General features: G+C 50.5%; 2 protein-coding genes and 1 non-coding gene across 3 annotated transcripts in view; 2 read left to right on the forward strand and 1 right to left on the reverse strand.

Annotated features, from left to right (window-relative positions):
- The window catches only part of COLGALT1 (collagen beta(1-O)galactosyltransferase 1), a 34,664-nt gene extending 29,091 nt beyond the window's left edge, over positions 1-5,573 (forward strand). The window contains exons 7-12 of the mRNA XM_007945341.1: positions 1,583-1,659; positions 1,750-1,856; positions 2,242-2,374; positions 3,183-3,310; positions 4,730-4,936; positions 5,306-5,573. Coding sequence (XP_007943532.1) covers positions 1,583-1,659; positions 1,750-1,856; positions 2,242-2,374; positions 3,183-3,310; positions 4,730-4,936; positions 5,306-5,573 — 920 coding nt within the window. The remainder of the gene's footprint in view (positions 1-1,582; positions 1,660-1,749; positions 1,857-2,241; positions 2,375-3,182; positions 3,311-4,729; positions 4,937-5,305) is intronic.
- A 16,501-nt stretch (positions 5,574-22,074) lies between these two features.
- Positions 22,075-88,732, reverse strand: UNC13A (unc-13 homolog A). Its single transcript, XM_042781591.1, has 45 exons — positions 88,696-88,732; positions 87,671-87,700; positions 86,952-87,051; positions 85,027-85,144; positions 83,356-83,479; positions 82,403-82,476; positions 80,705-80,759; positions 78,937-78,972; positions 74,245-74,452; positions 67,956-68,483; positions 67,220-67,328; positions 66,287-66,333; positions 63,703-63,781; positions 63,536-63,541; positions 63,001-63,072; positions 62,527-62,746; positions 61,076-61,303; positions 60,105-60,246; positions 59,808-59,977; positions 58,562-58,677; positions 57,288-57,451; positions 56,713-56,863; positions 56,332-56,400; positions 52,860-52,949; positions 52,516-52,650; positions 50,486-50,619; positions 47,589-47,674; positions 47,267-47,393; positions 46,274-46,370; positions 45,686-45,829; positions 44,540-44,623; positions 43,423-43,500; positions 43,131-43,219; positions 42,502-42,654; positions 41,780-41,903; positions 40,772-40,777; positions 38,560-38,598; positions 37,384-37,413; positions 35,893-35,949; positions 34,922-35,002; positions 34,312-34,459; positions 31,504-31,560; positions 27,125-27,217; positions 25,515-25,674; positions 22,075-22,375 (listed from the first exon to the last, which is right to left on the reverse strand). Exons 1-45 carry the CDS (start codon positions 88,730-88,732, stop codon positions 22,075-22,077), a joined length of 5,196 nt encoding a protein of 1,731 aa, XP_042637525.1.
- LOC122150416 lies at positions 55,210-55,313 on the forward strand. Its single transcript, XR_006163654.1, has one exon. It is a non-coding gene; the product is annotated as a U6 spliceosomal RNA (small nuclear RNA).
- Positions 88,733-102,602: the final 13,870 nt, after the last annotated feature.

The raw sequence follows: 102,602 nt of genomic DNA on the forward strand, positions 1-102,602 counted from the left end.
TAGTGCCTAAAGTATTTGACTACTAACCCACCAGCCACTCCTTGGAAGGAAGATCAGACAATCTGTTTCCATAGAGATATCGCCTCAGGCTGCAGGGTTATTTCCAGCTTTTAGGTGTTGTGGAAAGTGCTGTGATGGAATTGTTCCATGTTTCCGTTTGCATTCCTGCCTTCATACTCTTGGCTGTATACCTAGGTTTGGGGTGGCTGGGTCATGAGCTTCTTCTGTGTTCAACTTTCTGAGGAACCCCCAAACTGTTTTCCACAGTGGCTGCAACATATTCCGTTCCTACCAGCAGCAGATGAGGTTGTTTTTGCCACAATCTCACCAGCACCAGTCGTTTTTTTTTATTATTGCCATTCTGTCAGGGGAGAGGTGATTTTGATTTGCATCTGCCTGCTGGCCAGTGAAGGAGCTCTGGTGGCATAGGCATTTGACTGCTAACCAGAAGGTTGGCAATTCAAACCCACCAGCCACTCTGAAGAAGGAAGACTGGGCAATCTACTTCCATAAAGATTTACCGTCTGGGAAACCCAAAGAAGGTCGCCATGAGTCGGAATTGACTCGATGGCAGTGAGTTTGATTTTTGGTTTGCTGGCCAATGACACTGAGCATCTTTCCATGTTGCTTGTTGGCCATTTGATATCCCTTCTGGTGAAATGTCTGTGTATGTCCTCTGTTCGTTTTTTGATTGGCTTGTTTTATGATTTTGTTGTTAAATTGTGGGTTCTGATTACTTTTAAAAGCTCTTTGATGTGTGTGATCTCCTCGCCTTATTCATGACACACCTGCGAAGTTATGGTCTCCAATTAGTAGATGAGGAAAGCTGAGGTCTGGACAAGTCACGGGCACAGCCCATGACCACTCACTTGCTCCTTTCAGCAGTAGTTACTGTGTGCCTGCTGTGTGCCAGGCCCCATGCTTGGAAACCCGTATAAACAGGCAGACCAGAGCCTGGCCCCGTAGGCTCACGGGGAGGTAAGGTACATGGCCCAGGAGTTAGAACAGCAGTATCAGGGCTTTGATGGTAGGAGCCCAGGTGCTGTCAGGACCCAGAGCAGGCCCTGACCCAGCCCAGGGATGTCAGGAGTCCCCAGGGAGAACAGGTGGTAGCTCAGAACTGATGGGTGAGGAGGGGGAGGGCTGGGTGTCCCAAGCAGAGCCCAGCCTGTGCAAAGATCAGGAGGTGGGACTGAAGGAGTTGGGGCTATGATACAGCTGGAGGGACCGGTGAGGTGGAGGAGGGGTAGAGAGAGATGAGCTACACCTTTTTAGGTAGGATGCTGTAGGCGGAGCCTGATAGAGCAAGGCTCTGGGGCTCTGGATAATAGGGAGCCACAAAGGGTGTGGGAATGGGGTATTGGGAAGAGATTGGAGGCTGGTTCTGGGAGAGAACCTACCCCTGTGACTCAGGGATCCAGCCATCCACCCAGTCCTCCTGGAAGGGGCCCCAGCGACTTTTGCCTTCTGTGATCCCTACTACAACCCAGAGCTCCAGCAATCCTTCAGCCCTGTGACCTGGGGCCCCAGCAACCCCCTTTGACCTTCAGGGTCCAGTGACCCCACATCCTCTCTCTCCCAGTGAAGCACCCACCAGCTGAGCCATCCCAGTTCATCACCGTGCTGGACCAGACGCCAGACAAGATGGGCTTTGATGAGGTGGGTGGGGCCTCCCCAAGGTGGGGCGGGGCCTCCCCAAGGTGGGGCGGGGCCTGAGGCCTGTGTTCTGACTCTGGGCTGGGTAAGCAGGTCTTCATGATCAACCTAAAACGGCGGCAGGACCGGCATGAACGTATGCTGAGGGCACTACGAGCACAGGGGATTGCCTTCCGGCTGGTAGAGGCCATAGATGGCAAGTGAGTCCCAACCCTGGGGGACAGGGGGCATGGGTGTAGGCCGTGCTGTTGGCAAAAAGGGAGTCCTGATCTCCTGGGAGGAGCTGGGGGTAACCAGGACAGGAATTAGAACATACCATTGGAGGCTTGACTGTGGTGGAGGAGCAGAGGGAGGGCCAGACACTGGTGTAGATCCTGCTGATGGAGACAGTGGTCAGTAAGTGAGTGTGGGGGCGGTGAAGTCCAGACACAGGTGTAAGCCACCAGGCTCTGTGAAACTGCCCGTGGTGTCCAGGAGGAATGCTGATTGTGGAAGAGTAAGGCTGAGTGCTGAGCTAGAGGGGAGCACTGATGGTGGACTCAAAGACAGGGCCAGTCTCCTGGGTGATCCTTTCCTCCCTTGCAGAGCCATGAATACCAGTCAGGTGGAGGCGCTGGGCATCCAGATGCTGCCAGGGTACCGAGACCCCTATCATGGGCGGCCCCTCACCAAGGGTGAGCTGGGCTGCTTCCTCAGCCATTACTCCATCTGGAAGGAGGTGGGTGCTGGTGGGGGGTGGGAGAGGCTCCTTAAGGATTTGGGGAGGGACCAGAAAGTCAGGGAGGGAGCTGCCCACAGCCCACACTGGCTTTGCACAACAAAAGTAAATGTGGCCTCTCGTCAGTGATTGCTTCACCTGAACTGTCTCATTTTGGCCCACGGCACCCCTGGATGGGTGGCTGCTGCCCTTCTGTTGTGCAGGTGTGAAAACTGAGGCTAGGGAGGTAAACGTGAGTGAGGTGAGCTCTGTGAGCAAGAAGGAGCTTCCCAGGCTGAGCCTCAGTTTTTCTAGGAGGCGGTCATGAGGATTGTCAAGCTCCTTCATTCAAGGAGTATTTGCCAAGCATCTGCAATGTGCCCTGAGCTGGTGCTAGGCCTGTGCCAGCCACCAAGACAAACCTGGCCCTCCTCAGGGGGCTCAGAAAATAGGGAGGTAGAAGGCTAATGATATAAACCACTAGGAGATAAATAATGAAATGATAAGTAAAGTGTGCCCACAGGAAAGGACTATGAATTGTCCTCAGCACAGTGGCTTTGGGCCTCCGGGGTAAGTGACATTTGAGACATGAAGGGTGAGGGGGAACTGGCCCTGCTGCTTATTGGGGAAAGGTGCTCTGGTAAAAAACATGGCATAGGCAAAGGCCCTGAGGCCACCCCAGGTGGGTGAGAGTAGCATTGAGGAGGTGATGGCTGGGAAGTTCCTGCAGCCAGAGAGAAGGGTTTATGTTGATTTCTCCTGAGCCACTGCCTCCAGGGCTAGGCTTAGCCTTGGTTTCCCTGTGACCTGGGCGGGGCATCTCACTTAGGTGGTGGATCGTGGACTGCAGAAATCACTGGTGTTTGAGGATGATCTGCGCTTTGAGATCTTCTTCAAGAGACGCCTGGTGAACCTCATGCGAGATGTGGAGCAGGAAGGCCTGGACTGGGACCTTATGTGAGTTAGGGGGCCTGAGAGGCCCAGTAGAGCTGGGGACTCCTGGGACTGATGCTGGGGGTGTGGCCTGGGTGGAGTAGAGCTGGGGCATAGCCAAGGCTCCAGTGGCTACTGGTGTAGGGGTGGGTTAGGGTAATAGCCTATGGCCTGGGACATGGTCACCTGCCAGAAGGGCCCTGGGTGTGGTCTGGGCTGGGGACTTTGGTCCTTGCATCTGAGTACTACAAAGGCTTAGAGCCATAGGGCCTGTGGGCTGGGCCAAGTCTTGGGAGCTTGACCTGCAGGTGTACAGGGAACCTGGTCTGAAGCTAGTGAGTTTGGTCAAGACTTGGAGACTTGACTGGGGCCTTTAGGGGTTTGATCAGAAAGTTTGTCAGTGTGGCTAGGGGTCTTGGGGCTGGCCTGGAACACTGGTGGGCGTGGCCAGGTAGCCAGAAGCATGTGTGCGTGGCTGAAGTCTGGTATGGTCACAGAATCTCAAGAGGGACCTGAATAGGCATGGCCAGAGCTAGGGAGCTTCCCAGAAGCCTGTGGGCATGGCTGAAGCACTTACAGTGAGACCAGGTACCTGGGGTGCAGCCTGAGTGGCTGTGAGCAGGGTTTGGCAGCTTGCCTGGAGAACTGAGGGTGTGGCCAGAGTTTAGAAGCTTGCCAGGAAGCTTGTGAGTATGGCTAAAGAGTTTGGGAATGTGGCCAGAGTACCTGGAGCAGTAGCCTGAAGCCTGGGTGGGTGTGGTCAAGACATGAGATTATAGCCAAGAAGCCTTTGGGCAAGACTAGAGAGCTTGGAGGTGTGGTCAGGGCACCTGGGACCTGAGTGGGTGTGGTAAGTGTTTGGGAGCTCGCTAGGAAGCCTGTGGGCATGACTGAAGGTCTTGGGGATGTGGCCAAGGAGCCTCTGGCTTAGATGGCCTAGGATGGGTGTGGCCAGCATATTTCTGAAGGAGTCTTTGATTCACGTCCCTTGGCTGGTTCATTCTCCCTCTTTCCTTCCTGTGTGCGGGGCCCTGATCTAGGTTTTGGGGATACCACCCTAGTCTGTGCCCATGCTGTAATGTGGACAGTAACCCATTCCTCCTTTTCTGACCACTCCCTGTGTGCCCTGCTCTGTGTCCCATATCCCTCCCAGCCCTGAGCAACTTCCCTACCCAGCCCCTGAGTGCAGCCTCAGTGAATGCCCAAATGATCCCACTTTCCTCAGCTCCAGATCCTTCCATGGTCCCCCTAGTATCTTTGGACAAAAGTCTAGTCTCTGCTTTTGACCCCTAGGCCCTGTGGGGTTTGATCCTGCAAACTTCTCCCCTCCACCCACCTTGCATCTCATACCTGCCAGGCCTGGCTCCACCCAGGCCTTGACGTGCTCTCTGGGGGGTGGGAGGAGGCCACGGTGCTGCCAGATGACAGCTCATCTACCCCCAGCTACGTGGGCCGGAAGCGGATGCAGGTGGAGCAGCCTGAGAAGGCTGTGCCCCGTGTGAGAAACCTGGTGGAGGCCGACTACTCGTACTGGACGCTGGCCTATGTGTTGTCCCTGCAAGGTGCCCAGAAGTTGCTGGCTGCCAAGCCACTTACCAAGATGCTGCCTGTGGATGAGTTTCTGCCTGTCATGTTTGACAAGCACCCGGTGTGAGTGGGTGGGCAGATGGGTAGGTGGGTGAGCGGGCTCACTGGTGGGGTGTGAAAGGTGGGAGGCTTATGGGTCCCAGGGAGTGTTCTTCTTTCCTCTGTCCCCTGCTCCTTCCATCTGTCCCTCCATCTGTTCCTGTTCCCTCCATCTGTCCCTCCTTTGTCCACTGCTCCCTCCATCTGTCCCGCCTGTCCCTGTTCCCTCCGTCTGTCCCTGTTCCCTCCATCTGTCCCTCCTCTGTTCCTGTTCCATCTGTCTCTCCTTTGTCCACTGCTCCCTCCATCTGTCCATCTCTGTCCACTGTTCCTTCCACTGACCCCTCCGTGCACCCACTTCTGCCTCCATTTGTCCCTCCCCCTCCCCCACAGGTCTGAGTACAAGGCCCACTTCTCCCCCCGCAACCTGCGTGCCTTCTCAGTGGAGCCGCTGCTCATCTACCCCACACACTACACAGGGGATGATGGCTACGTGAGTGACACAGAGACCTCAGTTGTGTGGAACAATGAGCATGTCAAGACCGACTGGGACCGTGCCAAGTCCCAGAAGATGCGGCAGCAGCAGGCTCTGAGCCGTGAGGCCAAGAACTCTGACGTGCTGCAGTCACCGCTGGACAGCGCAGCTCGTGACGAGCTCTGAGGGGCCAGTGCAAAAATAAAATAACAAAAAAAAAAAAAAAAAAGCAGCAGCCGTCACAGGGGAAGCCGGCAGACTGTGACGTCTCCTCTCGAAGCAGGATGTGTCCAGCCAGCAACAGCTCAGCAATCACATGCATGCAGGCAGCGTTCATGGAGTGCCTGCTTTATGCTGAGTCTTGGGCTGGGCACCGGGAAATTGGGCCGGAGCTAGACCTCTGCGTTCATCTGTTTGTTCACATGCTTGGCATTTATGAAGCACTGTGTTCCAGTTCCTGTGCTTTGGCGATGAATGAGGCCTAATTATGCCTTTAATCATTTGTTGACTAAGTTTTCAAACATATATTGATCTCCTACCAAGAATCAGCGCTGGTGGCATGACAGTGAAGCATTGCCTGCTAACTAGAAGACTGGCTGTTCAAACTCACCCAGCAATTCCGTAGGAGAAAGAGACCTGGCGATCTGTAAAGGTTGTAGCCAAGAAAAACCTCTGAAACAGTGTTACTCTGTCTCATGGGGTCACTATGAGTCAGAATCGAGTCAATGGCAACCATGAATCAGGCACTAGTGATGCACACTCAGATTTTAAACACATTCAGGTATTTATTAAGTACCCCACTGTGTGTTGGGCTCCATCCCAGATACTGGGAATATTGAGATAAACAAGATACTTTCATTTATTCAAACATTATTAAGCACCTAGTATGTGCTTGCTTGGTGGCACAAAGTTAAGTTCTGATTGATGCAGTTGCGTTTATTGAGTGCCTGCTGTGTGCAAAAGCTGAGCTAGGTATTGCAGCTGGCAGTAAACAAGGTGCTTTCCTTCTTTTGTAGGTTTCTTCCCCATTTGTCTGAAGAATACCTACTATGTGCTAGGCATGAGAGATCAAAAAATGCACATGACCTTTATTTAACCCATTTTTTAACACTTGCTGGGTGCTAGCCACATACCAAGTGCTGGGACGCAGATGAACAAGACGAGTCCCTGCATTTCTTCACAGAACAAGCATATTGAGCACCTGTGTGCCACGCCTCATGGACTCCAGGTTGGGTGGGAGATTGAGTTGGGTTGTTCTTTGTACCCCCTCCTTCACTTAAGTTGTGTTGCAGACAATACCCCCCATCCCACCTGGGGGAAGGGTGGCTCTTCCTCCACCTATGGTCCAGCCCCTCCTAGATGGGGTGCAGGGTGGGTAGGGGGCTGGGGTCTCCCTTGCCCACCTGGCCCCATTTGCTCGGCCTCCCTGCCCTTGTGTCTCAGGTGTGGTCTCTGCCTGCTTGATGAAGTTTTCCATTCAAGCCTTCGGGGAGATCATGTATTTGGGGGCCTTCTGGGAGCTCGGCTGCACAGGGAGCAACACTCTGGTGGGGTTGTCATGCCTTTGGTCCAAATTGAATGTCAGAGCCAACCAGCGGTACATCACCCTCTCAAGGGTGACAGTATTCGCTGGATTGGCTCCCAGGTAACCTGCTTATTTTTTTAATAAATGTTTCTAGTTGGTTTTCACTCAAGTCTGTGGTCCCTTATTGGTCCATTGCTCTGCTCACCTGTACCTCCCCTGCCCCACCCCCTCCTCTGCTGCCAGTTGATATTCAGGAAGAAAACCAAGCAGGTGCTGTTGAGAAACCAGTTGGTGGAGTCAGTGTGGAATGAGGATGTATTAAGACCTTCATGTTCTGACTGTTCCATGGTATGTCCCAGAAATAGCCCTTCATGTTCTGACTGTTCCATGGTATGTCCCAGAAATAGCCCAGGGACAGATGGCAGACGTTGCTGTATCTTGTGAGGTCTGCTGCAGGATTGTCTCGATGACTTAGAACGGGGAGAGGGGCTTTCCTGGTTTGGGGTTTCCAGAAAGCAGACCCTTGGAAGAGGATTTGAAGATGTGGGTTATTCTGGAGGTGACCCCAGGAAGCCCCAGTGGGAGGGAGGAAATAGAGACAGAAAGGGGGTGCCCATGAGCAGATGGGTCATGGGCAACTGGGGTTTCCGTTCTACTGGAAAGTGCAGGGGGACAGTGTAAAGCAAAATGATCCTACCCAGGGTAAGGGTATCAGGGTGTTTACGCCCAACCTCATTTGGATTTCCCAGAAGAGAGTCCCCAAGGGACCAGGTTTGCTGGTCTGATAGAGCCTGGTGGAACCTCTGAGACTACAGCCCCTAGCTGCCCTTCAGGTCTGGAAATGAACCCACACCTGTGGCTTCCAGCCAAACAAATGACAGGCATAGGAGTTGAACATTTACGTGAGGTAGGTACACTCCTTGGAGAGATCAGTCATGGGAGAAAGAAGGGCTTTTCATGCACAGGGAGACAGCTCAGGGGGCAGGAGTGCATGGAGGGATGGACACAGGGAAGACGTAACTATGGGGAGGAAGTGGGAGGGGAGCTGTTGCATTGTGGTAAATTGTGGTCAATGTCATAAGTCAATGTGTATATGAATTGCTGTATGGAAAGTGAATTTGCTCTGTAAATTTTCACCCAAATCACAATTTAAAAAAAAAATAAAAAAAAAAGAGTCCCCAAGATGAAGATTCCAACGCATGTGGGGTATTTGAGAATTGACCCCAAGAAGCACCTGTAGGAGGTGGGGAATTGAGACGGAGGGAAGGAGCCTTTTAGGGGGCTCCAAAGCAAGTACTGCTCTTTGTGTGCAACTGGGGTACAGTCCTGCTGGAGGTGCAGGGAGAGTGTAGAGCACACATCTCAGTGGCCCCCATCCCAGAGACAAAGGCAGAAAAAAAAAAAAAATTGTCATTGAGTCACGGTAACCCCAGTGTTACAGAGTAGAACTGAGCTCCATGGAGTTTTGTTGGCTGTAGTCTACAGAAGCAGATCACCAGGCCTTTCTTCCATGGCATCACTGGGTGGGTTCAAACCACCAACCTTCCAGTTGGCAGCTGCAAAAAGGGCAAGGAGGCCACATGTTCTGACCTCCTCTAATCCCACAAGAGGAAAACAGAATCACCATCAGTAGCCCAAGGCCTATTACTGCAAGGCCAAACATGCTGCCTCCCTCCAGCCCTTCCTCCCAAAGCACCCACCACCTTTCTCCTGGGTTCGATAATTCGCTGCAGTGGCCACACAGAACTTACAGATTATGGGGTTTATTAGGGAAGCACCAGGCTACAATTCAAGTTCAGGAAAAATGCTCCGTCTCTCTCCCAGCCCACCGTCTCTCACAGTGTCTCTCCCAGCAGTGCGTGTCCCTCAGTGTTTCAGCAATGCATGTCTCTTGCGTCTCTTTTCCAGCAGCATCTCTTTCCCAGCAGCACGTGTCTCTCAGGGGCGCGTCCTTCCTCAGCCAGCAGTCAGAGAGAGCTCTGCCTCTAGGAGGCCTCCTTTTGAGCCCAGCAGAGTGGCCAAACCAACCAATCATAACATCAGAATTCTAAACACCTGAGAGAGAGCAGGAACCTCCCAGAACATTGTTTAGTGCTACTCCCAACAGAAATACCCCAGGTGGACAACTTCAGCAATCAGGAGCTCCTCAGTTGCTCATGGCAAATTCCACCTTGGAGTTTACAAAGACTTATTATGGGTAGAAAAGCCACACTAAGTAATTTACTACACCCACTAGCTAAGCATGAACTGTTTACCCTACTCATTGGCCTTTCAAATGCTGAAGGGTTCTTATGATTCTTAATTCCTTAAGATGTGTTCTAAGTTGAATTGTACCCCAGGAAAGGTATGTTGAAGTCCAAATCCCCAGTACCTGTGAATGTGACCTCACTTAGAGTATTTGCAAATGTAATTAAGTTAAAATAAGATCCAGTGACTGCTGTCTTCACAAGAGGCAAATTTGGACACCAACACTGAGACACACAAGGAAGAGGCCATGGGACAACAGAGGCAGAGATTGGAGTGCTGTGGCAACAAGTCAGGGAACTCCTGGATCCACCAGAAGCTGGAAGAGAGGGTGGAACAGAGTGTCCCTCCAGAGCTTTCAAAAAGAACCTACCCTACCGACACTTTGCTTTTGGACTTCTGGCCCCCAAACAGAGAATAAATGTCTATATTGTGGTAAGCCACGATGTTTGTGGTAAATTATTATGGCAGCCCTAGGAAATTAATTGAAAGGTGACCTAAGGCACTTGACTGCTAACCAGAAGCCTGGAGGTTCAAACCCACCAGCCAGTCCTTGGAAGGAAGATGGGGCAATCTACTTCTGCAGTGATACTGCCTCGGAAAAGGAGGGGTCGCTATGAGTCGGGTCCGACTTGATGGCACGTAACAACAACAACAGGAATATACCCACAGTCTCTGGGTGTTGCAAATGGTTAATGCACTCAGCAGCTAACCAAAAGGCTGAAGGTTTGAGTCCACACCGGGTGCCCCGAAAGACAGGCCTGGTAATGTACTTCCAAAAAACCAGCCATTGAAAACCCTGTGGAGCACGTACAGTCTCCAGGAGTCACAGTCGGTGTGATGGAAGAATGTATCAAAGGCTTTATTAAAAGAGAAAATTATTTTTTAAAAAATTACAGAGCAAATTCATTTTCCATACAACAGTCTAGACACATTTTGTTTCATGACATTGACTGCACTTCCCCACAGTGTGACAGCTCTCTTCCTGCTTCCTCCCTCTGGTTATCCTTTCCCTGTGTGCTTCCCTCCCATGCACTCCCGCTGCCCCCCACCCCCAGCTGTCTCCCTGTGCAAACATGGCCCTTATTGATCGCTCTGAAGAGTGTACGTAGCTGGTGTAAGCGTTCACCCCATATGCCTGTCTATTGTTTTGCTGGAGGCCACAGGAGAGTTCAGTTCTAGACCTGAAGGGTAACCAGGGGCCATAGTCTTAGGGGTTTCATCAGACTCTATCAGACCAGTAAACCTGGTCTTTCTTTTTTTTTTTTTACGATTTTGAGTTTTGTTCCACATTGTTTTCCCACTCTATCCAGGATCTCCTGGACCAATCCCCCTCCAAGTGGTTGACAGTGGTAGCTGGGCACCATCTAGTTCTGGTCTCATGGTCATTATAGGCTGAGGATCACATGGTCCACCAGTCCCTTGGACTAATTGTTTCCATGCACCTTTGGTTTTCTTCATTCTTATTTGCTCTGGACGAGGAAAGACCCATTGTTGCATCTAAAGGGCTGCTTGCAAGCTTTTAAGACCCCAGTCGCTACTCATCAAAGTAGGATGTAGAACAATGTTTTGTACAGTATGTTATGCTAATTTGAGCTTATATCAAAGGATTTTACAAAATAGTACTGATGGTGTGTGATTGTTGCAGAAAAATTAGAATGTAGAGCTAAGCAAACTGAAAAAGCAAAATTAAATCACACCTCTTAAGAGACAACTACTTCTAACATTTTGGTGAAAAGCCTGTCATCCTTACCCACCTTCATGGTGCAAATATATACACGTTAATAACAAAATTGTGATTTGGGTGAAAGTTTACAGAGCAAATTCATTTTCCATACAGCAGTTCACACACACTTTGTCTCATGACATTGACTGTAACCTCCCACAATACAACAGCTCCCCTCCCACTTCCTTCCCACAGCCACCTCTTCCCTGTGTCCTTCCCTCCATGCACTCCTGCCTGGAGCTATCTCCCTGTCCAAACACAGCCCTTCTATTCTCCCATGATCGTTCTCTCCAAAGAGTGTATCTACCTGATGTAAATGTTCAGCTCATATGCCTGTGTTTTGTTTGGCTGGAAGCCACAGGAGTGGGTTCAATTTCAGACCTGAAGGGCAGCTAGGGGCCACAGTCTCAGGGGTTCCACAAGGCTCCATCAGACCAGCAAACCTAGTCCCTTTTATACAGACACACACACACACATTTTTAAAAACAATCGTGTTACATAAACTCTGCTGTAGCCTGCCTTTTTTTTTCCATGCAGTATTTTTATTTCATAAACTTGGATCAAACTGCACCTATTTATCAGCAGCTTGCTTTTTAGATGTGTGTCCTGTGGACTTCTTTGTGATCAAGCAAACAGATCTCCTTGTTCTTTTGGGTTGCTGCACACTGTTATGCGGTAGGGATGGACCAAAGTCTTAGTCTCCTAGGGCTGTCTTCCCAGAAATACCACAAGTGGGTGGCCCTAAAGAACAAAAATTTATTTTCTCATAGTTCTGAAGGCAAAACGTTTAAATCAGTCAGCCATGTTCATTCCTTCTGTGAGCCTCTCCTAGAAATCCCTGTGATTATTCAAGTTCTTCCGTTTATAGAGGAGTCCTCACATGGGTCTGTCTTCTCTGCGCAGGTGTGTGTCTGCATCTGTTTGTTCTGCTCTTTTACAACTCGGAAGTGATTAGGTTTAGGGCCTACCCTGCTCTGGTCTGACCTCATTAGCATAACAAAAGAAAACCCCTGTTTTCAAACAGAGTCACATCCCCTAGTGTGCCACAAACTGGGATTAGAATTTCACCATATTAGGTGGACACCATTCAATCTATAACAACCATCATTCACTCTACTATTTCCAATTGAAAGACCTCGCAATCCTGCAGTGAACGTCACTGCATAATAGATCCTTCACACTGTAGTTTTTATTTCAGTGGGGTAAGCTGATACAGGTGGGATTTCAGGTAAGGCTGCCATATTGGTCTTTCTTGCTAAATCCTAACCAGTCATCATTTAGTGAATAGTGTGGATAACCCAAATTTAATTCCCAGTCTCTCTGCAGGACACTTAACTAGTTTCTAATGATTTAGAAGGAGCTCTGGTAGCATAGTGCCTAATGCACTTGACTGCTAACCAGAAGGATGGCAGTTCAAACCCACCAGCCACTCCTTGGAAGGAAGATGGGGCAATCTACTTCCATAGTGATACTGCCTTGGAAACCCAAGGAGGGGTCGCTGAGTCGGGGCCGACTCGACGGCACATAACAACAACAACAATGATTTAGAGGGTCAGCGAAAAAGAGGAGGCCCTTCAATGAGATGGACTGACACAGCGGCTGCGATGATGGGCTCAAGCATGGCAATGACCGTTCAGATGCTGCAGGACTGGGCAGCGTTTCGTTCTGTTGCACACAGGGTCTCTGTGAGTCAGAACCACCTGGCTGGCACCTAACATCAACAACAATTTACAGCTCAGTATGATGTTTCTAAATCTTATTAACTTCCCTGCCTGCTTTTCAAATAAAATTTTATTGGCACACAGCCCTGCTTATTCATTGACGTATGTCTATGGCTATTTACGTATGGATTATGTCTCAATATAAAGAAAACAAAAATCCTCACAACTGGACCAATGAGCAGCATCACAATAAATGGAGAGAAGATTGAGGTTATCAAAGAATTCACGTTGCTTGGTTCTACAATCGATGCCAACGGAAGCAGCAGTCAGGACATTAGATGACATGTAGCATTGGGAAAGTCAACCGCGAAGGAACTGTTTCAAGTGCTCAGGAGCAAGGATGTCTCCTTGAGGACTAAGGTGCGCCCGACACAAGCCATGATATTTCCAATCGCCTCATATGCATATGAGAGCTGGACAATGAATAAGGAAGACCAAAAAAGAGTTGATGCTTTTGAGTTGTGGTGCTGGCGAAGAATGCTGAAAGTACCATGGACTGCTAAAAGAACTAACAGATCTGTCCTGGAGGAAGTGCAGCCAGAATGCTCCTTGGAAGCAAGAATGGCCAGACTTCGTCCCACTTCCTTTGGTCATATCGTCAGAGCGGACCATTCCTTGGAGAAGGATGTCATGCTTGGTAAAGTGGAGGGCTGACGAAAGAGGGGAAGGCCTTCAACGAGATGGATTGACATGGTGGCTGCGATGATGGGCTCAAGTATAGCAAGGATTGTGGAGCTGGCACAGGATCGGGCAGTGTTTCATTCTGCTGTGCATGGGGTCACTATGAGTTGGAAACGACTCGACAGCACCTAACAACAACAACAACAATGGCTGTTTACAACAGTTCCTTGCAGAGCAGTGAATTACTCAGTATGGCTTTTCTAGCCATGGTCTTTGTGACGCCCACCAGATTACTGGGTGGGACTATGCAAATGTAAGATGTCTGTGGCCCACCAAGGGGACTGGATAGCTTGTTAATAATGTAAACAAGGTACCTGGCACCCTTGTGGGGGTGGGACCGTGCAAACAAGATGTATGGAGCCCTAATGTGGGGACTGGTCAGTTTTGTAATTCTGCTAGGCTTACTGAGCCCTCCTAGAGGCAGAAATAGGGATCTCACTGCCATCAAAAGACAAGAGCTGAAGGTGGCATGAAGTGTGCCCTTGGACTCAAGATCTCTGTGCTGGACCTCCTTGGCAGAGAGAGAGTAGAGACCACTGCCTGAGGCGACAGCAGAGAGACGGCAGTAGCGAACCAAGAGGCATGAGATAGAGTGGCAGTCTTGCCAGCCCACGGAGCAGGAAAGCTGAGTGTCTTTGGGCAGGAGGCTTCTGGGCAGAGTGGAGTGCACCTAGGTGCACCTATGGGCAAAGTTAACAGAACTTTGTAACACTTGCCTGAGCAGGGCAGAGGCCAGGCAGAGAGACTGAGGGCTAAAGAAAGGCGTGCCTGAGGGCATGGCTGACGGGTGCTGTCCAGATTAAAGAATTGTATCCTGAACTCATATCTGAATTGTAACCTGCTACTTTCCTAATAAACCCCAATAGCATGAATATTGTCTGTGAGTCTGTGTGGCCATTGCAACAAATTACTGGAAGCCAGCAGAGAAGTGGTGAGTGCTGTGGAGGGACGGCTGGTGTCGGAATTGGTAAAAAAAAAAAAAAAAAAAAGGCTGGAGGTGGCAGCATGTCTGGTCTCATAGAAATCAGTCTTGGGCTGCTGGTGGTGATTCTGTCTCCCTCTCGTGAAGTTAGAGGTCAGAAGATGCTGCCCCCACATCCTTTTTACATTCTTATATTAAATCTGTTTCTGTTAAAATATCTCAGGTGGTTGCTTTCCTGCCTGGATCCCTGCCTAATGAACTGCATATGACACATGATAAATTATGATACATTTATACAGTCAGACGCCATTGCAGTGCAGAAAGCATGAGTGTGGTTGGCTGATGCTGTTATTACCATCAAGTTGGCTCTGCTCTTGGTGACCTTACGCACAACAATGAACTGCTGCCAGGTCCTGTACTGTCTTCACGACCGTTGGTATGTCTGAGTCCCTTGCTGTGGCTGTTCTCATGGAAGAAAACCAAACCAAACTCACTGCTGACGAGTCAGATCCGACTCACAGTGACCTCTTCTTGGGTTTCTGAGGCGGTATCACTACGGAAGTAGATTGTCCAACCTTCCTTCTGAGGAGTGGCTGGTGGGTTTGAACCGCCAGCCTTCTGGTTAGCAGTCAAATGCCTTAGGCACTGCGCCACCAGAGCTCCTTCTCATGGGAGAAGTCCCTCACTCTCACCAGCATCTGCTTTACCAACCATGATGTCCTTTGTTAGCCACAGGTTTATCCTGATGACATGTCTGTCCATAGCAAACGAGCCAAAGTCTCACCATCTCACTGATACTTCAGCATTCTGGTTGTATTTCTTCAAAAACTGATCTGTTTGTTCTCCTGACAATCCAGGGTATATTCAGTATACTCTGCCAATACCACAGTTCAAATGCATGAATTTTTCTGTCTCCCTCTTTCATTATCCAACATGCACCTAAGGCCATTGGAGAGACCATGACTTGAGTCTGACACACCTGAGTCATCAAAGTGACATCTTTCCTTTTTAAAACTGTAAAGAGGTCTTTTGCAGTAGATCTGCACAATGCAACACATCATTTGACATCTTGATATATGATGACATGATATTGACATACATAAGACAACATTCATACCTTTTTCCTTGATCAGCCCCAAATTCTCTCAGCCCATCTACCACAACTGCTTTTAACACCCACAAAATAAACCAAAAGCCAATTGTCATTGAGTCAGCCCCAACTCATGGCGGCCCCATGTGTCTGAGCAGCTTGTTAATAATGTAAATAAAGTACCTGGCACCCTTGTGGGGGTGGGACCATGCAAACAAGGTGTATGGAGCCCTAATGTGGGGACTGGTCAGTTTTATAATTCTGCTAGGCTTACTGAGCCCTCCTAGAGGCAGAAATAGGGCTCTCACTGCCATCAAAAGAGAAGAGCTGAAGGTGGCATGAAGTGTGCTCTTGGACCCTGAGGGCTTTGGATGGCTGATTCCTTGCAAATCAATTACCAAGAGTATCTTCTGAGGTGGGAGCTCTGGTGGCGTAATGCCTAAGGCGTTTTGACTGCTAATCAGAAGGCTGGTGGTTCAAACCCACCAGCCACTCCCCGGAAGGAAGATTGGGCAATCTACTTTCGTAGTGATACTGCCTCGGAAACCCAAAGAGAGGTCATTCTGAGTCAGGTCCGACTCGACGGCAGTGAGGTTTTTTTTTTTAATCTTCTGAGGTGTCTCTGGGTGGTCTTGAATCCCCAGCTTTCCAATGAACCATTTACACTACCCAGGGACTCTGGACCTGGGCATGCTCGTTCTAAACACCAGGTGTTTCCATGTCTGGCGGCTGGCAGAGAGAGAAACAAAACTGAGATGATACTGGGTACCTTGCCTTCCAAACTCCCACAGTGCCTCAGACGGGGGTGTGCCGTGGGTGTGCCAGGCTGCAGGGGCGTCTGGGAGCCACAGCTTACACTTTCCCACCTCTGTATGGAATGAGGTTTGGGCAGCTGTTGCTGTCAACCCACCACTTCTCCCTATTTCTTATCATATGTTAGTGTTAAGAACAATTGTGTAATTGTACGACATGTAATTATAGAAACAATTGCATGTAATTGCAGGATTAGGCGTGGAGTAATTATAATGCAACACAATAAAGTATAAAATGAAATGCAATCGTACATAGATCAGGAATTACATAATTGCATTTCACCCACCAAGAGATTGAACGTGCCTCTTTGTAAAGCTCCCTGGGTGACTCCATTCCGTCGAGAGGTGCAGTGAAGAAGAGGTGGGGATCAAGTGGAGTTAGGGTTGTTGTTGTTATGTGCTGTCAAGTGGGACCCAACTCATAGTGACCCTTCCTTGGGTTTCTGAGGCGGTATCACTACAGAAATAGATTGCCCCATCTTCCTTCCAAGGAGTGGCTGGTGAGTTTGAACTGCCAGCCTTCTGGTTAGCAGTAAAGTGCCTTAGGGACAACGCCACCAGAGCTCCTGGAGTTAGGGTTAGGAGGAGGTAAACTAGGGTGAGAGGCATTTGGTGGTTTCATGATAGACTTGCCTTCCACGCATGAGACATGGGTTCAATTCCCAGCTGATGCCCCTCATGTGCAGCCACCACCTGTCATTGGTTTGCGTGTTGCTGTGATGCCAAACAGGTCTCAGCAGAGTTGGTAGACTAAGGTAGAGGAGGAGGAAAGGCCTGGTGATGGAGTTTGCAACACCAGCTACCGAGGGCCGAGGGCTCCCAGCCCAGCATTATCCGACGTACTGCTGGAAGGGGAGCCCCCGAGGTTGGAGGGCATTCAAAATACCCAGTGGCTGTACTGATGGACTCAAGCACAAGGCCAGGCCACGTTTGGTTCTGTTGTTTGTGGGGTTGTCATGAGTTGGAGTGGAATCTCCAGCAGCTAACAATGACATAGAAAACAGACGGACACGGAGTGTGGGTTGAACTGGGGAGTGTGTCCCCTGGTATTTGTGTTCCTAAGTGGCTTGAGTGTTGTAGAGGAGCTTTTATGATGTAGCCAATGTGTTGTAGTTAAAAGCAACGGCTGTCCAAGTTCTGGGTTCAAATTCTGACTTGGCCCCCACCTGGCTGTATGAGCACCAGCTATGTAGGGTCTGCGAGCTTGCCTCTGAGGCTTCTGTTTTCTTCTCTGTGAAGTGGGGATGACGCCAATTGTGAGCGAGCTGGGTTAGTGGGCATTTACAACATTTATACCACCACCACCACCTGCACATAGTAGGTGCTCTCTCCCCTGCCAATATGAGCACGCAAGGCCACTAGACACATGTGGTTGTGTGCTTTATCTCTTTTTAATGTCTGCTGTTAATAAAATATTTTTACAGAGACCAAAAAGTCAGAATAGTGCAAAACATCTCAACACCATGCACCCATGACCACTTCTGGTTTGTTTTAAACATTTGTTCCAAGTCACATATTTACAGAGAAATGGGGCGTCTGTCTTGACGCCAGACTGACGTGGGTGGAATTTAAAAAAAAAAAAAAAAAAACGACATTTTTGAATTCACATTTGCAATCACATGCTTAGAGAAGGTGGGACGCGCTGCCTCCCTGGACTGCGGACTGGAACGGGGCGGGCGGGGGAGAGGGGGTGCAGAGGTGGGGTCTGGGTCCCCCTGCCGGTGTGGCCGGGAAGCACACGGGACCCTCTGCCAGTGATCTGTACTGCGAGGAAGTCCCTATGCCTGGGGGATGGGGAGGAGAAGAACAGGGTTTTACTTGTCACCGTCAACTTGATTGCTCTCTTTAAACAACAACAAAAAGGCAAAGAGGAAAAGCAACACGGGTCAGCGAAGACGACTTTGGTCCTTGACGACTGTTAGGGAAAGGGGAGGGGCGGGAGGGGGGCCAGGCGGCAGGGAGGGGTTTCGAGATGGAATCGAGCACCCCCCATGCTTCCTCTCCCCCTCCAGCAGCAGAGTTGGGGCCACTTGGGGCTGTCTCCTCTCTGCCCCGCCCCTCAGTGTCCCCATCTGCAACAAGGATGGGGCAGGGGAGTGGACAGAAGGGTCTCCAAGGTCCCAGCCAAGGAGGTCCCAAGGATTTCTGGCTGGGTGTGGAGTTTTTTGCATCTCTGAAGAGGACACAGGTGGATGAGGTTTTAGTCTTGGGTCCTGAAAGAGTGGAGGATCTGGGGGCACAGTCGGCTTGTGGCCTTGGTGGTTTTTCTTGGAGGACAGACTGCTATTGCTGCAAGGTGGACAGCAACCACTCCTCCCTCCTGACCCCTAGTACTTTTTTATCCTGTTTCTGGGTCTCCCTCTCCATCTCTTCAAAGTCTTTCTCTGTCCCCCTCTGGGCACTATCTCCCCCTTCTTACCTTCTCCTCTTTCCCTGTCTCTGTGTCCTGTGATCCACCTCCACAGGGCTGGAACCCTACTATGTGCCACCCAGGTCTGTGTGGGAGGGGAAGGCTGGCACAGGCAGATAGGGGTTTGGGGGCACAGCACACACAGACCCTCCCCCTTGACATAATTCAATGAGGCAAACCTTCCCTCCCGCCCTTCTGTGTCCACCCTATGCTGGGTGAAATTAGGACTCCTGAGAGGCCTCAACCCCTAACCTGGTGAAAACACAGCTGAACACAGACACCCCAGTTCCATAGGGTCAAAGCTGGGCCAGAGTGAGGACACAGGTTGACTGAAGGTAACCTGATGGAGAGCAGGGCTGTGAGCTTCCTATGGGAAGGGATATTTGTGATGGGTTTTGAAGGATGAATAGGAGTTCTCTGGGGAAAGAAAAAAAGGGACACAAAGTTCCTAAAACAGTTCTAGCCTGGGAGTCCTAAGTCATTCAACAAATACTCTATCTGTGTGACTGGGCCAGTGCTGGGAACCCTCCTCACAGATGACGTGTGTGGGCGTGCGCATGTGCACAACACACGCATGCACACACACACACACAGATATTCCCATGGAATCTTTGGGGAAAGATCTTGGCTCTCCCAGACTCCCTTTTTCTTACCATCTATCCAAAACTGTCTCCTTTCAGGGCCACCCCAGAGTACACATCACAGATCACCTCCCTTTTGGGCGTGGCTGGTGGTCTCAACCCTGAGTCCCACCATCCCCTTTGTTGGCATTTTAAGTCTTCTGCCCTTCAGTGCATGTGACTACAAACTCTCGCCACACCATTGCCTGGCCTGACTCTCGGCCCTGACTGGAGACCACTATCCTATGTGAGAACTTGCATCCTAAACTCTGGTTCAAAACTTCCAGTCACTCAATCCTGCCAGAATTTAGAGGACTCGGAGGACACACAGCATCTTTGGATAAATTTGAAAATGGTGCCATTTCCTCCAGATACTTTTGCAAAAACCATACAAAAACAAATCAGTTGCGGTGGAGTCAAACCTGACTCATGGTGACTCCATGTGTGTCACAGTAGACCTGTGCTCTGCAATTTTCGACTGACCTTTTGCAAGCAGCCAGGTTTTTCTTCCAACTCGCCTCTGGGTGGGTTCGAACCTCCAACTTTTTAGATAGTAGCTGAGCACTCAACTGTATGTGCCACTTAGAGTTCTTAGATACTTGCCCATACATCAGGAAGCCATCACCATAAACATGTAACGCTACCACACTAAGGACAATGCCAGCACCATCTCCTCAGAGATGTTGGACCCTTTGGGCAGTGCACAACTGAACCAACTGTACTTAGCAGTCTTGGGGGCCAGCTGAGGGCAGATTTTGCTTTTTGTCAATATCCTCCAAAATCTTTCCAAAACTTTATTCCATGTCCTGAAAGCACTTTGCCGCTTCTCTGTCCCCTTCCAACTGTCCTCAAATGGTCCATTCTCCACGAGGCAGCCAGAGGGAGCTTTTGAGATGAGAAATCCATTCGGGTCTCTCCCTATTTTTAAAATCTGTTGTTCCAGGCTCTTAGAGGAAAACCTAAACTCCTCGGTGCTGCATAAGAGGCCCTGCCTGGTCTGACCTCTGCAGATCTCCCTGTCCCCATCGCCCCCACTGTCCCCTCACCTGTGTCCACACTGGTCTCCTCACTGTACCTCAAACCCCCAATGCCCTGCCCCCGTCCCTTGCCCTCTGGTTGGAGCTCTTGTTTCTGCAATGGAGGTTCCTTCTTATTGTTCACTTCCCCTAAGATGTCCACTTCCCCTCCACAAGCCCAGCCACTCTATCTCAGCCCCTCATTTCATTTCTCCCCAGCATTCAGCACAATCCAGAAGCAACTTGTCATAAACCCACGTGCCCAACAAAGAAAGCAGGACCTGAAGCTCAAACACAAACCGTGCTAAACTAGTTGTTGTGTACTGTTGAATCGACTCCAACTTCTAGCCATCCCCTGTACAGAGCAGAACTGCCCCATCGGGTTTCCTAGGCTGAAATCTTTAGAGAAGCACGTTGCTAAGTCTTTCTCCCACGGAGCAACTAGTGCATTCAAACCACCAACTTTTTAGTTAGCCGAGAATTCAATCACTGCACTACCAAAGCTCCTTTCAAAACCAGCAGGAGCCAGAAAAACTTCCCAAAAGGTATTGTTAAAACATAGGGACCCCTGACTTTGTGGCACTTTCCCCCATATTGTCAGCTGAAGCGCTTTAGGCAGGGGAATGCCCCATTTCAGGGGATCCTGAATTTATGAAAGAGATTTTGGAAAATAAACTCTGAACATGCTTATATAGTCTCTCTCTCTCACACACACACACACACACACACACACACAGCCCTCTAAAATTTCTGGTCTGTTTTTTCCTGCCTGGAGGGTTCCGGGAGAGGATAAAAGGGTTGGAAAGGAGCCTGGGATGAGAAGACCCCATCCTCTGTTTTGTGAGGAGGTCAAGATTGCTCAGAGCACTCCCCCTGGGGTCCTAGTGGAAGGGACAGGGAAGAAGGCTCTTTGCTTGGCAGCCAGAGGAGGGAGGAGGCAGTGGGAGCCTTGGCCCAGGACCCCCACTCTATGTAAGGATGTGGAGAGGGCCCCCGAGGGGGAGTTAGCAGCAATGGGGAGCTGAGGTGGGTCACTGGCCTCAGCCCACCCTTCAGTGGGGTATGGGGGCCAATGGGGGTGAAGAGGGGGCGTGGCAGTGGGATCCTCCAACGAGTCTCTAGCAGCTTTCTGGGCATCAGTTTCACCATCTGTCCATTAAGTGGGTTGAACTCCATGATGCAGAAGGACTGGGTATGTAGGGGAGAAACGGAGAACCCGCGAGAGGAGTGGGAACGGTGCGGAAGGGGGGGCCCAGAGTCGTCCCCTCGGACCCCAGAATGTGAGCGCCCGAGGGCGCATGTGCTTTTGAAATCCTCTCCTTCCCCCTCCCCCCGATTATTTTTTGCACACAACCACAAAGGGACTCGAGTCCTCCTGGGGAGCCTTCAATCTGCATTTTGGGCCCTCCAGCCCTCAGACCACCCCAAGGGGCGCTCCAGAGCCCTGTCCCTTGCCCAGGCCCCAGACCCCAGGGAGCTGAGAGTTTCATACTTGGCAATTGGTCTGGGGCCCCGAGAGCTTTGGGATCACTCTTTATGGCTTTTCCCGGGGACAGGGGAGTGGCTTCCCCCAAGAGGGCGTGGCCTCCTCCAAAGGGGCGGGACTTCCTCACCTCCCAGCTCCAAAGATCCCTTAGACGCTGGGGGCGTGGCCTCAAGTAGGAGATGTGGCTTCTTCCTTCCTCTCGCCCTAGGGCATGTCCTCCTAGAGAGGGCGGGGCGACTTCCGCTCACAATTCCCCAGAGGGGAAACTAAGTTAAAGGCGCAGACCCAGGCGCAGCGCGCGTTTGGCGCGGAGGTTCAGGGCGTGGCCTCTGCGAAGTCCCGGTGCATAGGCACCGCCAGACCCCAAAACCCCGCGCAGGCACAGTGCCGCCCGCCTACTCCACGCAGGCGCAGTACCGCCCACCCGGCCCGCGCTAGGGCGCAGGCGCGGCACCACCCTCCTCCGCAGATCTTGTGTCGGACTTGAGCTTGACGAATTCCTTGGCCACCTCGTCGTTGCTGCGCTGCGAAAGGATGCGCAGCACCGTGAGGCCCGTGTCGTCCATGTGGATGCGGCGGCCGAGTGGCAGCCAGCAGGCGGCACTCCCGCGCTGGGCCAGCTCACGCAGTTGCAGCACAGCCAGCCCCACGGTGCGGTCCTCGCGCGCGAAGCAGTAGTCCTTGACGCACACCTGCAGCTCGTAGCACTCAGGCCCCACGTCGGCGCTCAGTGTGCTGCGGGGGGGAGGGGTGTGAGGGGCCACGCCCAATGACGACGCCCAACTCCGTGGCCACCCCCACGATTGCCCACACTAGGCTGTGCCCCGCCCCGGGGACCCCGCCCCTACAGCCCTATTGCTTGGTAATGCCCACACCAGATGACATCCCACCCCCGTGACCGCCCACTTTTAGGTTATACCCCGCCCTAGGTGGCCCTGTCCCCACAACCCTGCGTGGGCCACGCTCACCCCTGGGGATGCCCCCTCATCTATATGACTTCCCGCGCTAAATCACAGTTACTGTCCCTTGGTGGCAAGCACTCAGAGGGCCCTACACCAACCGACATGACCCCATTTCACAACCACTGCTCTAAACCACACCTACACCAAGTGACTCCACCTTGTGACTTCCCCCGTGGGTCGGCCCAGCCCTCCAAAAGTGGCACTCATGCTCCCTATGATTTTGATATCTAAATCCCTCAGGATGGGCCACACACCCACACACTGAGACTCTGGCTGGGCCTGCCCCCATGCAGTGACATCTGCCAGCCTACACCTGTTCCCTAATGAACCAACTTCTCCACCCCAAGTGACCCTTCCATCATCACTCTAATACCAGGCCATGCCCACACTCTGAGATGCCTGCCTTGGCAGGCCCCCCAACAAAAGCCAGGACCAAACTCCCACCTGAGCCCAAAGCACCCCCAATGTGTCCCCAGGTTCACCCCTCCTTCCCCCACAAACCTCTCCTTACATGACCTGTTATGAAGTCTTAGCACAGGTGACACCCACACTGTACCATCTCTCCCATGACACTGGGCTTCTGCCCTCAAGCACTCCCCAGTGACCAGCCCTGAAACTCCCTGATCAAGATCCCTCTCCACGCCACATCCACACTGCTCCCCCCTGTTCCTCCCCCTCCAAAAGGAGGTAGCATTCCTAGTTAAGAAGTTACTCAGGGCCCAACCCCAGGTGATACCTGGTCCCCTTTCCCCCACCTAGGTGGAACTCCTCCTCCCAAGGTTTTTCTTAGGTGACCTACCTTCCAAAGCCTCTGAACAAGAAACTCCTCCAACATGACTCCATTCTGGCCCTTCAACTCCCGGACCTCAGGAGTTCCCACTTCTCCCAGGTAATCCCATCTGATGCCTCTTTACCCTTCCTTGTTTTCCCCCAAGAACACCCCCAACAGTGTCTTGCTCTAACACTCTGTAAGGTTCACACTTGACCCAAAGAATTGCCCCCTGGGACTCCACCCCCAACCTGGGTAACCCACCCCAATACACCCTGAGTTATTTATGTCCCCAGGTGCTCATTTTCCTCCAGACCCAAGCTCACTGCTGCCCACCTGGAACCTCACTCCTGTGGTGCAGTGGATCGCTTTTACATGGCCTTTCTCACCATGGTCTTGTAACTCCCACCAAATGACTGGGTAAACGCACTGCCGTGGAGGCAGATCCGACTCATAGCAACCCCTCCTTGGGTTTCTGAGGCAGTATCACTACAGAAGTAGATTGCCCAATCTTCCTTCTAAGGAGTGGCTGGTGGGTTTGAACCACCAGCCTTCTGGTTGGCAGTCAAATGCTTTAGGCCCTACACCACCAGAGCTCCCCAGTGACTGGGAAGGACTATGCAAATGATTGTGGCCTAGGAAGGGGATTGGATAGCTTGCTGATAATGCAAATAAGGTGCATGGCATCCTTGGAGGGACAGGACCATGCAAATAAGCTGTATGGAACCCTAATGAGGGTTTCAGTTTGGCATCTGGTTAGACTTAAACCATCTTAGAGGTGGACAGGGGGACCTTACTACCACCAAGAAAGAAGAGCTAGGAGTGGAGCTGTCCTCTGGAGCTGGGATCCCTTCACTGAGAACCTCTTAGGCCAAGGAGTCAGAGAGCGAGCTGGAACACCAGAGACAGTGTGAGATGGTGAGAAGCAGCGGCAGAGAAACGGCAGGAGAAGCAGGAGGCCAGCAGGAGATGGCTCTGTGAGCTTCCTGCCATGGAGCCAGTAAGATGAGTGCCTTTGGGCTGAGGCTAAGTGGCGTGCCCCAGGGCACTTACTGTTGGAGCTAAAGAGCTCTGTAACACTTGCCTGATCAGGTCAAGGGGCAGCTAGCCCCAGAGGCCTAAGGGCTGAGGGCCAGGGAGAGCTCTGTCTGTAGGCATGGCCCAGCTATGCTATCCTGACTGAACTGTATCTGGAGTCATTTCTGATCCTGAATTGTAACCTCTTACTTCCCTAATAAACCCCATAACTGTGAGTATGGTCTATGAGTTCTGTGTGGCCTTTGCAACCAATCATGGAACTCAGTAGAGGAGTAGAGAGTGCTGTGGGAGGGACAGCTGGTGTCCCAATTGGTGGAAAGGTTGGAAAGTGGAGATATGTCTGACTTCCCCTCATAGGAATCAGCCTTGGGCTGTTGATTCTTCTAAGCTCCTTGTGAAGTGAAAGGAGTTAAGACACCATCAGGCCATTTCTACAACTCCCCAGGTAACTCTACCCTGCACCCCCACCGACTCACTCTTGACTCCGTGATCCCCCAGGGTGACACTGCTTCCTCGCAGCGCTCCTGTCCAAGTCCATTCTTGACTCCAGGAACCTCCATCTGGATGTGACCTCACTTCACCTCACATGATACCCACCCTCAAGCCCACACCAAGCTGAGTTCTTGTTCCCAAGAGCCGACTCCCTCTAGCGACATGACCCAACAGCCTGAGCAAGGTCCAGTCCTGACTCCAGGAGTCCCTGTTCCCACAGGATCCCAACCCTGACCCAAGCACCTGAACGCTTCTCACACGCCATTGTTACCCACACACCCATTATCAGACCAGAGTCTCCAGCCCCAGAAATGGCCCCACTGACATACCCCTCTGCCCACACTTCCCTTTCCTCTGCGGATGCCCTCATCACAACATGACCCCCACCTTTTCCCCACTTCATCCCCCTTAAAACACTCACTGCCTCCTTGGGACCTGTCTGCCCCCCCAAAGTGACTTCCATTCCAGTGTCACCTTGACTTCACTCCTGTGCCCTCCCAGGACATGCCCCTCCCATTTCTGGCCCCTCAGACATCCCTCCTGACTATCTGCCCCTGAGGTTCACCTGGCCGGTACCCCTCCATTCTGTTCCCCCAAAGCATTCCATACTCACAACTGGAAGCTCTCGTTGTACTTGGGAGCCCAACTGTTGTTCTTGGATTTGGTGGCAAACTTGCGCTTCTTGTCGCTGAGCTGGGGCCCGATAATGTTGACCTCAATGAATGGCCGGAAGATGCCAGAAGTCTGCCACTTGAGGTCATTGGCAGCCACCACTGTTCAGGGAAGTAGAGGGTAAGGCTAGTCAGGATCCCAGAGTGGGATCTAACAGAAATCTGTGGATTTCAAAGCTAGGCTGAAATAAAGACTACATTTCCCAGCAACCCCTGTGGCCAAGTGTGGTCATGTAGTTCTGGCCAAGGAGATGTGTGAGAAATGAATGTATCAACTTCTAGGTTGTGGCTTTAAAAAGCAGGGAAAGTGCCCTAAACTTTGCTAATCTAGCTGCAGGCTGGACTGGTGGGTGGGGCTGAGCTCTTTGAGACCCTAGAGGGAAGGAAATCACATTGGGGGGATAATGCAACAAAAGATGGAAGGAGTCTGGATCCCCAATACTGCAGAGCAACCACATCAGCTCTGTTGTTGTTGTTAGGTGCATCAAGTTGGATCTGACTCTAGAAACCCTCCTTGGGTTTCTGAGGCGGTATCACTAACTGAAGAAGATTCCCAATCTTCCGTTGTTACCTCAGGAAAAAAAAAGAAAAAAACTGTTGCCATAGAGTCGACTCCAATTCCTGGCAACCCAATGGGTGTCAGAGTATAACTGGCTCCAAAAGATTTCCAGTGAGTGACTTTTCAGGAGGTTTTCAGACCTTTCTTCCAAGTGCCTATGTGTGAATTTGAAGCTCCATCCTTTCACTTAGCAGCTAAGCACATAAACCATTTGCACCACCCATGGAAAAAGAAATTCTCCATCATCTCAGAACGGTCAGGTCCATTCTTAAAATTGCTCAGGTCTCCCACTTTGAGATTCTCTTTTGTTCTTTTTTTTATACTTTATATCCAAACATCTGCAAACCCTCCTCATTCTGTATTTTCAAAAGAAACAGAAAAAACCTACCACTTCTCCTAGTCCAACCTTCTTGCCTAGATTATTGTAGTAACTTTGTAACGGGTTTCCCTGCTTTTAAGTTGCCCCTCCTCCCCCATAAAACCAAAACCAAACACACTGCCATGAGTTGATCCTGACTCAAAGTGACCCTATAGGGCAGAGTAGAAATGCCCCATAGATTTCTAAGGCTGTAAATCTTTGCGGAAGCAGACTGCCTCGTTTTCCTTCCATGGAGGAGCTGGTGGGTTTGAACCACCAACTTTTTGGTTAGCACCTGATTGCTTTAACTACTGCACCATCAGAGCTCCTTTTTGTTTAAGCCACTGTTATTTTAAGGCTTGGGTACAACAGCCCAATCTGTATTCTAATTTACAGAATAAAAGCCAAAAAACAAACAAAAAAAAAGTAAGCAGAATTGAGAGAGAGAAGTGGGACTGATTCTGGATCCAGCCAAGCCTGACGGTGGCTTACTTCTGAACATTTCTGTTTTATGAACCATTACACAAGATTTTTTTTTTCTTGCTTAATCCAGTTTGAGTTGGGTCTCAGAATTTAAGGAGTGCTGGCTGAGGCACCCCCCAAAAAAACCCTACCCCCTACCTCAGGCCACTCACCTTTTACTGTGACCTTGTGTTCTCCCGTTCCGGGATGAGTGAAGAGCTCAACGTGGACAGAGACTTCACCCACAGGGTCTTCTACACCCGAGCCTGGGTGGCACAGGGGAGGACACTTGGTGTGAGCTCCATTCTTCCCCACCCGCCAGGAGGGACCACGACTGCCTCCCCCTGCCCCACGTGCTGGCAGCACCAGGTCATCAGTCCCAACAGAGTGGCACTGAGGGGGGCTGGGAGGATAGGTGCTCTTGGGGGGCCAAGAACCCCGGGTTCGGGCCTTTCACTGTCTTCCTGTGTGATATTGGGCAGATGTCTTAACCTCTCTGGATTCATCTGCCTCCCTTTCTCTAGTTCCCGTTACCGCCATGTTGTCAAACTCAGCACTTATCTTACACACCATCTCAGCAGCCCCTGACACTCCGGCCACTTGTGTCAGTGTTTCTTCTCTTGAAGTCATTGCCATGTTCTGCGGGTCTTCAGCCTCCCAATCTAGCTGCTGCTTCTCACCCTCCTTTGTCGGTTCCTCCTCCGCTGCACGTCCTAAAAGTGCCCACACCTCAGTCCTAGCCTCCTTCCTTGTTTTCACTCTCCCCCTAAGTGCTGATACACTTGGCAAATCCTGAGGGCTCTCCCTTCCAAATATATCCAGAATCGGGCCCACCTGTTTGGCTTCCATCTTAATTCAGCTCCCACCAGCACTCACCTGGACTACTGCAGCAACCTTTGTAATCACCTTCTGTACAGTAACGTAATGTAACACAGTGTAATGTAATCACTGTCCATAATGCAACCTAATATAATGTACTTCACCAATCAGTTGAGGTCTTACCAGCATAGGATGGATCCTAAACCTAATCACTTCTGAGCTCCGTAAAGAGCAGAATGGACGCAGACACAGACATGGGGGAAAATACACCCTATGTGAGTCAAGGAATCAAGGAAGGCCCTGGGCTACCAACAAGGAAGAAACTGACAGGGCCAAGACCCAGATTTGGACTTCCAGCCTCCAGAACCGTGAGAAAACAAATTTCTGTTCTTTCAAGTCCATATGTGTGGTATTTGTGTTACAGCAGCATAGGAAACTAAGACAGCCTCCTCCCTCATCTCCCTGCTTCTGCCCTTGCCCTCAGCTCAGACACGCTGAACACACCAGAAGAACACTATTAAGGCAGATCATATCCCCCTCCTGCTCAAAATCCTGCCATAGCTCCCATCTCACTCTGTAATAATCAAAGTCCTTTCTGTGACTACATTGTCCCTCCTGATATGACACATTTCCCTCCACTGGCCCTCGCTAATTCTACTCCAGGCCCAGAAACCTTGCCCCTCATGAAATGCCAGCTGGTAGGAACCTCTATTATTTTCCTTGCCCCCACATCACTGCCCTTCCAATCAGAATCTCTGCCTTCTGTTGAGGAATGCCTGACCCTTACCTCAGACCTTGGGGTTCAGATAGGGCAGGGCTCCATCCCAGCTTCAGGTATGGCTAAATGAGCCAAAAACATCCAATCAAAGCATTCCCTATCCATGGCTGCAGTGATTGGCCCAAGGGTGGTCATGTGATCCAAGCTGACCCAATAGGACTTGTCTCTGCAACTGTGACTAGAACTGATAGTTAAAAGAGTGTTCATCTTTGGGCAAGGGTGTGGATGCTAAGCCTGCAGGGACAACATTGGAACTTCCAGGGCTTTCTCTGCCCAGTGAGCATGAAAAGTGAGTCAGCAGTATTAACCAGTAATGACCGTAACCAGCCTAGACCAGCCTTAGGTTCTTCCACCTGTAAACCTGATTTAACTGGTATTTTCTAAATGCACATTCCTTTGAGACTTCCTCACAATAAAGCCAAGAACCACTGCACCTATTACAAATGAAAGAAAGGACACATAGCACAATCACAAACTTGCTACCACTTTGAAAGTACCTGCCTTTAAGACAACTTTCCAAAACCTATCCCATTTTTTCCAACTAACTTCCTCAAAACCAAACCAAACCACTGCCATAGAGTTGATTGTGACTCACGCCTACCCTACAGAACAGAGTAGAACTGCCCCATAGGGTTTCCAAGGCTCTAAATCTTTATGGAAGTAGACTGCCTCATCTTTCGCAAACAGAGGAGCTGCTGGGTTTGAACCACTGACTTTTGGTTAGCAGCCATGCCTTAACTATGGTGCCACCATAGCTCCTTTCAACTTCCTCAAAGTTCCTATACAAAGAGACCACTCTCCCTCTCAAATCACAGTCCTTGGGGTCTCCTCACAAATGCCAAGTTTCCTTATTGCAGCAATTGGGTTTACTTGTAAATAAAATCTTTCTTAAAATTTGTGTAACTTGGCCCGGAATCTGTCATTTCACAGTTAAGACTAATAACTAACGGTATTTTCAGAGGCTCTAGATCAAGCAGTTCCTGATGCCAGCGCTACCTTTAGTCTTGCAGTTGTGTTGTTGTTGTTGTTGTTAGGTGCCATCGAGTCGGTTCCAACACACAGCGACTCTACATACAACAGAACAAAACACTGCCCAGTCCTGTGCCAGCCTCACATGGGTGCTATACTCAAAGCCACTGTTGCAGCCACTGTGCCAATCCATCTTGTTGAAGGTCTTCCTCTTTGTCACTGACCCTCTACCTTTCAGTTCTAGACCTTTCAGTGAACAAATTCACTTGTTTGCCTGAGCCACAGGTAGGGTGTCCTTTCTGATCCCCACAAGCCTCTCGACTGTTTGGTCTGTATGGGGATTGGGATTGAAGGGGGAGCTTAAAGGCGTCTGTCCTCATGCCTCCCTCTGTGACTCTGGGAGAGGCATCCTGCTGGGCCTGGGAACCTGTGACTGCCAGCACCTCCACTCAGCCCCTCCCCAGCCCCCCAGGCAGCTCCCCACGCCTGGAGCCCCACATGCATGGGGAGAGGATCGGGGTTTGGGGTGGGGATTAGCTCGGTCCAAGGTTGATCCGGGATACCTTGCACTGGACGGGAAGTGACTGAGGCTAGGGGCAGCGGAGGCCTGGAGACTCCTACTACCCCAGTGTTGGGATGCGTGCCCCCATCTTCCTTGCCTACCCCCAGCCACCTTCCTGGTCAACTCAGGCGCCCCCCACCCCCCGCCCCCCACCAGTCGCATGCTCAGCCTCACCGCCCCCCCAGGCCGATGCTTGCAGCAAGCTCAATCCGGGCCAGACTGGGGGTGCCGGGGTGGAGCTGGACAGTGGTGGGTCAGGTGAGGGGCAGACCAAGGCCAAAGCTAGTAAGAAGGGGGGAGGGGGGCAGTGCTGGGGCGCCCCCATCCCGTGCTTTGCTGGCTCCAAGGGGAAGGGTCGTCCGTGGGCCACTCTGTGCTTCCCTAATCCCACTCCCCACTCAATTCCCGGATCCCCTCACAGGGAAAGGCTCTTTAGGCAAGTGGCTTTAGCCCTGCTGAGACGCAGCATCCTCATCTGTGGAGGGATGAACACCCTCATGGGGCAGTTGGGACCAGTCTTTTGAGACCATCCCTAGCCAGCACAGGGGCTGGCTCAGTTAGTGCCTGCCGTAAATTTTCACTTTCTGTTCTGGAAAAAGTGACATCAGGCGTAACAACACCGTTGTTGCTGCTAGTTGCTGTGAAGTCGATTCCAACTCATGGCTACACATAGGCTCAGAGTAGAACTGGACTCCATAGGGGAGCAGGTCACCAGGCCTTTCTTCCAAGGCCCCTCAGCATGGGTTTGAACTGCCAACCTTCCTGTTAATAGTACAGCGCTTAACAATGTGCACTACCCAGGAACTCCAAGGGTAGTTGTTGTTGTTGTTGTTATGTTGTTATGTGCCATCAAGTCAGATCCGACTCATAGCGACCCCTCCTTGGGTTTCCGAGGCAGTACCACTACGGAAGTAGATTGCCCCATCTTCCTTCTGAGGAGTGGCTGGTGGGTTTGAACCGCCAGCTTTCCAAGGGTAGTACCACTACCTAAATTGTTGCAAGTTTATTACCTGCCAGAACTGCTCTTAACTGAACTGTCAGATGCTAAGAGGAATCCCATGATATAGGGCCTATGATTGCCCCCATTTCACAGATGAGAAAACTGAGACTCAGGGGGCCTCTGGCCTCAGATCTGAGCCCCATTCTTGACCACACATGCGGCTCATTTGGTGACCAGGGACTCAGGTTAAGAGATGCGCCTAGGGAGAACCGAATCAACTCCGGTAGCTTCTCCTTCCCCTGGTGGAACCAGCACTCCGTCCTTCCGCCTCCAGCGGTGGCCCTCTCAGCGCAGGTCCTGGTCCGCGGGCCGGGGAGGCGGAAGGACGGGCCTTCTACTAGCCGGGGGCCGGGAGGGGCGCAGGCACCGGGCACCGGGCTTGGCGGGCGGGCGGGTTTGGCGGGCGGGCGGCGGAGGCACGTACCCTTCTCAGGATAAATTTCTTCACTAAGGGTAAACCTAGTCCCTTTGCCACCATGGACTAATCGGGGGGGAGGAGAAAGGCGGGAAGGGGGAGGGGCGGAGAGACGGAGACGAGCGAGAGGATGGAGGGGCGAGTGCGTGGCGGGGAGCGGGGGAGGCGCGGAGGGGTCGGCGAGTGAAAGGGAGGAAAAACAAGAGAGAGAGAGAAACGTCAGCGGCAGACAGACGGACAGGCGGCCTCCCGCTCCGGGACGACGCCGGTGACACTAAAAGCAGCAAGGGCTGGGGGCGGGGAGTTGAGAGCTGGAATAAGGCGCCGGTTGGGCCCCAGGTGACAAGGTGGAGGGCACCCCTGCAGCCTCTCCCCTACCTCCGGGCTCCAGGGCACCCTTCCCTCCCCGCGATCAACGCCTTTAGGGCCAATTGAGAAGAGACGGTCCCCAAGGAGGGGAAAGAGACCCCGGGAGTCCTGCCGCCAGCCCCAGCTACTGCGAATGAGCTCCGAGAGGTATAGGAGACGGAGTCAAGACGAGAGAGAATTTGAGGGAGTCGCCCTCTCCATCAACCTCCAGGTTCACGTCCCTCACACACCCTGGGCCGTCAATTGGCCCAAGGACGTCAGCGGTCCCGCCCAGAGCTGTCCATCATTCTTGGTTCCAAAATGTCACAGATGCCGCCCATCCCCGAGCTGTCAATCACTCCCTGGTCCTATGACCTCTAGGTCCCGCCCCTAGGAGTTGTCAATCACTCTATGGTCCCTGCCGTCAAAGCAGTCCCTCTCCCACTTCCTGATCCAATGACGTAGAGATTCTGCCTCTAAAAGTCGTCAGTCACTTCCTAGTCACTAACGTCCAAGTGGGAGCTCTGGTAGCACAGTGGCTAAGACACTTGCCTGCTAACCAGACGGCTGGCTGTTCAAACCCACCAGCCACTCCTCGGAAGGAAGGTTGGGCAATCCTACTTCCGTAGTGATACTGCCTCGGAAACCCAAGGAGGGGTGGCTATGAGTCGGGGACGACTCGGTGGCACATAACAACAACAACAACAACAACGTCCAAGTGGTCCTGACCCAGAGGGGCCTACCACTCTCTGGCCCCATGATATCAGAGGACCTTACTGGCCCGGAGCTGTCAATCACTCCCTGGTCCTATTACTTCTAGGTCCTGCCCTTGTACTAGGGGCCTTCCAGACTCATAGCGACCCCATGTCCCACGGAAGGAAATACCGGCCAGTCTGGGGCCATCCTCACAGTCCTTGCTAAGCTTGAGCCCGCGGTTGCAGCCACTGTGTCAATCCATCTCATTGAGGGTCCTCTTTCTCCCTGACGCTCTACTTTACCACCATGACACCCTTCTCTGGGGACCATCCCTTCTGACAACATGACCAAAGTGGGTGAGAGGAAGTCTGGCCATTCCCACTTCTAAGGAGCATTCCAGCTGGACCATCCCTTCTGACAACATGACCAAAGTGGGTGAGAGGAAGTCTGGCCATTCCCACTTCTAAGGAGCATTCCAGCTGCACTTTTTCCAGAACAGATTTGCTCGTTCTTCTGGCAGTCCATGGTATTTTCAATAGTCTTTGTCAACACCCCAAGTCAAAGGTATCAATTCTTCTTTGGTATTCCTTATTGATTGTTCAATATGAGGCAACTGAAAATACCCTAGTTCAGGTTAGGCACAACTTAGTCTTCAAAGTGACACCTTTGCTCTGTAAAACTTTAAAGAGGTCTTTTGCAGCAGGTTTTCCCAGTACAAGATAATGTCTGATTTCTTGACTGCTGCTTCCATGGGTGTTGATTGTGGATCCAAGTAAAATGCAATCTTCGACAATTTCTATCTTTCCTCCTTTTATTGTGCTGCTGCTTACTGGTCCAGTTGTGAGCATTTTTGTCTTGTTTATGTTGAGGTGTAATCCATACTGAAGGCTGGAGTCTTTGAGCTTCATCAGCAAGTACTTCCAGTTATTTTCACTTTCAGCAAGCGCAGTTTGTTAATGAGTCTTCCTCCAATCCTGACTGACAGAGAACTTCCAGAAATTCAAGCTGGAAGTCCTGCCCCTAGAAGTTGTCAATCACTCCTTGGTCCCTGAGGTCACTGTCCTCCCCAAACCAAACCCACTACCATCCATTCAGTTCTGACTCATACAGACCTCCATGGGTTTCCAAGGCTGTAAATCTTTATGGAAGTAAATTGCCTCATTTTCCTCCTGCAGAGCAGCTGGTGGGTTTGAACCACCATAGTCCTCTCAGAAGATGACAATCACCCTCTAGTCTTATGATGTTATAGCTCCCACGGAGATCTGTCCGTCATTCCTGTCTCCAAACTGTCACAGGTCTCACCCATCTTTGAGCTGTCAATCCCTTCATGGCCCAGTGATGTCAGAGATCCCTCCCGCCTCTGAGCAATCAATCATTACCTGGTCCTATGACTTCTAGGTTCCACTCCTAGTAGTTATCAATCACTCTTGTGTCCCTGCAGTCAAAGTGGTCTCGCCCCAAAGCTGTCAATCAATCCCTAACCCAGTGACGTCAAAGTCTCCCACCCAGAAAGCTGTCAGTCACTCCCTGGTGCCTGCTGTCAAGGTCCTTGGAGAATACGACAATCACTCCCTCCTCCTATGACATCATAGGTTCCGTCCCACAACATCTATCACTCAATGACATCATGACATCACAGAATTCCCATATGCCCTAGAGCTGTCAATTACTGCTGGCCCATGACGTCATAGAGGGGCGAGCCAATGGTGGCAGAGCCCAGTGAGGTCCACAGGCCCTGGGGCTAGGTTGGCCCTGCAGGCTGGACACCCTTACCCTGGGCTGACTGCGTCTGCACGAAGGTCTTGATAAGCAGGTCGGTGGCCTGTGTGTAGAGCGACAGCGCATAGCGCAGGGACTGCAGGTCTGGGCTCTTCTCCAGGAAGGTCTTCTTGAGGCCCACGCCTCCTGCGTGGAAGTATTGCTGGGAGAAGTGTGGAAAGGTGAGAATGGCGCTCGGCACTCAATGGCCAGGAAGGTCGGAAATACCCAAATTAGGTTCTCCTGCTCCCCTCTCATTCCCTTCTCAGGGCCTTTGCGCATGTCCGGCTTTGCCTGGTGAATTCCTATGCATTCCCCAAACCCACCTCTCATATCTCCTCTCCAGAAAGTCTTCAGTTCCCTCCCTGGGCTTCCCCAGTGTCCATTCTTCCTTTTACCCCAGCCCTGACCCCACAGAGATGGAGATGTATGTATCCAGGTGTCTTCCCCAGACTGGGGCTCCACAGAACCCCAACATCACTCAGCCTGGCTCTGGCACAGAATGGACATCAGGGGACCCCTGATAAACATTTAAACATAAACGGAATGAATTCAAAAGCTCCCAGCCACACCAACCACACCCTCTGCCCACTGCACTTGGAGGGGAGTTAGGTGGAGCTCTCACCTTGATGGTGTCCAGGGCCAGCTCGACGACAGCACACTGCTTTGGGGTCAAGCTCTTGGCTTCCTCTCGAACCATGTGGTCCTAGATGGATGGAGAAGGGGGCCAGGTGGGCAGAGCAGGGACCACCCTGGGGATCTGCCTGATAATCGGTCTCATCCCTCTTACACTTTGAGGGGTTGGAGATTGGGTCTGTTGATTTTCTTCATTTTCTCCACAGCACTCAGGATATGACTGGTACACAGCAAACACTCAATAAATATTTGTTGAAAAATGATGTGCATTCTGCTATGGATTGAATGTATGTGCTGGAATCCTAACCCCTGTACCTGTGGATGGAAATAGGGCTTCCTTTGTTATGTTCCTTGTTCTACGAGGCCATTATCAGTGTAACCTGGGTCCTAAACCCAATTGCTTCCTAGCTACAAAAAGGGCACATTAGACACAGGAGGGAGCACACATGGGGGAAGACAGACCCAACCTGGAGATCACCAAGGAGCCCGGAATGCTGCAGCTACGGAAGCTGAAGAGACAAGGCTCTCCCTTCAATGCACACAGAGAGAAACAGTGCGCTGGGTAACTAAGAAGGAGCTCTGGGGGCGCAGTGCCTAAGGCATTGACTGCTAACCAGAAGGTGGGTGGTTCAAACCCACCAGCCACTCCATGGAATGAAGACTGGGCAACCTGCTTCCATAAAGATTCACCACCTTGGAAACCTAACGGGGTCACTGTGAGTCAGAATCAACTCGATGGCAGCAAGTTTGATTTACTTGAGGTTAACAAGACAGATTCCTGGACCGAGCTGTATCTGAAGCTGGCCGATGAACATCTTCCCAACACATTCAAGCCAATAAATTGTGCTTGAGACATTCTGCATTGGGTTTCTGTCCCTTGAGTCTGTCGATAACCTGGGATATGATATCCCCCCTCCCCTGGACATCCAGCCCCCAGCCCACCCTCATCTCTGGTCTCACCTTGAGTTTGGACAGCTGACCCAGCTCCTTGGCTGCATTGAAGATCATCTGGGTTCCCTGCAGGTAACAATAGACAGAGCTGGGTTGAGGGCAGGGGTTGGGCCAGTCCAGTCCCTAAGCACCTGGCTGAGATCCCAGCCCTGGACACCATCTCGGTCTTTGTGCAAAGGCTCTGGGCAAGGCAGTGTCCTCAGAGGAGACAGAGGTCTGAAGTCCCCCCGGAAGTGCTGTGAAGGAGGTAATGACCTCACCCCCCAAATCCCACACCCATGAGGACTCTCCCACCCTCCCATCCTCACCATGACCCTAGGTTCTTGGGGTCAGAGAAATGAGCAGGGAGCAGGGATTGATGGGTGGCTGGTGGGATGATGCCCCAGGTGGAAGGAGTGGACTTAGCCAGCTCCAGGTCTTAGGAAAACCACAGATGGACAAGGGTCTTGGGAAATGGCCCTGGTGACACTCCTCCCCCATCCATGGGACCATCCTTCCTCCAGGGAGAAGAATTACCCCAGAAATCTGGGGGCACTGTTAGACCCTTTATAAGGAAGAATATCTGTCCTCTGATCCGCCCCCCAAAAAAAATAAACACACACCTCAGTATCCATCCCCTTCCCCTCCCCAAAATAATCAGTACGAAGATGGTATTGTGGTTACAGCTCGGTGGACCTGGGTTCAAATCCCAGCCCTACTGTGTGGCCTTGGGCAAGTCACTTAACCTCTCTGTGCCTCACTTTTGCCACCTAGAAGGGGGAAATCACATCTACTTCCCCGCTCAGTTAAGACTAAACGTCCTTGTTCAGTGTTCACTGTAATCACTTGGTGTAACCTTTTGAAAGTCATGGTGGTGCTGGGGGAGACAGCATGCCAGCCTGGCAGTCCTATGTCCTGCTCCTTCCTTGTTTCCTTCATCACCACCTTGTATGACCTTGGCATGTCCCTGAGCTGATCCTCTCTAGGCCTCAGTTTCTATCCTTGGATAACTGGGATATGAGACTAGCTTGGGCTTGCAGTGGGGCTGAGTATAGACAAAGTCAGGAGCCTGTATTTGTGAATCCTGGGGCAATCTGGGGTCCTGGGCTGGGCTAGGCAGGGAGGGAGCTTTTATAGCTGGGATATTTGGAGTTACATTGATAGGCTAAGAGCCAGCCACTCTACCACTGCAACTGGTTACTACTGATGTTACTATTCTTATCTCTTGGCTTCAGTTTCTTGATGTTCTCATGGGGCACAGCTACTCAGGAACCCAGCTGTCTGGGTCTCAGTTTCCCCTGCTGCATCCGCCGGCAGTCGGGTGAGGACACCCTCTTTCCCACCCCCTGCCCCCTGCCCATACCAACCCCCACGAGCAAGCCAGACAGACAAAGGAAGAAGAGACTAACAGACAGGTTCACAGTGGGCCCCTGGACGGCACGGACCACAGAGGCAGGAAGGGGTATAGGGTGGGGTGGGGTGGGGGTAGGAGCCAGACAGACAGTGAGAGGCTGGTCTTACGTCTGAGTGGCTTGGCAATTTCACCCTGCCCTGTGGAGAGAATCAGGTGGAGGTCAGAGTTTTGGTGGCTGCTGGGGGGATACTCAGTGGGACTTCCCTACCCCCTCAAAACAGTCCCACTCGCCAGCCCGCAAGTTCCCTCCCGGGGCCTAGGTACCCTCCCCAGGTGGGCATCTTTCTTTGTTCCTCGGTGGGGGCTCAGGGACAGACTCCTGGATGGCCAGGGCACTCTCAGGGTGCTCAACAGTCTGAAGTGAGCCCCTCACCTGGGGACAAGTGGCCAGATCCCACTGTCAGTGCATTCTGGGAGGGGGCCTCTTAGGGACAGGGAGAGGAGAGAGGGGGCTTGGGGTCTCTCCTCCTCCAACCCCCAATGCCTCAGCCCAGTCTGACTCTGAAGGAAAACATACCATGTTATTTCCAGTACACGCAACATACAGACACATCCAGGCAAGTCCAAACGTGTGTGCAGAAAGTTCAAGCACGCATACAGCCAGATCAACATACAAAGACACACACACATATACGCAGAACTCATGCTAAAATACACACGTGCGTGCCTAAACATTCACACATGTGTGCACAATCACACACTCTCACCTATACACACATGCACATACGTGTATACAGTGCCTGGCACACAGACGTGGCACCCACGGAGCTGGCTGAATGGGTGGGGAAGCCCTGTCTGTAGCCCAAGATCATGAAGCTGAGATCTCATTTGTGTGCACGCAGGACACTTTTGTACAGTGCTCAATAGGGCAGTTTCCTGGTGTTGCCACAGCTCCCATCACCTTACAGCAAACAGCCTTTAGAATAAAGCCCACAATAAAACAACAAATGCCCCGGCTCAAGGCAATGGCCCAGTTCTTGGCACTTTTGCAAAGCCAGAATTTCGGCTGAGCCCCAGGCTGGGATGAGCCCCTTGGGCGTTGCTATGAGAGGGTGGGAGTTGTTTGTGCACACATGTTTGCTCACACTTGCACTCACACTGCAAGTTGTGTGCACAGGCAATCACCTTGTCTCCGATATCTGGTTTTGTGAGACCTGGTTAGGATGCCCGTCTCCTACCCATGCCCTCCTCTGGCCTTCCTGTCCATGCACACACAGAGATAGATACACATACACGCCAGACACCGGAGCTCGGGGCCTCAGTAGGGGCGAGGCCCTCATTACCTTTTCTAATCCCTTGCCATGTTTTCTCAAGAGGGTCCCCTGCAGAGACAACGTCACAGGGTGATCAACCTAGCAATTTGTGTTGGGTGGGACATAGGGGGCTCACATGTGTACTCACAGGGACAGGGGATGAGAGACATCTGGACCATACAGGGAGCTGGTGGTTGGGTTGCACGGGCAATACATGTATACTTTGCTGACTAACTCTTAACAGGTGTGAGAGAGATAGGAAAGAAACTGAGAAAGAAACAGAGAGGGAGGAGAGGAGGAGAGATACAGAAAGACAGAAATGCAGAGCCAGAGAGAAAGGAGCATGGTCACTGCCAAAATATAATCCATTTACATTTACTGTACACATGAGCCTCCTGGTTCGTGGGTTAACAAGAAATCAAATGAGCTCCATATTCAGAGAGACCTAAAACTGAATCCTTACTCCGGTGTACATTTACGATGTGACCCTGAGCAAATGACTTCTCCTTCTGACTCTTACTTTCCTCATCTGCAAAATTGGAATTGGATATTATATCCACTTTATTCAAAGGATTGTCATGAAGGTGAGCTAAAACATGAGCTATGACATCTGGCACACAGGAAGCCATCGATAAATGTGAATCCCTTTATCTCCCTGCCTATGAGTGCACTGCCTGTGGCTGGGTACACTGCCACCAGGTGGTTACAGACAAAGTCGCAGGTTGCAGCCACCAAGAAGTGAGAGGAGCACTAGGAAGCTTTGGACAAGGTGAAATCTTTCAACATCTTTGTCTCATCCAGAAAAGGGAACCCAGACGCTTTTGCTGATATGTCTCTATCCTTGTGTGTGTCTACATATTACCACCACCACCACCTACATTAATAATATTAGCTCTGATTTAATGAGCACTGCTTCTGGGTCAGTCACTGGGATGAGCACTTTAATGCATCATCTCACTCAGTCCTCACAACAACCCTCAGAGTAGTTGCTGCAATTAACCCTATTTTCCAGGGGAAAAAAAAAACACACACATTGAGGCTGGGAGATGGTGCGACCTGCCCATGGTCACAGAGAGAAAGAGTGTGGCTGAGTCAGGATTTGACTCCAAGTCTGCCTGACACCAAGGACTAAAAATTAGGTGCACTTGACCCAAACCATGGTATTTTCAATCACCTTATATGCATGGGAAAGCTGGACCATGAATAAGGAAGCTGAAGAAGAAATGATGTCTTTGAATTATAGTGCTAGGGAAGAATACTGAATACACGACGGACTGCCAGAAGAACAAAAAAATCTGTCTTGGAAGAAGTATAGCTAGAATGCTCCTTGGAAGCAAAGATGGCAAGACTTGTCTCACATACATTGGATATGTTATCAGGAGGGACCAGTCCCTGGAGAATGACATCATACCTAGTAGAAGGTCAGCAAAAGGGGGAAATCCTTGACTAGATGGATTGACACAGTAGCTGCAACAATGGGATTGAACATAGCAACTACGGGGATGGCACAGGACTGGGCAGTGTTTTGTTCTGTTGTGCATGGGATCACTATGAGCCGGAACCAATGCGACTCAGTGGCATCTAATAACAACTGCCTGACACAAAAGTCATAACACTGTGTCCCATCTGAGCACCTGGGTGTGTGTCTGAGGTTTCTGTGTGTCTGTGAGGGGGTGAAGCAGGAAGGAGAAGGGTAGGCAGGGGTGGTGAGGGACGACAGAGGTTGAGAGTCTAGAACCTGGGACTTTGAGGGAGTCGAAGTGGGAACAAGGACCAGTGTGGTGGGGGCCAACATTTTAGGGACTGTGAACACTTCAGGGCCCGAAAGGGAGGTCAGAGGAGGCCCACGACTTTGCACCTCCTTTTAACTTAAGAGGAGAGACCCTGGTATCCTTGGAGCATCTGAGCACAGGATGAGGGTGAATTTAACTAAAAGGTGAGAGAGGGCAGAGGCGAAGGGGAAGATGGGCCCCAGGTTTGGTGGGTTTTGGTCCCGCCTCCTCGCGCCTTCTCAGGGGGCAGGGCTGATGGGCGTGGCCTCCCTCCCTCCCGGCCCCGCCCCTCCCCATGCCCCGCCCCGAGACAGACACAGGCACATCTAGGCGAGAGGTGGGACGGTGGGTGGGGTCCGCTGGGGGAGGAGGGGGCGTTGGGTGAAGGGGGTGCAGCCGCGCGGCGGGCCGAGTCCAGAACATAGAGCGGGCGGACGTACAGACAGACGGACAGACGGGCCTCTACTTACGATCATCTGTCAGCCGTGGTGTGGGCGGGGTGGTGGAGGAGGGGGGGAATAAGGCACTATGAGTCTCCCAGGAAGGCCAGGGAGAGGGCGGCGACAGCACTGAGGAGTGGACCCCGTGCCCAGCCAGCCCCCAGGAGGCAGCGGTGGTGGGAAGTCCGAGCCTCCCCCACATGGTCGCCTCTCCGCGACCTCTGCCTTCCCACGTCTTCCCCATCCACCCAGGAACTCCCGCTCTGTGCTGTGGTCTCAACCCTCGTTCCATCACTGTGCTCAGGTCCCCTATCCAGACACACGCTTCCCTCCGATGATGCTGGGGTCCCCCACCCCCAACCATCAGCGGTTTCCCCAGCTACGATTCAGCAGCCTCATCTTTGGGGATCTCTGTCTCTGTTCCTGAAGGGTCTCAAAAGCACACTCTGGATAACCTCTGACCTCTTCTTGACCTCTCAGACCTTGGACACTCTCCATGACCTCTGGTTGACATCCTGGAGCCCTCTGGTCTATTGGTCTCTGATCTTTGAAGTCCATGATGTCTCCCCTCCTTGTCTCTTGGTTGACCCCAAAGCCCTTTGATGACCTGCTGACTCTAGAAAACCTCTGTGACCCCTAGATGTCCTTGACCTCGAAGCTGACCTCTTGCTCCCACACTAATGTCATTGTTTACTGGATGGTCTCTGACCTTCAAATGATCCCTGACCCCATGTGTTATGTCTATATCCCTTAGACAACTGATTGTAGTTGACTTCTCTCACCTTTGAATAACCCTGACTTCTGAATGACCTCCTTGAGCTGTTGATGACACTTGACCCATGTGTGACTTCTCTGATCTTTGAATAGCCCCATTGACCTCTGTTGGAATCTAAGAACCTTGGATGATCCTTGTGCCTGGCTGACATCTCTGAGCCCTGAGGCCTTTGGTCTGGTTCCTGCAGTCTCTAGGCACCAAACTCTGGACTGTCACAGGGGAGGGGGCCCAGGTATCCCCTCTGGCCCTGTGCTGGACCTCACCGTTTGGTCAGTGAGGGGTGGCAGGACAATGGTCTTTTCCATGGTGTTCATGACCAGCTTCCATAACTCCTTCAGCACCCGCTTCAGTACCGTCTTCTCACAGATTTTGGCAAAGAGAGTCAGGCTGAGGGTGAAGGGCAGATCTGAGAGAGAGTCTGACTAGCCCTAGCTTGTAGAGTCCTTTCCCAATATATCCATCTCCCTTTCTCTCTTCTTTCCATCATTCCATCCATCCTCCCATCCATCCATCCATTCATCCATCCACCATCTTTGTATCCATCCTTGAATGAATTTATCTTTCTCTCCCATCCATTCATCCTCCCATTCATCCATCTCTCATCTGTCCATCCTCCCATAAATCAACCAACCTTGCATCCATATATACATTAATTTATCCTTCTTCCCATCCATTCATCCATCCACTCATTCTTTTTAACCATCTATCCTTCCAAGCATTTATTTTTTTAATCTATCCATTCATCTCATGTCATCCGTCTATCCAGCCACCACCCGTTCATTCATACAAATATGTACCCATTTATGCTTCCAATCATCTGCCCATCTTTCCTTTATCTCTTTATCTTTTAATGCCCCCAACCACCCATCAAACCATCCAACCACCATCTAGCAAAACAGAGGACTCTCCAGATCAGCCCCCAGGTCTCCATGTCCCTAGCCCCCTAGTCCCTCCCTCTCCAAGCCCATCCACCAGCCTGGCTCACTTGCTGTCCAGCAGGTCCATGATGGGTTGCAGCACATTGTCGGCATCCTGGGCCACGCTGCTGCAGGCACTGGCTGGCACATTGCCTGTGCCCTTCACCTGGCTGAGGATGTCACCCATTTGCTTGACACACTCCTCAATGTGCGGCTGGAAGCTAAGGACACAGAGGGGAGCAGGTCAGAGGGACTCTGCTGGCTTCCCAGACGAAGGACTAGATGAAGTCCTCAGAACTTGATCTCTGGACCTTGACCTTGTATCATCAGCACTTAGGGAGCCATGGTCAATATTAGAATAAGGAAGTAGGGGCACAACAACAGCCGTGTCAGCCATCATTTTCACTCTGCTAAGCCATTCACCTGTACTGTTCATTTCATTCTCACAATCCTACAAAGGTACTATTATCATTATCTTCACTTTACAGATGCATAATCTAAGGTTGAGAGAGGTTAAGTGATCTGCCCTTGGCCACGTAGCTAATTATCGATGGAGCCAGGATTTGAACTCAGCTCCACCTAATTCTGAATCTGAGGTCTCCACCACTACATCTACTAAGCCTCTGGATGCCCCAGGCTCAGAGGACTGGGGGCTGCCCACCCCCTACCCTGCCCCTAGCCCTGGAGATGCCCCCACCTGGTAGCAAACACCCGGCTGAGCTCATCCAAGACATTGTTGAGTTTCACCTGAAGCTCCTTCAAAATGTCACTGGCCTCGGCATCCAGCTGAGGAGAAGGAGGCATGTTAGGTCTGGTTCTGGATTATGCATATTCCTGGCATTTCCTCATTTAACCCACGGAAGAGGGTATTGAGGGGCTGGAGAAGAAACTGAGGCACAGACAGTCAAGCAGCTTGCTTGGGTTTGAGGGAGACACAGGGGTGGCAGTGATCCTGCCCCATCTCCAACCCCTCCTGGACTCCACCTCACCTCCTTCCCACCCATGGCTTCAAACATCTTTTCCAGCTGAACTCGTAGCTGTTGAGTGTTGTTCATGAGGATGCAGGGCTGGGGATGGGAAGAGAGAGAGAGTCAGAGCTCGGGACCCCTCCCCAAAGCCTCCCCCACCCACTGCCAAGGCTCTCAGTGATGGATTTGGGGTCTGGATCTGGAGGAAGCTGGGGTCTCAAAGTGGGGTCTGAGAATGGAGAAGACAGCATCTGGGCCCAGGTTCCTGGGGGCTGCTGGAGAATTTCTAGGGGCTGAGGGGCAGACAGGGAGAAGGACTAAAGTAATTTCCACAAGGGTCTGAGCTGGACCTGGTAGGTCTAGGAGGGAGGCTGGTTCTCTGGGAGTGCTAGGAAGGGTATTAGTTGTCACATACACACATTCTCCTACTCAGACTCAAAGCTGTGCACATCATCCACTCTGAAATTTTCATGCACAAAAATGATCAGAGCAGGGGATGGAATCAGGGTTAGGGCTGAGGTTGGGATGAAGGCTGGGATTGAAGTTGAGGTTGGGATTAAGTTTGGATTTAAGCTTGGCATTGGTGATGTCATTGAGGTTGGAGTTGAGGTTGGGGTCAAGGTTGGGGTTGGAGTTGAAGTGGGGGTTGGAGTCAGGGTCATGGTTGGGACTGAGGTCAGAGTTGGCAATGTGATCAGTATTGGAATCAGGGCTAGAGTTGAGGCTGGGATTGAAGTTGGGTTGGGGTGGTGTTAGTAGTGATGCCATTGAGGTTGGAGTTGAGGTTAAGGTCAACAAATTGAAGGGATATTGTCTCATATCCAGATGCATGCACACAGTCAGAATACCTCAGGCATGACACATAGTCACACATACACACACGCTCACACACACACTATACCCAATCAGTCAATACAGTCAGACAGTACACAGACACATGCACTGAGATTCTACACACCCAGACACACGCAACTGGACACACTCAGACCACACACACACACACACACACATTCACACTATATCATTAATACAATCAGACACACACAGAAACCAAGGGTCAGTGTCTCGGGAAGGATTGAGCCCTAGGGGTGCTGGGTGAGGCAGACAGAGGGAAGGGACAGGGCCCCCCCCAGGTCACCACTTTCTCCTTCTCCTTGGAGCAGTAGGAGGCAAAGTCCTTGGAGATGATGTCTGCATACTGGAGAAGCACGTTGCTGATGGTCTGGGAAGGACACAGAGTTGGTGGGGCAGTGGATGAGAGAGAGGAAAGACTGGGTCAGGGTGGCCCCAGGTCACCACATCCCCCAATTGCTGCTAGTGGGATGAACCTGAACGCTTGTTAATACCAAAGATAGCCTATTGGCCTGGACAAATTGTCCACCCAGGATGACCACTGAGACCCAGGCTGATCCATATGAGGAGACACCATGAGATGAAGACAACATTTTATGTGGTCCCACCAAATATTTTTCAGAATAACCAACCATCATATTAACTCAGCCCCAACCACAAATCTGACCTGATAATCTCTCAATTCTTAGCTGCAATCTCCAACTTCAATCTAGTCTATAGCCAATCTAATCAACTCCAACCCAGTCCAGTGACCACAGTCTCCACACGCACCCCAATGTCCATCCAAACTCTACATAAATCCTAACACTCATTCCAACCTCAATGCCAAACCAAATATCCACCCTAATAGTAACTCTAAACCCCAGCCTCAAATGAAACTAATTTAATCACAACTCTGACCTCAAATCCAACCTCAGTGATTATCACCAACCACAATCTCAACCCCAATCTCAATCCATCACCAAACTCAACCTAACTTCAACCTCAACTCCAACCTCAACCCCAACCCCAACCCCAATGACACTGGCAACCCCAACTTCAACCCCAACTCCAACCTCAACCCTGACCTCAACTCCAGCCCCAACCCTGATTCCAACCCCAAGCTCAATTCCAACCTCAACTCCAACTTCAGTGACATCACCAACTGCAATCTCAACTCCAATCTCAACTCAAACCTTAATGACATCATCAATCCTAACCTTAAACTTAACCTTAACTCCAACCTCAAACCAATCCCCAACCCCAACTCCAATTTGTATAACATCATCAACTCCAACCTAACCTCAACCTCAATTCCAGCCTCAACCCTAACCCTGACCCTAACTCCAGCCTCAATCCTGACCCCAATGCAAGCCCCAACCCAGACCCCAACTCAAGTCCCAACCCTGACCCCAACCTCAAACACAATCCCACTCCTGACCCCATTCTGCACCTTGGCAAAGCGCCTCATGTAGTGTCCCACAATCTGGGGGTCAGGGCACTCGAGTTTCTTGATGATCTCAAAGCTCTGGTTGAGTTGGGAGAAGACATCCACCACAGAGCAGGAGAACAGGGCATGCTCCGAGGTTTGCTGGAACTGCAGTGGGATAGAGGCCAGCAGGGAGCAGAGGGGTCAGAGCCAATGTGCCCCAGGGCCCTTCCTTCCCACTCTTCTTGGGAACATCCAGAGACCAGGGTCAATGGCTGCAGCATCTGCTGGACTGAATGTGTACATGACCAGGCTGTTGAATGCCCCCTGCTCTGGGATGTGATGTGTAAGGCAGAGTCAACTTAGAGCCAACCTCTATAAGTGGACACAGGGACCATATGGTTGGAGAAGGGGACCAGGGTCAAGCTTAATGAACTCCAATTCCATGTTTTTTGAATCAACAAAAGACTTTGAAAATTTTGAATGAGAGAAAGAATGGCAGACCCCTTTCAGAGACTGGCCCCATCCCAAGGCAATTTTGCTCATCGAACCCCAGAGGGAATAAGGCCACTGTGGGTGGACTGGGAGCTTGGTCATGGGTCTATCCCTTACCCCATCCTTCTTGTCTCGCTCCAGGGCCCCATGCAGGAAATCCCGGGACACCTCCTCATTCTCATCAAGCCACTGGATGACAAAGGGCTCAAACCACCTGGAATGCAACAACTAGGGTGAGGCTTGGTCACCTCTTGCCCCACTCACCCTCTGCTCCGCCTGGTTCCAGTCCAGCACTGGATGTGCTGGTGGCAGCCTCCATTCCTGTCTTGCTTTCCCTCTAATGCATCCTGTGACCTTCCATGGCTTCTCCCCTGTTCCCCTCCCCAACCAGGACTCGTTTTTTTTTTTTTTCATCCATTAAAAAGATAGAGCAGCTACTGTCAGAGCAAGGCCCAGCCTTTCGGGAATCCTGGTTCAGATAAACCCAATCCCAACCTTGGGTAAGCAGGCTTGCTCTCTGAGGTCCCCTTTCCTATACATTAGAAGAGCATCTATGCCACAACACAGCTGTAAGCAGTGAATAAAATCACATAGTAGGTCTTCGGTAAATGGCAGCCATTCTCCTATTCTCCAACACAGCATGGAATCTAATATCCCAAGTTCAAATCCTGGCTCTGTCACTTACTGGACCTCATGTTGGACCAGCTGGTCATTCATCTTGGATGGATGGATAGATGGGTGGATAGCTGGACAGGTGGGAGAATGAATGAATGTATGGAAGGGTAAGTGATGAATGATGCATAAGAAAGTGATGGTTTTCTCACCCACACACTGGGAATTATAATGATCCCATCTTACAGAATTATCTAATGGATTAAATGAGGAAAAGCATATGGGACTATTCAGCATAGTTACTGTTCTTGTTATGACGATTAATTTTCAGGGCTATAGGAATCCACAATCCAATGGCTGGGAGTCAAGAAAACTGGGCTTGAGCCCCACCTGTTTCCCTGGCTCCCAGATGACCCCAAGTAATCAGCCCTCCTCTCTGGATCTCATCCTAGTTTTTGGTTCTTTAGTCCTGGCTTGGGCTTGGAGCAGCGGACTTACGTGGGGTACTCAGGCACGCGGTCTTTGAAGGCAGGAAGTTCCGCCACATACTCATTGTACAGCCACTTGACTTTGAAGTGGAGGTTCATGTAGTCAGCGCTCTTGCAGAGGCGATGCTTGTCATGCTCTAGTGAGGGTGAGGGGGTGCAAGAAGGGGGCCGCTCAGCCAGGGGGGTCTGCCACCCTCAGCCTGTCCACTCTGACCATCACTGAGGGCCAACCTCAGGCATGAGGGTCCAGAATACTCCAAGCCTTGGAGGGGACATTGGGGTACAAATAAATGTCATAACCAGGCTAGAAGACTTGAGGGTGGGGGGCTCACCTTCCATGGCGTACTTCATGTCCTGAGCAAACAGATTCCACATCACTTCAGCACTGATTTTACCGACGTTCAGCTCCTGGGGAAACCTGGCAAAGGTCACAGGAGTATGAAACCTGGGCAGATGGAAGCCAGATGGCATAGACTGCTTTGCTCTTACCTGCCCCAGAGGGCAGTGTAGGACAGGGCAGGGGAGGGGGAATCCATATTCAAGTTTTCTTATAGCCACTGACTTGCTGAGGGATTCTATATGAAGACCCTGTTTCTCCCAGAGCCTCCAACCACCCACCTATCCATCTCTCTAACCATCTATACATTACCGCTCATCACTCCTCCATCTGTACACCCATCCATTCACCTACCTGTCCAAGTGCATTGCAGTGAATTGTTTCTGTATGGCTCTTCTAGTGATGATCTTGTAACTCCCACAAAATGATTAAATGGAACTATGCAAATAATGCTCTTGTGGCCCACCAAGCATATTGGACAGTTTTTGCTAATGCAAATAATGTGCATGGAACCCTTGTACGGGGTTGGTCAGTTTTGCCTTCCCACTAAACTTCAAGGGAGCTGATCCCAGAGGTTGGATGTGGGGACATCACTAACAACAGGAAGAAAAGCCAGCAGTGGAGCATGTCCTTTGGACCAAGGGTCCCTGTACTGATAACTCCTTAGACCCAAGAGACAGAGAAATGTAACACTGAAGACAGCACAAGATGTGAGAAGCACAGGAACAGGCGAGGCTCGTTGACTCACAGAGCAGGAGCACTGATCACCTCCGGGCAGGAGGCTTCCTGGAGGAGTGGGGTGCCTCTGGGCACTTATTAGAAGAGCTAAAGAGCTTTGTAGGGCAGAGATGAGGGTCGAGGGCTGAGGGCCAAGGTCCGAGAGTGAGAGCCAAGAGCTGAGAGAGAGGCCTGCCTACAGGCACAGCTAAGAGGAAGCTATCCTGATCAAAGAACTGTATCCTGAGTCATATCTGTTACTTCCAAGTTGATTCCTGATCCTGAATTGTAACCTGTTACTTCCCTAATAAACCTCATAATTGTGAGTATGGTCTATGAGTTCTGTGTGGCCATTTCAACAAATTATTTTTATTTATTTATTTTAAATTTTTTTTTTATTGTGATTTGGGTGAAAATTTACAGAGCAAATACACTTTCCATACAGTAGTTCACATATACTTTGTCTTATGACATTTACCACAATTTACCGCAATGCAAGATCTCCCCTCCCACTTCCTCCCGATAGTTACCTCTTCCCTGTGTCTATCCCTTTATGGACTCCTGCCCCCTGAGCTGTCTCCCTGTGCATAAGCAGCCCTTCTTTCTCCATGAGTGTTCTCTCCAAGGAGAGTATCCACCTCAGGTAAATGTTCAACTCACATGCCTGTCTATTGTTTGGCTAGAAGCCACAGGCATGGGTTCAATTCCAGACCTGAAAGGCAGCTAGGGGCCATAGTCTCAGTGGTTCCACCAGGCTCTATCAGACCAGCAAACCTGGTCCCCCCCTTTTTTTTTTTCCAAATGATTTTGAGTTTTGTTCCACATTGTTCTCCCTCACTATCCAGGATCTCCTACATAGATCCTCTTCCAGGTGGTTGACAGTAGTAGCCGGGTACCTCTAGTTCTTCTGGTCTCATAGTCATATAGGCTGCAGATCAGATGGTGTACCAGTCGTTAAGACTAATTGTTTCCATGAATTTTTGGTTTTCTTCATTCTTTGCTCTGGATGAGGAGAGACCCATTGTTGCATCTAGATGGCAGCTTGCAAGCTTTTAAAGATTCCAGTAGCTGTTTGCCACAGTAGGAGGTGGAACAATGATTTGTGTAGTATGTTATACCAATTGAGCTTGACGTCCTCTGCGACTATGGTCCCGAGCCCACAGGTTCAACTGCTTGGTCTCTCTGGGTAGCTGGCTGTGACCAAGCAGTGACTACAATCTTGACCCTCATTTCAACAAATTATTAAACCCAGCAGAGAAGTAGAGAGTGCTATGGGAGACTCCACTCATCCAGCCCACCATCCTTTAACCCACTCATTCATTACTTACTTACCCATTCATCCACCCATCTATCATTTACCTATCGATCCATCCGTTTATCCATCCATCCATCCCTCTGTCTAGTTATCCATTTATTACCCATTCATCTATCTACCACCTACCCACCTATCCCTCTACTCATCCATCTATCCATCCATTGATCTAGCCACCTATTCATACATCCATCCATCCACCTACCTACTTGTCCATCCATCCATCCATCCATTTATCCATCCTTCAGCCTATTCGTTTAAAATCCCTGGCTTGACTTACTTTACATTTAAGTAACTGGAAAATATTAGCAACCCAGAGTTAGGGGTCCCTCTAGTGCTCTGGTAGTATAGTGCCTAAGGCACTTGACTGCTAACCAGAAGGCTGGTGGTTCAAACCCACCAGCCACTCCTTGGAAGGAAGGTTGGGCAATCTACTTCCGTAGCGATACTGCCTCAGAAACCCAAGGAGGGACTGTTAAAGTCAGATCCAATTCCACAGCACATAACAACACAACAACTAGTGCTCACGTTGGGGAAATACAAGAAAACACAATAGCTCATTCAACTACATATAGATGCATATTTCTACAGACCATAGACTCACATAAACTCACAAATCAAAATTGTATATATACTCACATACAATTACACAATATCACATATTGAAGTGCATTCCACAATTATACACAAATACACACCTAAATCCCTAGACTACAACTATACACAAAATTACATATACTCACATACTCACACATATGATATATAATACAATTAGACATGGTTACTTTTACACAAGACACAATGTTGTATGGACATTCACCTGATGATCCTCAGATAATTAAATGCACAGACACACTACTCACTGGTTGAGGCAAGGAGTATAGGAATTCTTGTCTTCTTCAATGATGGACACTATGAGGGTGATCAGCTTGGACCAAAAGTCAAGGTTCTTGATGCTGGGGCCCTGTTCCTCTGGAGGAACCTCCCCCTTCTTGGCCTGAAAGACAAAGTAGAAACATTGGTCACAAGGGGCCAGGGGAGGGTGCATCAATTAGTTCATTAATGAGGTGCAGGAGGTTGATGAGGAAGGGACCTCATCAACATGTGTGTGTTTCAGGTGAGAGGTCTGCATGGAAAAGAACTGAACTCATGCAAACTGGCTTAAACAGAGCCCATACTAATGCAGCTCAAGTTAAGTAGACTTAGCTCTTAAAACCGAATGGAAATGAATGGAATTTAACTTAGTTAAATAGACTCAATCCCACTAAACCAAATGTAACTGAAGTGAATTCAAATCAAGCCCACTTAGCTTAACAGAAGTTAACTTTCTTCAGAGTCAAATCAATGGAACTGGACTTGGGACCAATTCTACTGGATGGAGTAAAAGTAAACTTTACTGGATTGAATTCAAATCAAGTTAACTCAATTGGATTGAACACAATCAATTCTTCTAAGATCAACATCAGCCTAAATCAAATAGTGGAAATAAACTGACCTCAACTGAACCCAATACAACTCAACTCAACCTAACTCCATCTAACTGAACCCAACCAAATTCAATCCAACCCAATCTATCTCATCCCAACCCAATTCTCTTTATTTCCACCTCAATCTAACTTGAGTTAACTACTGGAAATATGTGTACCTGAACTCAACTGAAAGGAGGTTTGGTGGCATAGTGCCTAAGGCATCTGACTGCTAGCCAGAAGGTTGGCAGTTCAAGCCCACCAGCCACTCCATGGAAGGAAGACTGGGAAATCTACTACCGTAAAGATTTACCACCTTGGAAACCCAAGGGGGGTTGCTATGAGTCAGAATTGACTCAATGGTAGTGAGTCTGGAGTTTGTTTTTTGGTAAACTCAACTGAAGTAAGTACAGTTCAACCAAACTCAACTGAACTTAACTGTACCTAACTCATCAAATTCAGTTCATCCTAACTTAAGTCAACTCAGTGAAGAGAAACTTCAACTCAAGGCAAATGAATGAAAGTGATTGAATTTGTAAATACAATTCAGTTCTTCTCCCTAACTAGTAATTTTAACTTAAGTGAAACTAAACTCAATTTAATCTAGTTCAGTTCAACCCAGTTAAACAAAAAATGACTGTCAATTCAAATCAACTGAACGTAAATGAATAGAATGAAATAAAATTGATGTGAACGCATTTTTCGCGTTATCACCTATCGAAAGCCCAAGCAAGAGTAGGGACCGTCTCTGGCTCCCACAGTCTCCTGTGCACCCCCCATCTCTGTACTAATCACCCTGGGTTGTAAATATCCAATTTGTGCACCCTTCCCTTCTACTAAATTATAAGCTCCTTGAAGCCTTATTTATAACCTGGGGACATTGTATGTGTAGACAAATGTCTGCTGAAAGATCTCAAATAAACTGAGTTAAATTACATTCAATAAATTCAACTCAACTCAACATTCACTGAGCAGAAACTGTGTGAGGTACATTATATTATACCAAACTCAACTGAGCTTAACTCAGAGTTCACTGACAGATACTTTGTGCCAAGTGCTAAGCACTTAACTATATTTTATCTAATGCTTGTTTTCATTGCTGTTGAGTCGGGCCTGACTCATAGAGACCCCTCCTTGGGCTTCCGAGGCGGTATCACTACAGAAGTAGATTGCCCAACCTTCCTTTCAAGGAGTGGCTGGTGGGTTTGAACCGCCGGCCTTCTGGTTAGCAGTCAAGTGCCTTAGGTACTACACTACCAGAATGCTTATATATCATTAAATCTTCTCCTTAACTCTGAGATGTGGGTTTATGACCCTCATTTTAGAGAAGAAATGGATGTCCAGAGCAGTTAAATCACTTGGGAAGGACTTGGGCCATGGTCTGGTTGGCACCCACTATTCCCTTCTGTACCAGACAAGGTCCTCACCGGGTCTGTCTGATACTCCCGGCTGTAGAGTTCATGACAGTTGTTGAAGATGTACTCATAAGTAGAGTTGAGGCAGGCTTTTACACAATCCTTCACCACCTGGCTAGCGCGGGGCGGGCTCTGGAGTTCTTGCACCTGGAGGCAGGAAGACAGGCATAGGTGGACACAGCTGTGACAGGAAGTGCCCAGGAAGTGGCTATAGGAGGTTCAGTAGTATGAAAGCAGAAGGTCACTTGGAAAATGCACCACTCTTCAAGAGAAATGTTACTTGGTCTGGGAGCTGGGAGTTTGGAAAATCCAGAAGGCTTGTTGGAGAGCTAATGGGTTTGGGTGCCCTTTCCTACCTTCATCCGAAAGAAGGTGATGCTGGTGAGAAGATCCACAGTGGATTTGAGGTCCTGGAGTCTCTCCGGGCTGCTGGCTGGGAAATTATTCTGTTGGGAATGAGAGGAGATGAGGAGTTACAGAAGGCTAAGGGAGGAGGGGGATAATCTGTCAGTTTGTCATCCTGTGATTGCTGGTGTGGTGCTGTGATGATGGAAACTATGCCACTGTTATGTCAAACAGCAGCAGAGTCCATAGTGGACAGGTTTCAGCGGGGCTTCAGACTAAGACAGATTACGAAGAAAGGCCTGGTGAGTTACTTCTGAAAATTAGCCAATAAAAACCTTATGGATCATAATAGAATACTGTCCAAAGTAGTGCTGGCCTTTGAAATCTTTAGTTCTTTCACTTTATTATTTCCTCTCTTCATTTTAGTTGTTCTCCACTCAAGAGCAAGTTTCAAGGTGTCTTCTGACATCTATTTTGGTCTTTTCTCTTTTTTCCTTCTTTTTAGTGACCTTTTTCTTTCTTCATGTATGATATCCTTGATGTCATCCCATAACTTGTCTAGTCTTTTGTCATTGGTGTTCAGTGCATCAAATCTACTCTTCAGATGGTCTCTAAATTCAGGTGGGATATACTTAAGGTTGCATTTTGGCTCTCATAGACTTGTTTTAATTTTCTTCAGCTTCAACTTCAACTTGCATAAGAGCAATTGCTGGTCTGACCCACAGTTGGCCTCTGTCCTTGTTCTGACAGATGATATTGAGCTTCTCCATTGTCTCTTTCCACAGATGTAGTTGATTTGATTGTTGTATATTCCATCTGTCACAGTCCACGTGTACAGTCGCTGTTTATGTTATTGAATAAAAGGTATTTGCAATGAGTAAGTCGTTGGTATTGCAAAACTCTATCATGCAATCTCTGGCATCATTTTTATCACCAAGGCCATATTTTCCAACTACTGATGCTCCTTCTTTGTTTCCAACTTTTCCATTCCTGTCACCAGTAATTATCAATGCATCTTGATTGTATGTTTGGTCAATTTCAGACTGCAGACATTGGTAAAAATCTTCTATGTCTTCATTTTTTTGGCTTTAGTGGTTGGTGTGCAGATTTGAATAAGAATAGAAAATGCCCAGCATTTCAGCAGCTGAAAGAACTGAAGACAAATTCAAGCATCAAGTTGCAATATTCAAGGATCCTGTGGGAAAATATTGAATGATACAAGAAGTATCAAAAGATGATGGAAGGAAAAAAAGAAAAGAAAAATAGCTATAAAAGAAGGAAAATAAAAGAAGATGATTATGATGATGGAAGGAATACACAAAGTCACTCATCAAAAAGAATGAGTCCACATTCAACCATTTCAGGAGGTAGCATATGATCAAGAACTGATGGTATTGAAGAAAGAAGACCAAGCTGCCTGAAAGCACTGGTGAAAAACAAGGCTCCAGGAATTAACAGAATATTCATGGAGGTGTTTCAACAAATGCGTGCAGTGCTAGAGGCACTCACTCATTTATGCCCTAAAATTTGGAAGACAGCTACCTGGCTAACCAACTGGGAAGATCCATATTTGTGCCCATTCCAAAGAAAGGTGATCCAACAGAATGTGGAAACTATTGAACGATATCATTAAAATAACCCACAAATAAAATGTGGCTGAAAATAGTTCCAAAATGGTTGCAGCAATACATTGATAGGGAAACTTCCAAAAATTCAAGCCAGACTCAGAAGAGGACATAGAATGAGGAATATCTTACTAATGTCAGATGGATCTTGGCTGAAAGCAGAGAATACAAGAAAGATGTTTACCTGTGCTTTACTGACTACGCAAAGGCATTCAACTGTGTAGATCATAACAAATTATGGATAAGTTTGAGAAGAATGGGAATTCCAGAACACTTAATAGCACTCATGAGGAACCTGTATATAGACCAAGAGACAGTCATTCAAACAGAACAAGGGGATACTGCATGGTTTACAATCAGGAAAGGTGTACATCAGGGTTGTAGCCTTTCACCATACTTATTCAGTCTGTATGCTGAGCAAATAATCTGAGAAGCTGGACTCTATGAAGAACATGGCATAAGGATGGGAGGAAGACTCTAACAACCTGCCATATGCAGATGATACAAACTTGCTTGCTGAAAGTGAAGAGTACTTGAAGCACTTACTGATAAACATTGAAGACTATAGTCTTCAGTACACATTACACCTCCATATAAAGAAATAAAAAATCCTCACAATTGGACCAATAAGCAGCAGTATGATAAAGGGAGAAAAGCTACAAGTTGTCAAGGATTTCATTTTACTATTGGATACATAATCGACGCCCACAGAAAAGTCAGCCAAGGAATCAAATGTGTGCTTACTTTGGCAGTGCATATACTAATGTTGGAACAACACGGAAATTAGCATGGCCCCTGTACAAGGATGACATGCAAATTCGTGAAGCATTCCATATTTTTAAGATAAGCACATACTGAATGTATATGTGCATCATGTGTTAGGAAATAAAATTATTTTGCTGCCAAAAAAGAAAAAAAAAAATCAAATGTTGCATTGCCCTGGGCAGCTCTGCTTTAAAAACCTCTTTAAAGTGTTAGAGAGCAAAGATGTCACTTTGAAGACTAAGGTGTGCATGACCTAAGACACTTTTCAACAGCCTCACGTGCTTCTGCAAGCTGGACAATGAATAAGGAAGACTGCAGAAGAATTGATGCCTTTGAATTATTATGCTGTCAAAGAATACTGAATATACCATGGACTGCCAGAAGGACAAACAAATTTGTCTTGGAAGAAGTACAGCCAGAATGCTCCTTAGAAGCAAGAATGGCCAGACTTTATCTCATCTACTTTCGTCATGTTGTCAGATGGGATTAGTTTCTGGAGAAAGACATCATGCTTGGTAAGTGAGACGGTCAGTGAAAAAAGGGAAGACCCTCAATGAGATGGATGGACCCAGCAGCCGCAACAATGCGTTCAAGCACGGCAGCAGTTGTGAGGAAGGTGCAGGACCAGGCAGGGTTTCGTTCTCTTGTACACAGGGTTGCCATGAGTCGAAACTGACAGCACAGCACCTAAGAGCAAGGTTGGGAGGCACTCCAAAAACAGAGGCCACAACAATGGACTCCAACATATGGACAACCATGAAGATGGGGCAGGACCAGGCCATGCTTCATTCTGTTACGCACAAGGTTGCCACGAGTTGGAGTTGAGTCAATGGTAACTAACAACAATAAAACAAGAGTTCCCCCATTTCAGGAGGCGGGTTGGGGGTCAAGGAGAGCACCTTGAAACAGTGGAGGGTCAGCTTGGATGCACCAAGCACTTTGGGACAGGTACCGTCCACATACGTGTTCGTGTATCTGAGGAAGGCACTCCACATGTAAATGTGGGTCCTGCCAAGCATGCACCTGCTGGCAGCTGTCCCTTCCCGGCACACACATGTGGGGGCAAGCCTGTCATCATGCGTGGGGCTCTTACCCGGTACATGGAGAGGTCGATCCGCAGCGAGTTATGTAGCTGGTCCAGGAGTTTCACAAAGCGCTCTTTCTGAGGAGGCAGGAGAGGTGGGAAGACGGATGGAGGAGAAGATTCAGAGGCTGAATGCAGCAGCTAATGGTGGCCACCTGACTGGCCAAGCACTCTATACACTAAATGCACCACTTCCACCATAGAACTGAGCCCTCATCACATTAGTTTCCATTCTACAGAGGGGTAAACTGAGGCTCAGAGAGAGAAAGTGACTGGTGTAAAGTCACACAGCAACTCAGGTCCAGATTGCGGGCCTGGGTATCACAGAAGGTCTTTCCAGCATGGGGTTGGACTCTCCCTACTCCCCGAGTCCTGGCCCCTGAAACTGACCCCAAAGTTGGAGGCGGCGAAGCGGTCAGAGGCAGACACGTTGGTGGAGGCGGTGGTGTGGGCATAGTAGGCGTTGATGTTGGCGAGTAAAGTGCTCATGACTGCAGGCACCCCGGGGCACATGTACTTGGAGGAGAGGCAGGCAAAGTGGCTGGCGGAAGGGAGCAGGAGGAAGTGGGCCCAACGTCTAGCCAGGATGGGGTACATTCCCCCAAGTATCCTCAAGACAGCATGTGAGAGATCCCCCTGGCACCCCAACCATTCCCCTTTCCCTTGCCCAATTCTGCCCTCAGTTTCTCTCTGTCTCTTTCTTTCTATCCACCTTGGTTGCCCTGTCTTGCCACTAACTCCCCTCTCTCTTCCCTGTCACTCCATTCCCCAGCACACTCTAATCAACAAGGGAATTACACCCCCCCCACACACACATACATTCCCCCACACACACATATATTCTCTCTGGCTCCTCCTCCCAAGAAGCCCTCCCACTCCAGATCTGGCCAAGGTCCACTTAGTGACTTTTCCCACTCCAGTTTTCTGCACGTCCCTCTCATGCCCAGCCCAGCCTGCAGCCTCACGTCATGGCTTGGTAGATGGACTCGACACCGTAACGCATGGCGAACTCATCCACAATCTCCTGGGCTGTCTCATCATAGTAAACCTTCCAGGCATCGTCACCCTTGGCATCTGGGATCTTCACTACCCCGTTGTTCTGCACATCCGTCACAAAGTGAAACAGGTTCTGCCATGGGGGTAGGGGATGATGAGGTATTGTCATGGGGAGTGACAGGGGATGAGAGGGGAGCAGAGTTCTCTGGGTCTGATGAAGCTCACATCATCCATCCATTTACTCATTCATTTCTTTATTCACTAATTCATGTATGCTTGCATCCACTCACTCACTCATCCATCCATTCAACTACCTCACAGTTCACCACATCTATCTTTCCAACAATTCAACCACATATCCATCTGTCCATTCATCCACGTACCCACCCATTCATCTGTCTGCCTGTCCATCCATCATCCACCCACCCACCCATCCATCCAACTACCCAAAAATTCACCCATCTGCTCTTTCATCCTTCTAATAATTCAACCACACATGCATCCACACTATCCATCCACCAACAACTTAATCTGCCCACCCAACAGTTCTTCCTTCCACCCATTCAGCCATCCATCCACCCACTCTATCCACACATTAGTTTACCCATCCATGCATTATCTGTCCATCTGTCTACTCGTTCATACATCCATTCATCTACCCCAAGATTCACCCATCCACTCAACTGTCCTTCTCATAGTTAGCCCACATCTATCTGTTCATCCATCTGTCCATAACATGCTTTCATCCATCCACCCACCTTACATCTGTACATCTGTTCATCATCCACCCCCATGCATCCACCCATCAACTCATCTATCTGTCCACCCACAGAGTTATCCATGCATCTACTCATCATTCATTTATTCATTAAACCATTCATTAGCTCAACAAACTGAGTTCTGGGGATAGAGTTCTCTCCAGGAACCCCTAGACAGCTGGAAGAGACAGATGCTGATACAAACAGGAACAGATAGGGGGATCTGGAACTGGGGAACAAGAATGTGCCTATAAAGTCTAGGATGGTTTCCCAGAGGAGGAGGCCTTTAAACTGGACCTTGATGTACAGGGAGAAGTTTTCCAGACGATGTAATGGTATGAGGAACAGTCACTGGAGCCTAGGAAGGTGTGGATGCTGTGACCAGAGAGAGAACGGTGGAGTTGGTGCAGGTAAGAATGGTGGATGGGAGGCAGTGTGGGAGACCATGGTGAGCCTCAGAGGCTGGACTGAGCAGTAGGCCTCACCTCGTGCAGACAGGTGTACTGGACATGGTAGGGGGCCACCTTCTCCTCGCCTTTGATCTCCACACTTATGTGAAGCCGGATGGCGCCCGATACAGCCGACTTGTCCGTCCGTTTGTCTGCAGTGCAGAGACGATGGCAGCATGAAAGGAAGAACTTCCCAATGTGCCCTGGGTTATGTTAATGTCTCCCTGGGTGGTGTGAGCAGTGTCTGCTAGCCAAAAGGTTAGAGGTTCGAGTCCACCCAGAGGCATTTCAGAAGAAAGGCTTGGCGATTTGCTGTTTTTTTTTTTTTTTTTAAACAGCTTTTTATTGTGATTTGGGTGAAAGTTTCCAGAGCAAATTGGTTTCCCAATCAACAACTCATACACATTTTGTGTACTGCAATCTGCCCAGTGTAACAGCTCTCTTTCCACTTCCTCCCTGTGTCTACTGCTTTCCTTTGTCCTTCTTTCCGACCCGTTCCTGCCTTCTGGGCTTTGTTCCTGGGCAAACGCTGCCATTTTGATTTCATACCTTTGAGTGTTCTAAGGAGTGCATACATTCTGCTTCTGGCATCTGCTTCTCAAAGATCACAGCCATTGAAAACCCTAAGGAGCACGTTACCGCTCTGACACACATGGGGTCCCCATGAGTCAGGGTTGGCTCAGTAGCAACTCACACTAGTATTTTAATGTGTGTCTATGTCTGTCTCCCATTCAGACTCCCTGAAATTAAGGCCCGATGTCTCGCCTCAAATTGGTTCCCCAGGCTTGTAACCCATTCTTTGCACTAGAATTCCTTAGACCTTCTCCCCACACTGGGACCTCAGACCTTATTTCCTCACTCAGATTAAGTTCCTGGGTCTATGTCTCTCTCCTTAGACTAGGAGACCTCAGCCCCACCTCTCTCTTAGACTGAGCTCCCACAGTCTGCCTCTTCTATCAGATTGAGTTCCCCAGAATCTAGTCTTCTTCTTAGATAAAGTTCTTAGACATAGATAGGTCTGTGTCTCCCTCCTCAAACTAGGATCCCAAGGCTTGCTTCCTGCCTCTCCCATCAGACTGGTCCTTAGACCCTCTCCTCCTCCCCGTAGAACTAAGAGGTTCCCTTCTCATCCTGGGTCCTTCCTGCCCATCAGATTGGGCTCATAGGCCCTGCCTCCCCCATCAGACTGGGCTCCTTGAATCCTCCTCCTCCTGACACTGTCTTTCCTGCCTGGCTGGCTCCCGGGCTGCCCTGTGCCTCTGCAGGACCCGCCCGCACTCACCCAGATTGTACCACACGTCCATCTCGCCGCTGAGCGTCCGCACCTCGATGATCGTCTGCCCCAGGAAGTCATCGGACTCCCTCTTGAACCGCTGCTTCACGCGGGATTTGATGTCATCATCCTCATCCCAGACTCGCACTTTGATGCGGTCCGAGGAGTTGTGACATTCACTGTGGGGTGGGGATGGGGCGAGCCAGGGTCAGCTGGGCTGGGTGTTCCCTTGAGCTTCTTGGAGCCCCTTGCGCTGTCCCAGCGGGGTGCTCTGTGACGGGTTTGGGGGACCAGCCAGGCACTTACAAATGGAAGTTCTCCTCCCACACAGGGTTCAGGTTCCCATAGATGGTTTTCGTCCGTTTCTTGGTCTTCCCAACCTGGACAGTGACATAGGGATCACTGGAACCCGTCTTGTCCTTTGCCTGCAAGCCCTGGGCACAGACCACTGGAAGACACACAAAAGACAAATACACAAATGTGCACCCGTGGGTGAGGCACGCCGAGGCTGCCATGGTCCCGGCAGTCTAAGTCACACACTGCTCGATGGAGACACCTATGGCCCTGCCTGTGGGCTTTGTTCTAGAATAGCAGGAGAGCCCCTCACCAAAGAAAGATGGAAAGGCACCCCAAGCCCTGGCCTCTGGCGTGAGACCACTCAGTGTCTGCTCCCATCTCCGTGAGCTCCCCAGCCGGACTGGGCTCCAGTTGCCAACCTCGTCACATGCTCTTTGGCGCCTCCTACAGGGCACCTTCGGTCCCTGCGGCACATCTGCATTCCCCAGAGACTTCCTGGGTTCACCTAGCGGATACTTTGTGTGCCCTGAAATCCTCATCTTGGGGTCTCTTTTCCAGGAAATCTAAACGAAGCTGGGAGTGGATAAACACCCCGGCCCCCTTGGTCCTGGACGGGACCACTCTGAAGTGCGTGTCCTATGCTGGTTTCCTGAGCTCTCTAGCCACATGGAGCCCCAATTGTCCACAATATCACCTGCTCCTTGGCGCCCCCTGCAGGACTCCTTACCTCCCTGTCTCAATTCTCCACGCCCAGCTGGGGCTTTTGGGGGTTGTCACCCAGATAAACAGCATGCTCTCATATCCTCTCCTTTGGGTCTGGTTATGGGAGCATCAACAGGACACGCGGGAAGGCATAAACGTTCACCTCACGCGGAGGAACGCCCATTCGTGGACAAGGATACACAAGGACCCGCCCAAGCTCATGCAACCCAGGGGAGGAGCGGGAACGCTGGGCCGCCCGTGGGCGCCCCTGGTCTCACCGGTGATGCTGATCTTGGCCGACCACTTGGACGTGCCGTCCAGCACGCTCTGCTTGACGGCCTTCATCTGCTGCGTGTGCGCCGTCTTGGTCACGGCGAAGATCTCCTGGATGAGCTCGAAGATCTCGGGCTTGTTGCGCTCCCGGATCTTCATGCGGTCCTTGAGCACCATAATGATGTTCTGCGTGCGGTCCTCCGCTCCGTGCTTCGAGCTCTTCTCCGCCGCCCCTGCGAGGCCGCACCAGGCCGGTCACTGGGCCCACCCTTGCCCAGTGTTTCTTCGGTCCCCAAGAAACTAGAGCTGCCATCTCTCGGAAACCTCTCCTCGGAGAACTAACCCATTTCACAGCCCCCTCTGGTGGCGTAGTACCTAAGGCATTCGACTGCTCACCAGTAGGCTGGCAGAAGGTTGGGGCTTCTCTACTTCCGTAGAGATACCGCCTGGGAAACCCAAGGAGGGGTCACTATAAGTCGGGATCGACTCCACGGCATTGAGTTTGGTTTGTTTTTTCTCTCGCGGGTAACAGTTTCCTTTCCTTTCCTTAGTCCCCTCCCACTCTGAGCCCAGTCCCTTCTAGGGTCTAATCTTAACCCAGCCTCCTCCAGGGGAATCACCACTTCGCAGGTCTTACTCGTCCCTGAGCCCCGCTCCGCTTCTCAGATCTCCTCCTTTTTCCTCCCCAGGCCCCCTAGCTCGCCTCCCAAGGACTCTACCTCTTCTCTTCATCTCGCAGCCCACAGCCCCAGCCCCAGCCCCAGCCCTCTTTCTTCAAGCCCTCCCCTCCAGAAACATCTCAGGCCCTTCTTTCTGTCCCTCCTCAGTTCCCACCCAGTGTTGCTGTTGTTGTTATGTGCCACCGAATCTTACTGGACTCATAGCGACCCCTCCTTGGGTTTCCAAGGCAGTATCACTACGGAAGTAGGATTGCCCAACCTTCCTTCCGAGGAGTGGCTGGTGGGTTTGAACCACCAGTCTTCTGGTTAGCAGTCAACTGCCTTAGGCACTATGCCACTAGAGTTCCCTTCGCACCCTGTAGAACCCAGCATTTTTATCCTTGCCTCATCCCTGCAGCGCACGGCCTCTCACAGCCTAGCCCCTCTGTCCGCTCCCTGCTGAGCCCTGCCCACCCTTCGGTCCTAGCCCCATGTGGACCTCCGCCCCCACACCCCAACCGCTCCTGTCCCCGCCCCATTCCTCATAGCCCCGCCCATCACGGGCCTGCGCCACACAGCTCCTCCCTTGTCTGCAGCCCCACTCTGCAGAGCCCTGCCCCAAGCTCCGCCCCACGAGCCCTGCCTTCCAGAGGCCCACTCCACGTGGAACCCAGCCGCTCCTGGGGCCCTGTCCCTTGTGGTGCCCCGCCCTGCCCTGCGCGGAGCCCCCACCCCATCCTCTGTCCCCGCCCCGCACGACCCCGCCCCATACAGTCCCGCCCCTGCCCCGCCCTCACGCTGCAAGCAGTCGGCGTTGAGCAGGTCTTGGCACTTCTCGTGGCACTTGACGCCACACTCGGTGCAGCGCATGCCCTGCCGCGCGATGCCCCACAGTAGCCCCTCACACTCGTAGCAGTAGGTGGGCGTAGTGGCCGTCCACACCTCGAAGTTGTGCGGTGTCGTGCACGAGATGGGGTAGATTAAGGCTTGCAGGGTCTTCTTGTAAACGTGGTTTTTCTGCGGGGGGGGGGGAAGTGTGTGCAGCTATGGGTGGGGCGGCCTCACATGGAGCAGCATAAAGACACCCTAGACCCGCATTCCCCAAAGCCAACGAGGGGAAGTTGCGTGATCCGATTCCCCGCAGCGTGGCCAATGCCTTTGCCCATGCTCCCTTCCTCTTGCCCCAGGCCAAGAAGGGCTGCACTACTTCCCTTAGTCCCCAGCTCAGCCCACCCCACCCACCCCCAGGCCCTGTGGAGGCACCCACGTACCAGCTCCTCGTTATTCAATGTGCTGGAGGCCAAGGCTGAGGTGATGCCTGCTTTCCGGGACTGGACGAGGGACTGTGGCCCACAGGGGCCATGAACACCACGTGATCATTACACCGGAGCAGAATCCACAGCCACGATGGGATCAGTCAGGCATGGATTCCAGTACCACCGGAAATAGGAAGCAGGTGACCAATAGCAGCCAGGAGCAACAAGGAATTGGGAAATGACATGGGATCTGGGTTAGAAGGGATCATGGTAGACAGGCAGACCCACACCCCTGACTCACACACCTCACTGTGGACAGGATTTAGGAGCCATGCTTGGCACCCCTCTGTGGTGATGGCCACAGAGCCAAACCATCAGCCACACCATGGGCCAAGGTAGCTCAGGAGGGCAAAGTCACCAGCTTTCTCCCCAACCTACGAACAATGAACGTGGCAAGTCCCCCTCGGGACCCATGGATTGTGAGCAGGTTGGAAGATCCCAGTTGGGGGTCCAGGAAACAGACTCAGGGTCCCCAGTCACTGTCACTTACCATGGCCTGCATATCCATGCAGCAAGTGGAGTAGAAATCAGACTACATTAGTCCCAGAGAACACCTTGCCATCCCCCAGACCCAGGGCTGCCATGAGCAGTTGCACAGGTTAGGCATTGCTCCAGGCAAGCCTGCTTAGCAGGGGAGCAGAAGGTGCAGGGGCTCACCAGGTCGCTCACAAGGGGAATGGGCTTCCGCTTGCGGATGTCAGGCATGCTGTCAATGATGATGAGGCCACCACCAGGGCTGCAAGACACACACAGGGCTGTTGAGGGCCTAGGCACCCCTCACACAGACATCACCTGGGGCCTGGGCAGGTCACTCGACCTCCCTGGACTTCAACTTCCTCATCTGGGAAACGTGGAGACGGTGTGGTTGCCCACGTTGAATGAACATTTGAATTAAGGCAAAGTGACGTAAGATTTCTTTAAATAATATGACAGTCGCCACAACACTGGACTCAACCACATCAAAGATCATGAAGATGGCCTAGGACTGGGAAAAGGTTCATCACATTATACATAAGATGGCCATGAGGTGGGGTTGACCCAACGGCAATTAACAAACAACAAATAGTATACAATATTCATGAAACCTTTCTTTAAGCGCCAAATGGGAAATGCATATGCATATTTTAAGACTGTCCTGAGAGGTGATTTCAAAGCTGATGTGGGCAAAAAAAAAAAAAAAAAAAACCAGTTACTGTCAAGTCAATTCAGACTCATGGCAGCCCCATGGGTCCCTGGGTGGCATAAACGGTTAGCCAAGTGCTCAACTACTAGCGAAAAGACTGGCGGTTTGAACCCTCCCAGAAGCACCTCCAAGGAGAGGCCTGCCAGTCTTCTACTGCAAGGTCACGGCCATGAAAACCCCACGGAGCACAGCCGTGCTCTGCACACACGAAGCCGCTGTGAGTCGGAGTCAATCTGACGGCCATTCACAACAACAACAAGTAACCTAAATGTTGGCGGTTTGAACCCACCCGACAGTGCCACGGAGAAAAGGCCTGGCAATCCACTGCCCATAAAGATGACAGCCAAGAAAACCCAATGGAGCAATTCTACTCTGTAACACATGGCATTGTCATGATGTGGACTAAGGAACTGGAAATTAGGATCACGTCTATTATCTCCAGGAGGCTTTGCTTAGCTGGTGAGTCAAAGTGGACGCTGTGGCGGGTGCTGTAGTGGCCATCTAGATCCCCTTGATGGAGAGGGGCACCAATCCTCTGGGGGCATGGAGACAGCTCCTTCCCAGATGGTTCCCATTGGCCAAGAGATAGATGAGACTCCTGACAGCCGTGACTCTGGACAGACCCTGTGGTGCTGTTCACACTTCAGGGCTCCCCGTGGGACCAGGCTGAGGCTAGGTGACTCCTCAACTACATCTTTGCTCAGCTGCTTTCCCCACGCTTCTCAGGTTTCTTCTGAGAGCTCCTCCTCCATAAATCTGGTGCACAGGGCCACTCATCCCAGCCTCTGCATCCAGGGACCCCCACCCAGGACACCTGCCCAGCTTCCGGGGAGTGACAGCTGCTGTCTCACTGCCTCTGTTTACAAAGGAGGTCACCGTGCTGCCGCTATTTTAAAACTTCTTGTTAGTTGTCATCCATTTCATCCTGACTCATGGCAACCCCATCTGTGCAGAGTAGAACCTCCCCACGGGCTTTACAAGGCTGTCACCTTTCTGAAGCAGTTGGTCAGGCCACACTTCAGAGGAGCCTCTGAGTGGATCCCAACAGCCAACCTTTTGGCTAGTAGACCAGCACTTAACCATTTGTGCAGGGAATGCCTTTTAAAACATGAGTGTAATTTAAAAATCCCCTTTGCATCCTCTAACCTCACCACCCAAACGATGGGAGGGAGAAAAAAAATATCCTGATTCATGAACTCATCAGGGTAGAACTGATCCACAGAGTTCTCAACATTGTGACTTTTCAGAAGCATATCGACAGCCCTTTCTTCCAAAGTACCTCTGAGTGGGCTTGAACCACTAACCTTTTGGCTGATAGTCAAGTGCTTGACGCTTTACACCACCCAGGGAGCCAGTAATGCTGACAAGCACCTTTGAAAATCAGTAACTTAAAAATAGAAGCTAGACATGACAAAATGCTCCATTTAAGGCCAAACCAAACAGAACCCATTTCTATCAAGTTGATTTTGACTTGTGGCAACCTTATGTGCATCTGAGTAGAACTGAGTACCACAGGGTGTTCTTGGCTGTAATCTTAATGGAAGCAGATTGCCAGGCCTTCCAAGGTACTTCTGGATGGACGCCGACTGCCAACTTTTCGGTTAGTAGTCACTCACAAACCATTTGTGCCACCCAGGATCTCAAGCCCAAACAACTATGGCTAATTAAAGGGCTAGCAACTTTAGCAATAATCTGAGAGATTTAAAAAGCAGAATCAAAGCAAACGATCCACCCAGTATTGCATACGTATGGAGCAAGAAATGGGTTTCTCTTTACCTTACATTTATTTCTAAGGGGAATTGGTCATGAATTACGCAAATGGCTTTGGCCAGGCTCTATACTGCTTCCCCATCTGTGAAATGGGTTCACTGTGAGGATTAAACACTTTACTGGCTTTAGCTCCTGGACTTGGGAAACGCCACGTGAGAATAGCTAGGATATCTGGTCTGTCCACTTTATAAATGGAATCCCTCCCCACTCCAGCTGTGCTGAGGCCCTGAGGGCAAACCAACCTTGAGCTTTGTATCCAAAACCTCTCCCTACAGCTCCATTACTCACCCGCCTTTGAACCAGAGGGATTTTGACATCTCTCCTTCTCCCCGGGCCTGTGGGATGGAAGACAGACATGGTCAGTGTGGTCCCCCTTCCTCTTCCCAGGGCAGGGCAGCCTTCATACCCACTTCTGTATCCCCTTTGAACAGGTCAGAGGCCTGATTCCTAGTCCCGGCTGTGTGTCCTTGGGGAGCTCACTAGCTGTCTCTGGGCCTTCGTTTTTCATCTATAAAACAGACTGGGGAATCTCTCCTCAGCCTTATCTTTCACACTTGGGAATCCATTAGCATCATCTCCAACATGCTAAGGATTCCTTAGCATCATGCTCTGTAACTAAGGGATTCTCAGGGGCTGTAGTCCTAGATTCTGACATACCCCACACTCCTCATAGCCTCACTTGCTTGACCTGATCGCATGCCCCAGGACCTTTGCTCCAGGACGTTTGTTGGAGCTATGCCACCTGCCTGTACACCCTTCTTGGCTTCTGCACCTGACCAGCCTCTGTTCATCGCTCAGCTCTCCGCTGAGACCCAGGGTTGAGGTAACATCCTCATCTCCCCACTGCCTCACAACTAAAGGGTTAACCTGAGTCTCAGGTGTATTAGGTGGGATTTGAGCTGCATAGGGGCCTGACCAGACTGTGTGTAAGTGAATCCTGGGTTGGCTATGGACAGACAAGGGCGTGGCCAAGCTGGGGAGCTGGGTGTGGTCAGATGGGGGTGTGGCCAAGCTGTGTGAGGGCAGGGCATAGACTGGTTGAAATCTGGGCGTTGCTAAATATGGGCGTTGCATGGGCTAGGTAGGGGAGTGGCCAGGCAGGATAGAGGTGGAGCTGATGGGCAGGGACCAAGCTGGGTGTGGGCGGGTCTCGCACTGATTGTTGATATATGGGGCGTGGCCATGCTAGTGGGCTGGGCAGATGGCTAGGCTCTCACTCACCTCCTGCAGCTGCATCCGCACCTTGTTGAAGGCTCGAAGCCAGTTGGCCTTGGCCCTGGACATGGCGTCCTGACCCTCCTGGCTTTCTTCATCCTCCCGTGGCCTGAAACTAAGGCAGGGGTGTTGTGAGGCTCTAGGGCTGGCTTTCTATGACCCCTGATCTTCCCTGGATTCTCACAGCAACACCAACTCTCCATGGTCTTTCTGTCCCTTTTGAGCCACCCTGGTCCACATGTGGGGAGCTCTGGTGGCATAGTGCCTAAGGCATTTGACTGCTAACCAGAAGGCTGGCAGTTCAAACCCACCAGCCACTCCTCGGAAGGAATGTTGGGCAATCTACTCCCATAGTGATACCACCTCGGAAACCCAAGGAGGGGTCCTATGAGTCGGATCCAACTCGACGGCAGTGAGTTTGGCTTTTTGGTTTGGTCCACATGTGACCCCTCTGGGTGGCTCCCTCACCCTTCTCCCACCCACCAGCACTTCTCTGATGCCTTCAAGATCCCAGGCTCCTTCAACAGCTCTGCCCCTCGACCCTTTGTCACCTCTTATGCCCCAGAATCCTTCTGACTCTCTGTGACCTCTGCAACCCTACCTGCCCCTCCAGTCCCCTCCCAACTCCTGAGATCCCTTCATGGCCCCGTGACAACCTCTGGCCTCTCTCTGACTCCACTCCGACCCCATCAAGGGCTCCATGTCCATGCATCCTGGACCCCCCTTCGTCCCCTCCCCTTACCTCTCCTCTGCCTTGGGGGGCTCTGGCTCAGGTGTCCGCTCAGCTGCAGGCCCCTCCTCAGGCATGGCCAGCTCAGGAGCTGTCTTGGCCACATCAAAGGCCTCGGCAGGTTTGGTTGGAGCCTTGTCCTCCTTCTCAGAGGTGGCTGGTGGGAGGCTGACGCGCTTGAAGTCCTTGGGCTCAGACACGGCTGGCTCCTCACGCTCTGAGTAGCCACCCCGTGTCAGCTCAATGTCCTCAGGCACCTCCTCCTCCTCCTCTTCCAGCTCCTCCTCCTCCTCTTCCTCCAGGAAGTCCTCCAGGTCCTCCTCCAGGTCCTCATCCAGCTCGTCCTCATCCTGGTCCCAGCGTGGTGAGTCCTTATGGTAGCTCACCGAGCTGTGGCACGAGTGGTAGGAATCCCGGTCCCGCTCGTCCTCTAGCTCAGAGCCCTGCAGGCTCTGCTCATCCGGGTCGAAGTCCTCACTGAGCTGCGAGCTGCCTTGACTCAGTTCTCCAGAGGAAGCATAGCGGCTGCTGCCCGTGGGGCTGTAGGGACAGTAGGGCAGGTCATTTATTAAGCACCTACTATGTTCCAGGTCCCTCAGTGCCACAAACTGTTTGCAGGTGGCTACCAACCAAAAGGTTGGCAGTTCAAAACCACCCTATGGAGCAGTTCTACACTATAACCCATGGGATCACTCACTATGAGTTGGAATCAATTGGCTAGTAATGGGCTTGGCTTTTTTTTATATATATATTTTTTTAGGTTACTGTGTGCCAAACCCTGCCCAGGACACATAGCCATGAACAGAAGAGACAAAACTCCCTGCCCTCTTGGAGTTTGCGGTCTGGAGGAGATTAAAAAACTGTTCACCCCCATACCCTGTCCCCCACTGTCCACAATGACAAACACAAACCCTCTGTCATCAAGCTGACTCTTACTCATGGCGACCCCCTGTGTTACAAAGCAGAACTGCCCCATAGGGTTTTCATGGCTATAATCTTTAAGGAAGCAGATCACGAGGCCTTTCTTCAGTAGTGCTGCTCAGTGGCTTTAAGTTAGCAGTTGATCGAAAACCCAGGCTCCTGCCATCTACAGCCATGGATACTAAAAAGGAATGAACTATACGTGTAAACTAACTAAAAAACAAGTACTGGAGAGAGAATTCTCATTTTTATCTCTACAGTGTCCCCCGGGCCAGTGGGGAAGTGGATCCCAGGTATTGAGTGGAGGGGGCATTTAGCACAGGGAGTGAGAATGTTTGTGGAGTGACTGAATGAGCAAACTGAATGAAGACAGAACCCAGTTGGTTATAGTGGCAGCTCTACTGGGAGCAGTCTTGTGCTCGTCCACTCACTCAGGGGCTGCAGACTCTGCGACCCATAACTGGTGTCCTCGCCATGCCCCATGGGACACCTGGAGCTCCTGAAACATAAACAAGGCCACACCCCGCTCTTGATTGGCCCCAGCCTCAACCTGGGCCTCCCAGGCCAAGGCCTGAGTTTTCCCTGCCTTCTCTCCTGACCTTAACCTCCCTCCATAGCTGATCCAGCAGCAAGTCTCCTTGGCTGTCCCTTGAAAATGTAGACCAAATCCATCCACTTCTCTGAACGCTGGGACCCACACTGATCCAAGCCCCATCCTAATCCAAGCTCCACCAAGTCCCTGTTTCCCACGGCAGCCACGGGGGCTTCTTCTTCTCCTTTTTTTTATTGTGATTTAGGTGAAAGTTTACAGAGCAAATTTACTTTCCATACAGCAGCTCACATACACTTTGTCTCACGACATTGACTACAATTTCCCACAATGCAACATCTCTCCTTCCACTTCCTCCCCATAGCTACCTCTTCCCTGTGTCCTTTCTTCCCATGCACTCCTGCCCCCCCCCAGCTGTCTCCCTGTGCATACATAGGATGGGGGCTTCTTAAAATCCATATCCATCATATCATCCCCTACTCCAAATCCTACCATGGCTCCCTATTGTCCTTGGAACAAAACCCATGCCATGTCCTTTCTCCCCTGTGAGGCCCAAAACCTCCAACTTCCCAACCTACCTCTCTCCGTCTCCCCCTCACTCTCTTCCTCATCGTTCCTCCGACAACCTACACTTGTTCCCATCCCTGGGCCTTTGCATGTGCTGTGCCCTCTGCCTGGATCACCCCTCCTTGCCTGCTTTATTGGGCAAACTCCTATTCATTCTTCCATTGCCCACTGAAATGTCACTTCTTTGGGTAAGTCACCCCCAGCCCTGCCAGGTCAGGTCCCACCTTATTATCAGCTCCTAGAGCCCTCTAGACCAGGAAAAAATATTTGCCTCTACCTGGGGACGGGCTTGCACCATGACTTATGGGTCACAATTCATTCCCCTTCTAAGCGCTCAATCACTCAACAAATTTCTCACTTCCTTTCTTAAATACTCTGTCCACTCTCAATGCCTGAAACCCCCTTCCCCAGCAAGTCCTGTAGAAAGCAAAATGGGGAACCCCCCTCCAGTTCTTGTTAGTTTGCATATTTAGTACTTGTCATTGGAGCAGGAATACCTGAGTGGCAGAAATGGTAAAACACTGGACTACTAGCCAAAAGGTTGGAGGTTCGAACCCACACAGAGGTGTATAGGAAGACAGTCCTGGTGATTTGCTTCCAAAAGGGCACAGCCTTGAAAACCCTATGGAGCAGTGGTATTTTCACCCACGAGCTGGAATCATTGGAAGGCAACTAACAACAATTGTAGCAAGCAGGAGATGGAATGTGGCAGGGTGAGTAGCTTTGTTTGTTTGTTTTTGCTGTAACAAAGGACCCCAGACTCACCAGTAGGGTGAAGTACACCCCAGTACAGCCTGGGATCCCCAGTGAGGGCAGCAGCCTAGGACTGGGGTCAGAGGATCTGGGGCTGGACCTACCCACCTGCCTTGGGACTTCAGGCACCATGTGAACTAACCTGGGTTTTGCTGTTGCTTCTCAGACTGAGGCATGGGACCCGGAGACTCCCCAACCAAGGCTCAGACATCCAGGGTCTCACTACAGCTCTGGCCCCACTCAGCACCTCCTCTGCCTCCCAGGCATCTCTGGATCAAGTTCATGCCCTTGAGCTTGGCCCCCAAGGGCTTCCCACATGACCTAGCCCCTCTCTACCCCTCCAGCCTTTAGCTAAGCTGTTTCCTCTTCCTGGAATTCCTTACCCATCCTTGGCCACCTCAGTTGTCCTTCAAGACCTACCTCCCATGCACCTTCCTCCAAGAAGCCCTCCCTGCCTTCCCCCAGAGCCCTCAGCCCTGTTCTGCCCTCTAATTGAGCCCTGACCCTGTGGGTTGGGAATATCTGTTTACAACTCTGTTTTCCCCAGTCATTCAGGGCAGCTCTGGGCAGTACAGCTGGAGGGGCAGCCAGTGGCGGGCAGCTCAAGGCAGTTTCTGCTTCTGTAGGTCCCCAAGTGGTACAAAGTGTGCTTGATTGCTAACCTAAAGGTTGGTGATTTGAACCCCCAGTGGTACCAGGGAAGAAAGCCCTGTGACCTGCTTCTGTTAAGATTATAGCCAGGAAAATCCTACAGAGCAGTTCTACTCTTGCAGTGTAGTGAATTACATGGTATGGCTTTTCTCGCCATAGTCTTTGTAACTCCCACTTTACTGTGAGCAACTGAGTAGCTGCTTATTCAAGTCATCCACTTGGGGCAGCATGAAGTAACCTTCTGGGAAAGTTTGCCTTCTCTCAGATGTGTAGAACTCGGATGTTGGGATTGGTTGGTTTTGCTACTCTGCCAGGCTCAAAATGAGTCCTCCCAGAGGCAGAAGGAATCTCTCTGGCAGCTGAGAAAGAGTGCTGCTGAGAGAGATGCACTGCTGAGAGAGATTGAGAGAGACTGGCAGAGAGACGGCCGGCTAAGAGAGACTGAGCGTGTTCATCACCAGACCTGTCTTTCTAGGTGCCTCTGGGGGGGTTTGAACCACCAACCTTTCAATAATAGTTGAACATTTAACCATTTGAGCAACCCTGGGACTCACTTTCTTGCTTATAGACAAGTATAGCAAGGCCAGGACCTGGGTGCAGTGTGTGAGGCCAGAGGCATAGTGAGGGAGTGGGCAGAGGGGGGCATTTGCCAAGTCCAAGGGGGCACCAGATGAAGTGTGGAATGACCTTCCACTGTGATGCAAACATGAAAGGTACCTTACTCAGGCAGATGGACAAAAGGGGGGAAGGCGTTTCTGCTGATGTGTGGCCACTACCAACATCTCCAAAACCAAAAAAAAAAAAAAAAAGCTCACTGATATTGAATTGACATTCTGACTCATAGCGACCCCCACTGGGTTTCTGAGGTGGTGAACCTTTATGGTTCCATGGAGCGGCCGGTGGGTTTGAACCACCAATCTGGTTAGCAGTCAAATGCCTTAGGCACTGTGCTACCAGAGCTCCTTACATCTACTCATCTTAAAATTGGGAAGATGTCACCTGCTGGGTGCTCAAACTGGGGGGAGGGAGCAACTTAAGAGACTGCTCTGAGGCACTCATTACCCTCGCTACACCTCTGAGCCAGGCTGAGTCATGCAAGTACAGGGTCGAATTCTGTATTTATTTGAAATGTTGCTATTTTGTTTATCAGGAATTTTTAAAACTTGACTGAAGAATACTTTACATACAATAAGATCCACCTTTCTAAGGGTATATTTTGGTGAATTTTTTGCATTCATTCTGACTTTTTAAAACACTGCATTGAATATTATTTACCTTGATGACTGAGTGTTTGGATGCCCCCTTAAGTTCAGCATCTGAGACAACTGCCTCACTCGCCCCACCCTAGTCCTGAACCTGAGACTCCAGAGGCTCTGTCAGGCTCTCACAGTAACAGGAGGCCCTGGGATTGGTATGAACTGAGCCTAAAATCTTAGTGATTTTTTTTTTACTATATTAATAGAAATATTAATAACCAGAAAAAAAAATCCAGACTCACTGCAGTCGAGTCAATTCAACTGATAGCGACCCCTCCTTGCATTTCCGAGGCAGATCTCTACAGAAATAGATTGCCCAATCTTCCTTCCAAGGAGTGGCTGGTGGGTTTGAATTGCCAGCCTTCTGGTTAGCAGTCAAATGCCTTAGGCACTATGCCACCAGAGCTGTTTTTTTTATATTATATATTATATATTAATAGAAATATGGGTTCAGTATCAAGGGAGTATATATTTTTTGGCCATATTAATAGAAGTGTAGGTTCAACCCAAGGGAGTACATTTTTGGACTACATTAATAGAAGTATAGATTCAACATCAGAGGAGTCCCCAGTACTCAAAATGTCCTTCCTGCTCACCCTTTAATGGGGGCAATGTACTCTTGGAGGGTGGGGGTGGGGGACAACCATCTAGGTCGAGAACCCACTACCAAAAATCATACCACACCACTGCCTGACATCCAACAGATGCACCTTTTTGTAATTTCTTATGATGATTTGCCAGCTGTGTGACCTCAGGTAACTTATTTAACCTCTCTGTGCCTTGATTCCCCATCTGTTAATAGCATTCCCACCCAGAGAATGAAATAAGATGATGCAGAGAAGGTTTTGAACCCGCACTTGGTGCATAATAGGCTCTTGATACCATTATCTGTACAATTTGTTTATCTAACAGTCACTCCATGGCACTTCCAGAGTAGAGCCCTAAGTGTTTCACACATGTCTCACCTGTTTAACATCCTGTTTGCCACTGTTTGCTTTAGAAACCAGAGTGGAGCGATCAGGGGGTGGTGAGGAGGGCCACAAGTGTGGACTTTAGCCTCCAATGCTCAAGCCCAGCACACAGCACGGGGCAGCGAGTGGCCTATGTGGGCTGGGGGCCCATCTGTCTGACAGGTGTAGGGACAGCCTGCTTTCAAGGACAGAGTGATGGCAGCTGGGCCCACACCTGTTGGGTGGGGACACAGGGTCAGGAACCACCAGGGAGGGCTGGGCAGGGCCACCCAGGACCACCACCCAGCTGTGCCCTGAGAGTCTCTCCAACATCACTGTGCCTCACTGCTCTCCATCAATCCTCATCTCTTCCCTGCCCCCCAGCCCAGTTAGAGACTACATGGGAAGAGTGGCTTTTAAAGGAGCCCTCATATTTCAGAGGACCATCTAGGAACCTCTTGACTTGTCTCCCTTTCTTCTGCCAAGCCAAAGCAGACCCAATGGTTATGGATAGAGAAAGGGCTCTGTTGCCCCCAAGAAAGGGCAGGACATCTTCTTCCTTCCACCACCAGCTACCTTTTGCCTTACACTCCTGTCTTCTCTCCACAGGACAGAGAAGGGGCCTCACTCACAGCCCATCCCACGGTGGCTACCTGAGGGCCCGAGGCTCAGAGAACTCTTCATAACTGTGCATGGAGTCACTGTAGGATTCCCGGGAGCCCAGCGGTGGTGGGCGGACAGAATACTGATGGACAGAGGCGTTGGGCTGTGACGTGGTGTAATAGGGTGGTGGGATGCTGTTGCTGGTCTCACTGCGGTAATCACTGTCACGATCATCTACTGCACTGTCGGGGTCATCGTCTAGAGGAGAAAGAAGGTAGGGGTAGAAGGTGAGGAGGGGAGAGAGAGTGAGAACACACAATAGGGGCCAGTGCAGTCTCCCAGACTTAGGAGGTCTTTACTGGCTGCCAACCCAAGGAGAAGAATGTCTCCCAGAATAGATGAAGGATTTTGGGTCATGTTAATAAAGGCATATGCTATAGGGTAAGGGAGGTGAAAATCCTGTTTTGCCTCATGTAGACCAAACTAGACCTGAAGCCTATAGTTTAAAGTGGGTCCTACAATGTGAGAAGGGCAAGGACAAATTAGAGGGTGTCTTTCAGCTTAAATGTGAGGAGGGACTTTGCCAATTTGGGGGCTCTGAAAATGAGATGGGTATTTCCATCAGGCAGTGAGCACCCCATAAGGGGAGGCACACATGTAAGCACATGGGGCAAGCTGGAGGGCTATCAGAACCAGGTGGAATAACACAGAGATTTCCTGATTATCAGACAGGTGGGACCTAGACCCAAACTCACATGCACAGAAGCTGAGAAGAGGCTGTAGCAAGATACCATTTCACTCAAAAAAGGATTAGATTTTTAATTTGGTGAGATCGCCACACACCCAGAATCTATCACTAAAGTGGAACATCAGTGTTACCAAACTTCAAGTGTGTAATAAAAATGAAAGGATGTTTTGGCTTGGTTTGATTTTCTTAGTACAAAAGATGATTATTATTTTTATTGAAATTTTAAAAAACAAAAGTCTAAATCTAAAAGCAATGCATCTGGGAAACCAGATACTCAGGGATTGTCCCCTTTCCTTTCTGTGCCTTCGATTTTTTTTAGAATCATGGTGAAAATTTATGCAGCATAACATCCACCAATTCAACAATCTCTACATGTACAATTCAGTGGCATTGATTACATTCTTTAAGTTATGCAATTAATCTCACTATCCTTTGGTGTTGGGCGCTCTGGTGACATAGTGCCTAAGGCATTTGACTGCTAACCAGAAGGCTGGCAGTTCAAACCCACCAGCCACTCCTCAGAAGGAAGGTTGGGCAATCTACTTCCGTAGTGATACTGCCTGAGAAACCCAAGGAGGGGTCTCTGTGAGTCGGATCTGACTCCACAGTAGTGAGTTTTGAGTTTTCGTTAGGATAAACTCAATGCTCCTGCAAAAACGTCCCCTTTCCCCTCCTTTCCACCCCTGGTAACAGCTAATCATTTTTTATTTCCACATATTTGCTAAGGAGCTCTGGTGGCATTTGACTGCTAACCAAAATGTTGGCAGTTCAAACTCACCAGTCACTCCGCAGGACGAGGATTGGGCAATCTACTTCTGTAAAGATTTACTGCCTTGGAAACCCAATGGGGATTGTTACGAGTTGGAATTGACTTGATGGCAGTAGGCTGTTTTTTTTTTTTTTTTTTTTGTTATTAAGCACTTGAAAAAAGTTGGCAGTTCAAACCCACCCATGTGGCAACTAACAGCAACATATATTTGCTTATTTCATATAAGTGAGATCATATAATTCTTGTTCTTTTATGACTGACTTATTTCACTCAGTACAATGTTTTCTAGGTCCATCCATGCGCCATGCATCCGAACTTCATTTCTCTTTATACTGAGAGAATTCCATTGCATGTGTTGTACCTTCTGAATTTTGACAATGCACACATTACTCTTATAATTTAAAACGGCAGTAATTCGGTTATCTTTATTTGGAAAGCAGAGTAAAACAGAGTCCATGTAGAAAAGCTGAAGAGTACAGAAAAGGGGGTGGGAGAGGACACCCCAGACTCCAAAAATCTCTGACCAGTCGTGAGAGGGACCTGTGGACTTTGCCTGCTTTCAATGTGTGTTTATGTGTGTGTGTGTCACAGGACAGTCACAGGGCGGAGGACGTGTGAAGGAGACACTAAGTGTGGTGGGAAGAGAGAAACTCAACGTAGTTGTTGTTGTTGTTATGTGCCGTCGAGTCAGACCCGACTCGTAGCGACCCCCCTTGGGTTTCCAAGGCAGTATCACTACGGAAGTAGATTGCCCATCCTTCCTAGTAGACCATATGATTGTATGATTCAAAATGGCCAATACCAGTCCATTTCACCTCACTAATGCCTAGGATATCAATCTTTATGTGTTCCATTTCATTTTTGGCAACTTCCAGTTTTTCTAGATTCACACTTGTACATTCCATGTTCTGATTATTAATGAATGTTTGCAGCTGTTTCTTCCCATTTTGAGTTGTGCCACATCAGCTAATGGAGGTCCACATCATTAAGGTCAACTCCACATTGAGGAGGCAGCTCTTTCCGAGTTGTATTCTGAGCGCCTTCCAGCCTGAGAGGTTCATCTTCTGGCACTATATCAGACAATGTTTCATTGCTACTCATAAAGTTTTCCAGTACTATATCAGACAGTGTTTTACTGCTATTCATAACATCTTTGGTGGCCAGTTTTTTCAGAAGTAGATGGCCTCATCCTCCTTCCCAGTCTGTCCTAACCTGGAAGCTCCACTGAAACTTGTTCACCATGGGGGACCCTGCTAGTATTTGAAATACCTGCAGCAAAGCTTCCAGCCTCACAGCCACATGCAAGGCACCACAGTGTGACAGACTGACAGATGAGTGGTGATCACAGTGGTTTCAATTTAGTTAGAAAGCAATAACGTGGTTGAAAGCCCATTAGCCGAGAAGGAAAGTTGAAATCTTGATAGGGTCGCTCTGGTACACTCAGCCATGGTGTGAATTTACTGGCGATTTCACACACCAAGAAGATGGTTTGCACCTTTTTATGTCTTTAACTATTTTTGCTCATTTCCCAGATGTCTGTCTATTTTTTCTTAGTTTATTATTTTTCACTTTCTAGTTATTCTTAGGGAGCTCTGGTAGCATAGTGCCTAAGGCACTTGACTGCTAACCAGAAGGCTGGCGGTTCAAACCCACCAGCCACTCCTCGGAAGGAAGTTTGGGCAATCTACTTCCGTAGTGATACTGCCTTGGCAACCCAAGGAGGGGTCGCTATGAGTCGGATCCGACTCAATGGCACACAACAAGAAGTTATTCTTAACTAAGTTCATTTCTGTAAGTTTGAAAAAATAGGCCCAAACATTTAAAATGTGGTGAATTGTTCAAAAATTAATTTTATACTTCATATAAAAAGTTATTTTGACTGTTCCCTAGTTGTTTTGCTTTCAGAAAAATCTTACATTCATTTTTAGCTAGCAAAGCCAGCTTTACCACAGTATCTCTGGTTTCCTGACTTCTCATTTGACTTGGGCCACTATGACCCACAAGCTCTTCTTGTCTTCTTGTCTTCATGTCTCTGTGATACATGATCACCATTTGATGGGCTGTGTGTTAGCTTTGACGTTATAGGCAAAAGCCAATGCAAACTTGCCACAAAGTCCTACGATTTAGATTTGTGTGAATCAGAATGAAACAGCAATGCTATATACAATCCCACAAACCTCTAGACGTTTCATCAATGTAACCAAATTTCCCCTTTGACCAATCTTGTTTCTATCCAATTATCTGGATTTATAGTCTTTAGCCAAACCAGTATTTTTCTACCAAATGGTGCTTGATCTTGCCAAGATGTTTTCAACCAAATCACATGGGCTGTTTGTGTGTTCACCAAATTACTTTTTTTCCCCTGACAAATTGTCATTTGAGGGGACAAATGATTGCCAATTAGATTGTCTTTGCTTTCATTTTGTGGCAAATGGACTGTTATCAAGCCATCCCATCTGCAAAATGCCTGTTTAAGCTAAACTGATTTCTAACCAATTTGTTTTTGACAAATTGTTTTGGATCAAAGCGTTTGTAAACAGTTACCCTGGTCCTGAAGGAAGGGAAGGTTGGGCTGGTCCACCAGGATATGGGGAAGGAATGGAGGACCCTCCAGTTGGTGGACAACAGAAAAGCACATAGTTTCATGACTCAGATTAGAAGGACTGAATTTCTCCTGAAAGAAGTAAATGGGAAAATGGAGAAAAATGGGCATCTAATTGGAAGGGTCTGGCTTCCTTCTCGTAGGAGAAAAGAGAAGGAAAGTATTTGTGTGTGGAGAGGTGCTTTTGAGGCTGAGGTTTCTAGAGTGCTATCTGCCCGAGGGTCCGTGCCCAGCTCCTCTGCCTGAGACCCTCTCCCCTCCCCTCCCCACCCATATGAGTGACACTGGGGCCATTTCCTGGTGGAGGAGGAAGATGGGAGACAAAAAAGGCAAAGGGTCACAGGAAGGGAGATGAAGTTATACATGGGGAGCAGGGGTAGGGGGGACACAGTGCCCAGCTGGGGACAGGGCAAGTCTCCAGTCTAAATGCCCACCAGTCCATTGAATCCACCCCCGCCCCAGTGGCAGTGCCATCAGGCAGAGCAGGAATCCCAAGACGGGGCAGGAGGGCACAAGAGGGGTTGTATCAACTCCCCACTTTCCTGTGCAGTGGGGTGGGGGGCCTCAGGCACCAAGGCACCCACCTTCCCATGACCACCCAGAACAAATAGCTGAGTACTTACTCTGCTGCTCACCCCAGCCAAAATAATTCCAGTTGCCTACAAAGAGAAGGGGCAGAGATAATAAAGGGGAGCAGGCAGAGGGGTGGGCATGGGGAGCAGGAGGGCTCCCCCATCCTCCTTTCTTCCCATTTCTTCATCCACCCCAGGACACCAATGCGTTCCTGTCCCTCTTCCCCAAGTATCATTTTAACTGCTGACACCAGTCATGCTGTCTCTCACTGAACCCTCACCATCTTGAGAGGAAGGTGGTATATCCCTATTTTTCATTGAGGCTATAGGCTCAGCCACAGAGTTACAAGGGGGGCATTGGGCTCCCCCTAGACTTGAGGACAAGGAAAGAAACACTGAACTGGAAACCCTAAGCTTCAAAACACCCCTGTTGGGTAGGTTTTGTCATTCTCTTCGCTTTACAGATGAAGACACAAAGCTCAGTGAGATGAAGTGAGTGGCTCAAAGTCACACAGCCTCTGAGCATCAGGGCCAGGGAGAGAACCATGTCTCCTCCCTGCTTATTCCCAATGGCTGGCATCTCAGAAAATACCCTGGAACTGAGTCCTAATTCTTTTGACTCTTGGCTAACTTGTCTGTGGAATGGGGGTGATGAAACACTCCCCAAAGGACTCAAAGGTAAATGCTGGGCAATGGGTTCTATTTTCCAATTCATGCCCACCCCTCGGCTTCATCCCACCTTTCAGGTACTGTTTGTTGCTCTGCTCCTGCCCCCACTTTGCATGTCCCTACCCCCAATCCATTCTCTGGGAGGAGGGGTTGAAATTCCTCCAAGAGATGTCAAGGGACCCATTCAATATCACATGCCAAATTCTGGTGGAAATGGGGCTCCCCAAATGCAGAACTCTAGACCTTCCCACCCCCTGAAGCTTCATCACCACTATCCTAGGCACGTAGAGGGGACAACGGATACGGGGGAGACTGTGAGAGGGGAGGGAAAGAGAATGGGAAAGCAGATGGAAAAGGAGGAGGCTGGATTGGGAGCGGGGCCAGGTGCCAGTGGCCAAGGCTTCTGCTCTGACACTGTATGATTTGCCACTTCTTCCCCACCATGATGACTTAGAGGGTGCTTTTAAGAGGTAGAATATCTCCTTGACCCGTACAGAACTAGTCTGGGTCTAACTATCCACAGGGCCAAGGAAGATAAACAACATTGAAAACTCCAGCCTTCATGGGGGGTCAGCAGGCAGAGTAACATGATCATCATAACAATTAATAGATATGGTGCAGTGGAAAGAGAAGCAAGGTGGGAGTTCCTTACACCTGAGTTCAAATTCTGACTCTTCCACTTGTTGGCTATGTAACCAAGTCAATTTTCTTGGACCTCAGTTTCTTTACCTGTGAAAATGGGCACATGAAACAGCCTTCGTCCATTGTACGTATGTTGGAGGACTCATTTGGTTAGTGTCTGTTTGTGCCATCAGACACAGATGGGTTGGCCCCATGAATAGTTTAAGGAACGATAGGATGGAATTGAAGACCTTGAATCTTTCCAACAGCCCTCAGAGTGAGAGGGCTATCAGATGCCCATTTCAAAGAGAGGGACCCTAAGGATCAGAGAGGGGCACTGGCCTACCTGTGGTATGTGACAAGGAAGGACTCAAACCAAGTTCCAGATCTCTTCTTCTTTCCACTACACTATGAGGAGACACTGTGGTCACTCTCAGGACCTATCTCTCTTTATGACCCTTTAGACAGGACAGTCACAGCATGGGGAGGGATGAGGGTTCCTTCCAGAGAGGAAGTGAGAAGTACTTACAACACTGGTTGCTGGGGACAGGGAGAGGCTTCTCTTGCTCATCTTGAAAGGAGTACTGAGGGAAGGGAAGGAGAGAGGGCTCGTCACAGGGGCAGAAGCAGAGAACCAGCATAGCTCTGTCCCATTTGACTCCTTCCTACCTCCTCGGTCCCCTCCCTCTGGAGGAGAAGGATACAAGTATCCACAGAGATAGAGAGATAAAGGGGGAGAGAAAGACACCCAGAGACAGAGAGACAGTGGGAAACAGAGTTAAAGAAAAAAGAAACACAGCTGAAGAGAGAAACACAGAGACAGAAAAGATGAAGTCCAGGAGCTAAAGAAAGAAGAAGATGAGTTTGGACAAAAGTTAGGAACACATGAGTGTTGCTCCTTTAGAGTGCCTGGGTGTTATGAGTTGAATGGTATCCCTCCCCCAAATATATGTTGCAAATCCTGACCCCTATACCTGTGGTTGTAATCCCGTTTGGGAATGGGTTTTCTTTGTTATGTCAGTGAGGCATAATTAGTGTAGGATGTGTCTTACATCAATCTCTTTTGAGATATAAAAGAGCAGATCAAGCAAGAAGCAAAAAAAAAAAAACAGAGATGGAGGAAGAGAGATGCTAAGCCACGTGGAGATCACCAAGGAACTGAGAAAGAGAAGCCGACAGAGAGAGAATGCCTTCCTCCAGAGCTGGCACCCCGAATTCAGACTTCCAGCCTCCTAAACTGTGCGAAAATTAATTTATGCAAAAATTAATTTATGGGAGCTCTGGTAGCATAGTGGCTAAGGCACTTGACTGCTAACCAGAAGGCTGGCGGTTCAAACCCACCAGCCACTTCTCGGAAGGAAGATAGCTTCGTAGTGATACTGCCTCGGAAACCCAAGAAGGGGTCACTATCAGTCGGGTCCGACTCCACGGCACATAACAACAACAACAAAGCCACCCACTTTGAGTATTTCTTTTATAGCAACACTAGATAACTAAGACAGTGGGTGATGCAAAGAGTTAAGGTGCTTGGCTGCTAACTGAAAGGTTGAAGGTTTGAGTACACCAAGAGGTGCCTCAGGAAAAAGCCTGGTGATCAGTTCCCCAGCCATTGAAAAGCCATGGAGCACAGTCTCACTCTGACACACACAGGTCACTATGAGTCAGGGCTGACATAATGGCAACTGATTTGGTTTGGTTGCTCCTTTTCCCTCAGCTTCTCACTAAAAAATGTCCTGCTCTTGCCTTCTGTTTGTTTCCTGCTCTTGCTCTCTGAAGACTGTCTTCCAGGGCTACACTGGGTCTTTGCACTGTGATGATGCAGGGCCAAGAAGAAAGGGGATGACATGGAAGACAAAGAGGCACAAGGGCTAGGAGTAGTGGGAGGGAGGACTTTCAGGAAAGTTTCAGTGTCACTTAGGACCTGACAGGTGTGTGGGCAGAAAGAAGGTGTAAGAAATGCTTCCAGGGACCATGGACCTATTAAAGTGCATTTGACAAATGCAGAATTTGAGTTGTTTGAAATTGTGACGTGATTGGTGGACTGTGTTCTATTGGGATCCCATAATTGCTTTGAGACTGGACCACATGCACCACTGATTTAATCAGGTTACAAAGTTAGAGACACAGATGGAGAGGAAGACAAGCTGAGAGAGAAGAGACAGGAGGTTATGAGGAAGCAAAGAGACAGAGGAGACAAGGACCAAGGAGATCCACCCCGAATACTCACCTCCTCCTGGTCCCGCATGGCGTTCAGCTGCTCCAGCTTCTTGGCCCAGTAGCGTGCTTCCTCCTCGGGAATGTCTGGGAGCAGAGCCAGGGCTATGAGCTGGTGAAGCCTGCCCTGCCCCTCGGCTCCTCTGGAGCATCCTATGCCTGCCTATGGAGCTCTGGCCCAGCCTCTTGGGTCTTTGGCAAAGTCTGGGTGGGGGTGGACTGGTTTTGAGTGGGTGGGGAAGGGAAGGGGAGGATTGAGCAACCCCCTTACCTGACGTCCCCTCACCCCACATGGCTACATCAGGAATGGATAGAGGGTGAGAGGGGAGATGTGTCCTAGCTTTATGAGGGTGGGGGAATCATGGGTTCTCAGAAGGACAATGTGGAAAGACAGGAGCTGCCTCCAGGAAAGACAGACAGGGCTCTTTTTGTCCCTCTGCCTGTCTCTCTCTCTCCCATCCTCTGTCTGTTTCTCCCTGTATCTCTCTCTCTGTTTCTGTCTCTGTCTCAGTGCTTCTCTATCTCTGCTTTTCTCTCTTTCTAGTTCTTTTTTCTGTTTCTGTCTATGTCTTTCCCTGTGTCTTTCTGCCTCTGTCTCTCTTACTATCTCTGTCTTACTCTCTGCCTCTGTCTCTCTCTCTCTCTCTCTCTCTCTCTCTCTCTGCCTCTTCCCCAACCCCCAGTTCACTCCTGCAACCTAAAGCCTCACCAAACACCAGTGAAGCTCAGACCTGAGTCTTGTGGCTCCCCCTCAGCACAGGCAAGGCTGGGACGTGCTCTGCATACAACAGGTGCGTGACCAGTAGATGCCTGCAAACCAGGAAACTCTCCTCTGGGGGTCGGGACCCTCATCTGCAGAATGAAGTGTCAGCTCCCTTCACCAGGGTCCAATCATTGTTCTGGTCTCACTAGGTGACCTCAGGAAGCAAGGCAGGGATGGGCCAGGCATTCAGGCCCCACACTCACCTAAAGGCAGCTCAAAGCGGGTGTCAAGGAGAATGCGGTGGAAGGTGGGATCTTTGGTGCCACAGATCTCATTGTCCGCCATGATGACCTGCGAGTCCAGTGTCAGCCACTCTCCAGGACCCTCCTAGGGCCATGAGGTGGGGACAGGGGTCAGTGTCTCAGTGAGTGGTCTCCCTCCTTTCATATGAGGCATCCACCTCACCCCATCTTACTCACAGAGGGGAGGTCCCCATTCATGGGCCACATGGTGGGTTTGAGGAACCCAGAGAGTGAGCCCTATGGGGCCAGGCAGGGACAGCCCTGTATGCCTGCTCCCTGACCCTGATGAGGGGGTATGGAGACTTGATTTCAAATGAAAGCCCTGATCCATCCACCATCTAAAAACACACCCAAGCAAATGAGCCAACATTCTCCTGCGGGCTGGAGGGGTACACTCTGATCTCAGTGTCATCATTTCTCAAATGAGAACGATCTTCTGTGGAATGTGTTTTCTGAAGCTCCAGAAAGAGGCTGGGGGACAGAGGTGTTGATCTGGGGTCTCCTGCGTGGTAGCTTTCCTCCCATTTGGGGACCACCGAGGAAGGCTTCTTTTTTGGCCTCATTTGCCTAGACTATTTGCACCCATTTGCTCCCTCTTCATTCATTCATTCATTCATTCAACAATAGACCTTCTCTAGTGTCTCTGCTGCTTGGCCCATGCTGGGTGTGCTGAGATCCCCAAGAGAGGACAGAGTGGACACCTCCTGTCTCATGGGGTCAACACTGGGCCAGAGGGAGGGAGGGGGCTAGGGGACTCAAGGGGTATCAGAGAGGGCTTCCTGGAAGAGGACCATCAGAGCTGGAACCTTGAGGGAAGACACTGGAAGCTGAGGCAACAGTAAATGTGAAGGAAGACCCTGAGGTCATCCTTGGGGACTGTGAGTGGTAGAGGCTGGATGTGGTGGGCGATGAGGTCAACAAAGTGAGCAGGTACAATCCTGTGTGAATTAGAAATTGGATTTTCTTCCTGAGAGGTAGGTAGGACAGAACCCTTGGGGAGTAAGGTCCTGACCCCATGGAGGGGCTGAGTGAAATGGGAGTGGACTGAAGGCTAAGGGGTCAGGCAGGAGGCTGGGGTGGAGGCTGGGCTGTGGGGATGGAGATGGGGATTAACACACAAGGTCATCCTCTAGGAAGGCTGAGAGGCCTGGGTTCTTGTCTACCTCTCTTCTTGGGGCTGGTATAACCTTCCATTGTGCCCATCTGGGGCACAAAATTCTAGTGCCTATAATTTCCCTTCTCCTCTTCCACAGTACATGTTTTTAGCTGGGCCATGAGTGCACAGCTTAGGATTCCATTTCCCAGGCTCCGTTGCAGCTAGGTGTGGCCACATGGTTAAGTCTAGACAATAAGATGTGGAGGAAGTGACATCAGCAGCTGAAATAGAAGGGTGAGCCCCCTCCCTTGCCATCTTGCTCTCCTCTGGCTGGAATGCAGATGCAATGGTGAGTCTCTTGCAGTCATCTTGTGCCATTAGGTTGAAGCAGAGCAACTAGATGGAAGGAGTCTAGGCCCTGGGGACTTTGGCACCACCACAGATGTCAATGAGGAGGTTATTGTGGGGTGGGGGATAAGCATTCATTTTACTGCAGCTATAGGAGCTCCTCCTCCTCATCCTTGGCCCCCACTCACCTCGTTGGACTGGCGGATGGTCCTAAGTGGGATCCACACAGTACCCACCATCGTGTCCCAGATGAGCCCCTTATTCCACACCTCCACGGTCAGCCCCAAGTCCAGGCGGTTAATCTCACTGTGGAGAGAGGGGAAGAAAATTGAGGGACAAAAGTGAGGGAAAGAAGGCTCAGAGAAGTCAGTTCACTCACCTGAGGACAAACAGCAGACTGGAATCCACAAGGAGATGAAACAAGATAACACAGTGGTCTTCATTTCACAGAGAGGAAACTGAGACCCAGAGGGAGAAGTTACTAGCTCAGTGTCTCACAGCAGAACCAGGATGTCACATGTCTCCTGCACTCCCAATTCACCTGGCCCTTCCTTGTACACTCAGACCTGGCAATGCTGGGTTAGCAGGCAAGAGACTCAAAAATTTTCCATGGCTTCCTATTCCTCCAGGGTAAGGACATTCGGGGTACCTCCGTATTTCACAGTGTTGTCTCCCTCCAATCAAATGAAGATACCCTCTTGCATATGCATGATCCCACCTCCAGCCACTTTCCCTACAGGATCTAACCCAGAAATCTGCCAATTTGGATGGAAAATTTAACATCTGATTCACTGGCTGAATCAATCTATCAAAGATTTATCCTGAAGACCGTCTTATTTAAATACATCTGTTGACCATGACCTGGCCAGTCAGTAACTGGCTTTCAGTGAGTTGAGGCCATGCTGTCCTCCCCTTCACATCTCCTCTAGAATTGGGAGTTCAGCTCCTTCCTTCTTTCCTGGGATGTTCCTCTACCCTAGGACACCAACTCTAGGACCTCTAGTAGCCTCCACCACGACCATCCCCAGCCAGGCCCCACCCAAGGAACACCCCAGAGGTTAAGGATGCCTGAGTTCAAATCCCAGACATGCCACTTATAGGCAGTGTGACATAGAGCAGGTGGCTCTGCCTCTCTGAGCTCCTGTTTCCTCATCTGTAAAATGGGGATTATGATAGCAACCCTCTCGCAGTGTTGTGGGCAGAGCTGAATCAATCAGTATATGCAAAGCATTGGAACAGGACCTGGCACAAGTCATTCTCCGTCATCAATGTACATGGGGCGCAAGGTTGTTTTGTGAGTAGGGAGTATGAGATTCTGGGGGCTCTAGGCTGGGGCAAGAGTCCAGGTCATTCATTCATTCAGTGATTAGACAAATCCTTATTGAGACAAATCCAGTAAAGGCTCAGGGTGCCCTTATTGAATCCTGGCCATTGTGTGCCAGGCCCTGTGCTTGGGAATGGGGTCACAGCAGGGACTGAGACATACCTGACTCTACTCTCCTGGAACTCAGAGTCCAGTGGTGGAGATGGAGTACAGAAATGTGTGTCCACAAATCACACAAATGGGCTCAAATGACAAATGGTGGCAAGGCCTGGGAAGGACTGGGTGCTTTGAAATCACAGTTTGGGGGTGGGTTCAGGGAGGGCTTCCTTGAGGAGGTGTCAGAAGCTGAGACCCAAGGACAAGAACGAGCCAGCTGGGGAGCCAGACAAGCATGTGAAAAGGCCCTGGGGCAGAAGGGTTGGGCAAGTTGGAGGGCAGTACAGAGGTGGTTGGGACTGGGCCAACGAGGGAGGACACTGTGGAGGGAGATACTGGCAGGAGGGAGATTACAGAGGCCGTGGGAGGAGAGCTGGTTTTATTCTGAGGTCCACGGACAAGTTTGGTACCCAGGAGCGACAGGATGTGATTTGCAGTTTTAAAAATATCCTCCTGGCTGCCTGGCAGAGAACAGATTGCGGGAGGTGGTTGGCACAGGAGGCCTGGAGGGAGGTGAGGTGGCAGCAGGGACTTGGCTGGTGGCCGTGGAGAAGGGGGAAGCGGTTGGGTTCGGTGCAGAGGGAGGGGAGCCCCAGATGATCCGGAGGATCCAGGCCTGCCCAGCAGACTCACAACATGAAGTCCTGCTCCCAGCTGGGCTGGCTGCCCCGGACAGCGATGGTGGTACTCTTGACATTCTGCACCTTCAAGGTCACGTACGTGTTGAGTTTCTCTGTGGCAGCGAGAGCAGGGTCAGAGACAGTACAGAGCTCAGGGACCCTCGGATGCCCCTCCCCAAGCTCTACACGACCCCACAAGGTTCCCACATGCTCCATGGGCTCAGAGCACATGGAGATATGTCAACCAAAACAGCACGGCTCTGTGCCCCTCACCCTCAGGCCACCCCCAGTCCCCCTCAGAGCTCCCAAGCACAAGGGATAGGCTAAGGTGCAGGAAAGAATGCTTAACCCCACTGTTTGGAAATGCCATTGTCCAATGGCCTTGGTTTTCAGCTGGAAAATGGAGGCCCCAGAAAGGGGAACAAAATTGACCCATCTGGCCCTCACTTTTCCCATCTGTAGCCATGATGGAAGAGTACATGCCCCGCCTCTCAGGATCCTGAGAAGAGCCATGGGCTGAAGGTCTCCTGGGGGGACTTTGAGGAAGCTTCCACACTCTGTGGGGAGGAGAACCCAGGCCTAGATCTGTCCCTCCCCCTGTTTAACCCTTCAGTATCCCCTCTGATGTTCAGCAGGCATAAAACCCAAATCCCCCATCACTAGCTCAGATCCCCTCCCAGATTCTCCAAAAGACAGACAGCACAGGACAGGGCAGCAAGTAAGGTCACTTACCTTGGGCACCATCAAACTTGGCTTTTTTGACTGTGGAGAAAGACAGAGACAGGGAAGGGCAGGGGGAAGAGGTGAAGGGCAGAGAGAGAGAGAGATGCAGAGAAACACATCAAAACAGAGACATAATGAAAGAGACAGAGATAGGAAGGGGGAGAGAGGCAGGGATATAGAGGGGTAGACAGAGACAGCACAAGAAAGACATCACAAGGGACACAGAGGCCAGAGGCATCCAGAGAAAGAGACAGAGAGAAGAGAGAGGCAAAGAGAGAGCTCACAAAGAGACAGGTAAAGAGATAAAACAGAGAAAGAGAGACCAAACAGAGAAATCAAGGTAAAGACAGAGGCCAATTCAGAAACAGAGGCAAAGAGACAAGGAGAGGAGGAGAGTTAAGGAGAGGAGGGAGGCAGGGATGCGAGGGAGAGAGAGAAAAGCCATCAGAGAGTTTAGCACAGGCAGATCCGGGAAGTGGAAGGAAATGTGGGTGCTGGGGTCATCCTCCCTCTCCACCACCCTCGCCTATCCCCATCAAATCCCCCTAAAACCCCCTTCCCCAGCTGTACCTCCACTCAAAATTGAGTAAGATTCAGAAGAAGGAGTTGGGACAGGAGAAGCTTCCCATAGGAAGTCCTCCAGGATTGCCAGAGAAGGGAGGAAAATTAAGAAGGAGGAGGAAGGAGGTGGAAGAGATGACCCCATGGCCCTATCAGACCAGAGAGACCTTTCCCTAGGAGCCCAGCTCAGTCTGTCCTTCTACCAAACCCTCCCAGGTTTGGGGATCCAAGACTTAAAAAGGGGGCTGGGTGAAGTGGGACAGAACAGTCTGGAGAGCTGACTCCAATAATGCACAGGAGATATGTCCATCCATACTGGAAGGTCACGAGAGATCATCTGGCCTCGTTTGCTTATGGAAGGTGTAACCCAAATCTATTCAGGGCCCCATGTGGTCCAGTACCTTCACATTACACAAGATCCACAGCCCCAAGGGATTAAAAGCAATCCCAAACTTGACTGGCTTTTCCCTCACTTTCAATATCCTGGAACCCTGAGGCTTTCAGCAACATCTTTCTCCACCACTACTCCAAACCCGCCCCCAAACCACACCTACGCCACTCTTCTATAGCTTTCCTCTTTTTCCTGCTGCCTTTCTTCCTTGCAAATTAAATTTGTGTTTGTGTAAGCAAAACATGACCACTTTAACCAAAAACCAAACCAATGGCCATCAGGTTGATCCAGACGCCTGGAAATCCCATCTATGTCAGAGAAGAACTGCCCTCTATAGGGCTTTAAAACCAAAAAAAAAAAACCAAACTCACTGCCATGGAGTCGGTTCCTACTCACGTTGTTGTTATGTGCCGTTGAGTCGCACCCGACTCATAACAACCCCTCCTTGGTGGGGTGGTATCACTAAGGAAGTAGATTGCCCAAGCTGCCTTCCGAGGAGTGGCTGGTGGGTTTGAACTGCCAGCCTTCTGGTTAGCAGCCAAGTGCCTTAGGCCCTACGCCACCAGAGCTCCCATAGGGTTTTTAGTGGCTGGTTTTTTTAGAAGCAGATCACCAGGCTTTCCTTCTGAAGCTCCTCTGGGCGGACTCACACCCCCAACTTCTCAGTCAGCAGCCTAGTGTGTTAACCATTTGCACCACCCAGAGACTACTTCAACCATTTTACAAAATCCAAAATAGGGGCCTACCTCAGACCACCAAAATAAAGCGAAGTGCAATAAAACGAGGTGTGCCTGTATACAATGAAAACAAGGCCCTTTCTGCCCCAGCCCTCACTCTCCCTCCCAGATGCCAGCAATGAGTCCTTCTGGAGAGATTCACGCACCTACAATCATGTGTTCATGCACATTATTTGATTTCCCACGCAAGCCAGCCTTCTGCACCCTCTGTTCGGAGCCTTCATGTTTTTCAGAATATCTTCAAGGTGTATGCAAGGAAGGTGGAGCCTAGATTTCTAGAAAGGGAATTTGTGTCTATTCTTTCTTCTCTTCTGAGAGTCAAGTTCAGCCTTTTCCTGGGTGGCTGTAGCAACCTCCCATCTCTGATTTATATCTCTGTCCCCATCACTTGAACTTCCCTCACAAAAGCCATTGAATAGAGTCTGTGAAGCAAGAATTCCCATTGAGGTGGGAGACATGGGGCAGCTTCAAACACATGTCAGTAAAGACTGTTTGTTCCCATTGCAGACAGACGGGGATGGTCGCCCAGAGGCATCAGCAAGCTCCCAAAGTTACAGAGCTTCTTCCTATGCCAGTGCCCCCGCATTGAAAAAGAAAAAAAAAAGCCCACCCAGATTTTAGATGAAAATGAATTAGGCATTCTTCCCACCACACAGTTGCCCGCTTGGGCTTGGGTTTGGGAGGTGGGTGTGGATGGAACCCTTGGCTGGGAGTCAGGAGAGCTGAGCACTGGTTCGGAGCTAGTTCAAATCCTGATACTGTGTGACCTTGGGCAAATTAATCTCCCTCTCTGAACCTCCACCTATGTCTTATTCTGTCTCTGACTCACTCAGTTTCTTCCTGTCTTTTCTGGATTTTTCTCTCTCTGTCTCTTGCTCTTTGTGTCTCTCTCTCCCACACCCCAAATCAGTCTCTGTGGTCTGTCCTCATCTTCTCACTTTAGGCACTTGAAAGCACACTCAGCCCTGCCCCTCAAGTTCCTCTCACCCACCCTCAGTCCACACAGCCCATGGGGAGCTCATCCTCCCAGCCCCTCATCACTGGGCCAGGATCCCAGGGTCTGGGGCACTCTGGATACCTCCTCTGGCCCTGGAGGGGGAGGGGAGGGGAGTGTGTGTGTGGCGCCCTCATGTGGGGGCGTGGGATGAGGGATCCTTTGCCTGGGTCTCCCCCTTCCCAGCCTCTAGATGTGCTTAGCAGGAGCATCAGGCCCTCTCTAGAGGAAGGCCATTTTGCAGATTGGATCTGAAGGACTGGAGAGAGGGGAGATAGAGTGGGAGGAGAGGAAGGGTCAGGGCAGAGAGAGACTGATATACACAGGGAGAGAGGAAAAGGACAAGAGGAAGAAAAAGGGGAGGGAATAAGAGAGTAAGAGACAGACACTGAGACAGGGACAGCGAGAGGAAAGAGAGGGGGATTCCCACTAGGGAAGGCAAACCTGGGAGAGTTCATGGAAGAAAGTGAAGGGTCCTGGGAGTGAACAGGTGCCAGACCCCCACTTCAGGTCAGATCAGGAGTGATGGGGCTGGGCGGGGCTGGCCTGGGCGCCTGCCTTGCAGCTGCTGTAGACCCAGTGCCCCGTTTAACAGCCCAGGCCCTGGGGCTCAGAGGGAAGGCCCCTAGCCCTAGGTGTGTCCTCTCCTCTCAGGGTCTCACCCTGCCTCTCTCCCCCTCCTCTGTGTTCTGTGTCTCTCTTCCTCGCCTTCTCCCACATCTCCCTGTTCCTCCATCTCTCTTGGTCCTCCCTAGGTCTCTCTCCCTCTCCTCCTCCCCACATTAGTCTTGGCCCAAGACCTTCAGCTCCCCTCTGCTTCTCCGGGAAGGGGGATCATCAGGTGAGGGATTTGTGGAAGGCTCCATCCTAGAACTAAGGCCAAGGCTCAATACCTCAGTCTCCTTCAGAGGGTTGTTGTTGTTGTTCTTATGTGCCCTTGAGTCGGACCCGACTCATAGCGACCTCTCCTTGGGTTTCCGAGGCAGTATCACTACTGAAGTAGATTGCCCCATCTCCCTTCCGAGGAGTGGCTGATGGGTTTGAACCGCCAGCCTTCTGGTTAGCGGTCAAGTGCCTTAGGCACCAAGCTACCAGAGCTCCTCTTCAGAGGGTAGGGGGAGGATATTAATATCTGTGTACAGCTGGGGGGCCTGTGCAGCTGGTGGAGAGACAAGGGGTGACAGTTCAGAGAGGGGAGGGGAACCAAGGAAGGGACCTCACAGTTGGGAGGTGGACTGGAGAGGGTGGGTCCTGGTGAGGGGATGGGATTCAGCAAAGAGGAGGGGCTCAGAGTGGGAAGGTGGACTCAGGAGGTCTGGGAAGGGGGCGTAGAAAAGAGATGGGGGGGGGCTAAAGTAAAGGGACTCAGACAAGGGGAGGTCGGGGGAAGAAAGGCTCCAGAGAGCCAGAGGAGGCTTATAATGGGGGAGGGGATGGCGAAGGGGGAGGGGACCAGGGAAGGGGGAGGGGAAACTGAAGGGCGCCAGGTCTCATGGGAGGAGGGGACTTGGAGGAAGGAGGGGGCCCAGGATGGGGCTGAATGGGGCTCAGAGAAGAAACCGAATCCCCTTCTCGGTCTTCTCAGGTCTGTAAACGCCCCAGTCATCCAGTCATCATCACCTTCATCACCGTCATCGTCACATTCCGCTCCGCCCCCGCCCCTTCCAGTTGCAGTATCGGGGTCACCGGGGCGGAAGTGCCTCCACCGTCCCCCGCAGGCTTCCAGTCACACGCGCCAGACTATTTATAACGTGGGCGCAGCGGGCCTGGGTGACGCGACGGCGCGTGGGGGGGGGCCGGGGAGTGACCGAGGCGGGGCGGGGGAGGGGCGTCCCCGGGGCTCACGCGGACACACACACACCCATCAGGAAATCCAGAGGCGGGCGCGGGGGACGGGGGCGGGCAGGCATTGCGTGACCCCAAAGGCGCTATCTCGTGCTGGGCCTCCGTTTCCTCACCTAGGAAATGGGGCAAGTTAGCCCTGGCTAGTCTCACCTCCTCCTCCTCCTCTTCCCCTCCCCTCCTCTTCCATTCTTTCCTCTTCTTCATCAATATTATTACTTTTGTTACTGTTATTATTTTCACTATTAATATCATTATTATCACAATTACTGTTATCATTAACATTTTTCTCATTTGACCTGAACGACCCTGGATTCTAATAGAGGGACCCTCTTGTCTTGAGGCACCTTGTCCTTGTTCTGCCTTTTTTTTGGGGGGGGGGGCATCGACTATCAAGGGAAGAAAGCCCACCCACCGGACCTGCTCACTGGGAATGTTAGAACATACCGGAAGGCCTTCATCAAATCAACATGGCCTTGGCATTGGGGGTGGGGCGGCATAGAGAATCCAGAAATAGATTCTAGGATATCTGAGCGTTCCATATGTGACGCCGTTGGCGGACCTTTCAGCGGGAGACGGATGGATTTGTTTATGAAGGACCTTGGCCCGTCTGGCTTTGCATCTGGGAGAACAAACGTAGCAAGCCTCTTATCCTTGGGTGTAAAAATAATAGCACAAGAACCTGGAGCTCCAGGGTATATAAGGGTTTTCCGTCAGCGTTGTAAACTATGTGGTACCTAGAACAAGGCCTGGCATACAGTAGGCGCTCATTAAATAGTGGTTCATCAAAGAAATGATGTCATTTTCTCCTCCCAGCAGCCTGCGGGTCGGCGCTAGTAACTCCCGGCCACAAAGGCAGTCTCTGTCCACGGTGCTGAACTTTCGTCCTCTGCCCCAAACCAAACCAAACTCACTGCCGTCAGTCGTCACAGCGACCCCTTCTTGGATTTCCGTGGCAGTATCACTACGGTAGTAAATTGCCCATCTACCTTCTGAGGAGTGGCTGGTGGGTTTGAACTGCCAGGCTTCTGGTTAGCAGTCAAATACCTTAGGCACTATGCTACCAGAGCTCCCCCTCTGCCCCAAATACCTCCAATAAAATTGGCCTCCTGCCCACGACGTGAGGACTCCTCTTACCCTCTGGGTACCCCAGAGCCCTCCTCAGGCCTGAGAACGCAGTGGACACTTAGTACTATGCTATATCTACAGCTTTCCTTCCAGAAAGCTTTTAATACTCATTAATAAAAACACCACCATTGATTTTTAAAGTCTTTGGTGCACATGCTCTGAGGCTTGGCACTGTGCCAAGCCCTTTAAGCATTTCATCATATTGGTAGTTCCAGCAAACCTAGGTAGTGGGCACTTATCATTCTGCCCATTCTGCAGATAGACAAACTGAGGAAGGAAGAAAGTATGAGATTGGCTAGCAAGGGATGGACTTAGGGATTCAAACTCAGGCCTGCTGAACTCAGGATGACCTTACTGACACCTCATAGAGGAATCTCTTTGTATGGGGGAGGAAAGCGAGGGCCATGTTGAGGAAGGGGCTGAGGTTGCAACCCTGAAAATGAATCAGATCTGACTCTGGAGGGCTGGCTCCTATGATGATGTCGAGAGCAAAGCCCCAGATGTGGACCCCAGGTTTTGTGGTATCAGAAGGGGGCAGCAGGGTGCAGAGGGATTTGTGAAGGTTTCCTGAGAGAAGGGCAGGGGAACAGCCATAATGAGGGGAGAATTCATGACATGTCTGTTTCCTGAGTGGATGAAGGAGGAAGATGATTCCTCGATCAAGCATCAGACTCTCTCAAAGGTTCTAGGGGTTCACAGGAGGCTAAGGAATCCTTGGGTGGGCAAATGGTGAGCATGCGAAGTGAAAGGCTAGAGGTCTGAGTCCACCCAGACATGCTCAGAAGAAAGGCCTGGTAATCTACTTCTGAATTAGCCATTAAAAACTCTATGGAGCACAGTTCTACATTGACACACAAGTCAGAATCAACTCAATGACAACTGTTACTGGTTTGAGAGGAGGTTCAATTCTCTCCCCAGAACAGATTGTGCAGTCAGATAGCTCTACCCTTTGCTTTGTGACACCAGGCAATTTGTTGAACCAAAGCTCCCAGGCCTCAGTTTTCATCATCTGTAAAATGGGGCTGCTGGAAAGATTACAGAATGTAATGGCCATACAAGTCCTCAAGACTGCTTGGGAATGCTGGATAAATGGGGGCTTGTCATTGATATTCATTGTGAGGTAAATCACCTGTTATGGATTGAATTGTGTACCTCAAAGGGATATGTGGAAGTCCTAACCTCTGTACCTGGAAATAGTACACTGTTTGGAAATAAAGGTTTTCTTTTGTTATGTTAATTAGGTCATTTAGGAGTCAGGTGGGCCCCAAACCTAATCTCTCCTGAGTGGTGTCTTACAAAAGGAGAAGACAGATACAAACACACACACACAAGTGGCAGAAAGATGCCATGTGAGGACAAAGGTAGATGCATTGTAAGCAGCAAAGGAATGCAAGGGACTGAGGCCTATTCACTGCTGTCAAGTTGATTCCAACTCACAGAGAGCCTATAGGATAGAGTAGAACCTGCTCCATTGGGTTTGCAAGGGTATAAATCTTTACAGAAATAGACTACCACGTCTTTCTCCTTCTGTGGAGTGGCTGGTGGATTTGAACTGTTGATTTTAGAAACTGGGAGACCACCCTTGAATACACTTACTGATTTGTTCAATTTATTTATTCATTAAATATTTACTGAGACTTTAAAACATCAAGTGACCAGTGCAAAATACTATGAGGCAGGAAAGAAACTCTGGGACCAAGTCCCCCACTTGCTTGCAGAGGTGAATCCTTAGACTTGAAACATTCCCTTCCTTCAGCTTAGCAAACTCTCACTCACCTTCTGAGATCCCAGCAAGTGCAAGGGAGTCAGGGAAGGCTTCTGAAAGAAAGAGAGCCCTGGTACTCCCCATCCAGCTAACTCAGCCCTGCCTATGCCCCCCACTCTGACTCCACCCGGTTGGGCCCAGGACCAAGGCTGTGTCCTCAGAGCCCAAAACAGTACCTGACACACAGTAGATGCTCAATTAATACTTGTGGATTAAATGTACGAATCCACAAAGGGCTTGCTGTTTGCTCACATTCTCAGACCCACAAAGTGGCTAAAGGAGCAATAGGGACTCCCAGAAATACAGTGGTGGGGGTAAGGTCTATTCAGGGGCTCAGCCATGTGTTAGCGCCAGCATGTGCACATGAGAGCTTGCGTTTGTATAAGGTCACATGTGTATATGCAGGAGGAGTGTGCTTGTGTTACTAGGGCAAGTAGATGTGCATATATGGATGTGTGTGCAGGGGAGTGGGGCTGACACATTGGTAAGTGTGGGCTTGTGGGGCTGTATTACGTAGAAACACACACACACACACACATTTGTTTACATGTATATGTTGTTATGGATTGAATTATATCCCCCAAAAGATATGTTTAAATCCTAACATTGGTGCCTGTGAACACAATCCTATTTGGACAAAGGGTCTTTGAAGATGGTATTAGTTAACATGAGGTCATTCTGGAGTAGGGGGTTCGAAATTCCATCTGAATGGTGTCCTTATAAAGAGAAAAAGAAATTCAGATAGAGACAGATAGAGGAAAGATGTCATACAAAGAGGCATCTACAATCCAAAGAACATGAAGGCTTGCCAGCTATCACTAGAAGCGAGGCGAAAGGCATGGAACATATTCTCCCCTAAAACCTCAGAAGGAATCAACATAGCTGATACCCTGATTTGGATTCCCAGCCTACAGAACTCTGAGAAAACAAATTTCTGTTCTTATAAGCCACTCGCTTGTGGTAGTTTGTTATGGCAGCCCCAGGCAGTTCATACACACATGCACACATGTATGCAGCTATACAGAAGTGTGGGTTTGTATACCTCATTGGGCACCTGGTCAGCTAACATAGGCCTGGAAGGGGCTGCTTTGAATGTTTAGGCAAGTGTTGTGTCCACATATTCATGGCCTTGGTATGTGCTTATGTGTAATGAGAAAAATGGAATCTCCCCCACTCCCCACCTCTTTGTTAGAGATCCTCCCTCCACCCCACTTCCCCTTCATGTGCTGGAAAACAGCAGGGCTTTCTGTAAGGAACGCACCAAGACTTTAAGACTAGCTGTTTGAATAAGTACACTTTCCTCTTTCTTATTCTTCCCTCTCCTTCCTCCTGGGGCTCCCAGCATCCAGGTAACCAAAACCAAACTAGCTGCCGTGGAGGGGCGTCTACCCTGACTCATGGCGACCCCATGCATGTCAGAGTAGAACTGTGCTCCACAGCATTTTCAGGGGCTGATTTTTCAGAAGTAGATCTAGGTCTGTCTTCCAAAGTGCTGGTGAGTGCATTTGAACTGTCAGCCTTTTGGTGAACAGTCAAGTATGGCATCCCTTTGCTCCACTCACAGAGTCCTTATCAAAAAACAAAAAATATTCTGAGCAAATTGGCTTAATTGCAGCCCTGCTACATCACTCACCCCGCCCCCACTTAACTTTCTTTTAAGAAGCTCACAGGTCTTTGTCTCCCTGGAGTGGATCGCAGTCACCTTCTGGTGTCTCTCTCTTCCTCCGCATTGTCATGGTTCTCCCCACATTACTGTTCCTTCCTTCCATTATTCCTTTTCCATCCTTGTAACTCCTTTTTGAATAAGGGCCATCCTTGTCATGTTATCAGGTCCCTGAGTGGCACAAATGATTTATCCTTGATATTACCCCACAGTGCATAAGGCACTTGACTTCTAACCAGAAGGTTAGCAGTTCAAACCAACCAGCCACTCCACAGAAAAAAGATGAGGCAATCTACTTCTATTAAGATTTACCACCTTCAAAACTCAATGGGGATCTCTATGAGTCAGAATCAACTTGATGGCAGTGGATTTGGTCTTTCTGGTTTTACTAACCTAAAGGTTGGATGTTCAACTCCCACCCCCCCAACGGTACTGCAAAGGAAAGGCCTGGCATTTCCTTTGGTAAAGACAGTAGTCAAGAAAGCCCTGTGGAGCAGTTCTACTTTGCAACACATGGGTTCACATGAGTTAGAACTGACTCAGTGGCAATGGGTTTTATTTTGGCTTTGTCATATTTTAATAATGCCCAGAGCAAACGTTTCTTTGACAGTGCACACATGTGTTTCTTGGGATTTGGGGAGGTGTCTCAGTGTCCAGATGTGAGGGATCTTTTCGTAACAGGTATGTTGTGAGCACTCATCAAGCACAGGTGGGCACCCATATCCATGTGGATGTGGACACACATGTCTGTGCTAGGACCATGCCTGTGGCAGTAGAGACTCTGTCCCATGAACCCACGTGTTCATGTGTACATGCAGGTGGGTGTGTCAGTATGCACACGTGTGCAAGCAGGCCTGTGTGTGTATGGAACTCTTGAGTCCTGAGCATCATGTTCACACAAGAGCAAGTTGGCACATGTAAAATGGGCACCCCTGGGTGTAGAATTGGGGAGACCTTTTTGGGGTACAAAGGTTTACTTCAATGCCAAAGATGATCTCAGACTCTGCGGAAACCTCTACCAGCCTAGCTCCACTCAGCCCAGCCTATTTCACTCCACCCAGACTCTCTAGCCCCAGACCTCCCAGCTTCACCTCTGTGGGCCTCCTACTACCTCCTCTACCTCCCTGGGCTGCATCTCCACTCTCCCAGCCTTGCTTCTCCCAGCAGCCCCCTCTCTCCACCCCTCCCAGTTTCACCCATTCCACTTACCTTCCTAGCCTCCCCCTCTATACCCCTCTCAGCCTCACCCACTCCCCTTACCCCCCTGGGCTTCTCCCCCACCCTCCTGCCTTGCTCCTCCCAGTTACCTCCTCTTTCTACCCCTCCCAACCTCACCCACTCCCCTCAGCCCCTGGGCTTCATCCCACACCTCCCAGTCTTGCCCCTCCCACTCTCTCCCCTACTCAGCCCCTCCCATTCCCAGCCTTCAGTGCACCCTTTCTCCAGGCCTCAGTTTCTGGAACCTCACCCTCCTGCCCCCCTTCACACCTCCTCCGCAGCCAAGCCTCCGGTTTGCGTCAGAGGGAAGGGTAAGATCCCGCCCACCCCCCCACCAGGCAAACCTTCCAGAGGCAGGCGAGTCAGGCGGGGTGGGGGCGGAGAGAAGAGGCTGGAGGAGTAGGTCAGGGATCCCACGTAGGCCCCTTCCCTCAGTACCACCCCTCCCCTAGGGACCAGGCTGGTTCTGCGATTTACAGAAGGGGTCAGTAGGGGTCTGGAGGTTCAACGCCTCCCTCCTTTCTTCCCCTCAGACCCAGTCGAGGGGGGTGGTGGCCCTGGGTTGCCTCCACCTCTACACTTCCCAGAGGCCTAATGGCCGGGTGGATGAATCAATCTCTCATCCTCCAGGTCTATTTTCCATCACCCCCAGCCCTGCCCACCCGGGGTGAGCTTGGGAAAATGGGGCCCCTGCCCCTTTAAGAACACCCGCGTCCACCCCAGCACCGCCCGATTTGCACGGAAGCTGCCACCGCGGGCGGGGAGCAGACAGGCGGGGCTGGGTTTGTGAATGGAGCGGCCGAAGAGGAGGGGGGCCGTGGGGGAGGGGCGGCGGGGGCGGCTCCCGGCTCCCGGCTCCCGGGGCTGCCCTTCTCAGGCTCATGGGGAGGCAGGTTTCGGCTCCCACAGACAACTGAACAGCGCACACTCCCCGCCGCCCAAGGTCTCCCGGAGCCTGACATCTCAGGCTTGGCAGACACACCCCTTCCCCCACCCCAGGCTTCCTGAAGGGGTTCGGAATGAGGGAGGCGGACCCCAGTCCTTAAAACTTAGGGGTCAGACCTCGGGAGGCCTTGAGCCCGGGACCACCGCCAGCCCCGCTGCCCAAGGTCTCCTGAGAGCCTAACTTCGCAGCAGGCCTGCCCAGGAGCCTGGGTTCTGGTGGACTGGCTTCTCCCTCACCCCAGACTCTAAAGTAGGGGGAGGGTCGTGTCCCGCCCGCGTCTCTCCTCCTCCCCCCCAACGCTAAGCGTGGGTCTGGGCGTAGGCCTCTGTGCAGATGGTGTTCTGGCCCCAAAATAGCTACACCCCCACGTCTCCCTCCCTCCTTTCTCCCGCGCAGAGTGGGTGAGGTGAGGCTGGGCAGGGAGGAGGGTGGAGGACACCGCCACTCCAAGGGTCTAGTCCCTGCTGGAGAAGGCAGGATAGGCGTCTGGGGGGTGGGGTGGCACTGGAGAGGGCAGGAAAGAGGAGGGGGAGGTCCTCAGACCATTCCCTCAGCCCCCACTTGAGAAGCGAAAGAGTTAACCGGAAAAAAAGCCCCAGACCCCAATCACTGGCTTCTCTGGATGTTGAGAGGGGTCTCTCTGACCCCGGGTCCTCTCCGTATCCAGGACTTGGGGCTTCCAAGAGCTCGCGGTTGTCCAGATAGTCAAGCCCCCTGCCCAAATCTTACGATGCCGGACTGGAAGACCCTTCCTCTGCACTTCCCCCCAATTCCGAGCCCAGTCTGCGCGCAGGGGGACCAGCAGTCCGACTCACAGCCTCCTTCTAAGAACCCTGAAATCACTCCCTGGAACTCTCAGCCTGGCCTCTTCCACACGGACCCCCAATTGCCCAGTCCACACAGATGCCCCCAGTTAGACCGTTTCCAGATGGAGCCCTATATCCCTGCCCGTGTCCACACGGGCTTCCACGACCCCCAGCAGCGGCCACCCGGACCCCCTGAGCTTCTGGCCGCGTCTACAACGGTTACTGCCTCAGAAGTCCAGTCGCATGCGTTCGGGCCACCCTGTCAGGAGCCTGGTCGCATCCACACGGACTCAGCCCAGCCCGCGTTCACACGGCCCCTTGCCCCCCAGCCTCGCCTCCTACCTCCAACACACAGCAGAGACATGTCTCCGGGGTCGCCGGCGGGCCGAGGCGGCCAGGCCGGCTGTATCGAGGGTCGGGCTCAGTGGCCACTGGGCTAAGGCATCGCTGGGGCTGCAGCCCGCGCGCGCTCGGCTCACGCCGGGGCCTGAGCGCCGCCGCCGGCCATCTTGGTTCAGCACCGGGGGCGCGGACAGCTCCTGACGTGGCGCTGATGCAGGGCCAGCGGGCGGAGTCCGGAGACTACTGATGGGGCTGGGGCGCCGCCAACTGGGGGGGGGGGTGTTTAAAGGGCCCAGCGCTGGGGCGGGGGCTCGCAGTCTACAAACCGCCCCCCAGGAGCACGCACGGAGGGCAGCCTGCACGCAGAGTCTCCTCTGATTCTGTGTGTTATGTCGCTCTATGGCTCTGCAGCCTCTGTTCTCCCTGAACGTCCTTTCCTCGGTTCTACGTCTCTTTCTGTCTCTCACTCTCTGTCTCTCTCGCTGGGTCTTTCTGCCCCTGACTCTTCATCTCTCCGTCTTTCTCTGTCATCTGTCTCCCCCTGAGCTTCTCTGTCCAGGCTCTCTATGTCTCTGTGTTTCTCTTAGTCTCCCTCCCTCCATGCTTCTCAGCCTATATATCTTTGTACACGCTGACTGGATCCCATCCTTTATTCCCTTGTGGAACCGGCAAACTCCTATTTATCTGTCAATGCCCAGTTTGAACATTCCCTCCTCCAAGAAGTCTTCCGTGATTCCCCTAAACGAAGCCTTTACTGCTCTCTTCTGAGCTCCCCTAGTCACAGACCCATTTCTCTGGGTTCTTTTACCCCGGCCCCAAGGCAACTCTGCCTACCTCACCCTCCCACCACTTCATTAGGCCAATTTATACCTTCATAGTTTGCTGCCTATGCACCTCCCCCCACCCAAAAAAAAAAAAACCAAGCCCACTGCTGTTGAGTTGATTCTGATTCATGGTGACTGCATGTGTTACTGGGTACAACTGAGCTCGGGGACCTGCTTGCTGCCTAAGCATCCATTAATCTGTCCTAGTTGCCCTTTCACTCAGTATTGGATATGGCTTTTGCTATTTTATCACACAGCCTCTTATCTGTTGGGGTGTCTAACTGACCCTCACAGGCATGTCCCACATGGTAGCCTATGATAGGAACTTGTAACTCAGTCTCTCAAAGGCCACAGTTACTCCTTACCCCTCCTGACCATGCCCCACATGAGTGATTAAAACATCTCTCTTTTCCCAAGCTAATGCCCTAGAAATATTTCGACTAACCAATAACACTTCACTGCACATGCTAGCCCCAAAACCCCACCCTACTTGCCTTACTTAAGCTCTCTTGTACAATTCTAGCTTGTTACTGCCTTGTCCCTGGGTGCAATCCCCTGTGTGGCCTTGTATCAAGGCAAACCATTGTTCCCTCTCTGGGACCTGTGGTTGTTATTGTTATGTGCCATGGAGTCAGACCCGACTCATAGCAACCCTTCCTTGGGTTTCCAAGGTGGTATCACTACGGAAGTAGATTGCCCAATCTTCCTTCCGAGGAGTGGCTGGTGAGTTTGAACCGACAGCCTTCTGGTTAGCAGTCAAATGCCTTAGGCACTATGCTACCAGAGCTCCCTGGGACCTGTGGTACTCATTGTATTTGTTTCCTGACCTTCCTGCATGAGTCTCAAGTCCTTGGATGGCACAAATGGTTTGTGTTCCACTACTAACCTAAAGATTGGCAGTTCAAACCCACCCAGCAGAACCATGGCAGAAAGCCCTAATGATCTGCTTCCTTAAAGATTACAGCCAAGAAGACCCCGTGGAGCTCTCAGTTCTATTCTGTAACACACGAGGTCACCGTGAGTCAGAAATGACTCAATGGCAATGGGCTTGGGTTTTGTTGTTTGCTTGTTTTGAGTGAGTCTCACTTCCTTAGGTCACACCTGCAGACCATCCTAGACCCCCTCCCAGACTTACTTAATACTTAATACACCCTTTTGGGTCAAACTTAATACACCCCCCATCTAGCTGGGCAACTCCCTGCAGACCCTTCACAGTGGGTCCCCAGTGTCTAGAGCAGACCCAGAGCCTAAGCCACTGAAAACCTTATAAATAGCAGTGAAACACTGTCTGATATGCGTGTTAGTGATCACTCCCTATTCTCCCAGCCCCTGTTAACCTTGAACCTACTTTCTGTCTCTATGCATTTGCCTACTCTAGATATTTCATATAAATGGAATCATAGAATATGTACCCTGTGTGTCTGACTTACTTCACTCAGCATCATGTTTTCAAGATTCATCCATGTTATAGTAGGCATTAGTGCTTTATTCCTTTTCATGGCTGAGTAGTATTCCATCGTGTGGAAGGACCACACTGTTTTTATCCATCATCTGTTGATGGACACTTGGGTTGTTTCAACCCTTTGGCTGTTGGAAATGATGCTGCAATGAACATTGATGTACAAGTACCTGTTTGAGTTCATCTTTCAATTGTTTTGGGGATACACCTAAGAGTGGAATCACTGGGGCATATGATAATTCTATGTTTAACTTTTTTTTTTTTT

This window comes from Orycteropus afer, unplaced genomic scaffold, assembly GCF_000298275.1.
Source record: "Orycteropus afer afer isolate SDZICR_OR568_19922 unplaced genomic scaffold, OryAfe1.0 scaffold00136, whole genome shotgun sequence".
Classification (NCBI taxonomy): Eukaryota; Metazoa; Chordata; class Mammalia; order Tubulidentata; family Orycteropodidae; genus Orycteropus; species Orycteropus afer.

What these genes read in the sequence shown, in the direction of transcription:
- UNC13A (XM_042781591.1), bottom strand. Translation starts at nt 88,732, where the DNA reads ATGTTGCTGAAAGCCTCAGGGTTCCAGGATATTGAAA. An exon ending in CCGCTTTGAGCTGCCTTTAG is followed by an intron (nt 82,477 to 83,355) that starts GTGAGTGTGGGG and finishes CTCTGCTCCCAG; the next exon opens with ACATTCCCGAGGAGGAAGCA. An exon ending in TCTGAGCCTCGGGCCCTCAG is followed by an intron (nt 68,484 to 74,244) that starts GTAGCCACCGTG and finishes CTGTCCCTACAG; the next exon opens with CCCCACGGGCAGCAGCCGCT.